Below are 144,179 nucleotides of genomic sequence, written 5' to 3'. Positions count from 1 at the left end.
TAACAACACCCTTGACTGACTGTCTAGATGTTCATCAGTGGAAATAAACGGAGTGTGAGTGCCTCGTGTCTTTTAGAGTCAGATCCCACCCCTGAGTGTCCTGCCTGCTTATTGGTCATGTCCTGTTCTCTGTGTCCATTAGCTGCTTGTCTGTATATCATTTGGTGTGTGTCTGCATAACATGACATCTCCCCTTTTTAGAACATAAGAACTAGGAACAGGAGTAGGCCATCTGGCCCCTCGAGCCTGCTCCGCCATGTAATGAGATCATGGCTGATCTTTGTGGACTCAGCTCCACTCTACGGCCCGTACACCATATCCCCAAATCCCTTTATTCTTTAGAAAGGTATCAATCTTTTTCTTAAAAACGTTTAAAGAAGGAGCCTTAACTGCTTCACTGGGCAAGGAATTCCAGAGATTCACAACCCTTTGGGTGACGAAGTTCCTCCTACACTCCGTCCTAAATCTACTTCCCCTTATTTTGAGGCTATGCCCCCTAGTTCTGCTTTCCCCGACCAGTGGAAACAACCTGCCCGCATCTATCCTATCTATTCCCTTCATAATTTTATATGTTTCAATAAGATCCCCCCTCATCCTTCTAAACTCCAATGAGTACAGTCCCAGTCTACTCAACCTCTCGTCATAATCTAATCCCCTCAACTCTGAGATCAACCTAGTGAATCTCCTCTGCACTCCCTCCAGTGCCAATATGTCCTTTCTCAGGTAAGGAGACCAAAACTGAACACAATACTCCAGATGCGGCCTCACCAACACCCTACACAATTGCAGCATAACCTCCCTAGTCTTGAACTCCATCCCTCTAGCAACGAAAGACGAAACTCAATTAGCCTTCTTAATCACCTGTTGCACCTGCACACCAACTTTTTGCGACTCGTGCACCAGCACACCCAGGTCCCTCTGCACAGCAGCATGTTTTAACATCTTACCGTTTAAATAATAATCCATTCTGCTGTTATTCCTCCCAAAATGGATAGCCTCACACTTGGCAACATTGAATTCCATCTGCCAGACCCTAGCCCATTCACCTAACCTCTCCAAATCCTTCTGCGGACTTCCGGTATCCTCTGCACTTTTTGCTTTACCACTCATCTTAGTGTCGTCTGCAAACTTTGACACATTGCACTTGGTCCCCAACTCCAAATCGTCTATGTAAATTGTGAACAACTGCGGGCCCAACACTGATCCTTGAGGGACCCCACTAGTTACAGGTTGCCAACCAGAGAAACACCCATTTATCCCCACTCTCTGCTTTCTGTTAGTTAACCAATCCTCTACCCATGCTACCACTTTACCCACAATGCCATGCATCTTTAGTTTATGCAGCAACCTTTTGTGTGGCACCTTGTCAAAAGCTTTCTGGAAATCCAGGTATACCACATCCATTGGCTCCCCGTTATCTACTGCACTGGTAACGTCCTCAAAAAATCAGTCAGACACGACCTACCCTTTGAGAACCCATGCTGCGTCTGCCCATTCTTTATGTTTGGATGACATATGTGAACGTATTTACAAGAATAGGCCAATATTAACATATATACATGCAGTGGATATGAACATATGTACATGTGAAAACAGCTGTCTAATGCGAGAACACAGAACATAGCAAACAGAACAAATGTTCATAAGTCCAGTCTCTGTGGCTTCCGTCTGATCCTGGTTGACCGGTGGAGAGGTGGTGGTGGGGACGACAGCGCCTTGATGGGCGGGATTGAAGCCTGACTGGTGGCCTTGTGAGTCAAGGTATCAGGAGGTGGCAAAACAACAGAAGGAAACGGAGAAGAATGTGGTTGCGGGCAGGCAACTTTGCGCAGTGCCCGTCTGTTTCGTCGCACAAGAGAACCATCAGCCAGACGCACAACATACGAGCGGGGGGCAGCCTGTCGAACAACGCCAGCTGGAGCTGACCAGCCTCCATCAGGGATCTTGACCCAAACAGTGTCTGACGGGGATAACACGGGCAAATCGGTGGCATGAGCATCATAGCCCTGTTTTTGCCGGTTGCTGCAGCTTCTACAGCACCGGGAGGTGATCCAGGTTGGGCAGGTGTATGGCTGGACGTGTCGTTCGCAGGTCCCTGTTCATCAGGAGTTGAGCCGGCGACATGCCAGTGGACAGTGGGGTTGCCCTGTACGCAAGCAGCGCAAGGTGAATGTCAGACGCTGAATCCGCGGCCTTGCAGATGAGCTGCTTCACTATGTGCACCCCTTTCTCAACTTTTCCGTTTGACTGCGGATAGTGTGGGCTGGAAGTGACGTGTTTGAACTGATACGACTGGGCAAACAGAGACCATTCATGTCTGCTGAAGCACGGGCCATTGTCATTCATGACAGTGAGTGGGATACCATGCCTGGAGAACGTCTTCTTACAGGCCTTGATGACAGCCCGAGATATGAGGTCTGAGAGCTTCACGACTTCAGGGTAATTGGAAATGTAATCACTGATTAACATGTAATCACGACCATTTGCATGAAAGAGGTCGATGCCAACCTTGGACCAAGGAGAAGTTTTGATTTCATGCTGCTGAAGGGTCTCCTTACTCTGCGCTGGCTGGAAGCATTGACCATGTTCGCGATGTCCTGGCTGATCCCGGGCCAGTAGTCAGCCTGCCTGGCTCTGCGTCTGCACTTTTCCACACCCAGGTGGCCCTCATGTATTGACGGAGCACCAAGCTCTGGAGACTGAGTGGAATTACAATCCGGTCCAGTTAAAGGAGGATACCATCAACTACCATCAGATCATCCTTTACATTAAAAAATTGAGGGCACTGCCCTTTTTGCCAGCCATTGGCTAGGTGTTGCATAACACACTGCAAGAGGGGGTATTTGGCTGTCTCCTCACGGATACGAATCACCTTCTCATCAGATGCCGGGAGGGTGCTAGCACAAAGCTGCACCTGTGACTCAACGTGTGACTCAATTTGCCGGATGACGTTCAGTGGTTCACTAGGCACTGTGATGGAGGGGGCAGTGTATCGGCAATGATGAGCGCCTTGTCAGGCATGTAGACCAGGTCAAAGTCGTACCTTCTGAGTTTGAGGAGGATGCGCTGCAACTGAGGCGTCAGGTCATTAAGGTCCTTGTGGATAATGTGGACCGGGGCCTGTGATCCGTCTCGACAGTGAATGTCGGCAGGCCGTAGACATAGTCGTGAAACTTGAGAATGCCAGTGAGAAGGCCCAGGCATGCCTTCTCGATTTGTGCATACCTTTGTTCGGTTGGCATCATTGCCCTTGATGAGTAGGCAACCGGTGCCCAGGATGAGGTGTCATCGCATTGCAGCAGGACCGCACCGATGCCATCCTGGCTCGCATCTGTCGAGATTTTGGTTTCCCTGTCTGGGTCGAAAAATGCCAATACGGGTGCAGTGGTGAGCTTGGCTTTCAGCTCCAACCTCTCTGCCTGATGGGCCGCCTTCCACTCGAAGGCAGTGGACATCTTCACTAGGTTTCACCGGTCTGTGGTGTGTGAGGCCATGTTTGGGACGAACTTGCCCAGAAAATTGACCATGCCCAGGAACCGCCTTCTTGTCTTCCGGGACCTTCATGGCTGCGATGGCCTTGACCTTGTCTGTGTCGGGGCACACGCCCTGCTGAGAGATCTGGTCTCCTAGGAACTTGAGTGTCGACATGCCAAAGCAACATTTAGCCCTGTTCAGCTTCAGGCCATTGGCGTGGACACGGCGGATTACCTGCTGGAGACGGGAAACATGCTCCTCAGGGGTCGTGGACCATATGATGACATCGTCCACGTACACACAAACCTCTTCAATGCCCTCCATCATCTGCTCCATGATGCGATGAAATATCTGCGATGCCAAGACGATGCCGAACGGCATAGTGTTATAGCAGTACCTGTCAAATGGTGTGTTGAAGGTGCAGAGGCCTTCTGCTGGACTCACCCAGCTGGATTTGCCAGAATCCATGTGACGCATCTAACTTCATGAAAAACCTTGCATGTACCATCTCACTGGTGAGCTCCTCCCGCTTCGGAATGGTCGTAGTGTTCATTCATTATATTCTGGTTGAGATCCTTGGGATCAATTCAGATGCGCAGGTCTCCAGAGGGTTTTATAACCACCACCATTGAGCTGACCCAGCCAGTCAGTTCGGTTACTCTGAAAATGATCCCCTGCTGCTGCAGCTCCTTGAGCTGTTCCTTCAGGCGCTCCTTCAGCAGAGCCGGGACCCGGCGTGGTGTATGGACCACTGGCTTAGCATCAGGTCGCAGTAGGATCTTGTACCGATATGGCAAAGTGCCCATCCCGTCAAACACATCTGGATACTGAGCAAGGATGTTGTCAATGCCGGCTTGAAGATCCACGTTGGATGATGTCGTTGAATAAACCCGCTGCACCAGGTTTAGCTTTTTGCAGGCATGCGCGGCCAGTAGGGATGCCCTGTCCGGCTTGACAATTTCAAACCTTAGCCGTGCATGGGTACTCCGGTTGGAGACGAGTAGATGGCAGGACCCCAGTGCTGTGATGGCATTACCGGTATAGTCCAGGAGCTGGCAGGCTGCTGGAAGGACCTTGGGGGGGCTTCTTGATGCTTTTGAAGTCTGCCTGTGAGAGGAGGTTGGCAGAAGCACCTGTGTCCAGCTTGAACTGGTTGGGGCAGCGGTTGACTTGCATCACCGCACGCCCATTAGTCCTCCAAATCCACAGCGAGGATGGACTGAATGCAAGATTATCATAGATGATCATAGAATCTACAGTGCAGAAGGAGGCCATTCGGCCCATCGAGTCTGCACTGGCTCTTGGAAAGAGCACCCTACCCAAGGTCAACACCACCCACCCTATCCCCATTACCCAGTAACCCCACCCAACATTAAGGGCAATTTTGGACACTAAGGGCAATCTATCATGGCCAATCCACCTAACCTGCATATCTTTGGACTGTGGGAGGAAACCGGAGCACTCGGAGGAAACCCACGCACAGACGGGGAGGATGTGCAGACTCCGCACAGACAGTGACCCAAGCCGGAATCGAACCTGGGACCCTGGAGCTGTGAAGCAATTGTGCTATCCACAAGGCTACCATGCTGCCCGCTGAGGTGAGTTAGGTGTGGCATGTTCACATGTAGTAATGATGCCCACTCGGTAGGCGGACTTCAGGCACTCGTTCTCTGGATCCGTTGTACTGCCAGGATCAGAATCCCATAATCGTCGTTGCACATTCTTGACGTGCCGTCGTCGGAATTGGGAGCACTGGCCTCTGACTGGTGGTGCAGACCTGCACAAGGCTGCATAGTGTCCAGGCTTCCCGCAGTTTAAACATCACCTGCCTCTTGCAGGGCAGTGTCCCTTTAAGTGGGCATTGCCCAGGCATCGATTTCCCTGTTGCTAAAAACAGATAAGGATCCGACGGAGTGTGGGTCGTATAGGCCCATATCACTTCTGAATGTGGACGCAAAAGTATTGGCGAAGGTACCGGCGGGTAGGCTGGAGGAGTGCCTCCCGAAGGTGATAGGTGAAGATCAGACGAGGTTCGTTAAAGGGAGGCAGCTCTTTTCAAATATTAGAAGGGTATTGAACGTCGTTATGGCACCGGCAGAGGGAAAGGAAACAGAGGTGGTTGTGGCATTGGACGCTGAGAAGGCGTTTGACCGGGTGGAATGGGGGTACTTCATGGCAGTTCTGGAGCGGTTTGGGATTGGACCAAGATTTGTGAACTGGGTAAAGCTAAGGAGCCGAGGGTGAATTTCCGCACAAACAACATCAGCTCGAGATACTTTTCTGTCCACTGTGAGACTAGGCAGGGATGTCCTATGTCCCCCCTGCTGTTTGCACTCGCGATTGAGCCGTTGACCATCGCATTAAGAAGTTCGGGGGTATGGAAAGGAATAGTGCAGGGGGGAATAGAGCATAGGTGTCCTTATATGCCGATGACTTGCTGTTATACGTGTCGGAACCGAGTGTGTCGATAGGGGGAATATTGGAGCTGCTTCGAGTGTTTGGGTCTTTCTCGGGGTACAGACTAAATCTAGACAAGAGTGAGTATTTTGTGGTGTCTCGGCCAGGGGTGGGGGAGCTGCCATTCCGTAGGGCAGGGACTCAATTTAGGTACCTGGGGGTGCAGGTTGCCCAGGAGTCGGGGGCGGGGGGGTGGGGGGGGCTCCGCAGGTACAACATTTTTAGTTTGGTGGGGAGAGTGAAAACTGATCTGGCAAGGTGGGATGGTCTCCCTCTGTCACTGGCGGGTCGGGTACAGGTGGTTAAAACGAACGTGTTGCCGCGATTTCTGTTTATTTTTCAATGCCTGCCGATTTTCCTGCCAAAGGCTTTTTTCAGTGAGATTGAGGGAAGGATTTTGTCGTTCATATGGGGACGGAAGGTGGCCAGAGTTAGAAAGGTGCTACTACAGAAGGGAAGGCCGGCAGAGGGTTTGGGTCTTCTGAACCTGATGTATTATTACTGGGCGGCGAATGTGGAGAAGGTGCGGAGCTGGGTAAGAGGGGTTGATTCCCAGTGGGTCAGAACGGAGGAGAGTTTGTGCAGGGGGTCGGGATTGAAAGCACTAGCAACAGTGCCGCTCCAGATAGCCCCGGGGAAGTACTCAGGGAGTCCGGTAATAATAGCTTCATTGAGAATTTGGAGGCAGTTTCGCCAACACTTCGGGTTGGGGGCAGGGTCAAGGGAAATGCTGATTCGGGGGAACCACAGATTTGAGCCAGGGAGGTGGGATGGAAATTTTCAGAAATGGGAGAAGGGGATTAAGACACTAAAAGGTTTGTTTCTTAGGGGTCGGTTTGCAGGATTGAAGGAGCTGGAAGCGAAGTATGGGCTGGAGCAGGGGGAAATGTTTAGAAAAATGCAGGTTCGAGATAAAGAACTTCTCGGAGGAGCCGGCCTCCACATTGCTGGAGGAAGTACTGATGACAGGGGGATTGGAGAAGGGGGTGTCGTGTTGGGTGTTCTGATGTACAAATGATCCAACATGGCTGGAGATGGTGTAACTCAATTTTATTAACTACTTAACTGTAACAGCACACTGCTAACTTGGGTACGTGCATTACCAGCTAATCTGTGGACTCTATCCTATTACTGTCTGGGTGAGGCACTCAGCACATGGTGAATGTCTGAGTGGCAGGCTCTGAGCTCGGTGCTCTGAGCTGGCTGCTGCTGGAATGAGCGGGAACTGTAGTGTCCCCTGTTTTGATAGTGCGTGTGCTCTCACCGGTGATTGGCTGCGATGTTATGTGTGTGTTGGTTGGTCCTACTGCATGTCCATCAGTGTGTGTTTGATTGCACCATGATATGCTGATCTAAATACCATGACATCCCCCCTTTTCGCAAAGAATATGTGCCTACATGATAATAAATAAAGAAGTGTGGTGAGTGCATCTAATCATGTGTGTGCAATATTTACAACAACATGTACATGTGGCTGTACTATATACACAAGAAGGTGCCAGGTGCAGAAACTAACTATGTTACACCAAGAACGAAACCAATGTCATTAACAAACAAAGTCAAAATCTTAAACAGTATGGCAAAAAGTCTGAAACAGTGGGCGTCATTCTCCGCCGGCGGGAGTCTCCATTTTGCCGGCGCCCGGGGGTTTCCCGACGGCGTGGGGCTGCCCCACAATGGGAAACCCCATTGACCGGCCGGTGTTACGGAGACTCCCGCCGGCCGGTCGGGGCAGAAATGTGGCGGGGCGGGTAGGAGAATTTCGCCCAGTATGCCAGAACAAGTCAGTGAGTCCAATATGAAAAGCTTCATAAATTAAGTCTCTCAGGTGGGTGACAAATTCGGGTTGACCGCCAAAAGGGTGGGTCAGGATTCACCAGCTGAGGAACGTGCCGGGCCACGGTCGAGTGAGGAGGATGCAGGGTGTGCGGAAGGTCAACAAAGTCCATTGCAGGGACAACAGGAGGGCGTGGCACCGGTGCAGGATCACGTAGCGAGCGCGGAACCAGACGAAGGGCACACCGATTGCGGCGGCGAATAGAGCCATCAGGCAGACGAACCAGGAACGAGCGGGGAGCTATCTGTCGGAGAACCTCAACAGTTGCCGACCAGCTGCCCTCTGGAAGGTGTATGCGGACATTATCTCCAGGTGCCAGGGCAGGAAGATCAGTCGTCCGAGCATCTTGTGTCTCCTTTTGTTGCTCACACTGTTGCTGCATCCACCGAAGTACCGGAGAATGGTCGAGGTCTGGGACGTGAATGGATGGCACAATGGTCCTGAGGGTGCAACCCATAAGCAATTGGGCCGGTGATAGGCCCGTGGACAGTGGGGCCGATTGATAGGCCAGCAAGGCGAGGCAGAAGTCAGATCCTGCATCAGCAGCCTTGCAGAGGAGCCTTATAACGATATGGACGCCCTTTTCTGCTTTGCCATTTGACTGAGGATGCAGAGGACTCGACGTCACGTGTGTGAAGTTGTATGAGCTGGCGAAGGAAGACCATTCCTGACTCGCAAAGCAGGGGCCATTGTCTGACATCACGGTGAGCGGGATGCCGTGGCGAGCAAAGGTCTCTTTGCAGGCCCGGATGACAGCCGATGACATGGTGTCGTGCAGGCGTATGACCTCTGGATAGCTGGAAAAGTAGTCGATGATGATGATGTAGTCCTTGCCGAGCGCATGGAACAGGTCCATGCCCACCTTCGACCAGGGGGACGTGACCAACTCATGGGGCTGAAGGGTCTCACGGGGTTGTGCCGGCTGAAACCGCTGACAGGTGGGGCAATTGAGCACAGTGTCAATGTCCTCACTTATTCCCGTCCAGTATACAGCCTCTCGGGCCTTCCGCCGGCACTTCTCAACGCCGAGATGGCCTTCGTGCAGTTGTTCTAAGACAAGCCGGTGCATGCTGTGTGGGATCACGATGGGGTCCAGCTTCAGGAGGACACCATCAATGACTGCCAAGTCGTCCCGAACATTGTAAAACTGTGGGCATTGTCCCTTGAGCCACCGGTTCGTCATGTGGCACATCACACGTTGCAGAAGGGGGTTGGCCGCAGTCTCACGTCGAATGTGGGCCAGGCGTGCGTCAGTGGCCGGCAGATTGGCAGAAGTGAAGGCTACATGTGCGTCGACATGGCAAACGAACCCCTCAGGGTCGGACGGCGTGTTGACTGCCCTGGACAGAGCGTCTGCTATGATGACGTCCTTACCCGGGGTGTCGACAAGTTGAAAGTCGTACCTCCGGAGTTTGAGCAGAATGCGCTGGAGGCGAGGGGTCATATCACAGGTCCTTTTGAATGATGCCAACCAGCGGGCGATGGTCAGCCTCCACGGTGAACTGGGGAAGGCCATACACATAGTCGTGGAACTTGTCAACGCCAGTCAACAGGCCTAGGCACTCCTTTTCAATCTGCGCATAGCGCTGCTCTGTGGGGGGTCATGGCTCGTGACGCATAGGCGACTGGGGTCCATGATGAGGCGTCATCCCGTTGCAGGAGGACCGCCCCAATGCCGGACTGGCTGGCGTCAGTCGAGATTTTCGTCTCCCTTGCAGGATCGAAAAACGCCAGTACCGGGGCGGTGGTGAGCTTGACCTTGAGCTCCTCCCATTCACGCTGGTGGGTGGGAAGCCACTGGAATTCAGTTGTCTTCCTGACAAGGTGCCGGAGACCTGTAGTGTGGGAAGCAAGGTTGGGGATGAACTTCCCCAGGACGTTAACCATTCCGAGAAAGCGTAGCACCGCCTTCTTGTCTGTGGGCTTCTGCATGGCCGTGATGTCTGCCACCTTGTCGGCATCCGGCCGCACCCCCAACTGGGAGATGTGACCCCCCAGGAACTTCAGCTCGGTTTGTCCAAAAGAGCATTTGGCTCGGTTAAGACGCAGGCCCTGGTCCTGTATCCGTTTAAAGACGCGCTGAAGGCGACTGATGTGCTCCTGCGGTGTGGTGGACCAAATAATGATGTCGTCTACATAGACGCGCACCCCTTCGATGCCCTCCATCATCTGTTCCATGATGCGATGGAACACTTCAGAGGCCGATATGATGCCAAATGGCATCCTATTGTAGCAGTATCTGCCAAATGGAGTGTTGAAAGTGCACAACTTCCTTCTGGACTGATCCAATTGAATCTGCCAGAAGTCCTTTGAGGCATCAAGCTTGGTGAATATTTTTGCCCGAGCCATCTCGCACGTGATCTCCTCATGTTTGGGTATGGGGTAGTGTTCCCTCATTATGTTGCGATTTAAGTCTTTTGGGTCTATACAGATCCGGATCTCGCTGGAAGGCTTCTTGACGCACACCATGGAGCTGACCCATGGAGTCGGCTCCATTACCCGGGAAAGCACTCCTTGGTCCTGAAGGTCCTGCAGCTGCTGCTTGAGGTGGTCCTTGAGGGGTGCTGGGACCCTGCGAGGTGCGTGAACAACCGGGGTGGCATTCTGTTTAAGCCGGATTTTGTACATGTAGGACAGTGTGCCCATGCCCGCGAAAACATCCTGGTTGTGCGTGAGGATTGTGTTGAGCTGCGCCCTAAAGTCTGCATCTGGGAAATCGGACGTGCCTTCTGGAGAGAGAGAATGTACACGCCGAACGAGGTGGAGGATTTTGCACGCCTGTGTGCCTCGCAGAGAATCCTTTGAGGAGCCCACGATTTTGAATGGTAGTGTGGCTTTACGTGAGTTGTGTGTCACTTCGAGCTGGCCCGACCCTGTGGCGGGGATGACGTTGCCATTATAGTCAACGAGTTGACAGTTGGATGGCAGAATAAGTGGTTTAACCTTCAGGGTCTGGAATGCTGACCTTGCGAGGAGATTGGCGGAGGCATCAGTGTCCAGGCGGAATCTGATCTGGGATCGGTTGACCTTCAGGGTCACACCACTCGTCGTCCGGATCAATGCTGTGCACTGACAGCGGCTGGTGCATTCGACTTGGGGACAGCTTGTTCTTGTTGATGACAGCAACGCGGAAGGGCTCCCTGTCCTCAGTGGCACTGGTCTGTGTGACGTCGGGATTGGACTCGGTGAACGTGGGTTGAATTGCCCGAACGTTTCTGCGAGGCTGGTAAAACGGGTACAAGTTGGCAGGGTGAGCAGCTCGACAGCAGGCAGCATAGTGGCCCAACCTGCCACAGCGTAGGCATTGTCGCACTTTGGCAGGACATTGCCGCTTTAAATGGGCGGAGCCACAGTTGCCGCACGTCGTGACGTCAGTGCGTTCCTTTCGCCACAGCGCATGCGCGGTGCGGTCTTGCATAGTGCGCGCCTGCGCATCGCATTCCTCTGCATCAGCGTCCCCTCTTTTGGCACGTACAAGCGCTGGAGGCCTCGGAAAGCGCGCAAAATGGCCAGCCTCTTCCAGGCCGTGGCCCAGGAGGTACTCGATCATCTGGACCCGCTCCACCTCGCCGTTTCAGCCTCCTGGATGTGTGAGTACCGGCCGGTGGCGATCTCATGCAGGACGCAGGACTCGACGGCAGTCGCCAGGGTCAGTTGCTTGACCCGAAGGAGCTGCTGCCGCAGGGTGTCCGACATGACTCCGAAAACTATCTGGTCGCGTACCATGGAGTCAGTGGTGGTCCCATAGCCGCAGGACTGTGCGAGGATGAGGAGGTGTGTTAAGTAAGACTGGAAAGGTTCGTCCTTACCTTGCAGGCGCTGCTGGAACAATTGACCCCGAGATTGCCAGCGATTCGGAACGGCGGCGGCGGGTTGATGTCCTCCATGGTGCAGAACGGCGGATTGCTGATACGTTGCAGGTAGGTCTCACAGGTGCTGGCTTGCGTCCACTTCTGGTATCATGTCGTGTTGGGTGTTCTGATGTACAAACGATCCAACACAGCTGGAGATGGAGTAAATCAATTTTATTAATTACTTAACTATGACAGCACACTGCTAACTTGGGTACGTGCATTACCAGCTAATCTGTGGACCCTGTCCTATTACTATCTGGGTGAGGCACTCAGCACATAGTGAATGTCTGAGTGACAGGCTCTGAGCTTGGTGCTCTGAGCTGGCTGCTGCTGGAATGAGCGGGAACTGTAGTGTCCCCTGTTTTTATAGTGCGTGTGCTCTCACTGGTGATTGGCTGCGATGTTATGTGTGTGTTGGTTGGTCCTACTGCATGTCCATCAGTGTGTGTTTGATTGCACCATGATATGCTGATCTAAATTCATGACAGGGGGTACTGTCAGTGGTTTACGGAGCTATTTTGGAAGAGGAGAAGGCACCACTGAAAGGGATCAAAGCAAAGTGGGAGGAAGAGTTGGGAGAGGATATGGAGGAGGGGTTCTGGTGTGAGGTGCTCCGGAGAGTGAATGCCTCCACCTCGTGCGTGAGGTTGCGGCTGATACAGCTGAAGGTGGTATACAGAACACACCTCAAGAGGGCGAGGAAGAGCCGATTCTTTGAAGGGGTAGAAGATGTGTGTGAACGTTGCGGGGGGGGGGGGGGCGCTAATCACGTTCATATGTTTTGGTCCTGTCCAAAGCTAGAGGATTATTGAAAGGAGGTTTTTAGGGTAATTTCTAAAGTGGTGCACGTGAAACTGGACCCGGGCCCCCGGGAGGCCATATTCGGGATGTCGGACCAGCCAGGGTTGGAAACGGGTGCGGAGGCAGATGTTGTAGCCTTCACCTCGTTGATCGCCCGAAGGCGGACCCTAATGGGTTGGAGAGCAACCTCTCCACCCTGTGCCCTGGCGTGGCGGGGGGACCTGTTGGAATTCTTGACTCTTGAGAAGGTTAAGTTTGAACTGAGGAGAAGGTTGGAGGGGTTCTACAATTCATGGGCATTATTCATTATGCACTTTCAAGAACTGGATAACATCAAACATTAGTTGAGGGGGGGGTGGGAGAGTTGGGGGGAGAGGGGGGCGGTGTGTGTTAATGGTGGTATTGGGTGATTCCTTTTTGTCATTTGTTTATGTGAACATGCGGGCGAATGTTTATGGTTTGGTGGGAGGATGGGATTGTTGTTATTGATATGGGGATTGACATATTTGTTACTGATTATTGTTTATTGTTGGTGGGTGTAAATTTGGGAGAAAATGTGAAAAAGGAGGAGAATAAAGAAATATTATTTTTAAAAAGTGGGCGTTGCCGCAGTTCAGGCACGTCATGACGTCAGCGTCGTGACGTGGTGTACGACGTCGCACACACGCAGTGCGGTCGGCAGACATCTGCATCTGCGCAGTGTGGGTGTCGGCCGCTTCGTTATCCCGTTCGCATCACGCATGCGTGGGGCTCTGGGAAATGCGCACGAGATGGCCTCTGTCTTCAATGCTGCACACTCTCTGTCTCGTGGGAGGCAAGTTTGTCATTTTCAGCCGATTTATATTGGGAATACCGATTTTTTGCGTGTTTCAATCGCGGCTGGCAGGATCATATGCTTGATTTTTAAGAGCTGCTCTCGCAGAGGATCAGAGTGAACTCCAAACACGATTTGGTCTCTGATCATGGAGTCAGCAATATCACCAAAGTTGCAGGATAGCGCTAGCAGGCGGAGGTTAGTTAAGAAGGCACTGAAAAATTCATCTTTACCTTGAAGACATTGTTTGAATATGTAGCGCTCGAAGATTTCATTGGTGTCCACTTCACAGTGACTATCGAACTTGTCCAGGATGGTCTGAAACTTTGTCTTGTCCTGGCTTTCGGTGAAGTTAAACGAGTTGAAGAGTTCGATGGCTTGATGACCCGTTGTCGAGAGGAGAAGCGCGATCTTTCTTGCATCAGACGCACCCTCGAGGTCTGAAGCTTCGATGTACAGCAGAAACTTTTGCTTGAATATCCGCCAGTTGGCACCCAGATTGCCGGCGGTCCTGAGCTGGTGAGGAGCCTGAATCTTCTCCATGGTGCCGGGATACATTTGCTGGTCGTCACGGAATGGACTGAGGTAAGCCACCTTAAATTAGTAGTCTCCTGGTATCATGTCGTGTTAGGTACACTGGTATAACACTGGCTGCAACTGGATGCAGCATAGATCAGAAAGATACTCCAGACCTTGAAGATAGTTCAATCAGGTTTATTGAACTAATAGCACAGTTAGCACAGTTCCCTGTGAGTTCGATTCTCTGCTAACTTCAGTGTGGTTACTCTGTCTGACTGAACCAGACTAGCTCTTAGCCACGTGGTGGGGGTGTGAGATTGTAACAACACCCTTGACTGACTCTCTAGATGTTCATCAGTTGAAAGAGGCGGAGTGTGAGTGCCTCATGTCTTTTATCGTCAGATCCCACCCCCGAGTGTCCTGCCTGCTTATTGGTCATGTCCTGTTTTCTGTGTCCATTAGCTGCTTGTCTATATATCATTATGTGTGTGTCTGCATATCATGACAGGCACCATCTCCTTGGTCAGAAGATGATTGGACTCCTCAGTTGGCTTTGCAGTCCAAGAATGGAAGGTGTCATCCCTTCCTGATGCTCACGACTCTGTCGTTGCAGTTCCATCAGCTCAGGGACCGGATTCAGTGGTACATCATCGGCCAGGGGCTCAGCAGTGACCGGGGCTCCGACATCCCTCTGAGTCCCCGGGACGCCCCTGCCTCCACCTGCTGTGGATTTTCAGCTGTGCGGTGCTCACCAGTGAGTGACCCAGAAGCCTACCTACTGCTTAATACCACCCAGGTGTGAGTATGCGCGCTGATGGAGGTTGCGGATGATGGATGTGATGCCTCTTCGATGGTGATGTCCAAGAATTCCCCCTCAGTTTCTCAGGTCTGTGGTTTCCAGGGATGCGAAGATGGTCTGGGCAGCTTTTCTGGTTGTCCTGCAAGGGAAGGGAAACGGCAAAGTACATCAAGGGGGGACGACAAATGATGCAAGCTGTTTACTCACTTGAGGTTTGAGGAATAACTGTTTGTCCTTAGTCTTCTCACTTTTGCTCGCTGACCCCACTTTGCCATCAGCATAGATGCGGTCCTGCTCCTTCCCGGCCAGCTCAAGGGTTCTTTCCTAATGGAGGGTGAGGGTGCGGAGCTCCCACATGACACAGGTTGGCTGTGCCCTCTCTCGCTCGATTTTGTCCTGTGGAGAGACAGATAAGGAGATTGTATGCGGGAGTTCTGATAGTTCAGATATTTTTTTAAAAATAATCTTTATTGTCCTAAGTAGGCTTACATTAACACTGCAATGAAGTTACTGTGAAAAGCCCCTAGTTTCCACATTACGGCACCTGTTCGGGTACATACAGGGAGAGTTCAGTGCAGAGGAGGTGTGTACATGGAGCTCCACAATGATTGCAGTGATTATGTTTCCCCCAGGGCGAGCGAATTAATGGGAGGCCGCCAAGAGCACGGCATGATATAGATAGAGAAGAAAATTTGACTTGAGAGGCACAAGATTCTGTGAGAAATCCCATCAAAGCCGTTGGCAGGATTCACACAGTTTTTCTCACCTGAACTGGCACTTTGCAATTTTTTGATATGAATCCGCCTGGCGTCTGGTTCTCAACAGAGGTACTGCTTCCTTGAAATGGTTAGATTAGTGTCAGGTTCTCGAGAAGGTCCACGTTGTCTCCTAGCACAGCTTGATTTGGACTCTGTCGGTTCTGTCTCTGGCAGATTGGTTCTTGTCACCAAAAGTTGACCCGCATTCTTCTCCATATTGCCTGCCTGTCTATGCTAAAATGGTGGTTCACTTGTAATATAGTTCCTTGCCAGAACTTCTTGCCCCTTCAAAAACACATTTTGCCTTGTTCTTCGCCATTTAACCAGATCCTTCTGCTTTTTCTCGACAATTTGTTTTGCCTTGTGTGGTTTTATCAAATCGAATGCTGTGCTTAGTTGATGCTTAACCATTAGCAACGCCAGAGAAACATGTGTTATTCAGTGTACAGTGTTCCTGTACGTGAGCAGGAATTGACTTAAATATTTAGACAATGAACCTTATTCTTTGCTTCATTGTCTGTACAAAACGTTCTGCCAGCCCATTTTTGGCAGGATGATAGGAGTGGATTAGGTGTATTGAATTCTGTTCCCATTCAAGTAGTGCACAAACTCTTCCGAAATGTAACCCTTTGAGCCACAATTCCTGCATATGATGTCTTTCCACCAACAATCTGCTACCTAGTGCCCGGTATTTGCACACCGATGGTAAGTGCGAGTCTGTGTTTGCGTTCAAGTTTCAACCAACATCTTGTGAATTCTTGTGCTTGACCTAAACTGTTGAGCTTCTTTGACTGCTAATTCCATAGATAAAACAACTTCCAAAGCTTTCTTTAAGATCAGGTTGCTTTCAGTTAACTAATTTTGAATAGCTTCGCTCCTTCAACCACAGACTAATCTATCTCTGATGGTATCATTAACACATCCTCAAATTCACAGTGTTCATCCAGTCTTTTCAGGGTAGCTACAAACTGTGTAATCTATTCATCTTTTTCTTGGTTGAAGTAGTGAAACCTAAACCTTTCTGCGATGACCAAAGGTATCGGTGAATAGTGGCCCTGCAATATTTCCTCTATTTCATCATAGGTTTTTGTACCTGATGTATTGGGTGTTCTGGATCACATACAGGTCACCAACACTTGAAATAGTGCAACACTATTTTATTGAATCATTAACTGTTTAAACATACTCAGGTTGTGGGTGAATACGATACTAGCTTTAACTAAATACCTTTGCCTTGTCCTAACCAGTCGATGCACTCAGCACATGGTGAATGTCTGTGTTACAGGCTGTGAGCTCTGTCCTCCTAACTAGCTGCAACTCAAATGTGCGGGAACTCTGATGTCCGCTGTCTTGAAAGTGCATGTGCTCTCACTGGTGATTGGCTGCGGTGTTGTGTGTGTTGATTGGTACCACTGTGTGTCCATCAGTGTGTGTCTGCACCATGATATACTGGTGTATATTATGACAGTACCTGGCTTTTATGGCTTTACCAGACCAGGAAGCTAAATGTTTCCCCCCTCATTATGCTCAGTTGGGATAATATATCTGCTGCTATTTTGTTTGCTTGGACAAAATAGGCGAAATCTCTATGTATATTAGCTCCATCGCTCTGTATTCTTGTCAGATGATCCCACAGCATCAAAAACCGCTGCCATTTTTCACGGCGGAAGAGCCTGTGAGTGCACAATTTTTAACGCTACCTTGTTTCCTTCCTTCCCAAAACAAGGTAAACATGAGCGCAGCCTGTTCTCCTTTCCTTTTACGACACCCCCAGCTCTAAATTTGTTGTTGCATTTATTTAGAAGACGTTAACACTGCAAGCTGCTATCTTACACTGCCCGTTTGCCAATGAAAATGGCCGATGACATCACATGATCGGCCTCTTAAAGTGCCCCGGTGCGAGCTAGAAAGATCATAAATGCACGGCAACACCCCAACCCAGAATCTTGAACACATAATTCAGGTTGGCATTCCAATACTGAGGGAGGGCTGCACTGTCAGAGGTGCTGTTTTGTGAATTAGACAGTAAAACGATGTTTCATTATCCCTCTCAGCTGGATCAAAAAGAGCCTTTGGCAATATTCAAAGAATATCTGCAGAGCCATCCCTGGTGTTCAGACCAATATTTATCCCTCAACCAAAATCACTAAAGTATATTATCTGGCCATTATCTCATTTTTATTTGCAGGGCCTTGCTTGCACAATCTTTCTGCTGCATTTCCTACATTTTAACAGTGACTGCATGTGAAAAGAAAGATTTTTATTCATACAGCACCTTCAACAAGGCCATCTTGTGTCATCATCTTGTAACTTATGTCCTTGGCATCGTTGTTAATCTCTCCTGAGCTCCCACCTATCCCTGACCTTCCATTCTGATCCACCTCTGCAACTATATAATCCATCACAATTCTGCCCCTCATCAGATCTGAAGAAGAGTAATACAGACTCAAAACGTTACCTCTGTTTCCCTCTCTACAGATGCTGCCAGACCTGCTGAATCTTTCCAGCATTTTCTGTTTTTATTTCAGGTTTCCAGCATCTGCAGTATTTTTCTTTTCTTTTACTGTGCTACCCAGGGCTTTTTTGGGGGTGATTTAGTGTTATCTCATTTGAATTAGTACAGTACTTGGGCGCAATTCTCCGTAATCGGCGCGATGTCCGCCGACCGGCACCCGAAACGACGCAAATCAGTCCGGCATCGCACCGCCCCAAAGGTGCGGAATCCTCCGCATCTTGACCGGCCGAGCCCTAAACTTGAGGGGCTAGGCCCGCGCCGGACTGATTTCCACCCCGTCAGCTGGCAGGAAAGGCCTTTCATGCCCCGCCAGCTGCCGCGGAAATGACATTGCCGGGCGGCGCATGCGCGGGACCATCAGCGGCCGCTCACGGCATCCCCGCGCATGCGCTGTGGAGGGAGTCTCTTCCGCCTCCGCCATAGAACATAGAACATAGAAAATACAGCACAGAACAGGCCCTTCGGCCCACGGTGTTGTGCCGAACCTTTGTCCTAGATTAATCATAGATTATCATTGAATTTACAGTGCAGAAGGAGGCCATTCGGCCCTTTGAGTCTGCACCAGCTCTTGGAAAGAGCACCCTACCCAAACTCAACACCTCCACCCAACACCAAGGGCAATTTGGACATGAAGGGCAATTTATCATTGGCCAATTCACCTAACCCGCACATCTTTGGACTGTGGGAGGAAACCGGAGCACCCGGAGGAAACCCACGCAGACACGGGGAGGACGTGCAGACTCCGCACAGACAGTGACCCAAGCCGGAATCCAACCTGGGACCCTGGAGCTGTGAAGCAATTGTGCTATCCACAATGCTACCGTGCTGCCCTTGACAACAAATAAATCTACACTATATCATTTTACCGTAATCCATGTACCTATCCAATAGCTACTTGAAGGTCCCTAATGTTTCCGACTCAACTACTTCCACAGGCAGTGCATTCCATGCCCCCACTATTCTCTGGGTAAAGAACCTACCTCTGATATCCCTCCTATATCTTCCACCTTTCACCTTAAATTTATGTCCCCTTGTAATGGTTTGTTCCACCCGGGGAAAAAGTCTCTGACTGTCTACTCTATCTATTCCCCTGATCATCTTATAAACCTCTATCAAGTCGCCCCTCATCCTTCTCCGTTCTAATGAGAAAAGGCCTAGCACCCTCAACCTTTCCTCGTAAGACCTCCTCTCCATTCCAGGCAACATCCTGGTAAATCTTCTTTGCACCTTTTCCAAAGCTTCCACATCCTTCCTAAAATGAGGCGACCAGAACTGTACACAGTACTCCAAATGTGGCCTTACCAAAGTTTTGTACAGCTGCATCATCACCTCACGGCTCTTAAATTCAATCCCTCTGTTAATGAACGCTAGCACACCATAGGCCTTCTTCACAGCTCTATCCACTTGAGTGGCAACTTTCAAAGATGTATGAACATAGACCCCAAGATCTCGCTGCTCCTCCACATTGCCAAGAACTGTACCGTTAACCCTGTATTCCGCATTCATATTTGTCCTTCCAAAATGGACAACCTCACACTTTTCAGGGTTAAACTCCATCTGCCACTTCTCAGCCCAGCTCTGCATCTTATCTATGTCTCTTTGCAGCCGACAACAGCCCTCCTTACTATCCACAACTCCACCAATCTTCGTATCGTCTGCAAATTTACTGACCCACCCTTCAACTCCCTCATCCAAGTCATTAATGAAAATCACAAACAGCAGAGGACCCAGAACTGATCCCTGCGGTACGCCACTGGTAACTGGGATCCAGGCTGAATATTTGCCATCCACCACCACTCTCGGACTTCTATCGGTTAGCCAGTTCGTTATCCAACTGGCCAAATTTCCCACTATCCCATGCCTGGAGACCGTGGCAAAGGTGGAAAGAAAAGAGTGCCCCCACGGCACAGGCCCGCCCGCAGATCGGTGGGCCCCGATCGCGGGCCAGGCCACCGTGGGGGCACCCCCCGGGGCCAGATCGCCCCGCGCCCCCCGCAGGACCCCGGAGCCCGCCTGCGCCGCCTTGTCCCGCCGGTAAGAGAGGTGGTTTAATCCACGCCGGCGGGACAGGCATTCCAGCAGCGGGACTTCGGCCCATCCGGGCCGGAGAATCACCGGTGGGGGCCCGCGGCGCGATTCCCGCCCCCGCCGAATATCCGGTGCTGGACAATTTGGCAACCGGCGGGGGCGGTATTCACGCCAGCCCCCGGCGATTCTCCAACCCGGCGGGGGGTTGGAGAATCTCGCCCCTTATGTTACACAGAGTCATTTATGTTATTTGGCAAGTTATTCTAGCTAGGAATACATAGTGCTGAACATGGACGGTACAATATTTCAACTTGCACATTGTTTCTTCCAGACGACTGTCCGAATGAACTTAACTCCAGCGTTTACATTAGTTCCTAAGATTCACAAAAAGTTGTTTTGCTTAAAGATCCAAGTTTAAGATGCAACCACAGCTTTAAGTGAGGACATACTGTATTGGCTTCTGCGATCCTTTGTATATTCACTCCTTGATAATGTGTTTGCGTGGGTTTCCTCTGGGCACACCGGTTTCCTTCCACAAGTCCCAAAAGACATGCTTGTTAGGTGAATTGGACATTCTGAATTCTCCCTCAGTGTACCCGAACAGGTGCCGGAGTGTGGCGAATGGGGATTTTCACAGTAACCTCATTGCAATGTTAATGTAAGCCTACTCGTGACGCTAATAAAAATTATTATTATTCTTTAACTCTGGAGTCTTGCATTGAAAACTCTCTCTCTTCTCAGCTTGGCTATCTAAGAAGTCCAACTCACCATTCATGTTTTTCAGTTAAAAAGAGGTTTAAACTCTTTCAGCTGGGCACACAGAATTTCAATTGAACTGAAAGGGATATTTCCTGCAGCAAGCTTGTTCTGGACTATTAAATCTAAAACTCTTGCATAAGACTGGAGCCACAACAATAATCTACTTACTGCTACAATTAATTTACTTGCTGACTCTTTTCTTACTGTTTATCTCCCGGGCAATTTGGTCACATGATCAGCTACTCGCAGTAAGGTGCTTTACCAGAAATCATCTCCTGGTGAAACCAAGTGCTAAAAGAGACCCCTTTCACTCCAACATAAAATATAGGTTATTCCCCAGAGCACATGGGCCATAACTTTAAACAAAAATTCTAATGTCTACATAATTCTTTGCCCAAAGATTTTATGTACATGACACCTAATCTTACAATCTCCTCCCCATCACAAATAACCTATCCAACTGAACAGAATCTAGTCCCTTAATTATCTGTATTATGCCAAAACATAATCATAATTACAGCAGTATGGCACTCTTGCAGTGTTCCCCTTGCACATACAAATTTAGATGTAAAATTAATTGCTACTTGCCCAGCATTGTCGGTATGCATTTGTCTCCAAGCCGGGAATCGAACCTGGCGCTGTGAAGCAGCAGTGTAAACCCTGTGCTACCGTGCCACCCATTATAATATCTATGCTCACTAGAGGTCACCAAGCCAGACATTTTCCCTGCTTCCAGTTGAGCCATCTATCTGTTGCACTTACTGGGCACTCCCCCAAGTGCTCCAGTGTGCTTCAAGGAGATTGATGAATCAAGTAGCATCAAATCCATGCTAATCTAACCTGGAATTGAATTAGGAAACAAGATCCAATTGCATCATGGGCACACCCTCAGAGCCTGGATGAACAGAATAAAGAACTTGCATTATATAACATTGTCCTGACCACAGAATATCCTAAAGTTCTTTAGGGATAATTAAGGCCTTCTGAAGAGTAGAATTGTTGTAATGATGAAGTGACACACAGGTCTCAAAAACAGCAATGACCAGGTATTCTGTTTCAGTGGAGTTGGTTGATTCATACATATTGGTCAGAACACTCAAATCTTCATAAAATGGGAAGCACCCAGCCATATGTTACAGCATGTTGGCTGATGCAACAATGTAATTTAAAGATATAAAAATATACCGGTGGAGCTCAACAGACAAAGGAGTCTATTTTTACAAAGATAAAAGAGTTAACCCTTATCCTGTCCACCTCAAACACCTTCTTTATAAAAATATGGAGAAAAAGACACTTGGTGGCACAATCAGGCCACTCACCTCTGAAACCTCAATTGGAATGACGCCAGACTGATGGCATGAAATGCCCTCTACTGGTTGTCCTTTTATAAGGTCCTCTACTGGTTGTGACGGTCAAACATGAAATGAGTTTGGGTAGTCTCAGATCAATTCTAAGTGGACTTTGGCCCGTAGCATGAAACCCTTAATTAGATGTTAAACTCATTTTTCAGAGAGATGCCACAAGAAGGTAGTGCAGAAAATGGAAGAAATACTAGTGCAATAAGTGGGTACTGTCTTTAAGTGTTGTTGAGGCACAATGTTGGGGCAGAGTAGACACAGAATGTTACTCTGCATATAACTGACTTAGCTGCACTGGCTGCTGACATGTTGCTAGAACTGAAAAGCGTTTCCATATCACCGTGCAAAGAACTCCTTGCCTCAATATCACAAAAAATTCACATTTCACTTGTGTGAAACCTCTTTTAGTTGTTTTCTCCACACTGTTTTCCAATATTTATTTTTGAATTCTTTGACATTACTGGAATAAGGTCAAACTACAAGGAAATTCAAGAGGAATCTCTCAGAGAAAAATCACTCAACAGACAGCGAGCAAATGACAATGCCCGTAATTTCACCTTTTTGCAGGGTAATTTTTTTCATAAGTAGCTTCATGACAGACAGACAAGGGCCGCCTGTACGTTGTGAGATTTATCTAATGGTTTGCTGATGAGCTGCTGGGACTTGGGTCCTTTAATGAGACCCACAAGTCTCTCTTCCCTGCCAGAACCACCAACAAATCAGCAGAGTTTGATAGCAGTCATCTGTTAACCTTAAATTTAACTGTCACCTTGCATTTTGTATTCATAACAGCTGATTAACATTTTAATAAAAGTCAACGCGAATGTAAACTTTCCCAGAATATTCCAGATTAAACAGCAGTACCATTATCATGAGTACAGATTCACTGAATTAAAACAGCATGGTGATGTTACCAAAAGCTGACACAGGAGCTAGGGCAGAATACTGTATTTTGAGCCTACATGATGTCATCATGTTATCAGACTCAACACTCCAGATTAACATAGATCTTTCACAACCCATGTCATTTATCTGTCAGCCAGCAGTAAATTAAAATGAACATATTCAAAGTCCATAATAATGAGCAAAGGACAGCAGAATAAGGCTCAATATAGTGTACAGGTCAAAGTTCAGTGGGCAGTATGCCTATGAGAACAAATACCCATGTGTAAGATTACAGAATCAAAGAATTGTGGCAGCACGGAGAGAGGCCATTCAGCCTGTCATGCCTGTGCCAGCTCTCCAAAGGAGCAATTTACCCAGTGCCACTATCCCTACCTTCTCCAGATTATTATTTTCAGGTAACAATCCAATTTCCTCTTGAATGCCTCACTTGAACTTGCCTCCACCACATTTGCAAGCAATGCATTCCAGGTCTTAACTACTAATTTGTGAAAATGTTTTTCCTCATTTCACCATTGCTTCTTTTGCCAGTCATCTTAAATCTGTGCCCTCTTGTTCTCGATCCTTATACCAATGGAAACTTTTTTCTCTGTCTACACTGTCCAGACCCTTCATGATTTTGAATACCTCGATTTAAAAAATGTATTCTCCAAGGAAAATAGTCCCAACTTCTCCAATCTATCTACACACCTGAAGTTCCTCACTCTGGGAGTATTTTCATTAATCTTTTCTGCACTCTCCCTAATGCCTTCACAACTTTCCTAAACTGTGGCGTCCAGAACAGACATTTAGCAACAGACCCTTTATTTTATATTGTCTCTCCGTGTTCTTCCTATCAAAATAAATCACTTCACATTTCTCTACATTGTATTTCATCTGTCATTTTTCTGCCCATTCCACCAACCTGTCTATGTCCTTTTCAAGTCCTGCACTATCCTCCTCACAGTTTACAAGGCTTCTAAGTTTTGTTTCATCCATAAATTTTGAAATTGTGCCTTGTGCACCAAGGTCTAGATCATTACTATATGTCAGGAAACGCAAAAGTCCCAACACCAACCCTTGGGAAATTCCACTACAAAACTTTCTCCAATCCAGAAAATGTCTATTAACCACTATTCTGCTTCCTGTCACATGTCCAATTTCATGTCCATGTTGTTCCTGTCCCTTTCATTCCATGATCTATAACTTTAGCCACAAGTCTGTTGTGCAGCACTTCATCAAATGCCCTCTGGAAGTTTAAGTCAGCATTACCCTCATCAAAAAACTCCGGAAAGTTAGTTAAACACGATTTTCCCACAACAAACCTTTGCTGGCTTTCCTGAACTAACCTGTATTTGTCTAAATAACAATGAATTTTGTCCGAATTATTGTTTCTAGAACCTTTCCCACAGGTCAAAGATGGGTTTAAGGGAAGGATGGTTGTAATACATAGCTGTGATAGCTTAGTAATATTTGTCCTGGACTAGTATCCACAGCACTTATGGGATGAGCTTTAGCCTTTGTTACTGCTCGCAGCAGGGGAGCTCGGCAGTGTATGAAGAACCCAATGTTTTAGCTGGGCATTTGTCAGTAACACTTTCTGACAGTCACAGCATTTGCACCTGTGTTCAGGGTTGCCCAGCCAATTAGAGAGAATGGGCATATTTCATCATCATCAATCTATTTTAGCTCAACTATGTAAAGGAATCCTGCAAGGGCGAGGCTTGAAGAATTGTACAGGTGTTTTGACAAAGTAAATCCTTGAGAAATAGAACCACAAGGTAGCAAGGCAGCACCTGTAAGGGTCCTCAGGGAGATTCTGTCCTCTGCTGACAAGAGGAGAAAGCCTGCCTCAGGAAACAATGAGGCCTAGTTGAAAGTTGCTGAGGAGGTCAACTATGAAAATGAAAATGAAAACCTACAGGGTGGTGGTGCCACATTCCTGGATGCAGTGCTTGAAGAGGTTTCACAGCATAACCAGGGCAGGAAAGGTAAGTGACGTGGTCCATTCCAAGTATATGCTGATTTGTGTCCTACCCCCAAAAAAACCCATTCTGTCGTGAAAAGCCTTCTCCTGTCCATCCCTCCTCAAAGCAACACAACTTATAGCTACACCCACTCTTCTCAAATGTAGACACCTCCTCACATTCCATCTGACATCTACCATTGACACATACCCTCATCTTACAGCAATGTCACACCTATCTCTCACAGTGGTCCTCTACAAATGTTGTCTGTCCATCCTCTGAACATATTTCTCACACTCATATATTTGTTTTTCCTTCCTTGCAAGAAAAGAGAGCGCAGGACAAAAACCAGAGATAGTAAATCAGAGATGGCTATCAAGTCATCCGCATACTGAAACCTGTGGAGGATGTAGTGCTGGAGTTAAATTGATTCTTGGCATGGCTGGCCATCAGGTGGAGAGATGGGGTCTCCCACCTACATAGTTGTGAAATTAAATATCATATATCCATGGTATATAGAACACCCATGTATGCTGACTTGATATCAGCAGTCACTGAATGATGATAATGTGCACAGAAGGTGATTTAGCATCCTCTTATCTTGGTGGTTCTAATTCATGGGTGAGATTCTCCGACCCCCCGCCGGGTCGGACAATCGCCGGGGGCTGGTGTGAATCCCGCCCCCGCCGGTTGCCGAAGTCTCCGGCACCGGATATTCGGCGGAGGCGGGAATCGCGTTGCGCCGGTTGGCGGGCCCCCCCGCGCGATTCTCTGGCCCGGATGGGCCGAAGTCCCGCCGCTAAAATGCCTGTCCCGCCGGCGTAGATTAAACCACCTACCTTACCGGCGGGACAAGGTGGCGCGGGCGGGCTCCGGGGTCCTGAGGGGGGCGCGGGGCGATCTGGCCCAGGGGGGTGCCCCCACGGTGGCCTGGCCCGCGATCGGGGCCCACCGATCCGCGGGCGGGCCTGTGCCGTGGGGGCACTCTTTCCCTTCCGCCTCCGCCACGGTCTCCACCATGGCGGAGGCGGAAGAGACTCCCTCCACTGCGCATGCGCGGGAATGCCATCAGCGGCCGCTGACGCTCCCGCGCATGCGCCGCCCGGAGATGTAATTTCCGCGCCAGCTGGCGGGGCACCAAAGACCTTTTCCGCCAGCTGGCGGGGCGGAAATTCGTCCGGCGCCGACCTAGCCCCTTAAGGTTGGGGCTCGGCCCCCAAAGATGCGGAGCATTCCGCACCTTTGGGGCGGCGCGATGCCCGACTGATTTGCGTCGTTTTGGGCGCCAGTCGGCAGACATCGCGCCGTTTCAGGAGAATTTCGCCCCATATCTTTCATCCTTTTCAGCCCTTTAAGCGTTCATCCCCTCTGCTACCAACACACAGTGGGAGCTGTGTGTTACCATTTACAAGGTGTACTGTTGCAAGCCACCCAAGGCTCCTTCTACAGCACCTTTCAAACTCATGATTCCTACCACCTAGAAGGACAAGGGCAGCAGATGCATGGGAACACCACCATCTGCAAGTACCCCTACATGTCACGCACAATCCTGAGTTGGGAAGTATATCACTGTTCCTTCATTGTCACTGGGTCAAAATCCTGGAACTCCCTTCCTAACAGCACTGTGGGTATGCCTACACCGCATGGACTACAATGGTTCAAGAAGGCCTTCCTCAGGGCAACCAGGGATGGGGAATAATTGCTGGCCTAGCCAGTGATACCTACACCCATGAATGAATAAATTAAACAAATCCTTGATCTGTTCAGTCACCTAAAGCACATATTCAGCATCCTTATTCCTTGTTCTATTACAGCTCTGGTAGCTAGGTGGCTGCTATTTTACCTTTCCTGGGCATCATTGTCTGTGCTTCTCGCTGGTATCATCAACCACATCTTCAAAAGGTAGCCCTTGTCTTCAAGAAGTCATCTGCTAACTCTGCTTTGAGGTGTGACTGTCTCAGGGAGGTTTAACTGGTGTAGGATGAAAGCATCATGGTAGCTCCTTCAGAATCCTGCACAGGCCTGCAGAATTACCTTTTTGAAATTAGAGATGAGCTGAACATTGATGGAGTGGAAGAGAATTCTATCAATGATGACTCGAGGGTTATCTAAGGGAGCCTTGATTATTACCCCTATGCTTCCAATGACCCCTTTGGAAAGCCAGCCAGAGTGGCAAAACTAAATACTCATTTATTCTGACGAGCCTCATCAGTTGAGGAGTGCACATGAGTCCAAAGCTGGAGAATATGGCATCTGTTACCTGTGAGATGCACTTGTGGTCAGTATATTGTTAGACTTCGCAAATATCACCAGCAGATCCTCAGAAGGTGCTAGAGTTTAAAAGAAGTGAAGGGTTCTGGAGACTCTGACAGTCACCAGGCAATGTGCTCCCATCTGGTCTACTTGGCAGGAGATCTTGCAGGAGGCTCTAAACGTCTGTGATCAGGTGCTGTGAAACACCAAACTCTGAGGCTGTACTGCTCAGTCACATCCAGAAAACTTATCATTTGTCTTCAACCCTTGTTTTGTAAGGGCCCCGAAGAATCCAGCACGAGTTTTAAGGATACGAAATAATAAAGTTTATTTACTATAACAATATATACATAGCAGTAGCAGTAACTTCCCTTGCTACCTTCTCCTTCCTCCTGGTTCCTGGACTGGCCAGCTTATTTATAGTAGGAGTTTCTCCGCCCCCCCTCATTGGGGAAGTTCATACTCCCATAGGATTGTGGGATAATCATTAGTCCCCAGCCAATCGTCAGTAGGCAGGTTATAACATCCCTCCCCCCCAAAGTCCAAGGAATCCACCGTAGGCCCTGGCGAAGGGAGGCGTCGAACTCGTTTGGCCGCAGGCCGGACGCCATTTGCACGCGGCGCTGGATCAGGCGGCGTATAACGAGACGGAGACCGGCGCTTCCGTGATGAACGGCGCGGTTGTACATCCACGGCCTGTGGACCTGAGGATTCCCCCTCTGATTCATCCTGTGTCTCCATCTCGGAGTCAGAGTCTGCTGCCTCCGTCATGTCAGCGTCTCTGTCCCCATTCGGTCCAGTCATGACCTGCGCAGGCTTTGAGTGAGGCACCAGTGGAAGATTTGGAGGATGTGCTGCCATTGCAACCGCAAATGGCGCAACCAGTCCCGACCCAACAGGCTGGGCCCATGGCCACGCACTACGATAAGTGGGAAACGCCCCTCCTGGCGTCCATAGACAACAGGGGTCATTGTAGTTCCTGCAATGTCCAGTGGTTCCCCAGTGTAGGTGGCCAACCTGGCCTGTGAGTCAGTTAGTGTAAGGGTCTGTATACCCTGCTTGATGCGGTCGAATGTCCTCTGGGCGATCACGGAGACCGCTGCGCCAGTATCCAACTCAATCTCCAGCGGGTGGCCATTGACCCGTACTGTCACCTTAATGGGGGCCACACGGGGAGCTGCCACACAATGCAGCTGCAGGCAGTCATCCTCCGTCTCCACGTCCTCAGGAGTGGTCACCGCAGGTTCATCCACATGGAAGGTACGGCCTCTGGGCTGGTCCCAGTTACGGCCCCTGGGCTGGTCCCAGTTTCGGTCGGAACGACGGCGCCTCTGACGTCCCCAGGACCGCCGTCCGCGACGGGGTCGGCGCCTACAAGTCTGACACGGACATGGCTCCTCATCCATTGGCTCTGGAGAAGGCTCCCTTCGGGGAGGAATGTCCGATGGACACTGGCGTCGGTCTGGTCGTTGCCTCGCCCAAGGTACCGCAGGAGTGCGGGGGGACATTTTTGGGCGGAAAGGGTTTCGCCCCAAGGCATGCACTTCCATTCCCTGTAGCTCCTGTACTCCTCGCTCTGCGCTCTCTCGGGACAAGACTATTTGTATTGCCTGTTGAAAAGTCAATGTTGGCTCCGCTAACAACTTTCTCTGGGTGGCCGCATTGTTAATACCGCAAACCAAACGGTCGCGTAACATTTCTGACAAGGTCTCACCATAGTCACAGTATTCCGCAATCCCGCGTAGCCTGGATAAAAAATCAGCAAGGGATTCTCCAGGGGTCCTCTCAGCGGTATTAAACCGGTAACGCTGGACTATCGTGGACGGGGTTGGGTTAAAGTGTTGCCCCACTATATTCACAAGTTCGTCAAACGTTTTGGTGTCCGGCGCAGCTGGGTACGTAAGGCTCCTAATCACCCCAAACGTATGCGGTCCGCAGGCGGTGAGCAATATGACCACCTGGCGCTCGTTTTCGGTGATATTGTTTGCCCGGAAATAGTAACGCATCCGTTGCGTGTACTGGTTCCAGCTTTCCAGCGCAGCATCAAAAACATCCAAACGTCCGTACAGAGGCATGGTATAATAGAAAACAACTTCCAACCTGTATCCAACAAAAATCCAGGGAGGTGGCTTCAGCAGTGTAGACAGCTATTCACTTTTACCTTCGTCGCCAGTTTTGTAAGGGCCCCGAAGAATCCAGCACGAGTTTTAAGGATACGAAATAATAAAGTTTATTTACTATAACAATATATACATAGCAGTAGCAGTAACTTCCCTTGCTACCTTCTCCTTCCTCCTGGTTCCTGGACTGGCCAGCTTATTTATAGTAGGAGTTTCTCCGCCCCCCTCATTGGGGAAGTTCATACTCCCATAGGATTGTGGGATAATCATTAGTCCCCAGCCAATCGTCAGTAGGCAGGTTATAACACCTTGCAAACTGGATCTGTGATTCTTTCCTGTGACAGGTGGTTGATAAAAAGGCTGTTGCTGCTCCTGCTGATGTTATCCATAGCATCCCTACAGTGCATAAGAAGGCCATTCAGCCCATCGAGTTTGCACCGACCCTCTGAAAGAGCATCCCATCCAGACCCACTTCCCCACCCTATCCCCGTAGACCCACTTTACCTACACATCTTTGGGCACCTAAGGGGCAATTTAGTATGGCCAATCCACCTAACCTGCACATCTTTGGACTGTGGGAGGATCTGAAGTACCTGGAGGAAACCCACGCTGACACTGGGAGAAAGTGCAAACTCCACACAGACAGCCACCCAAGGCCAAATTGAACCCGGGTCCCTGGAGCTGTGAGGCAGCAGTGCTAACCATTGTACCACCATGCCGCCCACATCTGCTGCTGTTCAAACAGTTCCTCATTTGAGGTCCATGGTAAAACTGCAAAGGTTTGACAGTTGGGAAGTGCAGATCATAGGCAATATACTCCCAACTAGTAGAAATATCCTCCAAACTGGTGGAAATTGCTTCTATAGCTGTGAAACACGCTCTCAAAACAAGTTCTCTGATAAAAAAATACCTTTAACCTTGACAAGGAAGCAGGTATGAGGCCTCAGCACTTAAAGGATTTCTTGTCTGTCACTTAGTTCCCTCAAATCCTACTGCCCTCTCACCTTCATTTCCCTGGAAAGTTCGGCAAAGCCCGGGTAACCTGTGCACCCACAGTTAACATTCAACTCCTCAGTTAAACAGCTCTTAATGAGCCCTTTACATATTATAATTGCAAACCTGTCTGCCACACAAGAATTGCCCGCACACTGCAGGTTGCACTCAGGTTAAAGGCGAAAGTTGTTGGGTTGCTCTTGGCTTCCCGGTGCACTGATACTTTTAACAACCAACACATTGGCAAATCCACACTTGCTATTCAGTTAAAATGCACGAGTTGAAGTCCCACTATAACAAGTTGCAGAAGAGAATTCAATGTCAATACGTAGGTAGAGCATGTAGATTGCTGGTTTGTTCTAAAAACGCAACTGGCCCTACCTAGATCCAATCATAATAATAATAGCTTATTGTCACAAGTAGGCTTTAATGAAGTTACTGTGAAAAGCCCCTAGTTGCCACGGTGTTCTGGGGCCGCGCACGGAAGGAGGTAGGCCCGGGGGGAGGGAGAGGCCGGCCCGCCGATCGGTGGGCCCTGATCGTGGGCCAGACCCCATCGGAGGCCATTCCGGTGAAGGAGCCCCCCCCCACAGCCCCCCAGCATTCCCACAGAGTCCCCGCCGGCAGCGACCAGGGGCGGACGGCACTGGCGGGAACCTTTCGGGTCGTAGCGGCCGCTCAGCCTATCCGGCCGGAGAATCGCCGCTCACCGGTTCTCCGAGCGGCCCGGTGCAAATCGCACGCCGCTGGTTTCCGGGGTGGGGGTGGGAGAATCGCGTACGGGGGTCGGGGCGGTGTGGCGCGATTCCCGCGTCGCCCCGGCGATTCTCCTACCCGGCGTGGGGGGGGGGGGGGAATAGCGCCCTATATATGGCTATCAAAAGCAAGTTATAATGTTGGCCCCCAGTTGTCCAGTGACAATAGATTTCTGCTTAGGAACACAAATTCCGTTTTTAATATCAGCTTAAAATAGGTAACATTTTCACTGATATTTAAAGCACTCAAAATCAACTTTCAAACTGTTCTGAGCAGCTGTTGCCTTTTTAAATCTGATATTGGATGAGACAGCAGTTATACCACAGCAGACGTGAAGCCCAATCAATGCACAACGTCTTTTGAAATCTGGTTTTCCATGCTTTGTCTTTCGAGTAATGTGCAGTCAGATCATCAACTTTGCATTTACAATCCACAACTGCATGACCACAACACTCATAAAAAATAACAATTGACAAGGAAGGAAAAGGTGAAAAAGGGCTCGATGAAAGCAAGGAAAGAAGGAACAAATAAAAGGATAAAACACAAGAATAAGAGTTATAGAGCCAGAGACTGATCAGCAAGAAACTATAATTTTTAACATGGAATTTGTTATTCAGAGAAATTGCAAGGCACAGTAGAAACTCGAGGGATTAAGATTCTGGACTTAATCCATACAGCACCAGTATTATCATTTAGATATTTAATTAAGATAATGACCCTATAATCATAATGTCATCAGTAAATGCCATTGTAAAATTTACAGAAAAGCTAGTAACCCTGTCTTAATACTGATTTTGATCAGAATCACTGCAGAATAGAAACACTGAAAGAAGTCCCAGATTCAACAATGTTTGGATCGCTAGGAATTTTGATCCAATTTACATCCTTTTGGTCAAAGATGGGGTATAGTGCTTCAGAAATCATATCCTGATGAGGCATGTTTTTCTGTATTGCAATTATTGGGTTTGAGCAAGTTTCTACGCCATATGATCCAACAGTTTATTGATTTCAGAGGCTTATATAAAAGTAAATGCTCATTCACCACATGACAGTGCAATAACTTGCACGTATACAGCATCTTTAATGTTAAAACATCTCCTTGGCGCCGGGACCGCCCGCCCCGCCGAGTAGGGGAGAATCCCGCCCCTTGTGCCTTCGGAAGTGATTTTAAGGAGAACAGATGCCAAGTAAGGAAAAGAAAGGAGAGGTGACTGAATCATCAAATGGTAAAGTCACAGGAGGCCCAGTGTAGCTAATTCATCAGTGATGGACAATATTTTAGACCAGGAAGATTATAAAGTTATTATCTCAACTGTGAGGTATAACTAGTTTAGGAATGGAAATGAAGGAGTATTGGAAGATACAGCTGGGATCTAAACTTGGTAAAATTGCTGATTGGTCCCAGCTTTGGTTTTTCGTGAAAACCCATCTCTGATTCTAGAAATTCTTGGGAAAATCATGAGAACATGAGTGGCACTGTGTTGATGCCAGTTCTATCTTTTCACTTCTGCAGCCTTCAACCCACAACCAAATTCTAAAAGTTCATAATGGCTGCCTTCTCTTCCTTTGTTCTTCTTTCCGATTGATTTTTCATACTTTCTGAAATATACTGTAACTGAACATGTTGGAGGCAATTAAATACCTGGGACTCTTGGTATCAGCTACAGAAATAGTGTTCACCCTGTATTGATTCTTATTACCATCCCATTTCTACCTGAATTGCAAATCAGCCCTCCTCACCTGAGAATCACCTATGTGTTTTAACTCAGTATAATCAGTTTGATGATTCTACCCAGTCCTCATCTTTCCACAGAAAACCAGTACTTCTGACTTCATTGGCGTTTAGAAGAGTGAGAGGGGATCCCAGAGAAACTTATAAAATTCTAACAGGATAGATTTAGAAATAATATTCTCGATAGTGGGGAGTCTAGAACTAGGGATCATAGTTTGAGGATGGGGGGTAAACCTTTTAGGACTGAGGTGAGGAGAATTTCCTCACCCAGAGAGTGGTGAATCTGTGGAATTCACTACCACAGACAGTAGTTGAGGCCAAAACGTTGTGTAATTTCAAGAAGCAATTAGATATAGCCCTTGGGGCTTAAGGGATCAAGGGATATAGAGGAAAGGCAGGATCATGCTGTTGAACTTGATGATCAGCATGATCATAATGAATGGCGGAGCAGGCTCGAAGGGCCGAATGGCCTCCTCCTGCTTCTATTTCCTAAATATGTTTCTATGTATGTAATATGTTCATAGCTGTTACTGCGCTAGTCTATCCCTCATCACTATCACTGAAGATTTTCATCCATTCCTCTATCGCTGCCAGTTTTCTATCCCTCAGCAAGATAAATAGCCTCTGAAATCCCTTCGCTGATGCTTGGACTGTCTCCAAGTCCATCTCAAGTTCGGAGACCGTAATATCTCAGTTGGAGACATTTTCTGTAGGTGTACTTATCCCAGTTAACATCTGCTGTTCAAACTCTCATGTCTTGCAGAAGCCTCACATGACTGTTGCTTCCTAGAGTGGGACAAAGGTTAATTACGTTTATATTCTAATTGACTTAAATTTGAATAAATATTAATTAAACTCCTTCATCTTTGCTCCAAATTCCCGCTCTCATCATGGGCGAAATTCTCCGTTATCGGCGGAAAGTCCGCCGATCGGCGCAAAAAACGGCGCAAATCCCACTTGCGTCACGTCATAAAAATGGGACGATAGTCTCCGGCCCGAAATGGGCTAGCAGCGACGTAACGGGATCCGCGCTTGCGCAGTGGTTCACGCCGTGCAGCGTCATACGCGCTGCACGGCGTGACGGCTCATAAGGCCGCGCAGCTCCCCCCCAACCCGACCGGAACACCCGACCGCAACACCCGACTGGATGGCTGGCCGTCGCTCAGCCCCGAGGTTCGAGTCACGGGATGTGGAGGCGCTCCTGGACGCAGTGGAGCAGAGGAGGGACGCCCTGTATCCCGGGCACGGCCGCAGAGTTGCCCCACGCCACAGCCGGCGTCTGTGGAGGGAAGTGGCAGAGGCCGTCACCGCTGTGGCCCTGACACCACGGACAGGCACCCAGTGCCACAAGAAGGTGAACGACCTCGTCAGAGCAGGCAGGGTGAGCCTCCCCCATATCCCCCCTCCCCATATCCCCCCTCCCCCATATCCCCCCTCCCCCATATCCCCCTCCCCCTTATCCCCCCCTCCCCCATATCCCCCAACCCCCATATCCCCCCTCCCCCATATCCCCCCTCCCCCATATCCCCCCTCCCCCATATCCCCCCTCCCCCATATCCCCCCTCCCCCATATCCCCCCTCCCCCATATCCCCCCTCCCCCATATCCCCCCTCCCCCATATCCCCAAGTGAATCCAGTCCTAACCTTAACCTCTGCAATGCACGCGCAACCGATGGCGTGCATTCATATACCTGCCTAACACTGTTGCCTTTTACCCCTGCCACCACCCCCCTTCCCCCCCCACAGGAGAAGCGCGCACACAACAATAGGGAGCATGTGAGGACTGGAGGAGGGCCCGCTGATGAGAGGCCACTGACCGTACACGAGGAAAGGGCCCTGGAACTGGCTGGCGGACCTGAGGACCGGGAGGTTGCTGATGCAGAGGTCGGGGGCCCACCAGCAAGTGAGCCACCGACAGCCAGTCCCCATATCCCCCCTCCCCTATATCCCCCTCCCCCGTATTACCTGATCACTGCCTGATGTCTAACCATGCATGCTTCATTGTGTATCGCAGGACCAAACGTCCAGGCACCCACCCCCGCAGAAGCACACCGCCCGCAGGATGCCCCTCGGAGACCACGGGAGACGGAGAGACCCGGACCCTCCAGCATGCAACGCCCACAGGATGCCCCTCGGAGACCACGGGAGACGGAGAGACCCGGACCCTCCAGCATGCGACGCCCGCAGGATGCCCCTCGCACACCACGGGAGACGGAGAGACCCGGACCCTCCAGCATGCGACGCCCGCAGGATGCCCCTCGGAGACCACAGGAGACGGAGAGACCCGGACCCTCCAGCATGCGACGCCCGCAGGATGCCCCTCGGAGACCACGGGAGACGGAGAGACCCGGACCCTCCAGCATGCGACGCCCGCAGGATGCCCCTTGCACACCACGGGAGACGGAGAGACCTGGAGCAACAAGGAGACGACACCCCCGTCACGTGCGGGAGCGACCACCCAGCGATGAGGGGGGCAGCCACAGGCCCCCGTCACATCCGAGCCAGGACACCACTACCCAGGACACCACTACCCAGGACACCACTACCCAGGACACCACTACCCAGGACACCCCTACCCGGGACACCACTACCCAGGACACCCCTACCCGGGACACCACTACCCAGGACACCCCTACCCGGGACAGCACTACCCAGGACACCCCTACCCGGGACAGCACTACCCAGGACACCCCTACCCGGGAAGACGAAATACCGGACAGTGACTCAGAGTGGATGGGTGGAGACGAACCCCCACCCCAAAGTGCCATGGAGTCAGAGTGGGACGAAGAGCACGACACAGCGCCACTGCTGTCATCAACACCCTCCACCATCGCAGAAACACTCACCACGGTTGGGCACTTTAGTGATGAGGCGTCTGGTACACTCACTGGTGCGCACAACACAGCCGTCCCGGTACAGCAGGTGGAGGTAGGAGCAGCAGAGGGACCGGGCGGTCGGAGGGCAGCCCAGGCCAAGCGAACATCTGCCGCCCAGATGGATCCCGGGTTCCTGCAGTTACCACACCCACACATAGATCTGATGCAACCACCGACCCGGAGACGAGCGAAGAGGGTGACGGGCGGCTTGCGGCGGCTGCGGTCGCAGGTGGAGGAGTCCACCCGCGTCCAGGAGCTGGGAGTGGTCCCGGTCATGCGTGCCATCCAGGCTGACACCGCACGGGTGGCGTCCGCGGTGGAGGCAATGGTTGCGACGGTGTCAGACATGGGGAACGGTTTGCGAGGCCTGGGGCCTTCCGTGCAGGCGGCGTCTGTGGCCCAGGAAATGGCTGCCCTCTCACAGGAGGCCATGAGCCAGTGCCAGCGCCAGATGGCAGAGGCGCTCAACGCCATAGCCCAGTCTCTGCAGGCCATGGCCCAGTCTCAGCAGGCCATGGCCCAGTCTCTGCAGGCCATGGCCCAGTCTCAGCAGGCCATCGCTGAGGGCATCGGCGCCAGTGGCCATGTGCGAGCCGGCGTCGCACTGTCACAGACAGGGTTTGCCAACACCCTGGGCTCCATGGCTGCAAACCTGCAGACCCCTGTCAATACCAGCACGGGCCTCCAGGACTGGCAGCGCCAGATGTCGGGGGGGCGTCGGATGGCCAGTCCGTTCGCATCCCCCACCCATGTAGAGGCCTGGGGGCCATCGGGCACCCCGAGGGAGGAGGAGGTGGTGTGGTCCGTCCCGGCTCCCTCTGTAGGGGAGGTCCCGGTACACCGCGACACCTCGGACTCCCCCCCCTTCCGTCCCAGGTGCATCGAGTGGGCAACGGGCAGGACAGGCTGGCAGCTCGCCATCCCAGTCGCCCGGGCCGCAGCCTGGCCCATCTAGGCCAGGACGCCCCAGGAAACGGCCGCCAAAGGGATCCAGTGTCAGAGGGCAGGAATCACAGGAGTCCACCTCCAGTTCTGCTGTACCATCTGGGGAACCACGTAGACGTAGTCAAAGGGCCCGTAAGGCCAAACAATTAGACACTGAGTAAGTTGGCACGGGTGCAAGGCACAGATGAGTTTTAGGGGCTCGGGCACGTGCATGAACTCTTTTGGTTATTAAAGTCAATGTTACACCTACCGAAGCTGCCTTTGTGCTCTGTCCAAAGTGTGCAGGCGTGTCATGTACGTTGAGCGCAAGTGTATGCGTGAGGGGTGGTCTTACCTCAGCCCCAGGTGAGTCTGCCCCCTTCCCCCTGGGCCGCCATCAACATCCCCCGGGCAGAGGACGGGACCGTGCGCTGCAGTGTCACAGCCGCATGCAGGGATGGTCCGGGTGGATGGTGGTACTGTGGCCATGGGTCAGACATAGTCCAACGATGTAGAGCCAGGAGCTCATCGCAGGGCGGGTTGTCATCATCCTCCACGGCCTGCGATAGACACGCGTCCACCCGCAACTGTGTGAGCCCGGCCCGTTGTGCCGCCGGTGGATCGGCAATGGGGGGGGGGGGGCGGTGGTGTGCATGCGGGTGGGGTGGGTGGGGTTGGGGAGGGGAGTGAGGGTGCTGGGTGGGTGGATGGGTGGGGGGTGTGGGTGGTCGGCTGTTGCCATGGTGTGCGGTCTGTGGCCATACTACCCGATTCCCACGCCCATCTAGTCAGTGAAGCGGGCGGCTATCAGTCTGTCCCGTGCCCGCTGGGCCAGCCGGTAATGGTGGACAGCCACCCGCCTGTGTCTACCCCGTCTGCCCTGACCATTGCCCCCATCCCCCTCATCTGGGGAGGACTGGGCCTCTTCCTGCTGCTCCTCCACTCCGCCCTCCTCTGCCTGCGGCACATCGCCCCTCTGCTGGGCTATGTTGTGCAGGACGCAGCACACCACAATGATGCGGCCGACCCTATCTGACCGATACTGGAGGGCCCCCAGAGAGGTCCAGGCACCTGAAACGCATCTTCAGCACGCCAAAGCACCTCTCGATCACTCCCCTTGTCGCTACATGGGCATCATTGTAGCGGTTCTCCGCCTCATTGCGTGGCCTCCGTATAGGCGTCATCAGCCACGATCGCAATGGGTAGCCCCTGTCGCCCAGCAACCAGCCCCTCAACCGGGGATGGCGTCCCTCGTACATGCCGGGGATGGATGACCGCGACAACACGAATGAGTCGTGTACACTGCCTGGGTGACGGGCGCAGACGTGCAGGATCATCATGCGGTGGTCGCAGACCACCTGTACGTTCATCGAATAGGTCCCCTTCCTATTAGTGAACACGGCCCTGTTATCTGCAGGTGGCCGCACGGCGACGTGCATCCCATCGATCGCGCCCTGGACCATGGGGAACCCGGCCACGGCAGAGAAGCCCACGGCCCGGGCATCTTGGCTGGCCCGGTCCACGGGGAAGCGGATGTAGCGGTGCGCCATGGCATAAAGGGCATCTGTCACTGCCCGGATGCACCGGTGCACCGATGTCTGCGATATGCCGGACAGGTCCCCACTCGGTGCCTGGAATGACCCCGTTGCATAAAAGTTCAGGGCCACCGTAACCTTGACGGACACGGGGAGAGGGTGTCCCCCGCCAGTGCCACGCAGTGACAGGTGTGCCAGCAGGTGGCAGATGTGTGCCACGGTTTCCCGGCTCATCCGGAGTCTCTTCCTGCATTCCCGGTCCGTGAGGTCCTGGTATGACTGCCGGGGCCGGTACACACGGGGCGCCCTCGGGTGCCTCCGTTGCCGTGGGGCCGCGACGTCCTCCTCCCCCTCCTCGTCCTGTCGGACAGGTGTCCCTCCAGCCTGGGCGGCTGCCGCCTGCCCCTCTGCGGCAGCCTGCGCCGCCTCTCTGGCACGCTCCTCCTCCTCCTCCTCATCCAGGGCAACATAGACATGAGCGGCTGCCACCAAGGCGGCCAACATCGCTGGATGATCTGAAAACATGACGGCCTGGTGGGGGGGGAGGGGAACGACGACATGTCATCATTGCCCATATCCCCTCCTCCCCCCAGCCAGGTGGCATGGACCGCATGGGTCCAACTGTTGGAGGCTGGCACCTGGCCAGGTGGACCAACTCCTTTGCCCTCCCATCACCCTCCTCGGCACGGACCCCCTCCCCAACCTCCACCCCAGCACGGACCCCCTCCCCAACCCCCACCCCGGCACGGACCCCCCCAACCCCCAACCTCCACCCCAGCACGGACCCCCTCCCCAACCTCCACCCCAGCACGGACCCCCTCCCCAACCTCCACCCCAGCACGGACCCCCCCCAACCCCCAACCTCCACTCCGGCACGGACCCCCCCCAACCTCCACCCCAGCACAGACCCCCTCCCCAACCTCCACCCCGGCACGGACCCCCCCCAACCCCCAACCTCCACCCCAGCACGGACCCCCTCCCCAACCTCCACCCCAGCACGGACCCCCCCCAACCCCCAACCTCCACCCCGGCACGGACCCCCCCCAACCTCCACCCCAGCACGGACCCCCTCCCCAACCTCCACCCCAGCACGTACCCCCCCCCAACCCCCAACCTCCACCCCAGCACGGACCCCCCCCAACCTCCACCCCGGCACGGACCCCCCCCAACCCCCAACCTCCACCCCGGCACGGACCCCCTCCCGGCACTCCCCCGGAGCCCAGCCTACTCTAACCACCCCCCCCCCCCCCCGCCGCCGCACACACACACACACACAAGCCGAGACACACCTCTCCTCACGCAATCAGTCTGCGGCCACGCCATTTCCTGCCCAGAGCCAACCCCCCAGGCCGTCACTCACCTCCTCGCTGGTCGGCGTGAGCCTGGAGCACCGGGTCACGCCGATGAAAAGGAGGTTTGATTCACGTCGACGTGAACGGTCATCACGTCGACGGGACTTCGGCCCATCCGGAAGGGAGAATATCGGCAGGCCGAAAATCGGCTGCCTTGCGCAGACCCGTGACATTCTCCGCGGCAGCGGCGCCATTAAGGCCCCGCCGACTTTTCTCCCTTTGGAGACTTCGGCGGGGGCGGGGGCGGGATTCACGGCGGCCAACGGCCATTCTCCGACCCTCTGGGGGGTCGGAGAATGACGCCCCATGTTCCTGTTCCAAAGTCCTCAATTCTAAAAGTCATAGTGTGAAAGGCTTAGAGGGAATGGAATTCTTAAAATGCAGCCAAGAGGACTTTTTAAGCCAGTATGTAGAAGCTCTTAGAAGAGAGGTTGTGGTCCTGGACTTAATTTTAGATATATAATCCGGGCAAGTGGTTGAAGTATTAATAATAATAATTGCTTATTGTCACAAGTAGACTTCAATGAAGTTACTGTGAAAAGCCCCTCGTCGCCACATTCCAGTGCCTGTTCGGGGAGGCCGGTACGGGAATTGAACCCACGCTGCTGGCCTTGTTCTGCACTACAAGCCAGCTGTTTAGCCTACTGTGCTAAACCAGCCCCGGATATTTTGTAGACAGTGATAACAACTCCGTTAGATTCAAGATTGTTTTGGAAAAGGTCAAGGATGGACCTGAAATCAAAGTTATAAACTGGGGGAAGGCCAATTTTAAAAAGGTCAGATATGATTCGGCCTGAGTGGACTGGGAGCAGACATTTTTAGATAAATCTGTGACAGAACAGTGGGACACATTCAGGAAGGAAATAGGGAGAGTACAGGGCCACCATGTTCCAGTCAAGCAAAAGATTGGGGCCAACAAATCCAGTGAACCTTGGATATCAAAGGATATACGGCATTGGAGAAAGAAAAAAAGGGAGGCTTATGGCAGATATTGAGGGCTCAAAATAGCAGAAGCCCTAGAGAACTATAGATTGTACAAGAGAGAACTCAAAAAAAGAATTAAGAGAACAAGAAGGGGACATGAGAGGATACTGGCAGGTAAAATAAAGGAAAATCCTAAATTGTTTTGCTCCTAAATTAAGAGGAAAAAGATAACTAGGGAGAGAGTAGGGCACATTTTAAAAAACTAAGTAGGGTTTTAAATGAGTACTTTATGTCAGTGTTCATTACTGAGAGGGATGATGTGGGTATAGAAATCATGGAGAAGGACTGTGATAAAATTAAAGAAATTGACATAGACATGGAGGAGGTTCTGAGTGGTCTGGCAGGTTTAAAAGTAGATAAATCTCCAGGACCAGGTGAAATCTATCCCAGGTTGTTGAGTGAGGCAAGGGAGGAAATTGCAGAGGCGCTGGTAATAAATTTCAATTTCTCTTTGGCCACAGGAGAGGTGCTAGAGGCCTGGAGGATACCCAATGTGGTACCGTTATTCAAGAAGGGAGGAAGGGATAAACCAGGAAACTACAGGTCAGTCAATCGAGCAGGTTCGAAGGGCCTACCCCTGCTCCTAGTTCTTATGTTCTAATGTCAGTGGTGGGGAAACTATTGGAAGCAATTCTGAGAGACAGAATGAATCTGCATTTGGAGAGGCAAGGACTAATCAAGAACAGTCAGCATGGTTTTATTAAGGGGAGGCCGTGTCTGACCAACCAAAGAGGTGCCAGGTGGGTAGGTGAGGGCAGGAAGCAGAGGGTAATGGTTGAGGAATGTTTTTTGGACTGGAAACCTGTGTCCAGTGGCGTTCCACAGGGATCGGGGCTGGAGCCCTTGCTGCTTGTGGTTTATAGACTCCATACAGTGCATAAGGAGGCCATTTGGCCCATTGAGTATGCCCCAAACTCCCAAAAGAGCATTCTATCTAGGCTCACACCCCTTTGTTATCCCTGTAACCCCAAATCCACCTAATCTGCACACCTTTGTACACTAAGGGGCAATTTAGCATGGACCATCCACCTAACCTGCACATCTTTGGACTGTGGGAGAAAATTGAAGCTTCCGGAGGAAACCCACATACATAGTCACCCAAGGCCGGAATATGAACCCAGATCTCTGGCTAACCACTGTGCCACCATGCTGCCCTGAATAATCCAGACTTGAATGTGAGAGGGTTGATCAGTAAATTTGTGAATGATACGAAAATGGGTGGGGTGGTAATTAATGGATTACATGAGGATATAGATGGGCTGATCAGTGGCAAATGGAATTCAACCCAGATAAATGTGAGGTGATGCACTGAGGCAGGACAGACAAAGCAAGGGAATACATGATGAACAGCAGGACCCTGGAAAGCACCAAGGATAGGAGGGGCCTTGGTTTGCATGTACACTGGTCCCTTAAGGGAGCAGGGCAGGTGGATGAAGCGGTTCAGAAGGCATATGGCATACTTGCCTTTATCAGGCTGAGGCATATAGTTTAAGAGCAAGGAGGTTATGCTGGAACTGTATAAAACATTGATTAGGCCACAGCTAGAGTATTGTGTACATTTCTGGAATCCACATTATAGGAGGGATGTGATAACACTGGAAATGTTGCAGAGGAGATTTACCATATGTTGTCTGGGCTCGAGAGTTTTAAATTATGAAGAGGTATTGGGGAGACCGGGGTAGGTTTCATTGGAGCAGAGGAAACTGAGGGGGATATGATTGAGATGTATAAAATTATGAGAGGCACAGATAGAGTAGACAGAAAGAAACTGTCCCCCTTGGTGGAGGAATCAATGACGAGGACTAAGATTTAAGGTAAAGGGCAGGAAGTTTAGAGGAGATGGGAGGAACCAACCTTTTCACCCAGAGGGTGGTGGGAGTCTGGAACGCGTTGCCTGAAAGGGTGGTGGAGGCAGAGACCTCATAATATTTAAGAGGCATTTAGATGTGTACTTGTGATATCAAGGCCTATAAGGTCAAATGCTGGAAAATGGGATTAGAATAATTTGGTGGTTGTTTTTGACCGGCGCAGGCATGATGGGCTTTTCTGTGCCATAGACTACTGTGACTCTATGACTCTAAATGAGCATCATGACTTAGTGCCATTCCCCTGTATTTCCCCTGTACTCCTGCACAATGTTTCTGTTCAAATAATTATCTGCAATGGGTCCACATTTGTCCGAGCGAATTTTTTCCTTCGTCACACACCTAAAGAAGCTTTTACAGACCACCTTTAAGTTCCCCGCTAGTTTGCAAAATGTCCTCTTCCATTAATAATTATACTCCTTTGCTGGGTCCTAAATTGCTCCCAATCCTCAAGTTTACCACTTTTTCCAACATCCTTATAAGCCACTTCCTTTGATCTAATGCAACCTTTAACTTCTTTCATTAACCATGGTTGATTTACTTTTCCCTTTGGTGGTTGTGCCTCAGTGGAATGATCATCTGTGTAGACCACGTGGTATTTCTTTAAATAGTAGCCATTGCCTGTCTACCATCAAATCTTTTCATGTATTTTCCCAATCTACCATTGTCAATTTGCCTTCATACCATCATAATTTCCTGAATGAACTATATCGCATTCAAACTCAATGCAAAATTATACATGTTTTGGTTGCTATTTCCCAAATGTTCCTTTGTAGTAAGATTATTAATTAAATCCAAAATAGCCCGATACCTAGTTAACTCTGATGTGGAGATGCCGGCGTTGGACTGGGGTTGACACAGTAAGAAATCTTACAGCACCAGGTTAAAGTCCAACAGGTTTGTTTCAAACACTAGCTTTTGGAGCACTGCTCCTTCCTCAGGTGAATGAAGAAGTATGTTCCAGAAACATATATATAGACAAATTCAAAGATGCCAGACAGTGCTTAGAATGCGAGCATTTGTTAACTCCTAGTTAACTCCTCCATGCATTTCTCCAGAAGCCCATCTTGTACGCACTCCAGGAATTCCTCCTTCACAGCAGTAATGCTGATTTGGTTAAGTCAGTCTTTGTATAAATTGAAGTTGCCCATTATTACTGTATTATCTCTGTTACATGCATCTCTAATTTCCTGCCCAACATTAGCACTACAATTTGGTGGCCCATAAGAAACTCTCATCAATGTTTGCTGCTGCTGCAGTTTCTTAGCTCCGCCCAAACTGATTTTACATCTTGGATCTTCGATTTAAGATCCTCGCTTGCTGATTTATTGATCTTGTTCCTTCTCAAGGGTGCTACCCCACCTCTTTTTCATTTTTGCCTATCCCCCCTCAATGCTGAATATCCTTGGATATTCAGTTTCCATTCTTGGTAATCTTGTAGTCACATCTCCATAATGGCAATTAAATCACAGCCATCTATCTTAATTTGTGCATTCAAATCATCAACCTTTTTGTGAATGCTATGTGCATTAGATAGAGTGCCTTTAATTCCGCTTTTTAGTAATATTCACATACGTATCCTACATGCTTCATCGGCCTTCAATTTTTGCTTTCTATTTTTCTACTTCCTTTTAGCAATTCTGTTGAATCAGAGCTCCCACTGAGGTTCCCATCACCCTGCCAATCTAGTTTAAACGCTCCCCAACAGCACTAGTAAATCCCCCTGCGAGGATGTTAGACTCAGTCCAGCCAAGATGCTGGCCATCTTGGACAAATGCCAACTGCTCCAGAACTGGCCCCAATGCCTCAGAAATCTTCTGCCCTCCTTCCTACACCAGTTAGGGGCTGGTTTAGCACAGTGGGCTATACAGCTGGCTTGTAATGCAGAACAAGACCAGCAGTGCGGGTTCAATTCCCGTACCGGCCTTCCCGAACAGGCGCCTGAATGTGGTGACTAGGGGCTTTTCACAGTAACTTCATTGAAGCCGACTTGTGACAAGAAGCGATTATTATTATATTATTATTCTCCAGCCCTGTGTTTTATCGTTCCATTCCCCTATGTCTATGCTCAGCTCAATAGCACGTGGAATTGGAAGTAATCCTCAGGTTACTGCTTTAGAGATCCTGCTTTTCAATCTCAATCCTAGCTTTCTGAAATCTGCTTTCAGAACCTTTCCTATCTGAGTCATTGGTACAGGCATGCACAACAACCTCTGGCTTTTCATCCTCCCCCCAGAAGAATACCCTGCAGCTATTCGTTGACATCTTTGGCCCTGGCACTAGGGAGTCAAATTACAATCCTGGAGTCACGTCAATGGCCATAGAAATGCATGTCAGTTCCTCTAACTAACTAATCCCCGATCACTAATTATCCTTTTCTCTGCTTCTTCTCCTTTACAGCTGAGCTGCCTATGGTGCCATGAACTTGAATCTGACTAAAGTCTGAAAAACCAGCACCCTCACCAGTATGCAAAGCAGAAAACTGATCAGCAAGAGGGACCTCAAGGTCCTGCACTACCTACCTGAATCTCTTAGCACTGCCATTCCCTCCCTGTCCCCATACTCTGAGCCTATGGTGGGACTACCTCTCTGAATATGCTATCCACGTAGCTCTCAGCTTTGCAAATGTACCACAGTGACTCCAGTCGCTGCTCGAGCTCCAAAACCCAGAGCTCCGATTTCTGCAGCTGGTGACACATCCTGCACATGAGATCATTGAGATCCCAATACATCCACGACTTCTCACATACTACTTCTCGCTGCTCCGCCATGCCTTAACTTTGCTTCAGTTACGTTAACTTTATTTTACTTTGGTTTACTGATAGAAACTTTATTTTACTTGGCCTTAACTAAATAAACCTTATAACCGTTAATAACCTTATTGTACTGATATATCCAACTAATGCCTAGCACACATTATTAATTGCAATAAACTTTACTGAAAGCACTTCTTTCCCCATGCACCAAATTCCCATGTGAACCTAATTCACTGCTCAATCGGTCCACATCTCACCTGGCACATACTTCTGCAAAGGCCTCTTCATTATCTGTACATTTCATTTTGCAGCACCATTGGTGCTGGTGATATGGTAGTACTAGGGTGTATTTTACTCCAATCCCTGGCAGCTCCCCAGTGACTGCACCATGATGTAGATGCCTTCAGCGGTGCCCCTCTGTGAGCGGGCTATGCTCTGCAGCATCTTGCCAATGTCCACCTGCTTCTGGGACACAGTCCTCAGCGACTGGAACATGCTCTGATGCACCTCAGCAATGCCCACCTATGACTGGCTCATGCTTTGCAACACCCCAGTAAGGTTCACCTGAAGCTGGGATATGTCCCCAGCATCTGCGACATGCTCTGCAGCGCCTCGGCAACGGGCCTACCTGAGAATGTAACATGCTCCACAGCACCCCGGAAAGGTCGACCTGCGTCAAGGACACATCTCCCAGTGACTCAGACATGCTGCCGAGGCACTCAGCCATGCCTGTCACTGACTGAGCCATGCCTTGGACACCACTACTCATGCTGCTGACATCATACTCCAGGCTCTCCATTGCAGTCGCCACCCTAGCAATGTTGGCCTCGATGTCACTCATTGCCAGTACTATCTCCTGCGCCCGCAGCCCTTGGGACTCCTAACTTCAGCTGTGGACCTGCTGGAGTATCACTGACATCCCCCTCTGAATCTCACGGCCGTACCCTATCAACTGCATCATTTTCAGGTAAACCTCGTCCAGAGGCTCAGCACCTGACTGGGACTCAGCTAGGTCCTGGGATCCAGCAGACCTCCGACTACTGCCTGGCCTGGACGTTCCTACCTCCACCTGATGTCCAACTGCAACTGTGTGGCGCTCACCACATTGTGCCCCAGAAGCCTGTCCACTACTTTCGCCCACCGAAGTATGTGTTTCTGCACTGGTGGAGGGTGGGGATGCCAGCTATAATGCGATTATAGTTGCATCCTTGGAGCTGTCCTCTGAGGTGCTCTCATGGGAGGCAAGGGGGGAGGAGAGAGCTAGAGTGGTGGGGAACCACCCCAGATGGGCTGGCACTTTCGCATGGTGATCCTGCGGGAGAATGGACATGTGGTCAGTGAGAAGGAAGGATCATTATTCTGGCATGAACTACTCACTTGTGACAGGGGCAGCACGGTAGCATTGTGGATAGCACAATTGCTTCACAGCTCCAAGGTCCCAGGTTCGATTCCGGCTTGGGTCACTGTCTGTGCGGAGTCTGCACATCCTCCCCGTGTGTGAGTGGGTTTCCACCGGGTGCTCCGGTTTCCTCCCACAGTCCAAAGATGTGCAGGTTAGGTGGATTGGCCATGATAAATTGCCCTTAGTGTCCAAAATTGCCCTTAGTGTTGGGTGGGGTTACTGGGTTATGGGAATAGGGTGGAGGTGTTGACCTTGGGTAGGGTGCTCTTTCCAAGAGCCGGTGCAGACTCGATGGGCTGAATGGCCTCCTTCTGCACTGTAAATTCTATGATAATTCTAGGAATCATCTGAGTGGCAGCCGGTGGATACACATTTCTGCGACGGAGGCAAATCTCGACGTCAGTGACCGATCTGTCCTCGGCCACCCCGTGACCCATACCCCGTAGGAGGTGAGGACTCTGATTTCCGGCACACCACCGCCCACCTGGGCCCTCTCCCATCTGTTGTGGGCCAATGTCTCCTGTGGGGTCACAGAGAGGGCACCGTGAGCCACACATTTCATGCATCGCGGGGAGGGAGGGTGCATGGGTGGGGGTGAAACAGGTGTGGGCACCATTGCTGGGCATGGGTGGGCTGGCGCATGTTATGACGCTGGGCAGGGGCGGTGCCAGGTGCAAGGTCATTGGGGGGGCAGGACCAGTGCCAGTGGGCCAATGCCAACTCACCCGGGTGGCCAGTGGAGGTAATTTAGCCTCTTGCAACATTTGGTGACGGTCTTCCTGGTCACACTCCCCATGCTGCTGGCCGCTGCCACTTCCTCAAAGGCGGCACTGGCTGCCCTGTGGCTGACCCTCCGAGTCCTTTGGAACAAGGCAAACCATCTGGACTCCAATGTTTCCAACTGTCTGGCCAGGTCGGCATCTCCGAATCTTGGAGGAGGTCTCCTTGGTGGCATGGCAGTATGCTGTGTGGGGTCTGTTCTGCGGGATCGGTTTAAGTGCTGCTCCCGCTCATTAGCGGGGTGCTACTGGGAGTGGTCTCGGTGAATCATCCGGCGGGACAGTCATTTGCGGCGTGATACCCGTGGGGCCTTGTTAAGTGAACCAATTAAGCCATGTGGAGTTTGCACATTCTCCCCATGTCTGCGTGGGTTTCACCCTCACAACCCAATGATGTGCAGGTTAGGTGGATTGGCCACGCTAAATTGTCCCTTAATTGAAAAAAAAATAATTGGGTACTCTAAATTTTTTTAAAAGTGAAACAATTAACATTAGATACCGGAGACGTCCTCACCAGGTCGCCTTTCAGGAAACTCCCAACATTTCCCGCTCGCTATCACACTTTGAATGAATTTGGTTAGATCGCACCCAACATTTCAGTTGAATGATCTTTCATCAGAACTCCTTCGCCAACCCTTGACCATGAGCAGCTTGTGGACGTGTGACTGGAAATGTGCATATATTTCCGACCTGCTATACTGGGACTTTTAGCCCCGGAATACAGGCGTGCTGTGGCAGAATTTACAAGTCCAAATATGTTATCAGTACATAAGTTGCATTACAGAATGCATCTTTTATTTATTGTCCATTTTAATTATTTTTGCTATCTTCTTGATCCAGGTGCTCAAGCTCAGACCCTCTATGAAGACTTTCTGCCTCAGCTGATTACATTAGTTACAAAACAAAGTGGATCTTTGACAAACTATAGACTGAATTTAACACTTGGAATAAGTCTATATTCACTACAGTGAAGGAGAAAGATATTTAAAAACTGTCACATACATGTTCACCTATGATGCATGATGTACAGCTACCTAAATGGGATGACCATCACTATAGCACATACAAGAATGAAGATACTACTTAAATGGTCTCATTAACCAGAAATATTTTCAGACCAAATATAACAGAGGTAAGAAATAGAAAGTAGTGGTTCGACATGGATTTTCACCTCTGAACTTTACATCTTTACAGAAAGGATAACATTTCTCGCTGAATGCTATTTGAATTAACCATGAAGGGTTTCAATCTAGTTCTTTGATAGACAAATGAGCACAGAACAAAATTGACCGTAGTTTGGAATTGAATTGCCAATCTCAGTCAGGTGAGCCGTGAGCCATGGGGTTGCTGGTGTGGGAAACTTTTAAAAATGTGACACTGAGGGAGTATGTAGTATCTTCTAAGGTTGGGATTGGGTTGAATTTTTGGACACAGTAATAATAGCTTTACTCTGTATTTAACTGTGTTGTACTTAACTTGATTTGCTTAATGTTTATTCTTGGGCATCAAGAACAGAAAGCCTTCCCTTGGACAGTACAAAAGAAAAAGCAAGGACTTGCATTTATTTATTGCCTTTCACCGCTCAGGAGATGTCAAAGCAGCTCATAAATCCATACGCACATATGAATTAGGTGAAGGAGTAGGCCACTCGGCCCCTCAAACCTGCACCGCCATTCAATAAGATCATAACTGATCTGATTGTAACTTCAACCCCACATTCCTGCCTATCCCTGATAACCTTTCATAACCAATTACGTACATTGCACGGAGATCCATCAGGCGACATTCTCTGGCCTCCCCATGCTGAGTTTCTCAGTGGCGGGAGGTGGCCTGCCTTTGGTCGACGGCAGGATCTTCCGGTCCCACCGTTGTCAATGGGATTTTCCAGTGAATTACCCCACTCCACCAGGAAATGCACGGCAGGGGTGTGCCACCGGCAGAACTGGAACAGCCTGCCAGTGTAAACAGCCGGATGATCTCATCCATTATCTTAAAAAGCAAAGCAATTCACAGTAAAATAAAAATCTGAAATTTGCTTCTGTTAGTAGACATAGCATCATTGAACTCTATACCATTATTCAGATTATAACAACTTTCAAAAAAATCTATTGAAAAATTTTAGCTTACCAGAAAATTTAAATTTAATATAATCTTAACTTCATTTCTTATTGAAAATACAAAACATTTATTTCACGAAACTCGCTGGTTTATGGATGATTAGTTTAGTAAAACAAGTTTCTTAATTAATTTGTCTGAATTGGTGTTAATGATTTGGAACTATCAATAATCCTGAGCGATTATATTGTAAATGTCTGGAAATGATTGTCAAATAAATTTCCAAATGATTTAAAATCATTCCTCAGAAGTGTTTGATGGGCTGACAATATTAACCAGTGATCTACTAACTGATTGTGAAATCAATGTTATGCTTACAGCCCAGCAATCAGATGAAGGGAAATAAATTTTCTGGCTCTTTGAAGGCCGGGGGATGGGTTGAGTGGGGGTCGGGGAAACAGAATACTTGGACTGAAGACGTTGGTACAAAAGTCTGATGTCTTTGTTTCAGAACTGGATATTCCTAGGGTCTGACGGCATGGCAGGAGGACATGGCAGGTGCACCTCAATGCAGCAGAAAAGGTAATTGAGGCAATCATATTGGCAACTGAAAGCTACTTTAAGTATTCATTTCTTCATTTCCCGGAAAGTAGATAGAAATCGGGGCGTAGATCTATGGGGGGGGGAGGGGGGGGGGTTACGTTTAGGATTGGGGGCGGGTAGTTTTGGTATAAAGCTGGGTTGGGATGGGTTGTGTTGTGTTGGGATTAATTTGTAATATTGAAAATTTTGTTTGAATGAAAATATTTTTAAAAAAGAAAGCACGGGCCTTCAGAGCCCCGCTAAGTAAGTAGATGTGACAAGCAAGTGGGAGGTCAGGAGGTCAGTGCTAGTTTCACTTGACAAAGATCAGGTAAGCGAGCGTGGCCTGCTAGAGTGAGTGGAGTAGTGTGGGCATCGCATATCACTGTCATCAGTGAGAGGAAAGATGTCAGGACTCAGGAGCATGCTGCCAGTGGGGAGAAGGTGACTGGATAAGTGTTATTGGAAACTGAGAATGCCCACATGCCCTGGACATTGAGATCTCTAGTGAGTAGGATAGGGAGAGAACTTTAGCCACAGGTACTTGTACAGCAGCAATCTATGGGTTATTAGGAGCACTAGCCTCAGGTTTGGGACAGAGGAGAAGGGTGCAGAGGGGAACATGAGCCCTGCAGTGAGGGTTTACTGTCAGAGGTTGAGCTATCTTCAAATGTCCAAGTACCAGTGTCACCAAAGATTGTGCCTCTCTAGGGAGGCCATCACAAACCTGTATCTCATGATGCTAGTCACACAATTCCAGCAATGGTGCTGAAGGTTGCCATGGTACTAAACATCTATGCCTTTGGTTCTTTTCGAGGTCCATTGGAAATATATGTGGAATCTCCCAATCTGCAGCATATTGATGCATCACAATGGTGAACATTACCTTGTTCAAGTAGACTAGCCAATATATCTGTTTACAGACAGTCAAGCGAAGTGAGCCATCGGTTTTGGGGCCATTGCAGAATTTCCACAGGTGCAGAGTGTCATTCACTGCACATAATGCCTTAAGGCTCCCACAGGCCCACCAGCTGTCTTTGTGAACATGAAGGGCTTCCACTCGCTCAATGTACCACTTGTCTGCAGATGGATGCTTCCCCTGTGTTGCCAGCTGAGATGGGAATAGGCTGCTGATCTTGCTGCTTCAGGACTTGAGGTGACCATGGCAGCTGTCCTCTGGTTGCCCAAGGCCTAGTGGGCTGTAGTGTGCTGAGGGTTTCCTGCATCCTCCTGGTCACTCACTTCTCAAGCAGCAGCGGCTCCCGCGTCCGGTCATGACTTGGTGAACTTGGGCCTACCCACAAAATCCAGCACAGTTTCCATTTCAGTGGCATTTTCACAGGGATCTTCTAGAAGGTAAGATCACAAGTACTGTTTAATGAAAAGGCCATTATTTTGAGTGGAGGTCAGTTGCCCTGCTCCTGTGTGGCCTCCAGTAAGAAGTGTACAAGAGGGTTACACTGATGGAAGCTTCGAAACGGAATGAGTTACAGCCAGAGCTAAGTGAAGATGAAACGTAGAATGAAATGACATAGAGAGAATGAAGGTTACCGTCTTTTCCAAATACCTCTCACTTCTACCTAACCATTTTTTGGCCATAATTCCCTCATTGGATAGTGGAACACTGATTCTGATTGGACTGGGTACTCAAAGCCTCTTTTATTCTCTTCCCCAGTGCTCGTATACCTGAGTGGGTTTCCTTTATCATTGTGTCCTGAACCAAAATTGGGTGGTTTAAAATTGCAAACTGTTTTCACATTTACTGCAATAAAACTTACATACATTTGTTTAATTCTAGTTGGTAACTCTCCCTTTTAATTTGGAGCGCAGCTCCGAAAGCTAGTGATTCGAAACAAATCTGTTGGATTTTAACCTTTTAATTTGGTCACTGAACATGAACAGTTTAAAAAAACAGACTGCTGTTCCAACTTCTGTAAGGAACGTATTTTGACATATGTGTTACCACAGTCAGTTTAAAGCAGATTTCTAACTAGGCCGAGGAGAGGACCCCAGCTAACTTCAGACAAACATAGATGAATTAATTTGCATATTCAGTTAAATGCGTGACAAGCAATTACTTTGAATTTAAATTAAGGTTGTGAAAAATTCAACCAAGTTATGACAACTGCTGAACAATACTTGTTTATTGAAATGATTTGTGAAACGATGGTAACCAATTGGAAACATCACAGGAAAGAAAATGAACTAACACCAATATTCAGACGAGCTTGTCAGTATGAAACGGACTAAGATTATGAAAAATTTTAATTATAAAATGGCTGTGTGTTATATTGTAACGCATATCAACAACAAGAACATAATAAATCTTATTTATATGCAACCTTTAACATAACAAAACTTCCTAAAGTATTTCACAGGAATGCCATGAAAAGCTGACACGATGCCACATATTAGGAAATATTAGGGCAGATGACCAAAATCTTAGTCAAAGTGACAGGTTTTAAGGAATGTCTAAAATGGAACAGAGTAAGAGAAAAAGAAAGGTTTAGGGAGGAAATTCCAAACTTAAAGCTTTGGCAACTGAATGCATGGTCGTCGATGGTTAATTAGGATTGCTCATAAGCCCAGAACCTGCAGAGCAGAGATATATCTGAAGGTTGTGGGACTGGAGGAGAGAGGGAGACAAGAGGCCATGGGGATGTTTCGAAACAAGGATGAGAAATTTAAAATCATGGTGTTGCTTAACTGCTCGCTAGGAGCTACATCTGGTGACACAGTCTCGACTCAGACATTGCTGACTTGGTGAGGCAGTGCAATTCATGCCAAGAAAACCAGAAACTCCCTCCTTCGGCCTCCCTATGGGGGCCGCCAGTGGTCACAGTCCAGGTAGGCTTTGCTGGGTCTTTTCTAGGTTCTATGTTTCTGATCCTGGTGGATTCATGGTTGGAGATACACCGCATGGGTTCCATAACCCTCCACACTACGATCGAGAAACTATGACAGCGTTTTTGCACGAATGGCACACTGGAAATCCTGTTTTCTGATACGAGCACAACTTTCACCAAGGGGTATTCTAGGCCTTAATGAAATCAAATGGCATCAGATATATTAGAACAGCACCATCTCACTTGTTGTCTAATGGACTGGCAGGACAGCCGGAGGCCCGTCCAATAGGAGATTCATGACTGGCGTTTAAAACCCACAGTTCCATCCCGGGCCGGCATCTCTGTGTTCGCGCCGTCGTGAACGCCGTCGCGTTTCATGATGGCGCGAAACGGGCATGGGGACGACCGATTCTGTCTCCCACAGGGGGCCAGCATGGCGCTGGAGTGGTTCTCGCCACTCCAGCCTCCCTTCCAAATGGGCGCCACGCCAACCCGCGCATGCGCAGTTGGGCCGCGCCAACCTGCGCATGCACGGGCGACTTCTTCAACGCTCCAGCCCCGACGAAACATGGCGCAGCGGTTCTGGGGCCGGAAACGGAAGAAAGTAGGCCCGGGGTGGAGAGGCCGGCCCGCCGATTGGTGAGCCCCGATCGCTGGCCAGACCCCATTGGAGGCCCCTCCCCCCCCGGTGAAGGAGCACTTTTCCCCACCCCACAGGCAGCCCCAGACCCTTCGCGCAGAGTTCCCGCCGGCAGCGACCGGGGTGAACGGCGCCGCCGGGCTCTGCCGTTTCCGCGCGGCCGCTCGGCCCTTCCGGGCCGGAAAATCGGCGGCCCCGCCGTTTCCAACGGCAAATGTGCCGGCGCAAATGGCACTGATTCTCCGCACCTCGGAGAATCGGGCGCCAGCGTCGGGGCAGCGTGGCGCAGTCACGGCGATTCTCCAGCCCGGCGTGGGCCTCGGAGATTCGCGCCCTGGATGTTGAAAAACTGTTGAATGCAGTGAAAAGGCAATTTTGCAGGATAGGTGGAGTTTGGCAGTTAGGCCTCTGGGAAAGAGGAATTTCAAGTAGGATATTGTGTACTTTGTATTAATTTTGACACAATGAGAATGCAGAAAGGGGGAAGAATATATATGGGACAACATTTTTGAAAGTTAGAGGAGGAGACGTGTAGAAGAATACTGACGATTAGTCGGGCAAGATATGTCATAATATACACCAGTATATCATGGTGCAGACACACACTGATGGACACACAGTGGGACCAATCAACATACACAACACCGCAGCCAATCACCATTGAGAGCACACGCACTATAAAGACAAGGGGCATCAGAGTTCCCGCTCATTCGAGTAGCAGCTAGCTAGGAGGACAGAGCTCACAGCCTGCAACACAGACATTCACCATGTGCTGAGTGCATCGACTGGTTAGGACAAGGCAAATGTCTTTAGTTAAAGCTAGTATCTTATCAACCCACAGTCTGAGTATGTTTAAACAGTTAATGGTTTAATAAAATAGTGTTGCACTATTTCAAGTGTTGGTGACCTGTATGTGATCCAGAACACCCAACACATCAAGATAGAATTGAAAAGGGTTGTGATGAAGAGATTAAATTTAAAAACATCACTTACTCCTGTTACAAAATAGAATTCTCTTTACTCTTAAACATACAAGCTTCGTAAACAGCTGAAAAATGTTTTCAGCATGTATTATGTCTTTATGTATTATCCAGCCATAGTGTGTAAAATGGTTTACATTTTCACAACAGCTAATGGCAGTCACGTCACACTGAGTTAAGTAAATATAATGTCACTGGAATGTCTAGACTTTGCGATCTTTTTTGATGGAATACAAATGAAACAGTTTGGTAATGCGTGCATCGCTTTCTTTCTTTATGTTGCTTTTTGCACTCGGTACCCTCACCTTCAAGTTGGTCATATGTATAATTAAACTGAATCGTGCAGAATGTGTAGTCTAATGTCATCAAATGCTATCAAGAGCTTGTAAAGGAAAATCCATTCTCTGTAATGTATCTTAGCTGTACAACACAGTTCATTGGTCTCTTGATGAATGTGTTGTTGCTTAGTGCATGAAGGCGAGTTGCTTTATTAATGGTAGTTTTGCAGGCTGAGATAGGACTAAGGACAACAGCACTATAATCTAGTTATATGTTGAACCCAGACAATGCAGGAGAACAAACTTCACTAACCCTTTCAGAACTGAAACCTAATAGGTTCAAACAAATTTCAATCCTTTCCAAATCAATTTAAACTTTTATAAACTAACTTGATGCTCCATTATGGTTTTGAGTGGAATATGCACAGCCACAAGATGCAACCCCTTCAGATGAAGTGAGGTCACATTTATCTATTCAGGTGGATATTGAAGATTCCATTGGTATATTGGGGGTTTCCTAATATCCTACATTACCCCTTTAACAAACCCAATTAATAAGCTGAATAACTTGTTCAGCTTGTCGCTGGTTGTGCAACATTAAAGATGCAAGATGACAAAATGGTAATGTAACAAATTTCCATACTTCAAAAGATAATTGATCGTGAGAAGCACTTAAACATGTTTGTTGATCTAATAATGTGCGATATGAATGTCATGGAGATTTGTTTTATTTTTTTTTAATTTCTCCAATTAAGGGGCAATTTAGTGTGGCCAATCCACCTAACCTGCACATTTTTGGGTTGTGAGGGTGAGACCCACGCAGGCATGGGAAGAATGTGCAAACTCCACACGGACAGCGACCTGGAGCTGGGATTGAACCCGGGTCCTCCACGGCGTGAGGTAGCAGTGATAACCACTGCACCTCCGTCCCACCCTTTATATTTATTTTATAAAGTAAGTTCTGAATAATCGCATGCTGTATTATTACAGATTATAATTAAGTTATTGATTTATGTTCAGTTGGTAGCACTCCAACCTCTGAATCTCAGGGTTCTAGATTCAGGTCTTACTCCAGGACTTGAATACAAAGATCAAGATTAACACTGTTAGAGATGCCATCTTTGGATGAAACATTAAACCGATACCTCATCTCCCTGCTCAAGTGGTTGGAAAAGATCTCATGGCACTATTTTGAAGACGAGCAGAGAGTTATCCCTGGTGTCGTGGCCAATATTTATCCCTCAATTGACATTAAAACAAATTATTTGGTCATTATTGTAGAGTAATGGGTCAATGGATATGTTAATGAGACCATGGTGATATTAATAATGTAGGAGTGACATCAGTAGTCTGATGATTGAGAGGCTTCCAAAGAGCTAGGTACAGAATAGTATTTTCTGAACACCATCATGTGTTTACCCTGTGGTCTTTGTAAATAATTCTTTATAAATTGTTTGAAGTTAAACTACACTGGCGCTCTTTAAGTCTGTCATAGGGAAGCAAAGTCTCATTAAGGTTCAGTAAAATGAGAAAGCATGGCGTAAGTAAAACCTCACTAAAGGTACTGCAAAGGCAATGGGCCCTGACAATATTCTGACAATAGTACTGAAGACTTGTGCTCCAGAACTTGCCGGACCCCTAGCCAAGCTGTTCCAGTGCAGTTACAACACTGGCATTTACCCGGCAATGTGGACAATTGCCCAGGTGTGTCATGTACACAATAAATAGGACAAATCCAACCAGCCAATTACCGCCCTATCAGTCTGTTCTCCATCATCAGCACAGTGATGGAAGTAGTAATTAACAATGCTATCAAGTGGTACTTACTCAGTAATAACCTGCTCAAGGATGGTCAGTTTGGTTTCTGCCAGGGTCACTCAGCTCCTGACCTCATTACAGCCTTGGTTCAAACATGAACAAAAGAGCTGAATGCCAGAGGTCAGGTGAGAGTGACTGCCCTTGACATCAAGGCAGCATTTGACCGAGGATGTCATCAAGAATCCCAGCTAAACTGGAGTGAATGGGAATCAGGGGGGAAACTCTCCGCTGGCTGGAGTCATACCTGGTACAAAGGAAGATGGTTGTGGTGGTTGGAGGTTCATCATCTCAGCACCAGGACATCACTGCTGGAGTTCCTCAGGATAGTACCTAGACCCAACCATGCTGCTTCACCAATGACCTTCCTTTCATCATAAGATCAGAAGTGGGGATGTTCGCAAATGACTGCACAATGTTCAGCACCATTCACGACTCCTCAGATAATGAAGCAGTCCATCTCTAATGCAGCAATACGTGGACAATATCCAGGCTTGGGCTGACAAGTGGCAAATTACATTTGCGCCACACAAGTGCCAGGAAGTGACCATCTCCGACAAGAGTGGATCTAACCACCGCCCCATGACATTCAATGGCATTACCATCACTGAATCCCCCACAATCAACATTCTGGGGGTTACCATTGATCAGAAACTGAACTGGATTAGCCATTTTAATACTGTGGCTACCAGGGCAGGTCAAAAGCTAGGAATCTTACGGCGAGTAACTCACCTCTTGACCCCCCAAAGCCTGTCCACCATCTCAAAGGCACAATTCAGGAGTGTAATGGAATAGTCTCCACTTGCCTAGAAGTAAAAACAACAGGGTTGTGGTGATGGGAGACTTCAACTTCCCCAATATTGACTGGGACTCACTTAGTGCCAGGGGCTTAGACGGGGCGGAGTTTGTAAGGAGCATCCAGGAGGGCTTCTTAAAACAATATGTAGACAGTCCAACTAGGGAAGGGGCGGTACTGGACCTGGTATTGGGGAATGAGCCCGGCCAGGTGGTAGATGTTTCAGTAGGGGAGCATTTCGGTAACAGTGACCACAATTCAGTAAGTTTTAAAGTACTGGTGGACAAGGATAAGAGTGGTCCGAGGATGAATGTGCTAAATTGGGGGAAGGCTAATTATAACAATATTAGGCAGGAACTGAAGAACATAGATTGGGGGCGGATGTTTGAGGGCAAATCAACATCTGACATGTGGGAGGCTTTCAAGTGTCAGTTGAAAGGAATACAGGACCGGCATGTTCCTGTGAGGAAGAAAGATAAATACGGCAATTTTCGGGAACCTTGGATGACGAGTGATATTGTAGGCCTCGTCAAAAAGAAAAAGGAGGCATTTGTCAGGGCTAAAAGGCTGGGAACAGACGAAGCCTGCGTGGAATATAAGGAAAGTAGGAAGGAACTTAAGCTAGGAGTCAGGAGGGCTAGAAGGGGTCACGAAAAGTCATTGGCAAATAGGGTTAAGGAAAATCCCAAGGCTTTTTACACGTACATAAAAAGCAAGAGGGTAGCCAGGGAAAGGGTTGGCCCACTGAAGGATAGGCAAGGGAATCTATGTGTGGAGCCAGAGGAAATGGGCGAGGTACTAAATGAATACTTTGCATCAGTATTCACCAAAGAGAAGGAATTGGTAGATGTTGAGTCCGGAGAAGGGGGTGTAGATAGCCTGGGTCACATTGTGATCCAAAAAGACGAGGTGTTGGGTGTCTTAAAAAATATTAAGGTAGATAAGTCCCCAGGGCCTGATGGGATCTACCCCAGAATACTGAAGGAAGCTGGAGAGGAAATTGCTGAGGCCTTGACAGAAATCTTTGGATCCTCGCTGTCTTCAGGGGATGTCCCGGAGGACTGGAGAATAGCCAATGTTGTTCCTCTGTTTAAGAAGGGTAGCAAGGATAATCCCGGGAACTACAGGCCGGTGAGCCTTACTTCAGTGGTAGGGAAATTACTGGAGAGAATTCTTCGAGACAGGATCTACTCCCATTTGGAAGCAAATGGACGTATTAGTGAGAGGCAGCACGGTTTTGTGAAGGGGAGGTCGTGTCTCACTAACTTGATAGAGTTTTTCGAGGAGGTCACTAAGATGATTGATGCAGGTAGGGCAGTAGATGTTGTCTATATGGACTTCAGTAAGGCCTTTGACAAGGTCCCTCATGGTAGACTAGTACAAAAGGTGAAGTCACACGGGATCAGGGGTGAGCTGGCAAGGTGGATACAGAACTGGCTAGGCCATAGAAGGCAGAGAGTAGCAATGGAGGGATGCTTTTCTAATTGGAGGGCTGTGACCAGTGGTGTTCCACAGGGATCAGTGCTGGGACCTTTGCTGTTTGTAGTATATATAAATGATTTGGAGGAAAATGTAACTGGTCTGATTAGTAAGTTTGCAGACGACACAAAGGTTGGTGGAATTGCGGATAGCGATGAGGACTGTCGGAGGATACAGCAGGATTTAGATTGTCTGGAGACTTGGGCGGAGAGATGGCAGATGGAGTTTAATCCGGACAAATGTGAGGTAATGCATTTTGGAAGGTCTAATGCAGGTAGGGAATATACAGTGAATGGTAGAACCCTCAAGAGTATTGAAAGTCAAAGAGATCTAGGAGTACAGGTCCACAGGTCATTGAAAGGGGCAACACAGGTGGAGAAGGTAGTCAAGAAGGCATACGGCATGCTTGCCTTCATTGGCCGGGGCATTGAGTATAAGAATTGGCAAGTCATGTTGCAGCTGTATAGAACCTTAGTTAGGCCACACTTGGAGTATAGTGTTCAATTCTGGTCGCAACACTACCAGAAGGATGTGGAGGCTTTAGAGAGGGTGCAGAAGAGATTTACCAGAATGTTGCCTGGTATGGAGGGCATTAGCTATGAGGAGCGGTTGAATAAACTCGGTTTGTTCTCACTGGAACGAAGGAGGTTGAGGGGAGACCTGATAGAGGTATACAAAATTATGAGGGGCATAGACAGAGTGGATAGTCAGAGGCTTTTCCCCAGGGTAGAGGTGTCAATTACTAGGGGGCATAGGTTTAAGGTGAGAGGGGCAAGGTTTAGAGTAGATGTACGAGGCAAGTTTTTTACGCAGAGGGTAGTGGGTGCCTGGAACTCGCTACCGGAGGAGGTAGTGGAAGCAGGGACGATAGGGACATTTAAGGGGCATCTTGACAAATATATGAATAGGATGGGAATAGAAGGATACGGACCCAGGAAATGTAGAAGATTGTAGTTTAGTCAGGCAGCATGGTCGGCACGGGCTTGGAGGGCCGAAGGGCCTGTTCCTGTGCTGTACATTTCTTTGTTCTTTGTAGGAGTGCAGCTCCAACAGCACTCAAGAAGCTCAACACCATCCAGGGCAAAGCAGCCCGCTTGATTGCTCCCCCTTCCACAAACATTCAAACCCTCCACCACTGACGAACAGTGGCAGCCATGTGTACCATCTACAAAATGCACTGCAGTAACTTACAAGGTTTCTTAGGCAGCACCTTCAAAACCCACGACCATACGGAAGCATGGGATTCAGGGAGATTTAGCAGTTTGGATCAGAAATTGGCTAGCTGGAAGAAGACAAAGGATTGTGGTTGATGGGAAGTGTTCAGACTGGAGTCCAGTTACTAGTGGTGTACCACAAGGATCTGTTTTGGGGCCACTGCTGTTTATCATTTTTATAAATGACCTGGAGGAGGGCGTAGAAGGATGGGTGAGTAAATTTGCAGATGACACTAAAGTCGGTAGAGTTGTGGACAGTGCGGAAGGATGTTACAAGTTACAGAGGGACATAGATAAGCTGCAGCGCTGGGCTGAGAGGTGGCAAATGGAGTTTAATGCAGAAAAGTGTGAGGTGATTCATTTTGGAAGGAATAACAGGAAGACAGAGTACTGGGCTAATGGTAAGATTCTTGGCAGTGTGGATGAGCAGAGAGATCTCGGTGTCCATGTACATGGATCCCTGAATGTTGCCACTCAGGTTGAGAGGGTTGTTAAGAAAGCGTACGGTGTGTTAGCTTTTATTGATAGAGGGATTGAGTTTTGGAGCCATGAGGTCATGTTGCAGCTGTACAAAACTCTGGTGCGGCCGCATTTGGAGTATTGCGTGCAATTCTGGTCGCCGCATTATAGGAAGGATGTGGAAGCATTGGAAAGGGTGCAGAGGAGATTGACCAGAATGTTGCCTGGTATGGAGGGAAGATCTTATGAGGAAAGGCTGAGGGAACTGAGGCTGTTTTCGTTAGACAGAAGAAGGTTAAGAGGTGACTTAATTGAGGCATACAAGATGATCAGAGGATTGAATAGGGTGGACAGTGAGAGCCTTTTTCCTCGGATGGTGATGTCTAGTACGAGGGGACATAGCTTTAAATTGAGGGGAGATAGATATAAGACCGACGTTAGAGGTAGGTTCTTTACTCAGAGAGTAGTAAGTGTGTGGAATGCCCTGCCTGCAACAGTAGTGGACTCGCCAACACTAAGGGTATTCAAATGGTCATTGGATAGACATATGGACGATAAGGGAATAGTGTAAATGGGCTTTAGAATGGTTTCACAGGTCGGCGCAACATCGAGGGCCGAAGGGCCTGTACTGCGCTGAAATGTTCTATGTTCTATGTTCTATGCTATTTCTCCTCTTCTTTTATCTCCCCTATCTAAAAGGACAAGACCAGCAGAAAACTGGGAACCCCACCACCTGGTGGTTCCTCTCCAAGTCACTCATCCTGACTTGGAAATATATCACCGTTCCTTCGCTGTCACTGAGGTAACATCTTGAAACTCCATCCCGAACAGCACTATGGGTGTACCAAACCTCAAGGATGGCAGTGGTTCAAGAAGGCAGCTCCCCACCACCTTCTGAAGGGCAACTAGGGATGGACAATCAATGCTGGCCTAACCAACGACACCCACATCCCATAAATTAATTTTTAAAAAGCTCAGCAACAACATCAAAACAATGATCCTATTGCTGTTTGTGGGTGTTTGCAGTGAAAAATACTTCATTGGCTGCAAGTGTTTTGAGGCATCTGATGGTTGTGAAAAGTGCTACATCAAGCCTTTCCTGCTTTGATGTGAAATATATTTATTATCTTAACACCAGAGACTGAATCAAATTGAAAATTACTTTGAAAGCAACTTGTATTTACATAATGCCTTTAATGTTAAACAAAATCCCAAGATACTTCACAGCTAAATGTATGTCAAGCCAGGAATGGAAAGATTTGGGGAGGGGACCCAAAACCTTAGGTTCTGATGAGGTATTGAAAAGAGAAGAGAAAGGTGAGAGGCGGAAGGGTTGTGGAACTTAAAATAATAAGAATGGGTCACACATTGACTGTAGTTTGCCTCCTTCTCTGTTCCTCACCAAAAGCACTCATTCACATCAAAACAGAATTCCAGATGTCCTGGCAACTTCCTAACCCCCTCACCTGATTAGAGTCAATCTTTTTCACTCATGAAATGGACAGAATTGTGAGCATAAAGGTTGGGTCTATGTTATAGAACCGCCTGAACCTGTCCTCACCTGTAACCCACATCACATTTTCAGCAGTTGTTAGTTGCTAGATATCGATATTGCGGGATCCCCTCCAACCCTGAAATGCTGAGACTAATTGCATTGTACTTATTACTACTTCTTAGCTGAAATTGACGAACCCAAGACCGACCAAGCTTTGAAACTTGAACCAAGCTTGTCTGTATGATTCAGCACCACACCAGGCATTTATCAATTGGCATGAGATGGATGAGATTGAGCGGGCAGAGGAGTCCTACAAAATCAATCATTTGAAATAATAATAACAGCCCTGGAAAACGCTACTGTTTTAACATCATCTCAGCCCCTTGCCCCAGCTAACTTTTATAATATTAGAAAGCAAAACAGGATGAGCCTGGAGGCAAGTGTTTTGTGGACCAGCTGAGACTTCACTGTCCCTGTTGTCCCCTAAGTGAGCAAATGTGATGGAGGATCTCAGTTGGGACCCTAAAGGATCATACACCGCAATTTCCCATTGTAATATGTGCTGAGGCATCCTAGACTCAGCACTTAGTGGTTATTCTGTATTTATTCCTTTGTACTCTGTATGCTTTACTCTGGTGGGAATTTTCTTGGTATCCTTTACAAATCAGGGGCGGGATTCTCCGATCCCCCGCCGGGTCGGAGAATCGCCGGGGGCTGGCGTGAATCCCGCCCCCATCGGTTGCCGAATTCTCCGCCACCGGATATTCGGCGGGGGTGGGAATCGCACCGCGCTGGTTGGCGGCCCCCCCCCCCGGCGATTCTCTGGCCTGCGATGGGCCGAATTCCCGCTGCTGGAATGCCTGTCCCGCCGGCGACAACCAAACCACCTCTCTTACTGGCGGGACAAGGCGGCGCAGGGCGATTTGGCCCCGGCGGGTGTCCCCCCGGTGGCCTGGCCCGCGATCGGGGCCCAACGATCCGCGGGCGGGCCTGTGCCGTGGGGGCACTCTTTTCCTTCCGCCTTCGCCATGGTCTCCACTATGGCGGAGGCGGAAGAGACCCGCTCCACTGCGCATGCGCGGGGATGCCGTGAGCAGCCGCTGACGCTCCCGCGCATGCGCCGCACGGCAAAGACATTTCCGCGCCAGCTGGCGGGGCACCAATGGCCTTTCCCGCCAGCTGGCGGGGCGGAAATCAGTCCGCCGCGGGCCTAGCCCCTCAAGGTGAGGGCTCGGCCCCTCAAGATGCGGAGAATTCCGCACCTTTGGGGCGGCGCGATGCCGGACTGATTCGCACCGTTTCTGGTGCCGGTCGGCGGACATCGCGCCGATTGCAGAGAATCCCGCACCAGATGTGGAAGAGTGCACCAATGATACATGTGCACTCCTCAGGCTTTTGATAAGTTCAAATAATCAACGTGGCAGTCCATTTTTAGCAAACAAAACCAATTTTCTTAATGTTTTTTTTTAACAAACATTTTATTGAAGTATTTTTTGGCATTATAACAACACAAGAAACAATGTACATGAAACGATAAACATAGTGCAAAAGCCATCTCCCTCCCTTACAGGTCCCACCTTTATTAACCCCCTACTCTAAACTAAACTAACCCCCTCCCCCCCATGCTGACAATTAATTTTCCGCGAAGAAGTCTGTCATGATATTCAGGTAAACATCATGGTACAAATATACAGACATACTGATGGACAGATCAACGGACCAATCAAAATACACACAACACCACAGCCAATCACAGGCAAGAGCATACACAGTACAAAACAGGGAACACGACACTTCCTGGGCATTCCAGCAGGAGACAGCTCAGGGCACAGAGCTCACAGCAAGCCATTCAGACATCCACCATGTGCTGAGTGCCACTCCAAGATAGTATTAGGAATAGGTCCACAGATTCAAGGGTTATGATCGAACCTCAGTAACCAGTTTACCACTGTAAATAAATGTTAGTAATAAAACTGAGTTGTACCATTCGCAACCGTGTTGGTTCGTCTGTGTAGCAGAGTAGCCAACACATCAAAGTCGACGAATGGTTGCCACCTCTGGGCGAACGCTTACAGTGACCCTCTCAAGGCGAACTTGATTTTCTCCAAACAAAGAAAGTTAGCCATGCCTGATAGCCAGGTCTCCAACTTCGGGGGCTTTGAGTCCCTCCAAGCTAGCAGTATCCGTCTCTGGGCTACCAGGGAAGCGAAGGCCAGAGCATCCGCCTCTTTCTCCTCCTGGATTCCCGGGTCTTCTGACATGCCGAAAATCGCCACCTCTGGACTCAGCGCCACCCTTGTTTTTAACCCCGTGGACATGACATCTGAAAACCCCTGCCAACAATTTTCTTAATGTTGCTCGCATCTGCAAACTCTACAGCAAACAGAAGAATAAAATAACCTTTGAACCTTAGCATCCTCAGGACATCCCAAAGCACTTTATAGACAATTTATTCCTTTTGAAGTGTAGACACGGTTGTTAGTCAGGGAAGCAAACTGTTATAGCAAGATCCCACATAAGTGATTGAGCAATTCGTTTTCCTCTTGAATAGCTCCATGGGATCTTTAATGTCCAGTTAAGCCGGACATTGACACCTTTTCTAAGTTTTGTACAAGATGTGATAGCGTAATCATCCTGTTGCTGGACAAGTCAAAGGCCTACATTAATAATCCAGAGAATGTGAGTTCAAATCCTAGCATTGCAGTTTAAGAATTTGAATTCTGGAAATCAAAAGCTGATATCAGTAAAAGTCACCATGAAGCTGTCAATTGTTTTATAAAATCTCAGCTGATTCAGGCATGTCCTTTTGGGAAGAAAAGCTGTCATCCTCAGCCAGCCTGGTCTTAGTGTGACTTCAACCATGCACCAACATTGTTGACTCTTAATTGCTTTCTGTCATACCAGCTCAGATGGAGATGATCAATAAATGCTCGCAATGCCTGTATTCAAAGGATAAGTTAAACCTCCAAAAAGCTGTTTCCCCTCAATACCATGTCGCTGCCCAAGGCCAAGACGTTGGGTGAGACTTGAATCCACAATCTTTCAATTTAGAGGTGAGAGTGTATCCTCTGAATGAGAAGATAAAAGCACAGCATAAAATTTGGAATTTTTGGGAAATTGAGAATAGGGAGGTAACAAAATTAAAGTGAAATACAATATAATAAGAATGAGTGATCAAGAAAGAAGGGAGAATGGGTTTATATTGGCAAGTAGGGTGATAAAAATGTTTAAATATTAATTAAAGTTCTCTTTCAAGTGTGTTGGTAGGTAGTGGTGAATATTATAGCAGGAATGTTAATCCTCATATTTGAGTGTAGTTTTTTCACTGTAACATTAGTGTTTGTTTCACTATTGGTATGACAGCTGAAAATTTACAAAATTGCCCAGCCTAGGAAATCCACTTTTCCCATGGACATGTCAGCTGTCCAGGAACTAGATTTCTCAAAGTTGAATCAAATCTATTAATATTTTTTATTCCTTCACGGGATGTGGTTATTACTGGGAAGGCCAGCATTTATTACCCATCCCTAATTGTCCTTAAGATGGTGATGGTTAACTGCCTTCTTGAACCATTGCTGTTCAAGACTTGGTCCTGTGGAAACATATAAGGGACCGAAGAATGTAGTATTTTGAACAGGTAGCAAGCCTGTATTCGCAAGGTACACCTCTCAGAGTTAAAGAAACAGCTGCCCCCCAACTGAAACGTTAATTGTTGAATGATTGATGTTTGGTATGTGAAGGGTAGTAATGTGGGGGAATGTATAATTTTCCAATTTGGAGATCTGGGGCGAAATTCTCCGTTATCGGCGGAAAGTCCGCCGATCGGCGCAAAAAACGGCGCAAATCCCACTTGCGTCACGTCAGAAAAATGGGTCGATAGTCTCCGGCCCGAAATGGGCTAGCAGCGACGTAACGGGATCCGCGCTTGCGCAGTGGTTCACGCCGTGCAGCGTCATACGCGCTGCACGGCGTGACGGCTCATAAGGCCGCGCTGCTCCCCCCCCACCTGACCGGAACACCCGACCGCAACACCCGACTGGATGGCTGGCCGTCGCTCAGCCCCGAGGTTCGAGTCACGCGATGTGGAGGCACTCCTGGACGCGGTGGAGCAGAGGAGGGACGCCCTGTATCCCGGGCACGGCCGCAGAGTTGCCCCACGCCACAGCCGGCGTCTGTGGAGGGAAGTGGCAGAGGCCGTCACCGCTGTGGCCCTGACACCACGGACAGGCACCCAGTGCCACAAGAAGGTGAACGACCTCGTCAGAGCAGGCATGGTGAGCCTCCCCATATCCCCCCTCCCCCATATCCCCCCTCCCCCATATCCCCCCCTCCCCCATATCCCCCATATCCTCCTCCCCATATCCCCCAAATCCCCCCTCCCCCATATCCCCCCTCCCCCATATCCCACCTCCCCCATATCCCCCCTCCCCATATCCCCCCTCCCCCATATCCCCCCATCCCCCATATCCCCAAGTGAATCCAGCCCTAACCTTAACCTCTGCAATGCACGCGCAACCGATGGCGTGCATTCATATACCTGCCTAACACTGTCGCCTTTTACCCCTGCCACCACCCCCCCCCCCCCCCCCCCCCCCACAGGAGAAGCGCGCACACAACAATAGGGAGCATGTGAGGAACTGGAGGAGGGCCCGCTGATGAGAGGCCACTGACCGTACACGAGGAAAGGGCCCTGGAACTGGCTGGCGGACCTGAGGACCAGGAGGTTGCTGATGCAGAGGTCGGGGGCCCACCAGCAAGTGAGCCACCGACAGCCCGTCCCCATATCCCCCCTCCCCTATATCCCCCTCCCCGTATCACCTGATCACTGCCTGATGTCTAACCATGCATGCTTCATTGTGTATCGCAGGACCAAACGTCCAGGCACCCATCCCCACAGATGCACACCACCCGCAGGATGCCCCTCGGAGACCACAGGAGACGGAGAGACCCGCACCCTCCAGCATGCGACGCCCGCAGGATGCCCCTCGGAGACCACAGGAGACGGAGAGACCCGCACCCTCCAGCATGCGACGCCCGCAGGATGCCCCTCGGAGACCACGGGAGACGGAGAGACCCGCACCCTCCAGCATGCGACGCCTGCAGGATGCCCCTCGGAGACCACGGGAGACGGAGAGACCCGGACCCTCCAGCATGCAACGCCCGCAGGATGCCCCTCGGTGACCACGGGAGACGGAGAGACCCGGACCCTCCAGCATGCGACGCCCGCAGGATGCCCCTCGGAGACCACGGGAGACGGAGAGACCCGGACCCTCCAGCATGCGACGCCCGCAGGATGCCCCTCGCACACCACGGGAGACGGAGAGACCTGGAGCAACAGGGAGACGACACCCCCGTCACGTGCGGGAGCGACCACCCAGCGATGAGGGGGGCAGCCACAGGCCCCCGTCACATCCGAGCCAGGACACCACTGCCCAGGACACCACTACCCAGGACACCACTACCCAGGACACCACTACCCAGGACACCCCTACTCGGGACAGCACTACCCAGGACACCCCTACCTGGGACAGCACTACCCAGGACACCCCTACCCGGGACAGCACTACCCGGGACAGCACTACCCAGGAAGATGAAATACCGGACAGTGACTCAGAGTGGATGGGTGGAGACGAACCCCCACCCCAAAGTGCCATGGACTCAGAGTGGGCCGAAGAGCACGACACAACGCCACTGCTGTCACCAACACCCTCCACCATCGCAGAAACACTCACCACGGTTGGGCACTTTAGTGATGAGGCGTCTGGTACACTCACTGGTGCGCACAACACAGCCGTCCCGGTACAGCAGGTGGAGGTAGGAGCAGCAGAGGGACCCGGCGGTCGGAGGGCAGCCCAGGCCAAGCGAACATCTGCCGCCCAGATGGATCCCGGGTTCCTGCAGTTACCACACCCACACATAGATCCGATGCAACCACCGACCCGGAGACGAGCGAAGAGGGTGACGGGCGGCTTGCGGCGGCTGCGGTCGCAGGTGGAGGAGTCCACCCGCGTCCAGGAGCTGGGAGTGGTCCCGGTCATGCGTGCCACCCAGGCTGACACCGCACGGGTGGCGTCCGCGGTGGAGGCAATGGTTGCGACGGTGTCAGACATGGGGAACGGTTTGCGAGGCCTGGGGCCTTCCGTGCAGGCGGCGTCTGTGGCCCAGGAAATGGCTGCCCTCTCACAGGAGGCCATGAGCCAGTGCCAGCGCCAGATGGCAGAGGCGCTCAACGCCATAGCCCAGTCTCTGCAGGCCATGACCCAGTCTCAGCAGGCCATGGCCCAGTCTCAGCAGGCCATGGCCCAGTCTCAGCAGGCCATCGCTGAGGGCATCGGCCCCAGTGGCCATGTGCGAGCCGGCGTCGCACTGTCACAGACAGGGTTTGCCAACACCCTGGGCTCCATGGCTGCAAACCTGCAGACCCCTGTCGATACCAGCACGGGCCTCCAGGACTGGCAGCGTCAGATGTCGGGGGGGCGTCGGATGGCCAGTCCGTTCGCATCCCCCACCCATGTAGAGGCCTGGGGGCCATCGGGCACCCCGAGGGAGGAGGAGGTGGTGTGGTCCTTCCCGGCTCCCTCTGTAGGGGAGGTCCCGGTACACCGCGACACCTCGGACTCCCCCCCTTCCGTCCCAGGTGCATCGGGTGGGCAACGGGCAGGACAGGCTGGCAGCTCGCCATCCCAGTCGCCCGGGCCGCAGCCTGGCCCATCTAGGCCAGGACGCCCCAGGAAACGGCCGCCAAAGGGATCCAGTGTCAGAGGGCAGGAATCACAGGAGTCCACCTCCAGTTCTGCTGTACCGTCTGGGGAACCACGTAGACGTAGTCAAAGGGCCCGTAAGGCCAAACAATTAGACACTGAGTAAGTTGGCACGGGTGCAGGGCACAGATGAGTTTTAGGGGCTAGGGCACGTGCATGAATTCCTTTGGTTATTAAAGTCAATGTTACACCTACCGAAGCTGCCTTTGTGCTCTGTCCAAAGTGTGCGGGCGTGTCATGTACATTGAGCGCAAGTGTGTGTGTGAGGGGTGGTCTTACCTCAGCCCCAGGTGAGTCTGCCCCCTTACCTCTGGGCCGCCATCAACATCCCCCCGGGCAGAGGACAGGACCCTGCGCTGCAGTGTCACAGCCGCATGCAGGGATGGTCCGGGTGGATGGTGGTACTGTGGCCATGGGTCAGACATAGTCCAACGATGTAGAGCCAGAAGCTCATCGCAGGGCGGGTTGTCATCATCCTCCATGGCCTGCGATAGACACGCGTCCACCCGCAACTGTGTGAGCCCGGCCCGTTGTGCCGCCGGTGGATCGGCAATGGGGGGGGGGGGGTGGTGTGCATGCGGGTGGGGTGGGTGGGGTTGGGGAGGGGGGTGAGGGTGCTGGGTGGGTGGATGGGTGGGGGGTGTGGGTGGTCGGCTGTTGCCATGGTGTGCGGTCTGTGGCCATACTACCCGATTCCCACGCCCATCTAGTCAGTGAAGCGGGCGGCTATCAGTCTGTCCCGTGCCCGCTGGGCCAGCCGGTAACGGTGGACAGCCACCCGCCTGTGTCTACCCCGTCTGCCCTGACCATTGCCCCCATCCCCCTCATCTGGGGAGGACTGGGCCTCTTCCTGCTGCTCCTCCACTCCGCCCTCCTCTGCCTGCGGCACATCGCCCCTCTGCTGGGCTATGTTGTGCAGGACGCAGCACACCACAATAATGCGGCCGACCCTATCTGACCGATACTGGAGGGCGCCCCCAGAGTGGTCCAGGCACCTGAAACGCATCTTCAGCACGCCAAAGCACCTCTCGATCACTCCCCTTGTCGCTACATGGGCATCATTGTAGCGGTTCTCCGCCTCATTGCGTGGCCTCCGTATAGGCGTCATCAGCCACGATCGCAATGGGTAGCCCCTGTCGCCCAGCAACCAGCCCCTCAGCCGGGGATGGCGTCCCTCGTACATGCCGGGGATGGATGACCGCGACAACACGAATGAGTCGTGTACACTGCCTGGGTGACGGGCGCAGACGTGCAAGATCATCATGCGGTGGTCGCAGACCACCTGTACGTTCATCGAATAGGTCCCCTTCCTATTAGTGAACACGGCCCTGTTATCTGCAGGTGGCCGCACGGCGACGTGCATCCCATCGATCGCGCCCTGGACCATGGGGAACCCGGCCACGGCAGAAAAGCCCACGGCCCGGGCATCTTGGCTGGCCCGGTCCACGGGGAAGCGGATGTAGCGGTGCGCCATGGCATAAAGGGCATCTGTCACTGCCCGGATGCACCGGTGCACCGATGTCTGCGATATGCCGGACAGGTCCCCACTCGATGCCTGGAATGACCCCGTTGCATAAAAGTTCAGGGCCACCGTAACCTTGACGGACACGGGGAGAGGGTGTCCCCCGCCAGTGCCACGCGGTGACAGGTGTGCCAGCAGGTGGCAGATGTGTGCCACGGTTTCCCGGCTCATCCGGAGTCTCCTCCTGCATTCCCGGTCCGTGAGGTCCTGGTATGACTGCCGGGGCCGGTACACACGGGGCGCCCTCGGGTGCCTCCGTTGCCGTGGGACTGCGACGTCCTCCTCCCCCTCCTCGTCCTGTCGGTCAGGTGTCCCTCCAGCCTGGGCGGCTGCCGCCTGCCCCTCTGCGGCAGCCTGCGCCGCCTCTCTGGCACGCTCCTCCTCCTCCTCCTCCTCATCCAGGGCAACATAGACATGAGCGGCTGCCACCACGGCGGCCAACATCGCTGGATGATCTGAAAACATGACGGCCTGGTGGGGGGGAGGGGAACGACGACATGTCATCATTGCCCATATCCCCTCCTCCCCCCAGCCAGGTGGCATGGACCGCATGGGTCCAACTGTTGGAGGCTGGCACCTGGCCAGGTGGACCAACTCACTTGCCCTCCCATCAACCTCCTCGGCACGGACCCCCCCCAACCTCCACCCCGGCACGGACCCCCTCCCCAAACTCCACCCCAGCACGGACCCCCCCAACCTCCACCCCGGCACGGACCCCCCCGCCCCCAACCTCCACCCCAGCACGGACCCCCCCCAACCCCCAACCTCCACCCCGGCACGGACCCCCCCCCCCCCCAACCTCCACCCCGGCACGGACCCCCTCCCCAACCTCCACCCCAGAACGAACCCCCCCCAACCTCCACCCCGGCACAGACCCCCAACCTCCACCCCGGCACGGACACCCTCCTCAACCTCCACCCCAGCACGGAACGCCCCCCAACCCCCAACCTCCACCCCGGCACGGAGCCCCCCCCCAACCTCCACCCCAGCACGGACCCCCCCCCAACCTCCACCCCGGCACGGACCCCCCCCCCCCCAACCTCCACCCCGGCACGGACCCCCTCCCCAACCTCCACCCCAGCACGGACCCCCGCCAACCCCCAACCTCCACCCCGGCACGGACCCCCCCCAACCTCCACCCCGGCACGGACCCCCTCCCCAACCTCCACCCCAGCACGGACCCCCCCCCAACCTCCACCCCGGCACGGAGCCCCCCCCCCCAACCTCCACCCCGGCACGGACCCCCCCCCAACCCCCAACCTCCACCCCAGCACGGACCCCCCCCCCCAACCTCCACCCTGGCACGGACCCCCTCCCCAACCTCCACCCCAGCACGGACCCCCCCGAACACCCAACCTCCACCCCGGCACGGACCCCCCCTCCAACCTCCACCCCGGCACGGACCCCCCCCCCCAACCTCCACCCCGGCACGGACCCCCCCCCCCCCAACCTCCACCCCGGCACGGACCCCCTCCCGGCACTCCCCCGGAGCCCAGCCTACTCTAACCACCCCCCCCGCCGCACACACACACACACAAGCCGAGACACACCTCTCCTCACGCAATCAGTCTGCGGCCACGCCATTTCCTGCCCAGAGCCAACCCCCCTCACCTCCACGCTGGTCGGCGTGAGCTTGGAGCACCGGGTCACGCCGATGAAAAGGAGGTTTGATTCACGTCGACGTGAACGGTCATCACGTCGACGGGACTTCGGCCCATCCGGAAGGGAGAATATCGGCAGGCCGAAAATCGGCTGCCTTGCGCAGACCCGTGACATTCTCCACGGCAGCGGCGCCATTAACGCCCCGCCGACTTTTCTCCCTTCGGAGACTTCGGCGGGGGCGGGATTCACGGCGGCCAACGGCCATTCTCCGACCCTCTGGGGGGTCGGAGAATGACGCCCCAGTAGTCAGCATCAAGTACTTCCAGGTCAAATGCAAAGTAAAGCTACCTCTGCAGTGTCCCAACAATAGGCATCAGTCTACACTTCAATAGAGTGCCTCCTACTGTAACAGTGTAATCTTTTTCTGTATCTGTCATAGCCATCCTGCAGGCTGTCTGTGTGAGATCACTAAATTGGGGACAGCTTTGAGCTGTGTAACCACAGCCACCAGGCTTGATTGAGGTGCAAGTAAGATTTGTGTTACACAATCATCAGCCAGTGACCATCCCAAACAAGCAAGGGAATAAATCATCTCCTTGACATTCAATGGCAGTGCCATCATAGAGTTTCCTACCATTAATATCCTGAGGGTCATCACTGACTAGAGACTCAACTGGAGCGGCCACATTTTTGTGGCTACATGAGCAGGTCAGAGGCTGAGTATTTTTTAACATATAGTTCGCCTCTTAATTATACAAAGTGTCCCACTTAAAAGACTCAAATGCGAATTGTGATGGAATACTCTCCACTTGAATAGTTAGAATAGTCGAGTAAGGCTGTTTGAGACCATGGGCGGGATTCTCCCCTACGCAGCGGGGCGGGGGGACCCGGCGCCGAGGAGTGGCGTGAACCACTCCGGCGTCTGGCCGCCCCAAAGGTGCGGAATCCTCCGCACCTTCAGGGGTTAGGCCAGCCCCGGCGTGGTTTGAGCCACGCCGGCCAGCGGGGAAGGGGCTTGGCGTCACGGCAACCGGCGCCGAAGGGCCTCCGCCGGCTGGCGCAAGCTTCCACATGCGCAAGAGCGCCAGCATGCGCAGGGAAAGGTTCATCTCCGCGTAGGCCATCGCGGAGGACCACAGCGGCCGACGCGGAACAATAGAGTGCCCCCACGGCACAGGCCCCAATCGCGGGCCAGGCCACCGTGGGGGCACCCCCCGGGGCCGGATCCCCCCCGCCCCCCCGAGGACCTCGGAGGCCGCTCGCGCATCCATATCCCGCCGGCAAATACCTGGTGTAACATACGCCGACGGGACTGGATGAAAACGGGCGGCCACTCGGCCCATCGCTGGCCGGAGAATTGCCGGGGGGGGCTACAACCGGCGCGGCGCGATTCCCGTCCCCGCCAAATCTCTGGCGCCGGAGAATTCGGCAGCCGGCGGGGGCGGGATTCATGCCGCCCCCCAGCGATTCTCTGACCCGGCGGGGAGTCGGACCTCCTGAACCCATAAACTCTACCAATTAGATACACAAAGTCAGGAAGTTCATCAATCTGGACATCACCAAGTCTCTCTCCAAATCATACACCACATTGACTTGGGCACAAATTGCTGTTTATTCATTGCATTTGAGTAAAAATCCTCGAGTTCCCTACAACATTGTGGAAACACCTTGGCCACATGGAATGCAACAGTCCAAGAAGAAAGATCTGCACCAACTTCCAAAGGATAACTAGGGATGGACAGTGAATACTAGTCTTCCCAGTGATACCTGTACTTTGGAAATTATTTTTTAAACAACTGTCCAACACCCATTCCATTAAGCAGCTTTACAACCAGAGGCACAAGAGAATTCTGTAGCATCAGTTTGGGCTGGATATGAACCCAAATCCTAGAAATGAAAGGTCAATAGTTTAATGTTATGTCCATTAGAAAAACACAAAATAATGTATAGAAAATTGATCAGAATAACTTTAAAACAGGCAGTATATTGAAATATTTTATATTTAAGAATGCTGATGGGACAGGAACCATCTAACATATAGTTATATTTCAGTTTACTGGTACTTTATAGTTTCCATGAATATTTATATTTAAATATTTATAAAGTTTCTATTATTCTATTAACTATTTATTGATTTATTATTTAAAAGATTTATGCTCAACCATTAAAAATGACTAAGCTGGATTTCACCGATAAGAGATGTCAGATACCATATATTGTAGGGAATGTCTAATGTAGCTTTTCCTTTCAGCACAGACTGGCAATCAATCAGAGGTGCCGAGACTATTTTTTAAACAGTGTTCTATATGATTCCACAAGAAACACTGCACCAAATGAATAGGATGTTGAGGTAGCTAACTTTTCATTTTAATTGTTGGTTTCTTTTTTACAATTTTCATATATTAATCTATTTCTTTAAGCTTCTTATAGCAATCATTCCAATCCAATAAGTTTCAATAGCACAAAGTATGACAGAGAGTTCCTTCTCTGTGGCAGGGACAGTAGTACAGATGGACATCTTCCTTACTATCCCAAACTATCGGTAAATTTTCTACTGCCCGAATTTGCAGGAAACACTCCTCCTGGCCCAACCTCCAGGTAACTTGCAGACTATCTGAAAAGGTAAGTAACTCTACTTCTGTCCCAAATGACAGGTAACTTGACCAGTGTCTCAATCTCTAGCTAACTCATCTATTTCAAAGCTCAGGTAACTCTCCTCGTGTCCCAAACACTAGGGTCTGAATTTTAGGCTTGGAGGGGGATCACGATGTGAAGTCTGCTCCCGCCCACAGTCAGCTCCCAGCATCAATTTCACGCTGGCTGGTCAATTAGTTGGCGATCCGTGTGAAATGTAGACTGAGACAGGTGCAACACTATGGGTGGGGACGGGAAGAGGGCAGGTGCCAGGAGGAATAAGGGTGCGGGCTGGTGGGGAGAGGGGTGGGTGCTGGTCAAATGGAGCTTACTGAAGGCTGACAATCAGGAAGCTGATTTGAATTTCCAGGAGCCTGAAAATGTTTTGCGCTGTTGGTGTCTGAAATATGTCACCTGCACCCAGAGCCCCTGCCAGATGGGATGGGAAGGACCGGCGCCAGTTTGCCCTCCCACAATTCTGATGAGTGCCTGTGGGTTCTGCTGGAGGCAGTCAGAGCCTGGTGTGACATATTACTGTCGGGAGAGGGAAAGAGGAGGCCATTTCACTTAACAAAGGAGGCCTGCACAGAGGTGGCAGGCCAGGTCAGCAGGCATGATGTTATACGGTGGCACGGTAGCACAGTGGTTATCACTATTGCTTCACAGCGCCAGGGACCCGGGTTCGATTCCCGGCTTGGGTCACTGTCTGTCCGGAGTCTGTACGTTCTCCCCATGTCTGCGTGGGTTTCCTCCGGGTGCTCTGGTTTCCTCCCACAAATCCTGAAAGAAGTGCTGTTCGGTGAAATGAGCATTCTGAATTCTCCCTCTGTGTACCCGAACAGGCGCCAGAATGTAGCGACCATGAGCTTTTCACAGTAACTTCATTGCAGTGTTAATGTAAGCCTACTTGTGACAATAAAGATTAGTATTATTACAAAGGATCTGGATCCTTGGTTCAATGACCTTCTGCGCTCTGCCAGGGTGAGTCATGAATCCAGCTGGAACCACGGATAGATTTGGCATATTTAAATCAGCCATTAGGCTGGGGGGTGTTAAGGGGGAGAAAAAGGGAAAAAAATGTCAAATTGTGAGGATTGCGTTATGTTTTTGAAAGATTATGGGCAAAGTTCTCCGACCAGGGACACCGGAATTGTGAATCACGACCGGGCGAAGAATGGGGCAGCAGCTGGAAATCGAGGTCAGCGGCAGGCGGCCAGCCAATGAAACGCCATGCTCCAACATCTCAATGGCGAATGCACCCATGCCCCGCGCTGGCGTGGGCATGGAAATCGTACAATAACCGCCGTTAACAGATCATTAACGGACACGACCCGGTAGTCTCCGGTCTCCCGCGGTGCTCCGCCTGCACCAGGCAGAAGTGACGCCGGTGCTGTTCATTTGTGGTCTCTAAAACCCAGAACCGGGCGCCGTGGCTGCTGAGGGTTGAGAGGAGGTAAAACATGGACAAATAATCCACAGTATGAGACACTCGGACATGGCAGCGCAGGGAGCCCGCAGCTGCTGGCACCAGGCTATGGTGGGTGGTATGGGTGTTGGCATGTTGTGTAGGGTGGGGTGCCAGGGGGCTGCCAGTGGCTGGGGTGTGGTCGCCCGCTTGGTGGAGGTTGGGGGGGTGAGGGGTGTGGGGTGGGAGGCATGGGACAGGGGTGGTGCGAGGTGCACGGAGGTGGTAACTCACGATGTCTGCCCTGGGGGGTTGCCCATCCTAACTGCCCTGCCTACAGGTCCGCCTGGTAGGGACCACATGGAGGTGGGGGGATGTGGGCCGGGGGGGGGGGTGAGGAGGAAAGGAGGTGGTGACTCACCCGAGCGTTTCTGAGGAGGCCGGGCAGCTTTTTCTGGCACTGCTGACCGGTCCTCGTGCTGGGGACCAAGACACTCACGGCATTTGCCACCTGACTCCAAGTCCGGTTGGCATCAGTGGGTGGCAGCCTCCTTCCCACCCTGGGAACAGGGTGTTCCCCACACCTCCATGGCATCCAGCAGTATCTCAAGCTCTGCATCCGTGAATCTTGGGCTGTTCTCTGGAGTGCCATCTTCTTGGCTGGAATGAGTGCGTGTGGAGAGTGGAGTGCTTATATGCAGCTCCAGCTTGTCAGGCTCTCCAGTGCCAAACCCAACCGCAGCAGATCCAACACTGATGTCAGTTGGAATTGCACTAGTTCCACATGGTGCAAGTGCTGGCTCATGTGCATGTCCTGAATTGCTCCAGGACAAACGCCGCCATTGGAACCGTGGAACACCCGTCATTCAGTTCTGGTGTCAGCACTTAGTCTCTCATGTTTATGTATACTCTGTTTTGAGTAGAAATATTTATTTCAAAATAACTTTCCTACTGTTCCCAACTCCAGCTAAATTCCTCACTGTCCCAAACTTCAGGTAACTTCCACATTGTCCCAAACTTCTGGTAACTTCCCTGCTCTCCCAAATACTGGCTAGTAGTCCAATTATCGCAAACTGTAGATAATTCTCCTCCTGCACCAAACTCCGAGAAACGGTGCTACAGTCTCAATCTCCAGGTATTTATGACTGACCCAAACTTCAGTTAACATTCCTAATGTCCCAAACTCAAAGTGACTCTTCCACTGGAACACTGAGCAGTTCTGGGCACCACTTTTGAAAGGATATCTTGGCCTTGGAGGGAGTGTGGTGTAGATTTAGCAGAATGATACCTGGACTCCATGGATTGAATTATGGGGAGAGAATATGCAAACTTCCACAAATGGAAATAATTGCAAGATTAATTGTTCATTTTAAATGTGAAAGTGATAGATTTTTGAAAATCCCACCCATAGAATACAATACATAAATACGTTAGCAGTCGTTAGCTGTTTACTATTAAACAAGTTGGAATGATGGAAGTGGCAAGGCATTGAGTAGTGACATGTGAAATAGAGATACATCCATTATGGTTAGCTCATCCAGTGGTACTGTGGATTAACATACAGATATGAAAGCAAGAAAGATGTCAGTTTAATCCCTGAGTTAGTGATCTCAGTTGAGGCAATGAGTAAGACAGGCAAACTTGATTTCAGTGCCCCTGGGATGAATTCAGCCAGAGTTTCTGCACCTCGTCATTTTCCTCTTAGTTCTGGTGGAAAACTCAGGTGACAGCTTAATTGTGATGCTCTTGAGGTTAAATAGCCTAGCAATACTCACTATCTACACTCTTAAAAAGAGAATGGCTCCTTAGTGGATAGCATTGGCCATTTCCTTCAAGAAATTAGGGTAAAAAAAACACCTGCAATTCTTTTTGGTGTGTGGTTGAGAGGGTTATGATCAATCTGCAGCTTCACTAAGCCGCACCAAAAGTTAATCGGGTGCACAGGCCTATTTTTCTTGCTAAATCTTCGCTTTGCCAGTCGGAACAGAGAGAGGGATTTTAAGAACTAACTTCACACCACTTAAGATAGAGATCAGGCAGACTCCAGGACCTGCATCTTTAAAGAGAAGACTCCCCAAGAGGCCCCGATGACAGACAGATGCCTGATGGGACCTGTCGGCACTAATGGTCTGTAAAGTGCACAGTACTATCTGGAAGAGACACACTGAGTGTTTCCCTGTGGCAATAGTTATACCTGCATGGCTAATATCACGGGGAATTGTCTGATCTGTCACCAGATGTTAGGAAGTCACTCTTCACAACCTGTTGAGATTTAGTCTTTTTCAAATAAGATAAAATGTTACTGCTGATTATTGAACAATTCAGGAATAATTCTTCATTTTATTTAAATGCGTAAAGAATTATTGAATTACAACTGATAGTGAAAGGGGAAAAGACTTATATGAACGAAAAACTTCACATTGGGCCATAAGGCCTGTTTGTGTGATTTATATTTTTATAGAATTCTACATACAGACTTGCCTTCAGAGGTATCTTCCTCCTTTTTCAAGAATTATTTCCCTCAGTAGCACCACTTTTTTCCCTTTCATAAGATTCTCCTATCATAGAATTTACAGTACAGAAGGAGGCCATTCGGCCCATCGAGTCGGCACCAGCTCTTGGAAAGAGCACCCTACCCAGGCTCACATCTCCACCCTATCCCCATAACCCAGTAACCCCACCCAACACTAAGGGCAATTTTGGACACTAAGGGCAATTTAGCATGGCCAATCCACCTAACCTGCACGTCTTTGGACTGTGGGAGGAAACCGGAGCACCCGGAGGAAACCCACGCACACACGGGGAGGATGTGCAGACTCCGCACAGACAGTGACCCAAGCCGGGAATCGAACCTGGGACCCTGGAGCTGTGAAGCAATCGTGCTAACCACTATGCTACCGTGCTGCCCTCTTCCATATATTTTTGCCTCCCTTTACCCCACCACTGGGTGTCTGCTCACAAATTGGAAAATGCTTAGAAATATCCTTTCATACTTAAGGAATGCCAAAGGAATAAAAAACATTATTTGCCAGTGTGACGTACATGAACTAGTAACTGTCGGCGGAAACTTCCATTCCCGGATTAAGTCCTGTGACGGGGACGGGAACCAGGAGTGTTTCTCGCTGTGTGGGCTGCCGGTAATTTGTGCGATGCTGGCCTAATTAATTACGCAGTCGGGGATTTCTCAAGATTTCGCATGCCGGGTGAGCTGGATGGCACTCACCCACCTTCATATCCAGGAGCCAAATTTAAAAGGCAGCCAGACATCAACTTACCCACCATTGAAGGAGGAGTTGGTCCGCCAATCCCAGGAAGCTCCAGCCCTCACATTCAGTGACGCTTCCCTTGAAGTGCTGCTCAATGCAGTGGAGACTAGGAGGGGCATCCTCCACACAGAGAATAGAGGGAGGAGGCCGAGCTGCCAGACCAACCCTGCATGGGAGGAAGTCTCCAACAAAGTCAGCGCCCAAGGCCACCATCGGAGGACTGCCCTGCAGTGCAGGACATGGGTACACGGGTGATTGACCTTCTCCACTCTACCAGAGTAAGTGAACCCTCAACTGGTCACACTCATCTCTCTGAATGGTACAGGGGACATTGGCTTTGCAAAGGCACCATCCGTGTGGTCCATGCATAAAAGGGCTACTTAATGTGGGAAAGTGGTGCTTCATTGTGGCCCATCTAGTCTGCAGATACAGAGGCCTTCCGCACAGAGCTCAGATACCATCTGTAGGGGGAGGGGGCATGGTGTTCAGCCATTGAGGACACCAGCAAGCACCACTAATGACATGCCTCTGCGACCGTTATTCTTCTATCTGCATGGCTCACTGCTCTGACGGGTGCTCCCCCAGAAACCCTGTGGACAACCGGCAATGCAACAATCAGATGGCACACAATCCAGTGGGTTAATTGTCAGACTGGAAGCTCGAGAAAGATACACAAAAGCCAATTTCTCACAACCCTATTTTCTCTTTTTGTGCAAGAAAAGTTGAGACACAACAGGAGACAGAAGATAAGAGGGGGCTGGTTTGACCTCAAGAACTTCACTGACTTCAAAGAGCGGAAGCCCAGCTGGCAGGGGAGGAACCGGATGAGCCTGTTGAGATGAAGTGGTGGGCCGGCAGCCTCCATCCGGAAAGGATCATTGCATGTCACATTGAGACATATGGTAATGTTGAAGGCAGATTATGCAGTCACTCATTCCCTCCTCTCTCACTTACAGATGCCAGCAGGGAGAGGGCAAGGGAAGATGAGAAAGCTATATCCAGCAGTTCATCCAGCCCACAGAGGACTGGGGACATGGGGAGAAGGAAGAAAGTGCAATTGTAGAGCCATCACAGCAGTCACCTGCACCCTCCACCAGTCCAGAAACACACCTCAGTCTCTCACGTTCTGGGGGACACTGCATGGATATGTATCTGATGCAGGAAAAGACAGGATCAGTCAACCTCACCGCCCCTTAGAGGACTGCTGAGAAGAGGTATTTGCAATGTCCAAGTCGATGAGAAGCCTCTGGAATGGCCGCTGCACGGGATGCAGAAGAAGCTGCAAGAAGGGGGCAGAAACATCAGGCTGAGGTGTCAGAGGCCGTAAATAGAGTGTCACGTGAGGTACAAAAGCACATCTGTCTGCTCTCTGATGATGTGGTACTGGCATGTGCGCACATCGTGATCTCAATGGGGAGGTTGATGGATGCCATGGAGAACCTGGTCCAGTAGAACGCCCAGTTTCAGCCAGAGATACGTGCAGATATGCACACCATTGCTGTAGCCATGGGCAAGGTATTGCAGTGGCCATGAGAGAAGGGGGACAGGGCAGAGAGGGACCTCTCTGCAATGCCCCTTCTCCTCAAGGAGTCAGGCAACGACCCTCATGCACCCAAATGGAGGAGCAGCGACTGTTGGACACCAATGAGAACTCCACTTGGGGCTATCTGATGTGTCCGGCCCTTCAGAATCACCCTTGCCTGTGACCCCCTTCAGCTTTGTCACCTGTGACTGCTGATGGAGCAGCTACTCCACAGCACGACAGCCAAAGTAAGCCAGGAACTCCAGGTCTCAGGTCGACAGAGGACAACCGCCAAAATCATCCTCGGCAACAGGGCAAACTGGTCAGTGGGCTGTCTCCACCCCTGCTGCGAATGTCAGGGAAAAACCTAGAAGAAGTGGTAGGGAACAAAAGATTAAGAAGTTTTAATTCATATGTGGCTGCATGGATGCACTGTGATTGTTAATGTCATGACACTTTTGTAAATAAAGTACACTGACACTTTAACAAAGTCTGATGTGGTTTATTCGCGATTCATTGACCTTAACCTGTGCACCCGATCATCTTCAAAGTGACAGGTTGGGTCTATGTTCCCTAGGATTATGCATGTGCAGGAAGGCAAGTGTATTTTCCAGGCCCTTTGTGAGCCATGTGCAAGAAATTTCCTGCACACATCGATCCTTTGCCCTTCACAAGCTCATCTGTTCTGATATCCTAGTTTTGTAAGTACTATCTGCTGTGATTCCCATTCAGATGTCCAGTCGGAATGACCTGCATCTCCACCGGGCCCCAATGACCCGACTCCCACGCAGTATCTCGAAATATCCACTACGAGACTCTGTAAAGTTGGGAGCAGCCATGCTTTCTCTTACCTTCAAAGTGCAGGCCCATAGCTTTACCCCTCCCCCAAGATTCACACCCCCTTTTCCAATCCCTGTTGTGGAAAGACCACCCCCTTCAAGGTGGAACATTTGGCCTTTCCACAATTACCGTTTAACCTGCCCCCATCATTCTCTGTCCCATGCAGGTGAATGTCCAGATTTCATACCTTCCCGAGGAGCCCACCCCCATGACAGTTGATTTGCCCCCTTCATAAAGCTGACCCCAGGAATCTGCTTCTCCTTGCCTATCCCCTCTTTCAACGACTCTTCATATGCCATCGCGGAACCCTCACCCTCCCACACTACTGGGTCCAATTGCCACCTTTAACCCTCACTATCTCTTCCTGTCACTAATTCACTCAGTACGGGCCCCAGCATTCATCAGTTGAAACCACAGACCCCTCCCTCTGAACCATTTCCTCCTCTTCCCTCATGCTGGCTGTTCACAACTGCACACACCCTCCATGCCAGTTCAAAATGACACACACAGCCCCATGCCTGTTCACACCTGCACCCCCCTCCCCAAGACTGTTCACACCTGCACAAACCCCCATGACTGTTCACATCTCCGCGCACACACCCATGCCTGTTCACATCTGCACACCTCCCATGCCTGTTCACATCTGCACATCACCTCCTTGCCTGTTCACACCTTCACACATCACCCATGCCCATTCACACCTACATACACACCCATGCCTGATCACACCTGCACACACACTCCATTCACACTGGCACGCACCCCCTTGCCCATTCACACCTGCACCCCCCCCCCTTGCCCATTCACACCTGCACCCCCCCCCTTGCCTGTTCACACCTGCACAACACCCATTGCCGTTCACACCTGCACAGACACCTATTCCCATTCAGACCTGCACATTGCCTTCATACCCGTTCACACCTGCACAGTGTTACAATTCCAATTGATATTATAACTATATGGAAACATCTCAAAATAGAACCCTAGCTCAGATAAACCATGGGCTTGATTCTCTGTTTCAGAGAATTCTACGACAGCATTTTACGACACCAAAATCAGCGTCAAACCCTCATCAATTCCGGGACTGGTGAGGGGCTAGCAGTGACACTGAGTGAAGCTCCTGCGCCGAAAACGGCTGGAGAATGACCGAGTCCCTGGCCGTGCATGCGCAAGGCGACGACCTGCAGCAGTCTTGCCGTACAACATGTGTGCAGACCGTGTGCAGACCCGACCCGCCATCCACGACCCCCAAGTCCTCGCGGTAGATCCCCGGCCAGCGGCACTGATCCTGGCCATGTATGGCGTTGCTGGACACAGTCAGACAACTCAGACCGCAAGATAGGGAACTCGGCCCATCGGGGTTGGAGCATCCCGGGAGGGGCTGCCGATGATGCGCCAACGCCGTTGCAATGCCGTGTGGCGTGCGACGCGATTATTCCATTTCAGAGGGGACAGAAACGCGATAACTGGCGTCAAACCTGCCCCACCCCTGATTTGGACGTCGGAATGGATTCTCCGCCTAATCGCCAATTATGATATCGGCGTCAGGCCACAGAGAATCCCGCCCATTATATAACACGGAGGGACGGTGTCACATGACCATTAATTAATTTTAACAAGAAGAAAAACATTTATTAAACATGAAAAAACTGGATTTTCATGCAATATTCCTTGCCTTAACAATCACACACAGGTTTTAGGATTAACATGGATTACAAAGTACATCTTAAATACAATGATATCATTAACACAGAAAATCCTTTTTAAGTACACAAGATGACTGTGGTAAGACGCATCCCTCTCAGAACCCAAGTGAATATCTGTGGAGTTCTCCTCAAAATCCCCTTTTCTCACTGAATTCCAGGTTGCACACAAGACTGACTTCAAATCTACTTTCAAAAGTCACATTTTAAAATCTTTTTAAAAATGCTTTCCCTCCGCTGCTTCCATCTAGGTTTCTCTTTCATGTTTTACACTTCTCCTTTCAGGTTTCCTTTGTCTTAAAGGCTTTTATGCCAACTCCAAGGCCCAGCCACCAATTTCCACAATTATTTTAAATAATGTCTCCCAAACTGTAGTAATTTCTCACAAACCTTAGCACTATTGGAGATATCTTTTGGGAGATAATGGGGCATGAGAAAGAGCAAGACAGAGCGGAGCCAGGAGGGTAAAAAAGCGGGAGAAAGAGCGAGACTGAGAGTGGAGCTGGGAGGATATAAAAGCGTGACAAAGAGTAAGACTGAAAGTGGAGCCGGGGAGATAAAAGAAGAGGAGAAAGAGCATAGAACATAGAACATAGAACATTACAGCGCAGTACAGGCCCTTCGGCCCTCGATGTTGCGCCGACCTGTGAAACCACTTTAAAGCCCATTTACACTATTCCCTTATCGTCCATATGTCTATCCAATGACCATTTGAATACCCTTAGTGTTGGCGAGTCCACTACTGTTGCAGGCAGGGCATTCCACACCCTTACTACTCTCTGAGTAAAGAACCTACCTCTGACGTCTGTCTTATATCTATCTCCCCTCAATTTAAAGCTATGTCCCCTCGTGTTCGACATCACCATCTGAGGAAAAAGGCTCTCACTGTCCACCCTATCCAATCCTCTGATCATCTTGTATGCCTCAATTAAGACACCTCTTAATCTTCTTCTCTCTAACGAAAACAGCCTCAAGTCCCTCAGCCTTTCCTCATAAGATCTTCCCTCCATACCAGGCAACATTCTGGTAAATCTCCTCTGCACCCTTTCCAAGTCCGACAGAGGAGCCAGGAGAATAATGGGATGCAAGAAAGAACGGGTCAGAGATGAGCTGGGGAGATAAAAGTGGGCAAGAAAGAGTGAGACAGAGAGCGGAGCCGAAGAGACAAAGAGCACGAGAAAAAGCACGACTGAGAATGGAGCCGGGGAGATTAAAAAGTGTGAAAAAGAGCGAGGCTGACAGCAGAGTTAGGGAGACAAAAGAATGCAAGAATAAGCAAGACTGAGAGCAGGGCAAAAGATAAAAGAGCAAGAAAAATGACGAGGCTAAGAGTGGAGCCAGGTGATAGAAGAATGAGGGGGCACGTTCGAGTAATTATTTTCTACTTTTATCGATTATAAGTTTTGTAAGGTCTATATTTTGTGATCTATAGCTTGTAAGGCTCCCCGTTCTCCCCGTGTGTGCGTGGGTTTCCTCCGGGTGCTCCGGTTTCCTCCCACAATCCAAAGATGTGCAGGTTAGGTGGATTGGCCATGCTAAATTGCCCTAAATTACTGAGAGTGGAGCAGGGATGGGGATAAAAAAGCACGTGAAGGATCGAGATTGAGAGCAGAGCTGGGAGATAGAAGGGCACAACAAAGAGCAAGACTGAGAGCAGGGCCGAGGGATAAAAGAGCATGACAAAGAGCGAGACTGAGAGCCGACCTGGGAGGCTAAACGAGCGTGAGAAATAGCGAGACTGAGCGGAGCTGGGGAGTAAAAGAGTGTGAGAAAGCGGGAGACTGAGAGCGGAACTGGGAGAAAAAAGAGCATGAAGAGTGAGACTGAGAGCGGATAAAAGAGCATGAGAAAATTGAGAGCAGAGTGCTAGCTTGGAGTTTGGAACTCCTAAAATGACTTCAGGATTCAAAAGCGATGCTGGGCAAGTGGAAGCAGCTGATTGGATGAGCACATTCGGGTAATTATTTTCTACTTTTATCGATTATAGGTTTTGTAAGGTCTATATTTTGTGATCTATAGCTTGTAAGGCTCCCGTTCTCCCCGTGTGTGTGTGGGTTTCCTCCGGGTGCTCCGGTTTCCTCCCACAGTCCAAAGATATGCAGGTTAGGTGGATTGGCCAAGCTAAATTGCCCTTAGTGTCCAAAATTGCCCTTAGTGTTGGGTGGGATTACTGGGTTATGGGGATAGGGTGAAGGTGTGCGGTTGGGTAGGGTGCTCTTTCCAAGAGCCGGTGCAGACTCGATGGTCGAATGGCCTCCTTCTGCCCTGTAAATTCTATGAAGGCCTATATTCTATGATGCGATATTCTGTAGTGACAAGGACAAGGAAGAAGGGCCCTAGAGTAATTGATATTATTTCATTTTAAGCCCCCAGAGTACTTCAGGAAGTGGCCCTGGAAATAGTGGATGCATTGATGGTCACCTTCCAAGATTCTAGAGATTGCAGGGTAGATAATGTAACCCCACTATTTAAAAATGGAGGCGGAGAGAAAACAGGAAATTATGGACCAGTCAGCCTAATGTTGGTCATGGGGAAAATGCTAAAGTCCATTATAAAATACTTAACAGCGGAGTAATTGGAATACAGTGGCAGGATTTATGAAAGGGATATCATGCTTGGCAAATCTATTGGAATTCTTTGAGGTGAGCCAGTGGATGTGATTCATTTGGACTTTCAGAAGGCTTTTGACAACTTCCCACATGAGACTAGCGTGCAAAACTAAAGTGCAAGGGAATAGGGGAGTGTATGACAATGGATAGAAAACTGGTTGGCAGGCAGCAAGCAAACAGTAGGAATAAATAGGTATTTTTCCAAAATGGCAGGTAATGACTAGTGGGGTACCGCAGGGATTAATGCTAGGACCCCAGCTCTTCACAATATATATTAATGATTTAGATAAGGGAATAAATGTAACGGGAGGCATTTTCCTAAAAAATGGCGTATGTCAGGTTCTGACTGAAAATCGGTGATTTTCTCCCCAAAATACAGGCAGGTTTTCACTCCAGACATTCTGACGAATTGTAAAAAAAAGCAGGGGGTGTGTCTTTTGCACCATCACTCTGGCACAGCAGCGCCTCATAGAGCCAAAAGGATACCCCAATCTCAAAGAGAAAGTTAAGGGCTCCCATCATCGGCGGCATCCCCACAGAGTGGGACCCCTCTCCCCCTACCACCACCATGGGGTACCCCAGAGACCCTCGACCCTGGTGGCACTGCTCCCAGGAGTCCCGCCGCCTGAGACAGCCAGGTTGGCACTGTCAGTGTAGCCATGTCCACACAGGGGATATACTCAACTCTGAGACCCCAGTGTGGTCATAACTACTGCTTTTGTTTTTTGGAAACCAGTACTGATTCCACTAGTGTGACTTAACGCCAGCGAGGAGGGATTATCTGATGTCGCTGGAAGCAATGGCATTAAAAGCTGTTTAAGCATATTTAAATTAATTTAAATTCATGACCACCGTGTTCACGCCCTCGCTTGGTGTGGATCTGATTATGTCAGGGAGGGCAGGGAAGATCTTGACCTGAGATCTCGCTGCTGCAAATTGTGTTATGGCCCTCACAGAAGAGTTAGCGGCCATAATGGGATTTGCGCCCGGGGCGAATGGGCCCAGAGAATCGTGTCCTATATCTCCAAATTTACAGATGATGCACAGCTGGGTAGGACGGTGAGCTGTGAGGAAGATGCAGAAATGTTTCAGTATAATTGAGAGAGTGGGCATTGGCATGGCAGATGTAGTATAATGTGGATAAATGTGAGGCTATCTACTTTGGTAGCAAACAGAGAAATGCAGATTATTATCTGAATGGCTTTAGATTGCAAGAGGAGAATTTGCAACAAGACTTGAGTGTCCTTGTACACTCGTCGCTGAAAGTAAGCATGCAGATGCAGCAGGTGGTAAAGAAGGCAAATGGTACGTTGGCCTTCATAGAGAGGGGATTTGAGTACAGGAGCAAGGATGTCTTGCTGCAATTATACAGGGCCTTGGTGAGACCACACTTGGATTATTGTGCGAAGTTTTGATCTCCTTGATTGAGGAAGACTTCTTGCTATGGAGACGATGCAGTGAAGGTTTACCAGACTGATTCTTGGGATGGTGGGACTGACATATGAGGAGAGATTGAGCTGGTGAGGATTATATTCGCTGGAGTTTAGATGAATAAGGGGGAATCTGTTGGTTTAGCACATTGGGCTAAATCGCTGGCTTTTAAAGCATACCAAGGCAGGCCAGCAGCACGGTTCGATGCCCGTACCAGCCTCGCCGGAATGTGGTGACTAGGGGCTTTTCACAGTAACTTCATTTGAAACCTACTTGTGACAATAAGCGATTTTCATTTCATTTCATTTCATTTTCATTTTCATTTCATTTCATCTCAAAGAAATCTATTCTAATGTAACTGGACAGGGTAGATGCAGAAAGAATGCCTCCAATGGTGGAGTCGTCCAGAACCAGGGGTCACAATCTAAGGATATGGGGTGAAACATTGAGGACTGAGATGAGGAGAGATTTCTTCACCCAGAGAGTGATGAATCTATGGAATTCGTTATCACAGAAAGCAGTTGAGGCCAAAACATTGCATGTTTTTAAAAAGGAGCTAGATATAGCTCTTGGGGCTAAATGAATCAAAGGATATGGGGGGAAAGCGGGAACAGGTTACTGAGTTGGATGAATGGAGGAGCAGGCTCGAAGGGCTGAATGGCCTCCTCCTGTTCCTATTTTTCTATTTATTACTGTTCACACCTGCACACCCTCCATGCCTGTTCACACCTGCGCACACCGCCCCCCCCGTCCCCCCCATGCCGGTTCACACTTGCACAACCCCCACCCCACTCTCCTGCCCATTTGCATTCCACCACAGCCCTTCCCAACCTCCTGCTCCAGACCACCTTATCTATTCCACGCTGCCTGCAGCATCTCTCTCTTTCCCCTACCAGCCCAAATCTCCCCAAGCGCCCTGAAGGGCTCCACACTCACCCGTCCTCTTCATTACTCTCCTCCCCTTCTCATCCCTCCCCCAGTACAGACCATAACCGCTCAACTGTACCTCCTGCAGCCATCCACCTGCAGGGATAAGATCCACGTGGTTGATGCTCCACTTGCCTCCTCCTACATGTAGTGTTCCAGGGCTTGTGCTCACTGACGGCCTCCATCTTCTGATCTCCCCCGACTGTCCAAGGCCTCTTCAACTATGTTCTGACCGGGGTGGAATTCTGCAGATAATTGGGCGATTTCACGCCAACCTCTGGTGGGAATTGCAACCTGCCATGACCGGTGGGAGCACATGTTGCTGCCATCATTTCACGCTGGAGTAAAACCAATTCCTCGGCTACCACCGCATTGCGCCCCCCCCCCCCCCCCACCTCCATGACCTTACTCGGAAACTGGAAAATTCCGTTCTGTCATTCAGTCACAAGAATGATGTGCTGTATGAAAGAAAATTAAATGTGTGATCAGTCTGAATGAAACAAGTGAGTGTTATTTATTTGTTGCTCATACGAGTCAGGCAGCAGGTGGAGAGAAACCTATATGGCACTAAATACAGTATAAAAATGGGTCGTCTGTGCAGGCAGAACTCGAGAGCAGGGGTGATAAGGATGTCGGAATGGTTGCAGGTTCCCAAATTACTGCCCAGTGATTACATTGGGACTGGGCCAAAGGGTCGAATATCTGGAAAAGAAATATCGTCCAAAATAATTCCGTGCTTTTGGGGAATGGGATGGAAACAAAGAAGAAAAATTGTAAAAGAATATCACTTGCAGGACTTCTAAACTGAAATGTTGTCATGGAATGACTGATTCTCTGCATTTCCATCAGCTTTGTTTTTCCCAAATTCTACAAGACTGAAAAAATAGCATAAAATAATCTTTAATAAACAAAATGTCTGTGTGAAAGGCACATAAATTGAAATCTGGAAATGATTTGTTGTCTTTCTGAAAAGGCCAATGGATTTGAATCTTGCTGCTTGTGATTTATCAGCCATTAAGTGACTCTTCACAGTGTGCAATGTCATGTCTGCTTGAGCTGTCACTCCGATAGACGATGAAAATATAATTGACTGTCACAGAATCCAAGAAAAAGTCAGCAATATGCCATATATCAAGTTCATATCAACTTGTTCACAATGAAACTGTTCATGCCTTTTTTATCCCCTACTTTTCAAAAGACACACACTTCTCAGCTGCCATTTTTCATCTTTGAACCAAGACAGTGAAAGTTTAGCAGGTTATTCGAACATTTAAGGTATCACCATGCACCACTTATGCCCACCCCGCCCCCCCCCCCCCCAACTTCACAAAGATACTTCCCAGTCATTAGATGACAACCAGGAATGGACACCCTGGTTGATTTTCCACCTCTTATTGGCACCTTGACTAAGTCCAAGTATCTTAGACTCGCATCTCACTTTCCACAGGAACTTCACTGCAGTGTTAATGTGAGTCTATTTGTGACAATGAAGATTATTATTCTAAGACCTTCACACCCAACAGCACACATACATGGTGCACATACCTGTCATATCTCACACAGATTATCCAAACCTGGTACCCATATCAGTCACATCTTCCACGTAGCAGACACATGGGACGAGATTCTCTGACCCTGAGGCTAAGCGTTGATGCCATCGTAAATGCTGTCGCGTTTAACGACGGCGTCAACAGGCCCCCAGGATCAGCGATCCTGTGCCTCACAGGGGGCCACCACGGCACTGGAGCGACTCACGCAGCTCCAGCTGCCAATACCGCCGTCAAACGGGCGCCACGGGTCTGCGCATGCGCTTCACGGTCGGCACGAATTTACGCATGCGCATTACGACCGGCGCGAACTCCGCATGCGGGCCTTCTCCGAGCCGGCCCTGGCGCAACATGTCGGAGAGCTACAGGGGCCCGGCGCGGAGTAAAATAGGCCCCCACCAGGAGAAGCCGGCCCGCCGTTCTGTAGGCCCCGATCACGGGCCAGGCCACGGTGGAGGCCCCCCCCCCCCCCCCCGGGGTCGGATCCTTCCTCCCCCCCACCAGGTCACCCCTCACAGGATGAACGGCGTGGTCCTGCTGGGTAGGACCATACTTGAACGGCGCCGGCGGGACTCGGCCTATTTCTGCGGCCACTTGGCCCAACACGCGCGGAGAATCGCCGGGGGAGTCGCGTAGAGTGGCTCCCGACCGGCGCCGCGCCAACCAAGCCGGTGCCAATGGCGATGATTCCCTGGTCACGGGAGAATCGGCGGACCGGCGTCGGAACAGCTTCGCGTGAATCGCGCCCCCACCCCGGCGTTTTTCCGACCCAGCCCGAGGTCAGAGAATCCCGCCCCTGTACACACCAGTCACATCGTACACAGGGTATCCACACATGGTGTATTGCTCAGTCACATTTTACACAGGGCAACTACACCCAATACACTGAGCCGTCACATCTCACAATGGATATCTACCCCGAGTGCCTGGGCCAATTGTGTCTCTCACAAGGCACCCACACAATATCTAAACCAGTAGTGTCCAGCAGACAACTCTAGTTTCTATATCGGTAATTTTTCAGTGTCTAAAATAATTGTGTCTGACCTTCCTCTCAGCTGTGGAACGTGTATGATGAAACAAATTAAATTCTAGAGAAACTTATTACAATATAAATCTGTCCTCGAAAATATCAACTGCACAAAATCAAATCCACGTCTCAAAGTTTGTTTCAAAGTCAGATCGTCGCCATTCAATCTTTGCAACAGAAACTTCAATGACTTCTGAAATATACTTTGCTTCTTTAAAATGGCACTTTCAGAAACAGTGTACTGATCATAATAGCAGATGTTTATTAGTTCTGATATTTCATGGCTTTATAGGTTTCAGGGCTCTTTAAATTCATTGGGAAATAAATCCTGCATTTTTAAAGAGATCGATTCGACTGCTGTTTCTTCAAAGTATTGAACAGTTGCTAAATTAAATTAAAGTTCAATCACCACAATAAGGTATGAGGGGAAGGGGAAGGGGAGTTTGGCTTATTTCCAGGATCTTAATAGACTTAATAGGAAACAATCGTGTAATGTACTCTGACTGCGATTGCACCTAACCATGCGTGGAAGATTGAACTTGCTTGCCTGATCTCAGCTGTGTTGATGGAATTAAGTAGTGTGAACTTCAACGCTAGTTTTATTTTGTTGTTTTGTGCTCATTAAGGTGCAGGATGTTGGCGCTGGAGAATAGAACACTTTCCATTTCTGGCACCTGGGGGCAGAAAGTGATGTGCGTCATTCCTGTATTTCAGGAGCAAAACAGGCACAGAGCAAACCAGTTTAGCAATGCCCACTTTGCATTGCTCTAGAGTCAGATATGACCAGTACTCTGAATTTACAGTGCAAGTTCGACATTGGTGCAAAGAGGAAATCAAGTGATATGAGGAAGTGATCAGAGATGGTCTCATCAGTAATTATGACCAGCCAGACCTAATGAGCTGGCAAGGTCAAGGGGGTGGCCATGAATCTGAGTTGGGGATTTTACATGGAAGGAGAGATTTAGAGAGGATAAGAGGCCAGTAAACTCAGAGGAGAGAGTTGAGATGGAAATTGAAGTCACCGAGAATGTGAAGTTGCTTGGTGTAGTGGCTGAGGGAGGAAATCAGTCAAGGGGCTGGATTCTCTGCCCACCGACGTCGAAATCGCGTTAGGCGCCAGGGCAGAGAATCCAGTTTCACGCATGGAATTGGGACCGGCGCCAGTTCGGCGATTCTCCGCCCCCCCGAAAAGTGGCTTACTCGGGGAGTGTGCCACGCCGATTATCCACCATCGGAGGCCATTGCCAGAGGCCAGTCCCGCTATTCTCCACCCCGACCGGTCGAATTCTTGACGGCGTGGACCACTGATGGTCCTGCCATTCGGGATATTCACGTGGACTCAGTTCGCGGCCACCATAGTCAGGGGCAGGCCGATCGGAGGGCAGGGGGAGCCTCATACAGGACTGAACCTTTATTGTGCGGGCGGTCCGGTCGGGGGCATTATTTCCGCGGTGCTGCTCCACGGTTTGAATCCTCCATGGTGCACAGCGCGGCCGCTGGAGTCCGCCACCGTGCACATGTGCGGCCTCTGACCCGGAGGTTCAGGAGGCCGTATCTGCTAGCCCCCTGCATGGCTGTGAATCTGTGGCCTTTTGCTGTCAGTTTTTCTGGCGTAAAAGACCACAGTTTTTACGTTGGTTAGGGACATAGTCCCTGAAACGGAGAATCCAGCCCAAGATATCTCACTGGGAACATTTTTATTTTCCTTGGGAAGGCGATACAGAACAATGATTTTGGAAAAGAGGTAAGACGGGTGGAACAAGGCAAGATGCTCAAAGGAGGAATAAGTGCCAGAGGAGTAGGGGGACAGACCAATCTGGTGATAAGTGCCACACTGCCACTGCGAAGATCTTATCAGGGAAAGTGTGGATGATGTATCCGGGCAGGGAGACTTTATTAAAGAGTAGGTGTCATCACCTCATTGCCAGATTTCCATTAAGGTCATGGTGTTGATGCAATAATCCACAATATGTTCATGGATGGCAAGGGAATCATTTTCAAGTACTCATTGGCAGCAGGAAGCTTCACCTGCTACTAATGTTCAAGGCAATTGCCAGGTCTTCTTCCTAGAACTTCTCTGTTAATGTTGGCAGTTATTTGAAATATATCAGCTTAAACTTTTAGTGTAAATGCACCCTTAGTTGCTGTTTGCATACGTGCTTCTAAACTTAAAGGAACCTAGCATGATGGTTAACTATATTCTTCTCCATACCACAGCTACCTATGGCAATGCACCTGGCTCCTCACGGGGAACGTCTTTCAGCTGACTCTCTTCCATTTCACTTAAGGGTCTTGTTGCGGTTCAATCCATTCAGCTCCTTCTAACTTTCTTGAATTATAAATCCTGACCACTAAGGTCAGTTGTCTATTTGACTTAGAAAGATGCATCAAAGTTCCATTTGCTCCAGTCCTCGTCCAGTGTCCACACATGCATGAGCCATTTCATAGTGATCAGGAGTGAGAACACTAGATAGGGGTAAAAAGTTAACTGTTTTATTTTATTTCTGGGGGACCGTTTTGCAGGACTGAAGGAGCTGGAGGTGAAATATGGACTGGACAGAGGGAAATGTTTAGGTATATGCAGGTCCAAGATTTCGCTAAGAAGAAGATACAGAGCTTTCCGGTGGTGTCAGCCTCCACACTATTGGAGGAGGTGCTGACAACAGGGGGAATGGAGAAGGGGGGGTGTCGGCGATTTATGGGGAAATTCTGGGAGAAGAGAAGGCACCGCTTGAGGGGGTTAAGACAAAGTGGGAGGAAGAGTTGGGAGAGGGCGTGGAGGAGGGGTTGTGGTGTGAGGTGCTCCGGAAGGTGAATGCCTCAACTTTGTATGCGAGGTTGAAGCTGATACAACTGAAGGTGGTGTATAGGGCACACCTCACAAAGGCGAGGATGAGCTGATTCTTTGAGAGAGTAGAGGATGTTTGTGAGTGTTGCGGGGGAGGGCCCCACAAACCACGTTCATATGTTTTGGTCCTGTCCAAAGCTGGAGGGGTATTGGAGGGAGGTTTTCAGGGTAATTTCGAAGGTGATACTTGTGAGGATTGAGCTGGGTCCTCTGGAGGCCATATTCGGGGTATCGGATCGGCCGGGGTTCTAAGCAGGTGTTTTAGCCTTCGCTTCGCAGATCGCCCGAAGGCGGATCCTATTGGGGCGGAGGTCAGTTTCTCCACCCTGTGCCCTGGCATGGCGGGGGGATCTGTTGGAGTTTTTAACACTCGAGAAGGTGAAATTTAAGTTGAGGGGAAGGATGGAGGGGTTCTACAATTCATGGGCTTTGTTCATTATGCACTTTCAAGAATTGGATGACATCAAACATTCAGGGGGGGGGGGGTTTGAGGTGGGGGGGTGTTGGACTGTGTATGTTGTTGGTGACATGTGGGTGGATGGAGGATTCCTGATTCCTTTTCTTTGATGTTTGTATTTAAAATGTTGGGGGTTATTTGGGGGTTGGTGGGAAGAAGGAATTGTTGACCAGGGGTTTGACATTGTATTTGTTATTGTTGATTGTTTGGTGGTGGGTTTACATTTGGATGGAAATGTGAAAAAGGAGAATAAAAATATTTTTAAAAAACAATTGTTATTTTAGTAATGGGTGAGCAAACTGCAGTTTGTGAGTTAAAATCCCACTGTGACAAGTTGTGAATTCAACAATTCTTGTAATTTGTGGAATAACAAGAGAAGAATGGTGATGAATTCTGCTAAATTATCATTAAATCCTTATTGGTTTACTGATGTCCTTCAAGGAAGGGATCCTGCCACCCTTGTGTGTACTGACCTACACATGACTCTCATCCTATTCTTTTTGAAAAAATATATTTTTGTTGGCATTTTCAGTTTTATATACATTACATTTCGTGCTTGTTATTGTGCAGTACATAAGATCTTCTTGTACCTATTTACAATTTGTCACCGTCTGTCTCGGTGTGCTGTCCTACTTCCCCCCACCCTAGCCCCCCTTGATACCCTCCATGCTCGCCGGGGGTGTCCCCCCCCCCCTCCTACTTTGACTCTCCCCCTTCCCCTCCTTCTTTCCTGTGAGTTTCCGCACCGTCCGCCTTGTGGGTGGGGGGGAGGGGATTTTCTTCCACCCCCTCCCTCTATGTTGTTCCTTTTATTCCCCTCAGGATCTCTCCTCTCTTCCTCCCCCCACACTCTCCGTGGGTTGTGTATTCCTGTCATTCCTCTTTTATTTTTTTATTTTCCTCTCTGCTAGTTATTGTTGGCCTCGAACAGGTCTAGGAACAGGCCGACAAATTGCCCCCATGCTTTAAGGAAGCCTTCCTCCGATGGTGTATTTGATCTTCTCCAGGTGGAGCAATTCGGCCAGGTCTGCCAACCAGTCTGCATCTGTGGGTGGTGCTGCTGATCGCCAACCGAGCAGGATTCTCCGGCTTGCGATTACGAAAGCGAATGCTAGGGCGTCGGCCCTCTTCCCCATGTGTAGCTATGGCTGCTCTGATACCCCAAAGATTGCCACTTTTGGGCACGGCTCCACCCTCACCCCAACAACCTTGGACATCGCCTCGGAAAAGGCTGTCCAGAACCCAACAAGCTTGGGCAGGCCCAAGTTGAATCTAATGTCCTCTGATGTAAGCCAGCAAGCCACAATCAATGTGAAGCAAATAGCCCACTATCTTCTCATTAGAAGCTCTTCTACTGTTAGTTAGGTATGGTAAGATAAATGTGGGTTTTAGCAGCATTGTCCATGTCCTGAAAACAAACATATCTATTTTTTAATTGAAAGTATTGTCTTGGCTGGCATCAGTCACAGAGTAGAGTATAAACCTGAAACTTACTGGTCATTCTGATTCAATCCAGTATTATATGATACATCTATCCACTGATCCTTCAAATTCCTCTCTGGCCTCATCTGTCACTGCAATCTCTTATTGTCCCTCAACCTTCAAAAAACGTTGAATTCCTCCAATTTTGGCCTCTCCAATTTCCATTTCCCCAACGCGGGCTGTTGTGGCTTCAGCCATCAAGGCCCTTTGTGCTGGAAATCCCTCCCTCATCCTTTCCATCTCTCTACCTTTTAAGACAGTCCTTAAAGCCAAACGGCTCCGGCAGCACACCCCTGCCTGCACGTTTCCCGATGGCGTGAGGTGGCTCACAACAGGAAACCCTATTGGCAAGCTGCGGGAACGGAAAATCCCGATGCCGGTGAGGGCGTGCCGTGCAGGAAATTGGGCTGGCGGGGTGGAGAATCCCGCCCAATATCTATGACCAATCATCTAGTCCTAATATCTCTTTTATGGCTCAGTGTTCAATTTTGTCTGATAATGTTCCTGTGGAGCACTTTGGGACAATTTCCCCCACCATTGCTATGATTGAGAGACTTCAGTCTTCTGCTTGAACCTGCGGCCACTGCTTCTACTAATTTTTCAACTTAAGTCTGTGCCTGGTCAGAATATCACCTCTGCTACTTTTGAATTTCATGATGTCCTTCAACTTCACCGTCATCATTTAATTGACTCTGTACAGCTCGGGATCTTCATTTTTACAAAAGTACCTCCATCAGTGTGTCCTCCAATACTCGACCCACAAACAGCTTCTGGACTTTCACTCACTTCATCTGTATTCAAATTCGGAAAACAGCTTATCGGTGCTTCATGCTGATTCCATACTGCCTAAATCATCATTATTCCACAACAGAACTTCCTACCTTAATTCTGGATATGTCCTATCATCATCATCTGTTCCTTTTTTCTCTTGACTTTCATGTTTTTATGCACACTATTTTTTATTGCCAAGCTCTCCCACAAGGGGAAACAACCTCTCAGGATTACCCTGTCAAGCACCCTGAGAAACCTATATGTCTCAATAAGGTCACCTCTCATTCTTCTAAGCTCCAAGAGTACTAACCCAACCTACTTAACCTCTCCTCAAAGAAAATCCCTCCCTGCCTGGGATCAACTTAGTGAACCTCCTCTGGATTGCCTCCAATGCCAGTATAAACTGTTCACAGAATTCCAGGTGTGGTCTAAATAGTGTCTTGTATAGTTTTAGCAAGACTTCCCTATTTTATATTCCATTCCCTTTGAAATAAAAACCAACATCCCATTTGCCTTCCCTATTACTTGATGAACTTGCATGCTAACTTTTTGTGATTTATGCACGAGGACCCCAAACATTCTCTGTGCTGCAGCTTTCTGCAGTCTTTCTCCACTTAAAGAATATTCTGCGCCTTTATTCTTTCAACCAAAGCACACAACTGCACAATTTCCTACATTATGAGTACATTCCCAGTACTCATTGGAGCTTAGAAGAATGAGAGGTGATCTTATTGAGACATATAGGATTCTCAGTGTGCTTGACAGGGTAGATCCTGAGAGGTTGTTTCCCCTTTTGCCCATTCACTTAACCTGCCTATAATTCCTCTGAAGACTATTTCTGTCATCCTCACCACTTGCCTTCCCACCTATTTTTGTGTCATCCACAAACTTGACAACAGTGCACTGTTTGGCAACTTGTTCCTGGAATAGTAAACAGTTTTAGCAGAAAAGAGCAGAATCCTGATGGTGTTTTAAGCAAATTGGCCAGATCTGGCGATGGATGGCTGAACAACTTGATCATTATATCCTTTCAAGTCTGTGTCCCTTGGACTTAAGGGGTCCAAAATGAGGGCCTTACCAGGGGAACAACCATGTTGAGAGAGATGGGTACTAGGAAAGCAAAGGTGATGGCGAGGGTATGGTATTTGACAAAAAACAGGTAACTATAGGCAATTAGCTTAACATCAGTCATTGGGAAATATTAGAGTCCATTATGAAGGATGTAATAGCAGACCATTTAGAAATACATAATATAATTCAAGCAGAGTCAGCATGGCTTCATGAAGAGAAAATCATGCTTGGCAAATTCATTAGAATTCTTTGAAGTGGGTAATGAGCAGGATAGATAAAGGGGAGCCAGTAAATGTAAAATATCTGGATTTCCAAACAGCATTAGATTAGGAACTGCACAAAAGGCTACATAATAACATAAGACCCATGGTGTTAGGGGTAGTATATTAGCACGGATAGATGATTGTCTAACTGATAGAAATAGAGAGTTGGGAAAAGAGGAGCATTTTCAGGATGGCAACCTGTAACAAGTGAAGTTCCACAAGGAGAACTAGAAGATCCAGCGGGCTGAGCAATGGCTGCTTTCCTCCCTCAGCCTCTACACTGATCAGGGCTGGAAGGGCTGGTTTAGCTCAGTGGGCTAGACAGCTGGTTTGTGATGCAGAACAAGGCCAGCAGCACGGGTTCAATTCCCGTACCAGCTGAGAATTCTGAATTCTCCCTTTGTGTACCTGAACAGGTGCCGGAATGTGGTGACTAGGGGCTTTTCACAGTAACTTCATTGCAGTGTTAATGTAAGCCTACTTGTGACAATAAAAATTATTTGTTATTTTTGTTTATCGACTTCACACTCTATAATTTACTCTACCATACCCTCACCATCACCTTTGCTATCCTAGTACCCATCTCTCTCAACATGTTTGTTCCCCTGGTAAGGCCCTCATCTTGGACACCTTAGGTCCAAGGGACACAGACTTGAAAGGATATAATGATCAAGTTGTTTAGCCATCCATGCCAGATCTGGCCAATTTGCTTTAAACACCATCAGGATTCTGCTCTTCTCTGCTAAAATTGTTTACTATTCCTGGAACATCTTGGAGAGCAAAGTTTACTCCAGACTTCTTTTCTCCACTGCAAACCATCTTTTTAAACACCACCAACCGTCCCCTTTTACAAAAAATGCAAGAAGTGCCTGGACTTCTTGGTCACTTAAGAGAGAACCAATCTGATCAGCTGTTTCTGCCCTGTCCCTTCTTTCAACTAGCTCATCTGTCCAAACGTCTTTTAATGCTACCCCCTGAACTAGCCCTGAACTTGCACCTTTCTCTAGCTTCTCTTCTGTCTCCCCTCATGTGCCCTCTGAGTTCATCTGTCCATGAGAACCACCTCCTGTCCGCTCCATCCTATTCTCACTGCTGATCACCCAATGTCTCTTCCTGATCCTAATGTTAGCCAATATTGTAAACATTTTCCCCTCTTCAGGTGTTGATCCCTTTAAATCTGCTGTCCTCACCTCTTCCTCAAAAAAACAAACCTTAACCCTGCTGTCCTTGCAAACATCCTTCCCATCTCCAACCTCCCTTTCCTCTCAAAGGTCTTTGAACTTGATGTCGCTGAAATCCTCATTCATATCATTGTTACCTCTGGACTATTCCAGAGGTCTCCCACATTCCATTCTCTGTAAACTTGAGGTCATCCAAAGCTCTGCTGTTTGTGCCTTAACTCGCAGTAAGTTGCGACCCCCATCACCCTTATGTTCATTGATGTACTTTGGCTCCAGACCAAGCAATATCTTGACTTAAAATTCGCATTTGTGTTTTCAAATCCCTCCATGGCCTCACCCCTCCTTATCTCTGTAATCTCCTCCAGCCCCACAAATATCTGCAACATCTGTGCCCTTTAATTCCAGCCTCTTGTGCATCCTCAATTTTAAATGCTTCACTGTTGGTGGCTATGCTTTCAGTTGCCTAGGCTCTGGAACTCCCTCCCTAAACCTCTCCACCTCTTTGTCTTGCTTTCTTCCTTGAAGACCCTCCTTAAACCCTACCTCTTTGACCAAGCTTTTGGTCATCTGATCTTTTGCTCCGTATATGGATCGGTGTCAGACTTGGTTTTTATAATACTCCTGTGGAGCACCTTGGGATGTTTCATTTTGTTAAAGGTGCTATATAAATATATGGTGTTGTTATTTTGCTGCATTAATAGCACTATATAAATATAATTTGTTTTTAACTATTGAAAGTTCCCTTAGTTTTGCAAATAGACAAGTTCAGAGCAATTGGATTATCCACCATGCATACCTTATAGAGTTAAATTTACGGGCTGTTGCCTTGTCTTCCAAAAGCACACTTAGAAAAAATTGTCACAAATGTGCTTGTGATCGCCTGATATGAGAGCTCACATCGATAAAATTGGGTCTTGCACATGAGGCTTATAACTTATTCTCAATACCACCATAGGTAGAACTGTGGGTCAAAATCTTAGTATTGTGAAACTCAGGCTCCATCGGTCAATAAAGAGACTCTGTGTCTTTAAGATTTAAACTGAAATATGACTCAAGCCTGTACTTTAGTTCCTAAACTGACTCTAATTATCTGCTACCTTCTGTTCTGTGGTCCCTGCTGTGATGAAAACCAGCAACGCTAAAGCAAACTGGTTCTTAATTTTCCCTGACAGCCTGCCTTAAACATAAAGGCAAATCTCTCCTCTAATTAAAAGCACATTCAAAGTCCAAACAAATTAAGTACAATTAAATCCTCTGAATTATGAGTATCTATCACTTGGAAATATTTTTGTAAAAATTACCACATTTAGATCAAAGTCTCCTGCCTCCTAGTTTAATTGCATCATTAGGAGCATTGCAACAGGCTTCATAAATATAAAGCCTGCTCGTTTCTCTGGGAATACTGAAGGGACAGCCCTCAAGCTAATTGTTTCCATATTTCCATAAGAGGTTCATCTGTTTGAGCGAGCATAATGGGACAGACTGAGAGTTTCACCTAATTTGGTCCCCTATTATTTTACACGTTGATTTATCATTTTTTGAGGGTGCTTTTTTTTTCATTTTCATGAACTGCATTCATCTGAACAGCCTCCTGGTTTTTCAAATTCCTCAAGTATCAGGCCGAGCCCATCTGTGAGATTACAATTTTCCTGTCTCAACGAGCAGCAATCAATTATTGATAAAGCAACAGTCTTTCATTATGTCAGCTTACTCAGTCTGCATCTTAATCAAACAACCCGATAACACTGAGTGTTGTGGAAAGTACAACTAAATTAATTGCTGTTGAGGAATATTTAGCCATTTGATCGGCTGGTATCTTGAATCGCCCAAGTGTTTATGCAGATAGAAAGGCTGCAGAATAATTCAGAAACCTACCCAACTACTTTTTGCTCAGCCTGAATTTGTTTCACAAAGCAAGTTGCAACAATCTGGAATCACTGCCAGAAGAAAACTGGTGCTTACGTTATGTTCAAAATGGTTTCCCTCATCCCATGATCTGATACGACTAAAGAGAGATAAACTACAACCCTGTAACAAATGATCCTGGACAACACTACAATAGCTCTCCACTAAAACACTGTATCTTATTTTTCTTGGTTTTATTTAGATGGCGCGATTTAACGGAAACATTTTAAAGTGTGATTTTGGGCACATTTGCCGGGGTGTTCCTTGAAGGGCACGTTGGTGAGATCATGGTCCATATTTAATGGCACTTAGTGCTGGAAACGGGTCCCCACAAGCTTCTCACAATATTGGCTGTCTCAGTGTCCAATTCGCCAGACTCGCGCTTCAGCGTCTCACTGCTAACAAGAGGGAGCTGCTTTTAAATGCTCCCTCACCATTCACTCCTAGTCAACACGCAAGCATGGCAGCGTGCAGACCTGCTTCTCGCTATGAGGATGCCGACCTGACCAGGTTTCTCGACTCTGTGAATGAGAGGCGGGGCATCCTGGTTCCCAGAGGGGTCGCAGGACCAGGAGCAGGGCCACCAATACAGCCTGAGAGGCATTGGCAGCGGCTGTCAGTGCAGGCATCACGGCAAGGAGAACTCCCGTACAATGTCAGAAGACCAACACCCTCCACCGAGCTGCAAGGGTAAGTTATCATCACTCTCCTGGCATTAGTTCCACCTGTCACCCCAAACATTCTCAACACCGCCACCCCCCGCCCTTCCCACAAATAGCTGGCTGACATCTCGCGCCCTCCACACATCCGATATTTGTGGTTGCTCCTCAGAACCCACTGGCACCGACCAGCACAACCCATTCATGTCTAGGTGCAGTGCCTGCACATGCCCCTGCTATAGATACCCACTGATCCATCAAGCATGCGGCTCACAACTTCCTCTCTTTGTCCCTGCCGGAGAAGATAGTCCATAATAAGCAGGAAAGGTCCAAGACGAGGAGTGGAGTACCAGAGATTCGAGTTCTCACCCCCTATGAGAAACAGGCCCTGGAAATTATGAGGTTCAAAGAGGAGAGAGTAGTGAGGTTGGCCTGCACTGCAGGGGTGAAGCTTCATTGCCCCATCTGCCAGGTGACCTGTCACAAGTGAATTTTCATGTCAGACAAAATGATACTTCCCTCACACTGACCACATTTCTATTGTCTCGCAGGATCACAATGTGCCATCCGGATTCATTGCTCTCTCTGCCACCCAAGAGATGACCTCGGAGGAGAGTTCTGAGGAGACCACCATTGAGGTGGCACAGCTATCATCCCCACATTCCACCAGCACAGAGACCTCAGTGAGCGACATTAATGGTCAGACTTCTAGGGCGCAATCTGATGAACACCACTCAGTTGAAGGTAGGAACATCCAAGGGAGTTAGCAGTGGGAGGTTTGCTGCATCCCAGGACTTAGCTGGGTCCCAGTCAGACCAAGCCTCTGGACAAGGTTATCCCAGAGCTGATGCAGATGATAGGACACAACCATTAGATTCAGGAGGGGATGCCAGTGACATTCCAGCGAGTGCATAGCTGATTGAAGGAGTTCCAAAGGCTGCGGGCACAGGAGATGATGCTGACAATGCCTGGCACTGAGGCCAACACTGCTAGGGTGGTGACTGCAGTGGAAAGCCTGGAGCACAATGTCCGCGTCTTGAGTGGTGGTGCCCAACGTATGGCTCAGTCTGTGACGACCATGGCTGATGGCCTCGACATCATGTCTCAGTCGATGATTAACATGGACATGGACATGGCCCAGAGGCAGACATTGCGAAGGCACTCCAGAGCATGGTCCAGTCACTGAGGAGCATTGGTCCAGGCCATCTAGAAGACGTTCGCCAGGGCACCAAAGGCCAGCAGGCTGCGTCCACCTGTGATGTGCACGCTGGGGACACAGCTAGACATCGCAGTAGACCACGAAAGATCTGAGACGTGGCACATGTACCCACAGAAACCACTTGAGAATATTTTGTTTATTAAATGGTCAACAGGAACAAGGATTTGAAAATCAACTCCGTAATATTCCACATAACACTCTGACCATTAAACAACAAGGAATGTTCCATACTGGTACCAAAACAATGCTATATCAACTAATTTTCACAACAAAAAAACATGTGGGCGGGATTCTCTGCCGGAATCGGGAAATGCGGCTGGGTGGAGAATCGGGTTTGACGCCAAAATCGTGGCGGGTGCCAGTTTCACGCCAAATCGCAATTCTCTGGTGCCTCAATAGCGGAGTCAATGCATTCCACTCCGCACATACAGTAAACGCCATGGGCATATCATTAGCGGGACTGACCCAGTATTCTCTGGAGCCTCCGCGATTCTCCGCCTCCACTGGGAGGAATTCCCATGGGACTGGGAATTCCCAGGCACGGATCATCATTGTCGCGACCTGCAAGGCAGCCAGTTTTCTGCGCATCCCACTGACCACCCACCTTGGTCCCTGGTTCAGCAGAGTGACACCGGCCATACAGGTTGGGTAGGGAGGGTTCGTGCGGGAGCAGGGTCTGCAGTGCCAACCGGATTCACCGTGTAGCCCTTTGGACCTGGTTGGGCATGGGGTACGCACCCTGCTAACATGACTGCCTTTCAACCCCTGCAGACAATGGATATTGGAATGCAATCAGCAATGGTGGCCTTTCTCCTAGTCGCTGCAGCTCTGGGGATGCACTGTGGCTGTACGAGCTGGAGCTGCTCGAGGAGGAGGAGGAAGCTGCAGCAGCGATGCATGCCCCAGAGGAACAGGAGGCAGCTGCTGAGGATGGAGAGCCAGCTGCCCGACAGGCCGAGGAGGAGGTGCATGTGGCCTTGTGTGTATCGGCAGCACCTATCATTCAAAGACCTGCCGGACCAGGAATGCCTTAAAAGACTCCCGCTGAGCAGGGGGACGGTATGACATATCTGCCAGATCATGGCACACCTGACACTGCGGGGGGAATAGGGGAGGACACCCACTCCTGGTGGCCATCAAGGTGAAGGTCTCCCTGAACGTCTACACAATGAGGTCCTTCCAGGAGCTGAGTGGGGACTTGTCCGGAATCTCACAGAGCTCGGTGCACAGATACATTTGTGACGTCATCGAGTCCCTGTATGCCAAGTCGGCACAATACAACCATTTCAATGTGGACCGAGCCCACCAGGATGCCTAGGCAGTGCAGTTCACCGCCATCACCGAGGTGCCCTGGGTCCAGGGAGTGATCGACTGGATGCATTTCACCCTTTTTGGAGGGCCGAAGGGCCTGTTCCTGTGCTGTACATTTCTTTGTACGAGCACCTGCAGATGACAGGCCGATCTTCACAAACCAAAAGGGGTCCCACTCGATGAACGTGCTGCTGGTGTGTGACCATGAGATGCACATCATGCATGTCTGTGCCCATTACCCAGGCAGTGAGCGATAAAGGTGCAAATCCAGGTGGCGATCAAAGTGGCAGGAACAGAGTCGGTGGTCGCCATGCAAACGACAATCGGTGGACTGGAGGCGCAGGGAAAAACAATCCAAGAGCTTGAGAAGGTATCGACAGACCAGAACGACAGGATTGTCGCCCTAGATGCCGAAATCAAGAGGTTGGTGGGGACCCAAGGGAGCTTGAAGAGGTAATTTGAGGACCAGGAGAATAGGTCCCAAAGCCAGAACATTCGGATTGTGGGCCTGCCAGAGGATCGAGGGCAGAGACCCGACAAGCTATGTGGCCCAAATGCTAGGCAACCTAGTCGGGAGGGACAACTTCCTGAACTCCCCCGAAATTGACAGAGCGCACAGGTCGCTCCAGCCAAAGCTCAAGGCGGTGGAACAACTAATGGCGATTATCAGGAAATTGAATCAGTATCAGGATCTGAGGTGGGCGAGACAGATTTAAACGCAGGGCCGCATTTAACCAGGCGAAATCAGCCCTATACAGGAACGGAGTAAAATATGCAATGCTTTTTCCAGCCAGGCTCTGGGCCATATTCCAGAAAAAGAACATTACTTCAACACCCCGGCGGAGGCGGACAAGTTTCTTCAGATGAACGGCCTGGAAAAGGGCAGGCAAAGCAACACTGAAGGTGAAGTAGAGGAGGAAAGAGGGAAAGAAAGAACTATGATGGACACACAATATGTTTGTGTGGGACTGTGCGGCCTCGCTATGATCAGAAAGACCAGATCACAGGGAAAGGTGAAGGCAGCGGAACACAAGTGATAGTGAGGCATAGGCAGAGGGAGCAGACAGCTAGTGGGCATAATACACGGGTAAGACCAGCCCCGGGAGGGGGTCCGCCACACTAACGGGGACAGCTAGCGCAGGAAGTGCGAAAGCAAGTTGGACCGCGGTGCACCACCCGGCAGGGAGGGAGTGCCGGGCAGGATGGGGGGAACACAGGGACAGGGAGGGGGAACGCAAAGCGGCAGATGGGGAGGGGGAGACATGGGAGGGATGGTAAGGGGGATGGTGGGGTAGGATCACAAGGGGAACACGAAGAGAAGGAAGGGTTGGGTCTCAGATTGGTTTCAGCAGGTAAGGTGCAAGTTGAGGGAACAAGATGACGCCACAGGCAACCACTTTGGAGGGTCTCTAAATAAAGGGAAACCCCAGAGTGCAGGGACACACCCACGTGGCGTACACACAGTTGGTGGACATTTTGGGTGCCCCCGGATAAAGGGAAACCCCAGAGTTCAGGGACACACCCACGTGGCGTACACACAGTTGGTGGCCATGTTGGGTGCCCCCAGATAAAGGGAAACCCCAGAGTGCAGGGACACACCCACATGGCGTACACACAGTTGGTAGCCATTTTGGGTGCCCCCGGATAAAGGGAAACCCTGGAGTGCAGGGGCCCGGCCTCATGGTGAGAATGGTGACCGTGGCCATTTTGGACGGCCTCAATCCCGGAGTGCAGGGGCGGGTCCACCAGGTAAGTATGATTGATCCCGCAGGAAAAGGGGGACAGAAACCCCCCACCTGGAATTATCACCTGGAATATCAGGGGACTTAACAGCCCAGTGAAAATATCCAGAGTCTTCACCCATTTAAGAAGCTTGAAAGCCGACATAGTCTTCTTGCAAGTGACACACCTGAGGAAAAAGGACCAACTGCGGGTAAGGAGGGGCTGGGTGGGACGAAGGCTAGAGGGGTAGCAATACTGATTAGTATGAGGACGGTGTTCACGGCGACAGGGACGGTTATGGACCCAGCGGGACGGTACATCATGGTCAGCGGTGTCCTAAATGGGGCACCGGTAGTTCTGGTAAACGTGTACACGCCAGATGACAGGCATGGCTAGGGAACTGGGAACTTGCATGCAGCAGATGGAGACAGTTTACCCATGATGGTTCCTACACCCAGGTGAGAAGATGTGTGTTCTTTTCACCGGTGCACAAGGTATACACCAGTATTGACTTCTTTGCATTGGTGCATCCAGAAATAGTCAAGAGTGGACTACTCCGCAATAGTCAGCTCCAACAACACTCCACATTACATGGATGTGAGGCTGGAGACTGACTGTGCCCAAACCCTGCATGGAGGTTGGACAAGATCTTCTGCCAGAAAGCATTGAGGCCATAGGCGAGTACTATGACAACCAGAGCGGGGAAGTCTCACCTTCCACGTTCTGGGAGGCACTGAAGGAGGTGATTCGAGGAGAGTGTATAGCCTACAAGGCTCGTAGAGATAGGGAAGAGAGGGCGGCTAGGCAACAACTGATTGACTCCATCCTGGAGATCGACAGAAAATACTCTGAGGCCTGGACCATAGAGTTTCTGGCAGAGAGGAAAAGCAACAAATGAACTTTAACCTGCTATCCATCAGCAAAGCAGTGCAACAAATCCGCCAGCATGGGGGACCTTCTACGAGCACAGACAACAGGCTAGCCGCCTATTGGTTCACCAGCTGAGAAAGCAGGCAGCCACGAGGGAGATAGCACAGGAGAAAGATAGCAGATGCGGACTGGTGGTCAAACCAATAAAGGTCAACCAAGCATTTGAGGCCTTCTACCGGGGCATGTACACCTCCGAGCCCCCCGATGGGTACGCTGGGATGAAATGGTTTCTCGATGGACTTGACATGCCAGTCGTGGGGGACGACAGACAAGGGGAGCTGGAAGCACCAATAGAACTGGGAGAGATCATGGAGAGCATTATCTCCATGCAAGCGGGGAAGGCACCGGGACCCAATGGGTTCCCGGTGGACTTCTATAAAAAATTCGCACCAACCCTGGCCCCGCACGGGAAATGTTCACAGATTCGCTAGCGAGGGACACCCTGCCTCCAACGCTAACACAGGCCATGATATCACTGATACCCAAGAACGTAGAACATACAGTGAAGAAGGAAGCCATTCGGCCCATCGAATCTGCACCGACCCACTTAAGCCCTCACTTCCACCCTAACCCCATAACCCAATAACCCCTCCTAACCTTTTTGGACATTAAGGGCAATTTAGCATGACCAATCCACCTAACCTGCACGTCTTTGGACTGTGGGAGGAAACCGGAGCACCAGGAGGAAACCCACGCAGACACGGGGAGAACGTGCAGACTCCACACAGACAGTGACCCAGCGGAGAATCGAACCTGGGACCCTGGCGCTGTGAAGCCACAGTGCTATCCACTTGTGCTACCGTGCTGCCCAGAAAGACAAGGACCTGACAGAATGCTGATCGTATAAACCCATTTTGCTGCTCAATGTAGATGCAAAACTACTCTCAAAAGTCCTGGCTAAGGGACTGGAGAAGTGCGTACCAGAGGTGGTTGCAGGGGACCAGACGGGCTTTGTCAAGGGTAGGCAGCTAACTGCAAACATCAGGTGGCTGCTGAAAGTAATAATGACCCCATCTGTGGAGAGAACACCAGAGGTGATCGTCTCCCTGGGCGCAGAAAAGGCCTTTGTCAGAGGTACTGGAACGGTTGGGCTAGGGACGGGGTTCACCTCACTCCTATACAATGCTTCCAAGGCGAGTGTTCGGGCCAACACCACCAGCTCTGATTACTTCCAGCGGCACAGAGGCACAAGGCTGGGATGCCCACTATACACCGCCCTTGTTCGCCCTGGCAATCAAACCACTGGTGATCGCTCTGCGAGACCTGAAAGGGTGGAAGGGTACCGAAGAGGAGGTAGAGAGCACAGAGTTTAATTCTATGCAGATGACCTGCTCCCCTGCAGAATGGCCTGAAAGTAATCATGAAGCTCATGGAAGAGTTCGGGGCCTTCTCTGGTTACAACCTAAACCTTGTCAAGAGCGAGGCATTCCCGGTGAACCCGAACTGGGCAGGGACAGAGCTGAGGGGTCTACCATTCAAACTAGCCCAAAGCAAATTTCTATATCTGGCGATTCAAATGGTCCGAAATAGCTCAAATAGGACACGGATCCACAAATGGAACCTGAACGGTCTGGTGGAGGAAGTTAAAAAGGGTTCTGGACAGCCTTCTTTGAGGTGATGTCCAAGGTTGTGGCGGTGAGGGTGGAGCCGTGCCCAAAAGTGGCAGTCTTCGGGGTATCAGAGCAGCCAGAGCTACACATGGGGAAGGGGGCCGACATCCTTGCTTTTGCTTCTTTAATCGCATGGCGGAGAATCCTGTTCGGTTGACGATAAACAGCACCACCCACAGCTGCAGACTGGCTGGTAGACCTGGCAGAATTTCTCCACGTGGAGAAGATACACCATCTGAGGGTCAGACGAGGGCCACTTGTCGGCCTGTTCCAAGACCTGTTCGAGGCCAACAGCGACTAGGGAAAGAGGTGGGTCGGGGGAGAGCGGACAAGGACGCATACAACGAGGAGGTAGAAAGAGGGAACGGAGAGGAGATGATGAGGGAACCCAAGGGAGCTCGAACCCACGAGGTCAACAACAAAAGTCACAGGAGAGGAGCTCAGCACTAGGGCACCTTGGGCAGAAGAGGGGGTTACCAATGAAGGGACAGACAGGGTGGGGGCAGGGAAGGGGTAAGGGGGGACGGGGAGGATGTATGTCAAGAAATATGTATGTAAATAAGAATCTGTACAACATGTAAATACCAGAGACATCATCCGTCAAAAGTATCACTCGTTAAAATTGAAAAATGGCAATGGAAATATTTTTAAAAAGATATCTCCATCAGAGACTCCAGCAGACCCTGCCATCAGAGACCCTATTAGTCCCCCCATCCGCGATTACCATCACACCACCATCTGAGACCCACATCAGAACTCCCAACAGAGACCCCTATCAAACACCCTATCAGAGCGCCGCAGCAGACCCCCCATCAGAGATCCCTGCCAGACCCCTCAACAGAGACCCTCTATATCAGAGAACCTCCATAACAGCGAACCCCCCCCCATGTAAATCCTGCCTACCCTACCCCCAGCATCCCGATCAGACCCCACCACCAGAGCCCCCCCATCCGAGACCCCCCATCAGATATCCCCATCAGAGACTCCATCAGACCCCACCTTCAGAGACCCCTATTAGACCCCCCATCCAAGACCCACATCAGAACTCCCATCGGTTCCCCATTAGACCCCCAGTCAGAGCCGCAGCAGACCCACCCATCAGAGATCCCAACCAGACGCCTCATCCGAGACCCACTATATCAGAGAACCCCCAAAACAGAGACCACATATCAGAGAAATCCATTACAGAGGACCCCCCATATCAGAGAACTCCATAACAGTGACACCCCGATATCAGTGAACCCACACCTCCATAACAGAGACATCTCCCCCCCCCCCCATCAGTTACCACTGCCTGGAAGCCAAAGAGCAGTCCAGGCAGAAACAGGTAAACAAATCACTGTTTTTTCACTCAGCTGACCCTTACACCTGCAGACTCAGAGATGTCGAGAAAGCAGCAGCTGCTACTTCATAAAAATCCACTCCACATCACTTAAACCCCCTCAGATCCTTTGATCGGCAAAGCTACCATGTGCTTCAAAGAGGAATAGCTTTTATTAGGTTGTAATTGACAGCTACCAGACAGCCAGATGTCTGGATTGTTTATTTTCATTTCCCTTCACACTTGAATGCATCCCAAGTAGCCTGCTTTGAACCTAACTGCAATGTTTATAAACATCTGGGGGTTAACTGCTTTAACTTGCTCCTTTTCTCAACAGAAAGCACACAACTGTTTCTGGTGTGGTTAGGAGCTGTCAATCAATGATAGATGTTTATAAATATTACAAACGCTGAGATACCACTTTTCCCAAGCAACATCCAACATGGGGAGGCCATGGCATAGTGGTTTTGTCACTGGACTCGTAAACCAGAGACCAGAGTAATGCTCTGGGGATCCAGGGTTCAAATCTCTCCACTGCAGATGGTAAATCTGAAATTAAATGTATTGATGACCATGTAACAATTGTCCATTGTTGTAAAAACCCATCTGGTTCACTAATTTCCTTTGGGGAAGGAAATCTGGCGTCCTTACCTGGTCTGGCCTACATGTGACTCCAGACCCACAGCAATGTGGTTGACTCTCAACTGCTCCCTCAAGGGCAATTAGAGATGGGCAATAAATGCTTGCACAGCTTGTGGCACCCATGTCCCATGAATGAATATTTTAAAAAATGACCTAAATCCAGCAAATAATTATAACGCCCAGGTTAAGGTGGCTAAGTCTGGGAAATAGTCTTCAGTTTCAGCGAAGGTGGAAAACGGCTACTTCATTCAGGAGACATACCTGCAACTGCTACAGTTCTGATGTTAGCTGTTTCTTAATTAGTGTTCTATAGTTATGCTATTTATTTTCCTCTGATGTTATTCACCCTGTGGAGACGGCTTTTGGCAGGTACATGTCAATTTCCTACTTTGAAGTTAACACTTCTGTTTTCTATAGTTATATATGTAAAATACTTGTTTTCCACTGATAGGTGAATTCCCATCTCATCATTTCTCCAGATGTCTACCTCTAATCAACTCTCTGTTTTACTTTGATTTTCAATTTAAATTTTCCCCAATTTTTAACACCTCACATTTTCCCTCATTATAATCCATCATCCAGAGTTTTGCCCACTCAGTCAACCTATTCATCTGCAAATTCCAAGAGCGGGATTTTCCATGCAACTTGCAGTGCGTTTTGCGGAGGTGGAAGCAGCCTGCCATTGGCCGGCAGTGGGATCTTCTGGTTTCCACCATTGACAACAGGGCTACCCATTGAAAGTACCCCTCACTGCCAAGAGACCCATGGCATGGGTGCCCTGTTGGCGGAACTAGAAGATCGCCCTGATGTGACCAGCCAGAAAGTTCCGTCCCTTTCGTCTTCATCACAACATACTTTTCTACCTACCTTTGTGTTATCTGCAAATTTATCTACCATGCTTCACTCCCCTCTTGATGTAAATTGTAAAAATTTGAGGCCCCAACACTGACTCACTCCACTCGTCAAATCATGCCAATCAAATAATTTATGCATATGCTCTATTTTTCTGAAGCCAACCAATCTTTTATTCATGCTAATATGTTGACCATTGACCATGGGCTTTTACTGTCTGCAGTAACCTTTGCTATAGCACCTTATCAAATGATTTCTGGAAACCCAAGTACAATATATCTACAGATCCTCTATATCCACAGCAAACACTCAGGGCCGCCATCACTACCACTGGGCTTGTGGAGTACCTGGCCAGCGAAAACCACAAAGGCACCATCAACATTGCCCCCAAACCCATATCTTTACAAGAGGCTGCCTCCATATGCTCCCATATCAACCCTTTCCCCACTACCCACTTCCTCATCATGGCTATATTCGCCAAGCGCTAACCCCCCCCCCCCCCCCACCCGCTCCAGCAGCACCTTCTTCACCCGCGGGGCTTTACCCGCCCAAACAACCCCCAAATCAGCGGATTCACCCTCCTGAAAAAAGCCTTAGGAATGAAGATCGGGAGATACTGAAGCACAAACAAGAATCTCGGGAGAACCGTCATTTTCACCGATTGCACTCGTCCCGCCAGCGACAGCCCACCTCCTGAAATCCCCTTTCATCTGTTCCACCAACCGAGCCAAATTGTGCAGCTGCTCCCACCCCCGTGCCACCTGAATCCCCAGATATCAAAAGTTCCTCCCACCACTCTAAACAGCAACTCCCCCAGCCAGCTTTCCTGCCCTTTTGCTTGAATAGGAAAAACCTCGCTCTTCCCCATATTCAATTTGTACCCCTAGAACCAGCCGAATTCCTCCAAAATACTCAGAATCCCCCTAATACCTTCCAACGGGTTCGAAATATAAAGCAGCAAGTCGTCCCCATACAGCGAAACTCTATGCCCCACCCACCCCCCGCACTGTCCCCTGCCAGTCCCTTGGTGCTCACAGCGCCATTGCCAATGGCTCTATAGCCAATGCAAAGAGCAATGGGGAGAATGGACATCCCTGCCTCGTCCCCCGATGCAGCCTAAAATATTCTGAACTCACCCGGTTTGTTCACACACTCGCTACCAGTGCACGGTACAACAGCCCGATCCAGTGCACAAACCCCTGCCCAAATCCAAACCGCCCCAACACCTCCCACAAATAGTCCCACTCCACCCGGTCGAAGGACTTCTCCGCATCCATGGCGACCACCACATCCACACTTCGTCCCTCCGGGGGCATCATTATAACATTCAACAGCAGCCTGATATTGGCCGACAAATGCCTCCCCTTAACAAACCCCGTCTGGTCCTCCCCTATCACCCCCGGCATATGGTCCTCAATCCTTGAGGCCAAGATCTTAGCTAATAACTTGCCGTCCACATTTAACAGCAAAATTGGCCTGTAGGACCCACACTGCTCCAGGTCCTTGTCCCTTTTTAAAATTAAGATTGAGGCCTGCGATAGTGTCAGGGGAGTACTCCCTGCTGCCTTTCCTCATTAAACTCCCTTACCTCCGAAAACATTTTGTAAAATTCCACTGGAAACCCGTCCGGGCCCGGGACCTTCCCCCCCTGCATCGCCCCCATACCCTCCACCACCTCCACCCGCCCAATGGGGGCTCTCAGTCCCTCCACCAGGTCATCCTCCACCCTTGGAAACTCCAACCCCTCCAATAAAAACGCCTCATTCACTCCACCCCGGCTGGGGGTTCCGACTCATAGAGCCTCTTATAAAAATCCCAAACACACCATTCACCCCCACTGGGTCCAAGACCACCTTCCCTTCCCTATCCTTCACCTTCCTGATATCCCTGTGCCAACATCCTACTTGCTTTTCCCAATATTCATACACCGCCACATTTAGCTCTCCTCAACTTCCCCACCACCTTAACTGTGGATAACAGCCCAAACTCCATCTATAGCTTCTGCCGCTCCCTCAGCAACCCCGCCACTGGGGCCCCCAGATACCTCTCATCCATTAATCTCGCAATTTCCGCCTAATCCATCTTGTCCCTGTGTGCCTGTATCGAAATAAAGTCCCCCCTTACTACTGCCTTCAATGCCTCCCACAGCGTGGTGGCCGAATCCTCACCCGTGTCATTCAGCTCCACATATCCCTGAATGGCAGCCCTCACCCGCTCACAAACCTCCTCATCTGCCAAAAGTCCCAAATCCAACCTCCACTGCGGGCATTGCCCCCCCCCCCCCCCCCCCCCCACCCCCCATTCACCTGCAAGTCCACCCAATGCGGCACATGGTCCGAAACCACAATTGATGAGCACTCCGAACCGACCGCCCCTGCCAACAACAACATATCCAACACAAAATAGTCGATTCGGGAGTACACCCCGCGCACATGGGAGAGAAATGAATATTCCTTCGCACTCAGCCGACCAAACCTCCACAGGTCCACCCCTCCCATGGGACCCATTATAAACCCCCTCAGTTCCCTCGCCACCGCCGATACTCTCCCCAACCTCGGACTCAACCTATCCAATTTTGGCTCCAAAACTGTGTTAAAATCTCCCCCCCCCCCCCACTATCAACCGGTGCGAGTCCAGGACCGGAATCTTCCCCAACACCCGCATCATAAACTCTACATCATCCCAGTTCGGGACATAAACATTCACCAATACCACCGGCATCCCCTCCAATTTCCCACTCAGCATAACGAACCTTCCCCCGGAGTCTGCCACTATGTTCCCCACTTCAAAAGCTATCCATTTATTTATCAAGACCGCTAATCCACCCCCTCATCATTAAATCCCCTCCTCCCCCACAGATCAGCCATATCCCCACCCTGAGGGGGTGCCCGTGTTCTGCACCCCCTCAGGCCCGCCCTCGGATGCCCACCATCATCGACGCGCCCTACATCACATTGCAAAAGCCCCTCCCCTGTCAGCAGTCCCTCGCCCCCCCGTCACTCCCCCCAAAAAGCAACAACTCCTCCCCCATCAACACTCTAACCATCTGCTCACCCTTACGCTTCCGTGAATTAGCCCACCCAGCCCCGGCCCATGGCGCCTAGCATCCTACCCCCAACTGATCCCCCCCCCCGCTGCTCAAACACTATCCTGGTGAACCAACATTCAAAATCCCAAAACATAGAAAAGAGCAACCCCACACAGGACAATGGTCTCCAAAGAAAAAAGAATATCTCCTCCAAAGTTCAATGTCCTCCTTCTCCTGCCAGTCCATTGTCCATCAAAAACTCCATTGCTTCCTCCGGCGTCCCAAAGTAAAATTCACAGCCATTGTAGATCACCCAGAGGAGAGCCAGGTACAGGTCCCAAAATTCACACCCTTCTTAAAGAGGGCAGCCTTCACCTTATTAAAACCTACTCTCCTCTTCGCGAGCTCCACACCCAAGTCCTGGTACACTCGAAGCTCACTGCCATCCCAGGTACATCGCCTCGACTGCCTGGCCCACCTCAGGATCCGCTCCTTGTCCAAAATCCGATGCAGCCGCACCACCATCACCGGCGGCTCGTTACCCGGCTTCCTCATCAGCGCCCTATTCGCCCGGTCCACCTCCAGGGGCCGTTCAAAGGAAACTCCCAGCAACTACTCGAACATCCTGGCCACATACGAGCCCAGATCGGCTCCTTCACTGCCCACCGGCAGTCCCACGATCCTCAGATTCTGTCTCTGGGACTGGTTCCCCAAATCCTCCACCTTCTCCTGTAGCCGCCTTTGAATATCCCTCATCACCCCCATCTTGGCCGCCATGGAAGTGAGCTGCTCCTCGTGCTCCCCCACCATCTCCTCTACCTTCTAGATCGCCTGGCTCTGAGACTGCAGCCTCATCTCCACACGGTCGATCTCCGCCTTAATTCGATCCAACCTTCCTCGCCAGGTCCTCCAGAGTGTCCTTTCTCTGCTGGGTAAACTTCTCATTCAAGTCAACCAGCTGCTCCATAGACCACTGAGACCCTTACCCTCGCCATCTTCCTCTGTGTCCAAGGCACAGTTTCTAGCTTCAACTGTTCCTTTCGTTTACAACACTTCTGGTCCACGAATCAATCCACCGGTGGAACACATTCTTCTTCCACCATTCCTGAACCTTTCTATCTACATGTCCGCCTTTAGCCGGGGAAAAGGACCAACAACACCGCCACAAGTGGGAGCTACCAAATGGGCAACCACTCACACCATGGCCGCCACCGGAAATACACCTATCATTATTTTCTAAGCATCCAGTTATTACATCCTTTAAATTAATTCTAGCATTTTCCTACAGATCTCAGGCTAATAGGTCTGTACTTCACCATTTTCACTCTCTTACTTTCTTAAATAGAGGGATTACATTGGCTAACTTCATATTCACAGAACCCACAATCTACAGAATTTTGGAAGATGACTACCAATGCATCCACTATCTCTTTCATAGTCACTTTTTCAACATTCTCAGGCTTATTACTTTTTTTGGCAACTTTACAAGCCTCTTCCTCTGACCTTGTACAGCCTGTAATGTCCCTTGTAGCCATGTTTGGATAACTTTTCCTGTTGGGTTTTCGTGTCTCAAGGAATGTACATCTGTTGCAAACCACGTATTAATTCTTAAATGCTAACCATTGCCTGTCTGCGGTCATACCTTTTAATGTAGTTTCCCAATTTATGAAAGCCAACTTGCTCCTCATACATTCATAGTTTCCTTTGTTTGGGTTGAAGACCCTAGTTTATGCTTGAACTACATCATTTTCAAAATTAACATAAAATTCCATCATATTATGGTCACTCTTTCCCAAAGGCTTCTTTACTATGAGATTATTAATTAGCCATTTCTCATTGCACCATACCAGATCTAAATAGCCCATTCTCTAGTTGGTTCCTCAACATGTTATTCCAGAAAACTATTTCAGAGATGTTCCAGGAATTGGTCCTCCACAGCAGTAGGTTTACCCAGTCCGTCTGAAGATTGAAATCCGGCATGATTACTGTTTTACCCTTGATAAATGCACCTCTGATTTCTCTATTCATATTAGACGTTTTAGTTGCTGTGATATGAAGAGTCTAAAGTTCTGTTCCTTTTTCACAAACACACATTTATTTCCTTCCAACAGCCTTTGCACAAAACTCTAACTATACATCACCTGACAGAGGCCACCTGAAGCCCCATTACATATTAGTTCAATTAATGGATACTTATCATAAATGAGACAACTAATTGCAATGTATCTTAACCCATTACGTAACAGTCTCCCCTTGGAGAAAAAAAAATGAGGTGAACACAAAATTTCAAGAAACTCAAAAACACACACATGATTTCCCCCCCCTTTTTTTTGTTTGGACAAGAAAGAAAAGAAAAGACATCAACAATATCCAAAAGTTTCTGTGAACTCACCCCTCTTTTTGTAAAACAGTCTGACAGTTGATAGCTCCTGTCCACCCATTTAATTTTTGTTATTTTCCCTCTGTCCAACATCTGCTTCAAACTTGCGACGTCTATCCGTAACCTCTTTTCATTGACACTTTTTGTAGAGTGCACATTTTCCCACAGGGATTTATTGTCAATGTGACAGTCAATAGGTATATTACCTAAATCCCCTAATCCCCAAATTTCTGTCAATATCATACTTATATAAAAGGCCATATCCACTGTGTCTACAAGGATTAACGTCTCAGCAGCCAAAGTGCTTTTTACCACTCTCCTTATTTTCTTTGTTTCCCACGCAAGCGGGCAACATTTACCATTGTTCCCCAAAAGGAAAATTATAAAACCTCCTGTGCTTGAAACCCCATCACATAAATTTACGTAGGACTCATCACTATAAACTATGAGTTTCGAGTGCCTAAGGTCACCTAAAACCGGGAACTTCAAAACACACTCCTGCATTTTTAGTTTGGCCAACACTTTATTTGCTCTTATTATGTCTTCCACTTTGGGATCATTCATTTTTGTACTCAACTCTAAGACATCAAAACTCACGTCCAGTCTAGTCTGTCCACCTAACCAGTTCAGTTGCCCAATTAAACTTCGCAGTTGCTCTTTTTCTATCTTTGAAACCATTGCGTCTTTTTGTGAAACTCGGCCACGACAAATTGCTATTGGGCTGATGCTTTCCAAATAAGATTGCTGACGTAAAGTTGCCCCTAACTTAGTCTGTCCAATTTCCAGTCCACAATATTTAAATGCACCGGAAGCCTGACTTCCAACCCTGAATTCTTTCCTCAAACCAAAGATTACAATAGCTTCAAAATCACTAGTCCCACCCCACAAAAAATCATCGACATGCATCATAGAAATGCCAGAAAGATTTCCTTTATATTGCCAGTAAAACATTGCAGGATCTGCTTTCAACTGGCAACAGCCTAACTTTAACAAAACTGACCTTACCGAAAAATACCAGACTCTAGATGCATCATTTAATCCATATACACATTTGTTCAACTTCCAGAGTACCCCTTCTGTGTTAGCTGCTTCTTTAGGAGGACGGAGAAAAATATCTCTCTGGAGCTGATGCCCCTGCAAAAAGGCAGCTTTTATATCTATAGATTTGCATTCCCATGCCTTTGTGGCTAATAGAGCCAAGAAGATCTTTAAAATAACCTTTCCTGCTGTAGGTGAATCTACCCTTAAATCCTGATCTTATACGTTTTCTTCAAATCCCCTTGCCACAAGCCTGGCCTTTGCCTTCTAAGTTCCATCCGGAAGAACCTTTTCCATGCAAATCCATCTGTGAGATAGAGCTCTTTGTTCCCTATCCGGTACTTCCGTGGATACCCCAAACTCACTCCAATTATGCAATTCTTGCTGTTGAGCTTCTTTGATAACTTTTTCATCTAATTTATTTGAAGCCACCAAAATCTCACGTGCATGTGGGCTACTGCTCCTTTTAGTATTTGTAATCTTACTCATGTTCCGAGATCTTGATAAACTACGTCCCCTCTCCCGCCTGGTATCTCGTTCTGTACTTCTACTGCTCGATCTTTCCCTTCTGCTGTGGGATGTCCTTTCAATAGTTCTCGACCTTTTCCTGCAGACCTGTTCACTATCCAATGTACTATCTGAACTGGCACTGCGTTTCTGTGCCTTCCATTTTTGAACTTCATTTTCCCAATCCATTGTCTTGACTCCTTCCCCTGAATGCTGTACATTCAACCAATGTTTATACTTTCCAGTGGCCTTCCCTGCTCTACTAATAACAGTTGCATCCTTCCATTGACTAGATCCTTCAGGCAAGTATGTCACTTTTGTACCAACTTTTGGCAGTTGCCCTTTCGGAAAAATGGCCTGTTCTAATTAATCAGAAGTGTTGTGTTCCTCCACAGAAACTCTGTCCATATCAGTTAATTGGTCCTCATATTTCTGTAACACATGCGTACCAGATGATTCTGGTTCCTCGTCATGTCTGTCTGCTCTGTCTAAATTTGAAAATTTGTAATCTGTACCCATTATCCTTGATGAATGTACCCTAACAGTTTGATTACCATGTTGCAAAATAATTGTTTTGCCATCTATGCCTATGATCTTCCCTGGGCCTTTCCATTCATTAGAATTGTCTCTCTTATAGTATACCATGCCTCCTTGCTGAAAAACGGCATCTGATGGCCGTACGTTATGTCTTAAAGCTCTGCGAATTCTTTCAGAGACTTCTGCTTCCAAAAAAGCTTTTCTACTGCTGTGTAATGCATTTAAATATTCAGCAAAACCAGAGCTAATTGTAGTCCCCTCCCAAGCTGGAGGCTGGTCATCCAAAATGGATGGAATTTTAGGATTTCTACCAAACACTAATTGATAAGGACTATAGCCCCCAACCATCTGCAATGAATTCTTTGCATGTACTGCCCATGCTAAAGCTGAATTTAGCCTGCAATTTGGTCGATCTGCCAAAATTTTCCGAAGCATGTCATCGATGACAGCATGATTTCTTTCAGACACCCTTACTAAATGGGCTTTCTGCAGCCATATTCATAACTCTGATATTTATGTTTTCACACATATCCCTAAACTCATCATTAGCAAATTCTCCCCCATTGTCTGTAAGGAATTTTTCCGGTGGACCCATTCCTGTCCCTATCCATTTTTCCACGATTTGATCCAGAATTACTCTCTTTTCTTTACTTCGTACAATCGTTGATTGACTAAATGTGGTTGCTAAATCTACAAAATGCAAAATAAATATATTATTTGCTTTATCCCAGATCTTAAGGTCCATGGCCACAATGTCGTTAAAATCCCTGGCCAAAGGTAGGATTACTATCGGTCGTGCTGGTGTCCTTCTGTACTTCTTACAAACTTCACAGCGGTCACTAACCTGTTCTATTAGTTTAGTGTAGTCATCATCCCTTACCCCTGCATCCTTTAGTAAATGTTTCAGCCTCCTAGGAGACGGATGTGCAAATTGCCTATGCAGTTTTAATACCACAAGCTTTTTATCAGCTAAAGTCCCATTTTCAACTGCCATTAACACATCCTTAACCACTCTACTTGAAATATTATTTGTCAGTAATGGAATACAATAGTGTCCCGACTGTGTAAATTGTAAGTCCACCGTCTTTCCAAAAACTGTTGCCTTATCCTGTTCCATATCCAGTTTCATGTGTGCTTTCTTCATCGACGGTCTGCTCAGAAGCAAAGGTATCTCACTTGATACAACATCCGTGCTAATGAAATGATTCACTCCGGCAATATTTCAAGGGATCACCACTCTTTTCAGCGACTTCAGAGTATTATCATCCCCAAACCTGAAACTTGTGGAACTTTCAAATTCCTCAACCTTGTTACGACTTTCAGCATTCAAGGAGTCCAGGTAACATTTTAACCAGTCAATTCCACACACAGTTGATGTGCAGCCACTGTCCAATACAGCACAGTTGAAGGATTCTGCAACCAACACCCTCATTACCGGCGTAAAACTGCTTGTCAAGAGGATAATGCCTTCTTTCTGTTCACTATCTTTTTCCTCTTTTGACTCTTCCATGTCATGTGTCGCTTCAACACTCTATCATAACGTTTTGGACAGTTGAAAGCATAATGGTATTGAGAGTCACATCGAAAACATCGATTTATCATGCCCCGTGCATTTCTTGGGTTCAACTTCCTATTGTAGGTTCTAACTGGGTTTCTGTCTTCATAATTTCCTTGTCTCGGTCTCCTTCTATAGTCTTGAGCCATGTTCGTAACCATACGATTTCACCATCCTGTTAGTAGTGTACCTTCCATATTCTGCCTTCTTGCAGGCTGACCTATTTGGGTCATCAGAGCCATCGGAATCAAATGTTTCCCCAGAAACTTTTTTAAAGCTTATGTCACCTGTTCGAATAAGGTATCCTTATCAGTACACTGAACTCCTGTCAAAACCAGAAGCCTATCCATGTTGCTCACTCTAGCACAGTCAAGTAATTTAAAGGCCAACACAGACTGTGGAAATTCCAGGTTGTGTTTCTGCAGCCTTTTATAGAGTCTGCCAAATTTCATTATTCAGTCTTCCATGGAGATATCCTCCATTTTCCGGAACTTATCAAAATCCGACCATGCTTCATACGCACTTAACAAGTCATCTGTCTTATAAATCTTATCCATATAATGTAATAAAGTCCCCAGACCTTCTTCTGAGTCTAACTCTTCCAATTCCAGCTCAGAAAGCACTTTGTTTTGGATTTTACTGTCATATGGTAGAGAAAGAGCAAATGCCATACCTTGTTTTCTCTTTCCCAAAGCCGTTATCTTAGTCCTACTGCACTTCTCCATTGGTCGTACGATTCCCTTTCAGAAAATAAGGGAGGATAGTCATATCCAGCCATCTTTATCCTCGGTTCAGCCATATATCCCCCTTTTTTTCTTTTCTCACTCACTCCTTGGTTTGGTCTGGAAAAGTTGTATCTTTCAACCCTTCACATTTACACAGCAACCATCCTCTACTACCAATTGTTAGACATTTTAGTTGCTGTGATATGAAGAGTCTAAAGTTCCATTCCTTTTTCACAAACACACATTTATTTCATTCCAACAGCCTTTGCACAAAATAACTATATATCACCTGACAGAGGCCACCTGAAGCCCCTTTACATATCAGTGTCAATTAACGGATACTTAACATAAATGAGACAACTAATTGCAATGTCTCTTCACCCATTACTTAACATTCATACTGTGCCCTACATTACCATTACTGTTTGGTGGCCTGTAAACAACTCCCACCAATGTTTGTTGCCCCTTGCTGTTTCTTAGCTTCACCCAAGCTTTTGATCATTTGACCGAATATCTCCTTTGTGGTTTGGTGTCGTGCTTTGTTTTATAATGCTCCTGTGGAGCGTCCTGATACATTTCATTATGTTACCGGTGCGATATAAATATGAGTTATTTTTGTCATAATATAACCTCCGTAGAGGCACAATGGGGCCCCACTTGGGGGGAGTTGAGGCCACAAAAATACAAATTTGTGGGCGTTTAAAAAAGATTTGAATCAGCTGCCATTATACAGGCGCCTAGAGGAGGGATTTCATTGGGTCCCAGGATGGAGGTTGTGCTAGCCATACCTCACACTGATGGGTGCGTATATTTCGATGTAAAGATGCATGCCAGTACAATGTTCATTACATATTTCCCAGCATCCAGATAAGGGGTTGACTGCTGCACATCCTGACTCAGAAGACAGGAATGCTATTACTAAACCATAGGCTCACTTCCTTCACTTTCCACTACTTTCTGAAATCTCTTCCTTACCCTTTCTTTCACCTTGACATTCCTTCTAAAGTAGGTTGCGGGATCACGTAGCTCCGCCTATTGCGTGTTGTTTCGCTGTTAGCATGCATGTAGTCCTGTCTTGCAGATTCATCAGGTGAATATCTCATTTTTAGATATGCCTGGTGCTTCTCCTGGCATGCTCTCCTGCACTCTTCATCAAACCAGGCTTGATCCCCCAGCGTGATGGTAATGGTATATGCCGGCCATGAAGTTATGGATTGTGGTTGCATACAATTCTGTTCCAGCTGGTAGCCCACAGAACCTCATGGACTCAGTTTTGAATTGGTAGATGTGTTCAGAATCGATCTCAGTTAGCATGGTAGTGCCACACAACATGAGGGAGGGTATAATCAATGTGAAGATGAGAATTTGTCTCCACAAGGACTGTGCAGTGGTCACCCTGACCAGTGTTGTCAAGGGCATATGCATCTTCAATAAGTAGATTGATGAGGATTAGATAAATAGGGTTTCCCCTCTTGTTGGTTTCCTAACCACCTACTGCAGATCCAGTCTAGCAGCTATATCCTTTAGGATTCAGCCAGATCAATCAATAGTGATGCTATCAAGCCAATCGTGTGGTGGACATTGAAGTCCCCTGCCCAGAGTACATTCCGTGCCCTTGCCACCTTCAGTTCTTTTTTCAATTGGTGTTCAACGTTGAGGAGCACTGATTTATCAGTCCAGAGGGAGAGCGATAAGTGGTAATCAGCAGGAGGTTTCCTTGCCCTTGTTTGACATGATGCCAAGAGACTTCATGGGGCCCAGAGTCGATGTCGAAAACTTCCTGGACATCTCCTGCATGACTGTATATTACTGTTCCTCCACCTCTGGGGCATTGTCTGTGAGGTATGATTCTGTAAATATGACTATGTCAGGCTGTTGCTTGACTAGTCTGTGGGGTCAGCATTGCCAATTTTGTCACATGCATTCAGATGCCAGTAAAGAGGACTGGGTTTGCTGTTGTTGGTTCCAGTGTAGACATTGTGGCTTGCAAGGCAATTTCCGAGGACATTTAAGGGCCAACCATATTTCTGTGGGCCAGCGTCACTAGTTAACCAGATGGGTTTTTATGACAATTGATAATGGTCTCATGGCCACTATTAGTAGACTAGCTTTTTATTCCAGATTTATTTGTTGAATTTAAAATCTACCCGCTGCCATGGCGGAATTTGAACCCGGGCTCGAGATTACTAATACGGTGACATTACCACTACACTGCTGCCTCCGTACAAGAAAATGAAGAGGTCACATATTATTTGGAAAATCTAATAGAGGAGCAAAGGGAACTGGGAGTACAGTACACAATTTACTAAAAGAGTTACAATCTACATCAATCTTGGATGAAGGGACCAAACGTTTGGTAGCTAAATTTGCCAACGATACCAAGATAGGTCGGAAAGTAAGTTGTCAAGCGGAGGAAACGAGCCCATGAAGGGATATAGATAGGTTAAGTGAGTGGGAAAACAATTTGCAGATGGAGCATAATGAGGGAAAGTGTGAACATGTCCACTGTAGTCGGAAAAATAGAAAAGCAGTGTATTATTTAAATGGAACAGGATTGCACACCTCGGTGATACAGGGGGATCTGAATGGCCTGGTACATGAATTATAAAAAGTTTGAATGCAACTACATCAAGTGATTAGGAAGGCAAATGGAATATTGGTATTTATTGCAAGGGAATGGAATGGAATGAAAATCCGAGAAGTTTTATTACAGCTATACAAGGCTTAGTGATACCACATCTGCAATACTGTGTACAGTTTTAGTCTCCTTATTAGGTGTCTTCGGTAATGCGTTACCACAGATAAAAGCACAACAGGCTGAATGATTATCTTCATTTTCAAATTTTCCTGATTTGGAATCAAGTGATGAAATTGATCGGGGAATTTCTAGCTCTTTAAGAGCCAGTCTTTTTGAGATTAGGGTACACGAAAGATGTGGCAGTGTTACCTTTGTACTCGCTGACCTACCTTTGCTCCCAGTTTGTCAATGCCTTGATTTTTTTTAAAATTGTTTTCAAAATACCTCCATGTCTCCTTCCTGTCTTTGTAACTGCCTCCAGTCTTTATGCCATCCTCCAATTCTGGCCTCATGCGCATCCCCATTTTAATTGCTCTTCTATTGATAAACATACCAAACAGCTGCCACAGTGCAGGGAAACCTCATTACTGCAAGAGTTCGACCAGGAAGAAATACTCTTGATGTTTAAAATTATACTGCTATACCCGGAATCTCACAGGAATCAAGTACATTAAGCTCTTCTGGTAGCTTAGTTGCTATCTGCATTTCCAACATGGTATTATACTGTACAGAGCAGGGAAGCCTCTAGTTTGCTCTCTGAGTTCAGCCAATTGGCAATACTATTAAAGGCTTCAATTCCCATGGATAAGGGAGATGAAAAATTCAGTCAAGTTTCCTACAGTTTTGGGACTGCTTGTATGTTTTGATGTTTGATGACAGCTGAGTTAGACTTTTATTGAATTGCATATAATGTACAGCATAGAAACAGGCCGCTTGCCCCAACCAGTCCATGCCAGTGTTTATATTCCACACGGGCCTTCTCCAGCCCCATTTCATCTAAACCCCTCAGCATATCATTTTATTTTTATTTTTTACCTCATGTTTAACCTCAGATCTGCATCTGCGTTATTCACCCCAACTATTCCATGTGACAGTGAGTTCCACATATTAACTACTCCAAGAATTTTCTCCTGAATTCCCTATTGGATTTATTAGTGATTATTTTATATTTATGGTCATCACTTGGCTGTGATGGTTTCCACAGTTGAATAACCTGCTGATAGCACCCATAAAAGCTTTGATATGAAAAATGGGTCAACTAGGCAAAGTGACTGAGGGCAAATGGTGCACGAACAAACAATTTTCAGGAGAGATGGGGAGAGAATTGGAGCCACAGAAGAAATTAGCAAAGTAAATGGAAAATGCTTCCAGATGATCTTTAAACTACTGTTACTGTGAGCATTGTACATTTATACATCTCGAAACGTTATTTTAATTGTTTTTTGTTTCCTTATGTGTTTCCTCGGAGATTATTTATTCATATGCAACTCCTCAAGAACCCATGACTAGTAAGAAAGTAAACAGAACAGAAAGTACTTTCATAATTGCTCATTGACCTCTGAACCGTCTGAGTGCTGAATTTCCTGAGCCATGTTTTGTTAAAAATATATACATCTTTTCAACATAACATCTGTAAAATTATTTTCTCCGCGCCTTTTATGCTAAGCATTAATTCATTTATTTTAAATGGAATAAAGCGACTGTTGGAATAGGTGACAAAGGAATGGGTTGGAAATGATTTAACCGCTTAACTGCAAATATCGTCGCATTGATTGCTGGGTCAATATTTATCCTCCAAACATTATCATCATCACAGTGTTGTCTGTGGGATCTTGCTGTGTGCAAAATTTGCTGCCTCATCTTCTCCCAGTGCAACAGTAAATACACTTAAAATTTACTCCCTTATTTTGTGAAGTCATAAAATGTGCTACATGAATACAAGTTCATTCTTTCTATTCTGGGCAGTATTTTTCCTGATAAGTCTAAGTAATGTGCAACTTTATAGTCCATCTGCGTTGTCTCAAAATTTCACCTCACCACCTTTTCAAAACCTTTGCACCTTTCTCTGACAATATCTGTTCAGCTCCCTGTTTAATTAACTGCCACCATCTGTCAGTACTGTTTCGCTGAGCACTTTGTTGCATAAAGTTTTCACCATTTTTTAATCGTCTAATTTATTTTGCCTATTTTGAGAAGGTAGAAGTGATGCTGTAATTTTTAATGGATCCTATTATATGACAGATTCTCGTCCCTGATTCTACTGAATTTTCAATCTCCATGACCTATCTCTGGGCATTGGGGTTATTCTGGGTTCAGCTCAGAAATGAATTTTAGTAATAAGAATTTTCAGCGGGGTGCTGAAATTATCACCAATTCTTCAAGTCAAGAATTCAAGTCATTTTTTGGGGTGTTCAATGTCAAAATATCTACCTATTGGCGAATGTAAGTAGCCATTAAGTATGGGATTTGAAAACTAGAGCGGCCAGAATATAAAGGGGTTGAAATTGGGATGTGTTGAGGCTTAATTACTTCTTCACCCAGATAGTACTGAGAATGTAGATTTCAGAAGGAGTAGTAGAGATGATTGGCACAGATCCAGTTAAGGGAAAGACAGATAAAATTAGGAAGGAAAGAATAATATTGCTCGAGGCAATACAAGGGAGACTTCCAGTATAACTGAACAAGAGTTTTTGGTAACAAGTAAAGGTAAACTATACACAGGCATAGAGTCACTAAACAGTGCTTCACTTTCTGGCTCCAGGGTCCACTCTGTCTGGGGCCCACTCCCCAGGATCCCGTGATTTTTTTGCCATTGGGGCCGGGTTCACGCATTTCTGCCCGAAAGGTCCCGAGCAGCCACGTGGACCGCAAGGGCTCACCCCTTAAAGGGGCTGCGCTACCGCAGATATATTGATAAGGTGAGTTGAATTAAATAGAGTAGGAGGAGGTTCAGGTGAAATGTAAACACTATTTTAGACCAACTGGGCAAAATGGCTTAAATCTTTGCTCTAGATTCTATATAACCTGTGTAATTTTCTGACAAATTTAGCACTGGGATGGGCCTTGCCCATTTTAGGCATGCATTGGGCCACTGCTAAATTTGTCAAGCTCATTTCTAGGTCCCAGACAGCCAACGAAAATAGGCCTTAGGCCCCTTATGGATGTGACCTCTTGATGAAACTGGTTCCAGATGAATGGTGTATAAGCTGGGTCCTGTATTTTTAATTCAATAATTGTTGATGTAGAAGCAAGGATGTCCCTTCATTCACAGCATTTGTGATCACCTGCCCCCACAGCACCACACACCCCATCCCTTTTCTGGTGTTGCTGGTCCATTCCTCTTCTAGGACTAACCTTTGGCCCACTTTCTGCCAAGCAAGTTACTCAATATTGGGCTTCCTCTGGGTGCTAAGGTTTCCTCCCACGGTCCAAAGATGTGCAGCTTAGGTGGATTGGCTATGGCAAATTGCCCTTAGTGTCAAAAAGGTTAGGCTGGGTTACGGGGATAGGGTGGAGGCGTGGACTTAAGTGGGGTGCTCTTTCCTAAGGGCTGGCGCAGACTTGATGGGCCAAATAGCCTTCTTATGCACTGTAGATTCTATGACAATCTCAACTGACACTTCAGTGTCGTGCTTAGTGGCTGTGGCTCAGTCGGAAGTGATGTCTTCTTCATGAGATATTAGCTCGAGGCCCCACCTGCAAAGTTTGTAAAACACACTGTGACTCCATTTTGAAGAGGAGGTGCTCCCCAGTATCCTGGCTAACATTTGTCCCTCAATTAACATAATTAAAACAATTGGCCGCGATTCTCCGGCCATGTTGTACCTGGCGCACATCCTGCGATCTCAGGAGAATAGCTGAAGAGCCCCGTTTGTGGCAGGCGCCAACCAATGCAAGATGCTCCCGCTGCAGGTGATATAATCCGGTTCACACCCTTGTAGGCATGAACCAGATTAGTGTGTTTAGTTGAACATTTAAATATGCTGCGGGCACTTTAAGCCAGATTTGTCTGTCTTCTTGGTATCCTCCCTCCTGCTGATATAGCATGATGCCGGCGGAAATCACTGGCCTCCACCACCGGAAACCAGACGTGATGACCATGCTTCAGTGGGGAGGGGGTTGCGGGGGAGATCAGAGGACAATGGAGTCCCGAACAATCGAGGAAATAGCAGGGGAGTACCATCGCACTTCCCCCTGGTACCCTGGCAGTGTTGCCAGATCGGTACTGGCAAGGGTGCCAGGGGGTATAGTCAGGTTGGGACTTCCAAAGGTGCCGGTGCAGTGCCAGGTTAACATTGCCAAAGATAGCAACCTGGAAAGGGTGGTGCTGGAGAGTCTGGGCATGAAGGGGGTGGGGAATCTGGCGACTCCGTAGCGCGGTATCGCTAACCTGGCGTGGACGGGGTGCTAGTACTGGCGATAATGGTGGTTGCGCATGATGCCGATGAGAAGGGGGTATCTGAAGTAGTGATCCCGATACCAGCAATCCTTGGGGCTGCGGAGGGGGTGGGGGGGGGGGGGGGTGGAGAAGGGGGTTAACGCTGATGAAGATGGTGGAGGGAAGCACTGAAACCCCGATGCTGGTGATGTTGACTGGGCGGTTGGGATGGGCCTTGACTGTCACACAGAGGTTGGAGCACCCTCTAAAAATAATGCCCTGATCTCTGTGGAGCCGAACCTGCTGCCGTGTTTAGATACCCATCCCTCAGTGATGGTGCAAAACTCCACCCCCCTCCGCAAATTTCTCAACCCGGGTGGTTTGCGGTTTGGATTGCACTGAACCACCAGGCAGGGAGCACACCTCGCTTCCCGCTGGAGACCACACTTCGGACCTTTTGGGCAGAATTCGCCGGTTATCTGGTAATTCATCTCATTATTGTCAGTGCAACCTTATTATCAGCAAACTGCCACATTTCCTGCATTGCAACAAGATCTGCACTTTAAAAATACCACATTGTTTGTGAGGAGCTTTGGGACATCCAATGTAATGAAAGGGCATAAATGAATGTAAGGTTTTTCTGTTTTCTTTCTTGTGTGAATTCCCATTGCAGGAATCAGCTGCCAATTTGAGCTCTTACTGTTGTATTCCTAACTTGTGGCAGTTTTGGATGAATTGGGTTAAGACTGCCAAATGTAATTTATGTATGGCGCTTAACAGTGATCAGATGGAAAAAATGTACATTCCATCAATGCAGGCTGGATCCAACCCAGAGATTAGCAGCAGGATCATCCGACCCCCCTGCCGGGTCGGAGAATCCCCAGGGGAGCGGCGCGAATCCCGCCTTCCGTATTCTCCGGTGTGTTTTTTGGGCGGGGGCGGGGTTCACGCCATGCTGGTCGGGGGCCGTTGACAGCGCCACCCCCCGCCAGCAATTCTCCGGGCCCCGATGGGCCGAGCGGCCGTCTATTTTTGGCCAGTCCCGCCGGCGTGAATCACTCAGCTCACGTACCGGTGGGACCTGGCAGGTAAGTTGGCTGGGGCGTCCTCGGAGGTGCGCGGGGGGATCCGACCCCCGGGGGGGCCCCCACGGTGGCCTGGCCCACGATCGGGCCCACCGATCTGCAGGGGGGCCTGTGCCTTGGGGGGCACTCCTTCCTTCCTCTCCGGCCCCTGTAGGGCTCCGTCATGGCCGGCGCGGAGAAGAGAACCCCCCCCACGCATGCGCCAAAACACGGCGGCGGTTCCGCTCATGTGCAAGTGCAAGACCACGCCGGCCCTTTGGCGCATGCGCGAACTCGCGCAGTCCCTTCGGCGCCAGCTGTAGTGGCGCCAACCCCTCTGGCGTTCACCTAGCCCCCGAGAAAGTGGAGGTAAGTGGAGAATTCCTCACCTTGGGGGACCCATTGACGCCAGAGTGATTGGCGCCGGTTTTCCCGCTGGCGTGGAGACTTAGTCCCCGGAAAGGAGAATCCCAGCCTAGATGGCAGTGTGTTATCCCATTGCACCACCCAGTCCTTATTGCAAAATTAATTTTCAATAGGCGGATTTCTTGGGAGAAATACGTTCCAACCCAAAGTGCCAGGATGTAAAAGAAAAAATGGGCTGAATGTAAGCCGGAGATCCATTTTCTATCAAATGATAAAAGTGAAAGTTCTCCCTGTCATGATGTCAGCTCATTATAAGTTTTAAAACATATTTGAAGCATTCATTGGGATATAATTTGGCTATGACCTGATTTTGGGCTCATATCCAACATTACACAGAAAGTGTGTTCCCCAAACAGGAGGTTCACTCAAATTTGAGCCTTGAGCCTTATTTAAATAATTTGAGTGAGCTCCCAGCTGCCTGGATATTTCATTGGACGAGAAACCTGGATAAATTGACCTTGCTTAGCCTAAAGCACAATGGTGAATTACTGCCTCAGGTAGTTTTGTAATATTAATTTGCGAGATGTGGATGTCACTGGCAAGGCTGGCATTTATTTACCCATCCTTAGTTGCCCTCTGGTTTGTAGTAGTTTGATACAACCGTCAGAGAGCAGTTAAGAGATGTGAGACTGGAGTCACATTCGAGGCAGACAGGGTGAGGGCAATGGTCTGCCTTCCTTAAAGGGTGCGAGTGAACCAGCTGCGTTTTTATAACAATCTGATAACTTCATGGCCATTTTTGCCATAGCTGCTTTTTGCTTTCCGTTTCTTTGCAATTTTTAAAAAACTGAATTTAAATTTTCTAAGTGCCATGGTGGGATCTGAACTCATGTTCTCTGGAATATAAATCCAAGCCTCTGTCTTTTTAGTCCTGCAGCTTGAATGTAACACTACTGTATCGTAGTTTCACTGATGATTGAACCTTGGACTCAAATGTTGTATGGCTCAGTCGCACCCTGAACAATCTGCCTACCCACTGAGACCTTTTACATGAGATTTTCCAGGAAACATAGAGACATTGTCTGCGGTTTACATATTGTTTTAATTCAGAATCACTCTTAATTTGCATTAAATTCAAACAAAGCAGCTGCTGGAAATACAGTAGAGTGATTCATTGCGGAGAGAAGTCGATGTTGAAATTAAAAGTGTCCATCTGCTGGCAAGGATTGAGATTGAGAACACTTCAAATTTAAACTGAATGAAAGAAGTGTGACCAAGTGTAGCTGAACCCAGTAAACCTAGATGCATGCTGAAAACAGGACTTCCAAGAACCTCTTGCAGGGGCTGATCATGCTGGGGTACAGCTCCACAGGCCATTCTTTATGTGTGATCCAAGGTATTGAGTGTTAGCTGGCTATTTGACCAAGGAGGGCATTTCAGCCTTGTTCAACTGTGTTGTCACTGAACATCTACACCTCTGGCTCTGGTACATGGATCGTGATCAGCAGTGGGATTGATTTCCTACACTCCTCCCTACTCTGCAAATTCAAAGAACAATTTTTGGGTTCCATTTCTTGCCTAAATGCGATCAAGTAATGCAGAGAACATCAGGGATCAAACTGGAGTGTTATTTGCCCACGCAGTCCAGTTTCAACCAGTTAGCTCATTCCACAATATGGGAATCTTTGTTTCATTTGCTTGCTTGTTCAAGTACTAAAATTCTCCTTATTACAATGATAATCCCTTCATTAAACCTGCTGAGAATGGTATCAGAGAAAGTTTCACTGTGTGCTTTGGGTTTCAAAAGCAGGATTCCTTTTCTGTACTTGAGCAGCATGCTTCATGCTAAACGTTAAGCAAAAAATGGAATAAATCTTGTACTGGTTGTGACTTGGACAGTGAAAGCTCCAACAGAGAAACTCCATTGAGATGTAAAGATGACTGATAATATGGTAATGTTGTGACCCACTGCTGTGTTATTACCCTCCAGTGCTCTCTACCCAACTGTCTCTTATCTTACTCTGACAGTGCTAATAGAATATGCATAGCACTATTAGCATATTAGCTAATAGCACCCTCGAGGAGCAAAGCCATAAAACTTTAAGTAGAGATCAAAACAGAAGGATGAAAAAAACAGAACATTGTCACAGGCAAAAAAATCAGGGCCTGGGGCGATGTTTGTTGTAGCACATGGAGTCATAATTCCATTCCTAGTCATAATGCAAATAGAGAGGGAAAAGCAGAAGCAAAGTCCCTTTGAAATCTGAAGTTAACAATAATCATTAAGGTGGCCAATGTATTGGAAGAGGGTATATTTTGAGCTTTTTGTTTTATGGTGTCAGCTATAACTGGGTTAAAACTGATGACTGTCGATTATAGTTAGGATTTATCTTCAGGATGGGAACTGTGGCAGGTCATACAGCTCTCTCGGGGAGTTGGCTGCGCCTGAACAGAGATTCTGAAGTGAAAGAAAGATTTGTCCTTTTGGAAGCTATCATTGGCCTTGATAGAACTGAAGGTCATTGAAACTGTACATGCCACAGGGCTAATTTGTTCATTAATTGGTCTTCAAGTAAAAAGCCTGTGACCTGAACAGATGTATTGTCTTTTCCAGTTGCTGAGTTTAATAAAATGAATCATGTTTTTTTCTCTCTAATGTCTACTTTCTCTAATTACACAGCTTGTTTGCTGCCATTTTTCCTTCTCCATGAGGAAGCGAAGCAAATCAAGTAAAGGCTGGTTTATGAATTCCTGATCGTGATTCTGCCATTCAGGGTGGGGCAAGCTCTTTCCCAGAAACAGGGAAAGAGGGAAACAATTCATCGGATGAATTACTCCAAGCCTTGTTTTGCACTTATCTCACTGCCTGGATATAGCACTACTTCGGCTGAAGACTTGAACAATGTTAATTTCTGGTAGAGATTAATGGAGATTAAAGGAACCTAAAGAAAATACTTTTTGCCCCCCTCAAAGTGGGTCCATAATTTAAAATTGAGTCAGAAACAAAGCAGAGATAGTGAATGAATCTGAGAGGTTATCCCTCTGAGAATTCTCCAGAGTTACTGTCAGTGATTGGCATTTGAGTGTTGGTGTGCTGTGCTTTTTAATTTCTTTCCTGTTACACATACCAATAGTTTTGGAATGCCATCAAGGGCCAGTGAAATGCCACCCAGGCTGAAACATAAATGCCACCTAGCAGATGCACTACATTAGGTTCAAGGCCCAGATTCAAATCTCAGTTCTCTACTCGATTTCCTTCGGGGGCCAGTTTAAAATCTTGCCTGTGAATCTAAGTGGTCCCTTCCCATGCCATCTGGCAAGAAGCCAGACATCAGAGAACCAGCAGTGACAATAAGGGACTGGCAGTGACCCCAAAGAACCAGTAATAACAATTATATTGCAGTCATCCACACACAAGATAGTACTACCAAGGGGCAAAAATGTTAGTGGGTGTTGTCTATAGACCCTCAAATTGTAATGGTGATGTTGGGAATAGCATTAAACCCAGGAAATTAGAGACATATGCAATAAAGGAATATCAGTAATTACGGGTGATTTTAATCTGCATATAGATTATCACAATTTAAACTCATCACAATACCGTAAAGGAGGAATTCCTATAGTGTGTACGGGTTGATTTTCTGGATCGACACATTGAGGAATCAACTAGGGAACAGGCCATCCGAGACCGGGTATTGTGTAATCTGAAAGATACAATTGGCAATCTAGTTGTGCGAGACCACTTGGGGATGAGCGACCATAATATCTTAATTTTTCATCAAGATGGAGAGTGATGTTGATTCTGAAACTAGGGTGCTGAATCTAAATAAAGGCACCTACGATGATATAAGGTGTGATTTGGCAATGCTGGATTGGGAAACATTACTATAAGGGATGATGGTTGACAGGCAATAGCAAACATTCAAGGAGTGACTGGGTGAACGCAGCAATTTTTTATTCCTGTCTGGCGCAAACGTAAACGAGAAAGGTGGCCAAACCATGGCTAACAAGGGAAATTCGATCCAAGGAAGAAGCCGAGAAAAACAACAGACTAGAGGATTGGAAGCAGTTTAGCATTCAGCAAAAGAGGACCAAGGGATTGATTAAGAAGGGGAAAATGGAGTATGAGAGTAAGCTTGTGGGGAACATAATGGGCGGCACGGTAGCACAGTGGCTAGCACTGATGCTTCACAGCGGCAGAGTCCCAGATTTGATTCCCGCTTGTGTCACTGTGCATTGTCTGTGCGTTCTCCTCGTGTCTACGGAGATTTCCTCCGGATGTTCCAGTTTCCTCTCACAAGTCCCCAAAAAGACATGCTTGTTAGGTGAATTGGGCATTCTGAATTCTCCCTCTGGGTACCCGAACAGGCGCCGTAGCATGGCGACTAGGGTTTTTTCACAGTAACGTCATTGCAGTGTTAATGTAAGCCTACTTGTGACAATAATAAAAATTATTATTATTGCAACTGACTGTAAAAGTTTCTATAGGTATGCGAAGAGAAAAGGATTGGTGAAGACAAATGTAGGTCCCTTACAGTCAGAAACAGGGAAATTTATAATGGGGGACAAAGAAATGGCTGACCAACTAAATATATACTTTGTTCTGTCTTCACAATGGAGGACACAAATAACATATATAAATGTTAGGAATCACAGGGTTTAGTGAAAGGGAGGAACTGAAGGAGAAATGATATTGGGTAAAGTGATGGGATTGAAGGCCAATAAATCCCAAGGGCCTGAAAATCTACATCCCTTCGCCTCCGTCGTATTTGTTCCGATGGTGCCACTTTCCAAGATGGTGATTCGAAAATGTGTTGCTTCTTCGTCAACCGTGATTTCCCACCTACAGTTGTTGACAGGGCCCTCAACAGTGTGCGGTCCATCTCCTGCGCCAGTACCCTTGCCCCCTCCCCTCCCTCCCAAAACAAGGATAGAGTCCCCCTTGTTCTCACATTTCACCCCACCAGCCTCCATAATCCTCCGCCATTTTTGCCAACTCTAACGTGATGCCACCACCAAACACATCTACCCTCCACTCCCTCTGTCAGATTTCCACAGAGACCGTTCCCTCTGAGATAATCTAGTCCACTCCTCCACCATACCCAACACCTGTCCCATCATCCATGGGACCTTCCCATGCAGTCGCAGAAGGTGTAACACCTGCTCCTTTACCTCTTCCATGCTTAACATCCCAGGCCCAAAACACACATTCCAGGTTAAGCAGCGTTTCACTTGCACCTTAAGACCATAAGACATAGGAGCGGAAGTAAGGCCATTCGGCCCATCGAGTCCACTCCACCATTCAATCATGGCTGATTTCAATTTGGTCGGTTGCATTTGCTGCTCCCAATGAGGTCTCCTCTACATCGGAGAGACCAAACACTGACTGGGTGATCGTTTTGCTGAGCACCTTCGGTCTGTGCGCATTCAGGACCCTGACCTTCCCGTTGCTTGCCATTTTAACACAAGACCCTGCTCCCATGCCCACATGTCTGTCTTTGGTCCGTTACAGTGTTCCAGTGAAGCTCAACGCAAACTGGAGGAACAATATCTCATCTTCCGATTAGGCACGTTACAGCCTTCCGGTCTCAACATCGAATTCAACTTCAGATGATTATCTCTACCCCACCTCGACCCATTTGTTTTCATCCCATTTCATTTGAACTGTTTTTTTTACCATTTCTTTCTCTCTTGTCTTTCTTTATATATATTCCAGCCCCCCCCCCCCCCATCTAATCCACCTTTCGTTAACCTTTCTCCCCTTTGCTTCCCCCTTCCCCTCCCCCCACATCTTTTTCCGTCACAGTTTACCCTCTGATGTTAGTTTCTCTGCAGTTTGGCCTTTCACGTGTTTTGTTCTCTCTGGGGACTGCCATTAGCATTCTTTCCCCTTGCTGTCAATGGCTATTAGCACCCCGTTTCCTTGGGTTTCTGTGGCTATGACCCATCTTTCATTCTCACTCAACAGTATAAATATTTCCCACTTTCTCTGTCTTTAGCTTTGACAAAGGGTCAGTTGAACTCAAAACGTTCGCTCTTTTCTCTCCCTACAGATGCTGCCAGACCTGCTGAGATTTTCCAGCATTTCCTTTTTGGTTTCAGATTCCAGCATCCGCAGTAATTTCTTTTTAATCTACATCCTTAATTAATTAAGGAAGTGGCCTTAGAAATAGTGGATGCATTGGTGGTCATCTTCCTAGATTTTATACACTCTGGAACAGTCCCCACAGATTGGAGGGTGTCTAATGTAACCCCACGATTTAAAAAGGGAGGTAGAGAGAAAACAGGGAATTATAGACCAGTCAGCCTGCCGTTGGTAGTGGGGAAAATTCTAGAATCCATTGTCAAAGATTTTATAGCAGAGCACTTTTTAATATTCATTCATGGGATGTGGGCTGTGCCAGCATTTATTGCCCATTGCTCTTGAGGGGGCAGTTAAGAGTCACCCACATTTCTGTGGGTCTGGAGTCACATCTAGGCCAGACCAGGAAAGGGTGGCAGATTTCATTCTCTAAAGGGCATTAGTGAACCAGATGGGTTTTTATGACAATCAACAATGGTTTCATGCTCATCATTAGACTTTTAATTCCAAATTTTTATTGAATTCAAATTTCACCATCTGCAGTGGTAGGATTTGAACTTGGGTCCCCAGAACATTGTCCGGGTCTGTGGTTTCCTAGTCCAGTGACAATACCACTACACCAACATCTCCCCTGGAAAATAGTGGCAGGATTGGGCAGAGTCAGTACGGATTTATGAAAGTTAAATCATGCTTGACAAATCGACTGGAATTCTTCGCGGATGCGACTAGTAAAGTTGATGAAGTGGAGCCAGTGGATGTGGTTTATTTTCAAAAAGGTCCCACATTAGAGATTAGCGTGGAAAATTAAAGTGCATGGGATTGGGTGTAGTGTGTGAGATGGATGAAAAACTAGCTGGCAAACAGGAAACAAAGAGTATGAATAAATGAGTCTTTTTCCAAATGGCTGGCAGTGACTAGTGGGGTATCGCAGGGATCAGTGCTGGAACCTTCACTATTCATAATATATATTAATGATCTAGATGAGAGAAGCAAATGTAATATCTTCAAATTTGGGTGGGAGGGTGAGTTGTGAGGAGGATGCAGAGACCCTTCAGTGTGATTTCAGCCAGTTGAGTGAGTGGGCAAATGAATGGCAGATGCAATATCATTTGGATAAATGTGAATTTATCCACTTTGGTAGCAAAAACAAGATGACAGATTATTATTTGAATGGCCCTGAATTAGGAGAAGGGAATGTGCAATGAGAGCTAGGTGTCCTCGTACAGCAATTGTTGAAGGTAAGCATGCAGGTGCAGCTGGTGGTAAAGAAGGCAAATGGCATGTTTCCCTCCATGGCAAGAGGATTTGAGTGCAGGAGCAGGAATGTTTTGCTCCAATTATACAGAGACTTGGTGAGGCCACACCTGGAATATTTTGTGCAGTTTTGGTCTCCTTATCTGAGGAAGGATGTTCTTGCTATATAGGGAATGCACAGAAGGTTTGCCAGGCTGATCTCTGGGATGGCAAAACTGACATATGAGGAGAGATAGAGTTGGTTAGGATTGTGTTCACTGGAGTTCAGAAGAATGAGGGAAATCTCATAGAAACCTATAAATTTCTATCAGGACTAAACAGCTGTATGCAGGAAGGATGGTCCCAATGATGGGGATGTCCAGAACCAGGGGTCACAGTCTGAGGATACAGGGTAGACCATTTAGGACTGACATGAGGAGAAATTTCTTCACCCAGAGTGTTGTCGGCCAACGGAATTTGCTACCACAGGAAGCAGTTGAGGCCAAAACATGTATGTTTTCAGGAAGCAGTTAGATATAGCACTTGGGGCAAAGGATATTGAGGACATGATCGGGCTATTGAGTTGGATGATCAGCCATGATCATAATGAATGGCGGAGCGAGCTCGAAGGGCCAACTGGCCTCCTTCTGCTTTTATTTTCTATCTTTCTATGGTTACCAATAGATTCCAGATTTATCTCTGACAAAGACAGATAGGTGGAAAATTTCATTGAACAGTGAAGTTTTTAAAACCTGCATGCTCTCTAAGCATAGACACACTATCATCAATGTTTAAATTTTGGCGTGTAGATAGAAATAGTGGATTATTGATGCTTGTATGTGTGGTTGTGTGCCCCTTTAAGGGGGCGAATTCTCAGAGGGTCATGTGACCCGTCGGGCCAATCGGACCAGAGTGCGTGAATCCTGAGACTGAGCGTGGATTTTAGTTTAGTAGGTGTTTGGAGTCATGGAGTACGGTCGATTTTATCTCAATCTCTGTGTATACTTATTTGCCTCAATAAACCGTTTACTCATTAATCTACTTGGTGGTCTTTTAAGATACTACAGTATGTTTAAAGGAATTTGAAAGTGGGGTGCAGCCACACTGGCCAGGATTTTCTGCCCCTGTTTTCGATGGGCTGGAATGGTGGTGGGTGGGGCGGGAAATCCAGCACGAGTCCCAAAATGGCTTTCATGCTGGCGGAATTTCTGACTGGATTGTCCTCACCAATGATGTAACGGGGTTCCCACCATGCAATGATGTCTCACTAATGAAGCGTATTGTTAAAGTATATGGAAAACTTTCATTTTGTTTTCCCATAGCTCAAATAAAGGGTATAATTCGGGGGGAAATGTGTTATTGCATGTAAACATTGTGGGATGAATTTTCTCTTCCGGACCCTTGGTCGTGGGTGTGTTTCACAGAGTGTTTCCTTCTCGGCGGCACGAAGGGAAATTGTGCCTCATTTCACATTTGGCTCATTAATTATGCATCAGTGAGTAGTTCTCTGAATCACATGACCGCGTCTTGCCGAATGTGGTTGAATGTTCGGGCGCCAGATTTAAACCCAAACACACACATTATTCTGAACAGTTGTGGACAGGAAACATTTTGAAATGGTTTCACCGAAGAGAGCGTTCAGCAATGACTCCCTTGGTGCCCTCATCCGTAGAATCAGCCAGCAGTGGGATGTCCTGTATCTGAGGGATGGCTCCAGGAGGCCCACTAGCTGGACCCCATCAGCCTGGGAGGCGGTTGCAACGGAGGTCAGCTTGTCAGACATCCACTAAACAAACGCCATCCAGTGCAGAAAGAGGATGAACGAACTCACCCGCTCCGCCAGGGTAAGCCAACCTTCAGCTCACTCCAATCTCACGGACTCATAATGGCATCGCACACTCAAATATTACACTGATCGGGGATCTGATATAATATTAGTGAGGGAGACACATCAACACCAATTGTTTCACAGGCACATTAATATGATCAGCATCTCATCTATCACCCTGCAGAAACTCCATCCACAACCCTTACTGAGGCAGGCTCAGCACACACAGCAAGCATGCATGCTTCCCAAACTCGCCTCCATCTCCTCATCACATTCCATTCCATATATCTTCATCCAACTAAACTCGCCCACAACTGGAGGGTGATATACCAGATGGGAGGAGGGACTGCAGACATCCAGGATATGACCCACTTTGAGGAGGATGCCGCTGTGATGGCAGGCAAAGACAAAGATCATTCCTGTGGGGATGGCAAGATCAGCCTCTCCCACAAAGACAGTATGGATCAGCTCTTCACGAATTAATCATATCCTGATAATTACAGTGAGTGACATACAATGTTGTATTCTGCCTGCTTAGGAACTATATCTTCTTTCTCTTACAGGTACCAGCAGCCCAGAAAGACCACCAGAACTACCATAAGCCGCAGTACTTAGGCCACCTCAGAGGAGGATGCATCAGAGGAAGAACCATCACTGTATTATCCTGCACCCTCCACAAGTGCAAAGACACACACCCCATTGGGCCATGGAACTAGATTATGCTTGGAGTCACATTCTGGGGAACACCCCACTGACATGTCTCCACAGCAGTCGGAGGCAGTGACAGCCCAGATCTCTGGCATGCCAAGTACTGCTGGAGATCAGACACCCGCTGAGTTTGAGTCAAATGAGGAGGCTCTGGAAGAGGCTGTCTCTAATATGCTGTAAGTGCAACAACAGGCGGCGGAAAACCAAGTAGAATTGCAAGAGGCACTCAACAGACTAGAACAAAGGATGGAGGAATCTGTCCGCCTTATATCTGATGTAGCTCCGATATGCAAGCACCTTGAGGTTTCCCTGGGAAGGGTAGTGGCCGCCTTCGGCAAGCAGATCCTGCTGGATCTGGTACGCTGGTTAAGCTCAACTTAGACTTCAGCAAGTCAATTGAGAAAGCACATGAGACTTTCATTCATGATCTGGCAGGTATGCAGTCTCTCTCTTTTCCATTCTCACATATCTCTCTATTAATGCTCAAATGGAGCAATGATATTGTAAAGCTAATGACTCTTGTTAAAGCACTTAAAAAGCAGCGACTCCAATTGCACCTTCTCGGTGAAGTCTTCCTGTTTTCTCTCAGCTCTGACTCTATTTCAATGTTGTGACTCTCAGCAGTTTGAGGGTGACCTCTAAAAGAGTTTCTTAAACGAGCTGTGGGCTCATCCCACAATGACTCAGACCGTTCCTGTGCAGATTCTTTTCCAGTTTTTATTTTAAAGTGCGCAATAACTAGGGTTTCAAGATGGTGGTGCTGTATTTTTACATTGAGACCAGCTTTGACCCTCCCCATTTTCAGTGTTCAGGTCCTCAAACCTTCCTGGAACCTGGGAAGGTAGATCTCTCATCAGTTTTTCTCCAGCCCTCCCTCCCAAACCCATCATTGCTGTCCCCATGTCCCATGTGGACCTCACCCCTCCCATCTCAAGGCTGTGTGTATGGTCATATACAGGGGAGAATCACCCCAGAAGAGATTTGAAGACTTTGCCATGCTGCCCACCCGTCCGTGGGCAGCACAGTAACACAGTAGTTAGCATAGTGCCCAGTGCCCTGGCAACCTGGCAGTGTCAACCTGGCAGTGCCAGCTGAGGGCTCTCTGAGGAGCTTCATTGCAGCGGTTATGTGTGGGGGGGTGAATGCCCTGGCACTCGTGGGTGTGGGGGGTTGCCCTGGTGCTTGAGCGATGGGGTGAGGTTGCCCCTGTTCTCTTGGGGGAATGGGTTTGTTTTCCCATAGATTGGGGCACCTTTTATAAAGAGCGCTCTAATCCCTGTGCACAGAGAGCAAAATTCCACCCATACAATTTAATTCCCATCCACATCCGTCCGTGCTTCCTAACCCTTGGTTTTCCCACTGCCTGTCAGCCTTCCTCCCCCTCTCCACTCTCCAACCCCACCATAACCCAATGTCCCCCATCTATGAACTATCCTATCCCCCCCTCAAATCCTACCATATCCCATTGCCTCCATGTGTCTATTATCCCTCCTTTCCAACCCTGCCATACCCCATTGTCCCCATATGGCTCTTATCCCCCCTCTCCAACCGCACCAAACTCCATTACCCTATTTGTTATCCCCCTGTCCAATCCCACCGTTCCCTATTGTGCTCCATCTGTTTTCCTTCCCCTTCACTCGTCCCGACGCTGGTCGCAATGCTGGCCTCTGTTTCCAAGTGCCTGTTTGAGACCTGCAGCACACATTGGAGTGCTGGAAAACTCCACCCGATGTTCCTTCAGTGGGATATCATCATATTGCATACACCTCTGGCTTTTTTTCAACCCCAGTAATAGGGCATTCAATTGACAAAGACTACTGTCTCTTTAAGAAAGCTTAACTGCACAAAGCAGAAACCCTAAATAAGCTAGCGTATTATTAAGGGCAATTTATTCCCTGATGGTTACCAGGCTTTATCATTTAAATGAAAAAAAAAGAGACGAAGAAATAATGATATGAAAAATGTACTGGTGAAAAGCTACTGCTGCTGATAATATGACCCTGGTATTGTTATGTCTCTCAATGTGTCCTCTGAGGCTTCAGTGTAAAAATGGTCAGAGAAAGAAATTTAGAGCATGTTGGGGTCATGGGCTGGGTCACTGGGTGGCAGAACTCAGTAAATGATTCCCTCCCCAGGCTGTAATAATAGTAACTGTCAGGAAAAGGGAGCAGTCACAGACAAGGCCAGCCCAACTAACTCTAGACGAAATAAGAAAATCGTTGCCTGAGGGGACCTGTGTTCAGGATCTTGAGCTGTGCTAAAGGTGGGCAAACACACTGTTGTGCTTATTACAATCCACCTCCTCCCCATGCCCTCCACCCATGAAGAATTATAAAGGTGCAGTCACAGGCTCTGAGGACTGCCGCAGGGGAAAACCTTGGAGTTTGTGGCAATTTTCTGCATCAAATGTTTTGATAATTAAGCAGAGCTGATCAAGAGAAAAACAACTAGTCTCCAGAGCTCCGAAGGCAAAGGCCCATAAAATGGAATATCCAGAAAATGCCAAAGGCTGCCTTTGCAGATTAATGATGCTCTCGTAATAGATTTTTCCCATGCAAAGCATTAAGAAGCAAGGTCTTAAAAAAATGTGCAGGTGTATCAGAGAAGTACCTACAGGTTGTGACATGGGGCACACTCCTAGCAACAGCTAAAACTGCTCAACTGAAACAAATGCAGCCAACGGAACAAATGCAACTAACATTTATGAAAGAAGTGATTGTAGGTTATTCATTAATTACCTCATAAAAGATTCCTACTAATTCCCCTCCATGCCAAATCTGAAATACGTGTTTCTTAATCAGGTTGCAGCTATTTGCTCATTATTTCCCCCCACACTCTAATCTGCTTGTAGTTACCTGCAGGTTATAAGACTAATTTCCACTCCTGAACTGTGGAAGTGCTTTAGGGATGCCCTCAATGCATCCCCCTAAGAGCACAAACATCCCCACCAACGCATGGGAGTCCCTGGCTTGTCACTGACCTAAATGGAGAAAGCTCATCTGGAAAGGCACCCCGGACACATTGAGAGACGTTATCGAGGATACACAAAGGCAAAAGTAGAGGTTCCAGAGGGAGCACACAAACTTCCAAATAATCCTTCAAGCACCATCTACCCTGCAGGTGGCAACATCTTCCGATTTGCATTAGGCTCATCAGCCATCCCTGAACTCGTCAAACTGGAATGGAACAAGCCATCCCTGATCACAAGGGACTTTCCAAGAGAAAAAGAGATAAAATTAGTTTTCTGTCTTTCAAGCATCCGACAGGAGGTGATCCAGGAGGATGATGATGACTCCTGGATTCACATCCATACACTTAATGAGCACGTATGATATTCTTTTGTTTGTTCTTTCTGTGTTGGTGTTAGTCCATTCATTTAAAATGAACCAGTGTCACCATAAAAATACACACAAAAGGGTATGAGTCCATTAAACATCGACAATCAAATTGTTTGCCATTAGTTTCCAGAATTAACTTTTCTCACCAAATGGTCATTTCAAGAAAAACGTATTCACCAGTATTCTCCGTTGCGAGTCCACCTCACTACGGCTGCTAGCATGGACGGAGAATTTGGCGCAGAGCCAAAGCTCCCATTCCCTGCAGTAAGACCGGAGAATCCCGCTGCCGTGAGGACGGAGAATCCCACCAATTGTCTTCCCAACTAGCAGCAGGAAGAAGTCTGCATGTGATACAAAAAAAGGTGTGGTTCAGGTTGCGCATAAAGTCAGCAGCAGGAATGTGATGCCATGCTCATAGATTCAATACCGTGAGTTATAATAATAATCTTTATTGGCGTCATAAGTAGGCTTACATTAACGCTGCAATGAAGTTACTGTGAAAATCCCCTAGTCGCCACATTCCGGCGCTTGTTTGGGTACACTGAGGGAGAATTCAGAATGTCCAATTCACCTAACAAGCACGCCTTTCGGGAGGAAACCGGAGCACCCGGAGGAAACCCACGCAGACAAGGGGAGAATGTGCAGACTCCACACAGACAGTGACACAAGCTGGGAATCGAACCTGGGACCCTTGCACTGTGAAGCAACAGTGCTAACCACTACTACTGTGTTTCATGATCTAAGCAGGACAGGAAAGGTGAGAGCAGTGGCCGATTCACCTACATCTCAACGTGTGTATCACCCCAATCTCCTCACCCTGACTTTTCAAGCATAGCCCACATATTATTCCTCACACAAACCCACATCCATATGCAATGTCATGCCTCTTCCTCATTGTCACCCTCAACAAATGTTCTCCATTATCCATTCAACACATGTCATTGCTTTCATTCATTTGTCTATTTTCCACCTTGCAAGAGAAGAGAGCATAGAACACAAGGGAGAGGAAGAGGACTGGAGGTCAGCCTCCAGTTATCTTGCAACTGGCAGCCACAGAGGAGGAGGCACTGGATATCATTGGAGTCTCAGCATGCCTGACTGTCGGAGGTGGGGGTCTCCCAGCTCCCTGGTGACATCATTAATTGTCAGCTGACCATGTGGAAAATAATGCTTAACCATGTTAACTTATCACAGAACCTCTACAGGGCAGAAGCAGGCCATTCGGCCCATCGAGACTGCAAAGACCCTCTGAAAGAGCACCCTTTCGAGGCCCGATCCGCCAGCCTATCACCGTAACCCAGTAACCCCACCTAGGGGCAATTCAGCATGGCCAATCCACCTAACCTGCACATCTTTGGACTGTGGGAGGAAACCGGAGCACCCGGTGAAAACCCATGCAGACACAGGGAGAATGTGCAGACCCCACACAGATAGTCACCCTGTGCCAGTATTGAACCTGGGACCCTGGCGCTGTGAGATAGCAGCGCTAACCACTGAGCCACTGTGCTGCCCGGGTGCCAGACTAGCAGTGGCAAGGTGCCCAGGTACCACCGCCACTGATGCTAGGAAGATTGCACTGCTTTTATCAATGGCAGGACTGCATGCAATTGAAATTTATAATTCGTTTCTATACTCTGAAGGTCAGGACAAAAGCAAATTCAAAGTTATACTAAACAAATTTGATGACTACAGCAAAATTCAAACGAATGAAATCTTTGAAAGATTCAGATTCAACAAGAGATTGCAGAAAACTGGGGAATCATTTACAAGCTTTGTCACCGATGTAAAATTACTAGCACAATCTTGCAACTATGCAGCGCTGCATGACTCGCTAATCCGTGATCAAATTGTGTATGGCATAAGTGATGAGAATTTAAGAGAGAAATTATTAAGATAGCAAGATCTTACATTGAAAATAGCAATTGAAAAATGTTTAGCTCATGAACAAAGTTGAAACCAATATAATGAATATTATAACCGTTAAAAAGGCACGAATATCCACCACG

The 144,179-nt window shown here is 48.6% G+C and overlaps 1 long non-coding RNA gene across 2 annotated transcripts; it reads left to right on the top strand.

The window, feature by feature from the left end:
- The first annotated feature begins 30,649 nt into the window (after nucleotides 1-30,649).
- LOC140392338 (uncharacterized) lies at nucleotides 30,650-139,367 on the top strand. 2 transcript variants are annotated; one of them, XR_011935294.1, is made up of 4 exons: nucleotides 30,650-30,678; nucleotides 47,990-48,281; nucleotides 49,716-49,786; nucleotides 138,691-139,367. It is a non-coding gene; the product is annotated as an uncharacterized lncRNA (long non-coding RNA). The 2 variants fall into 2 exon arrangements; XR_011935295.1 differs by lacking the exon at nucleotides 30,650-30,678 and adding an exon at nucleotides 40,807-40,890.
- The last annotated feature ends 4,812 nt before the right edge of the window (nucleotides 139,368-144,179 follow it).

The sequence above is a fragment of the Scyliorhinus torazame genome, chromosome 16 (assembly GCF_047496885.1).
Source record: "Scyliorhinus torazame isolate Kashiwa2021f chromosome 16, sScyTor2.1, whole genome shotgun sequence".
NCBI lineage: Eukaryota > Metazoa > Chordata > Chondrichthyes > Carcharhiniformes > Scyliorhinidae > Scyliorhinus > Scyliorhinus torazame.
The sequence above is the reverse complement of the archived record's forward strand: the minus strand, read 5'-3'. Positions and strand labels throughout refer to the sequence as shown.